Source organism: Rousettus aegyptiacus, unplaced genomic scaffold (genome assembly GCF_014176215.1).
Source record: "Rousettus aegyptiacus isolate mRouAeg1 unplaced genomic scaffold, mRouAeg1.p scaffold_m13_p_5, whole genome shotgun sequence".
In the NCBI taxonomy this organism is placed as follows: domain Eukaryota; kingdom Metazoa; phylum Chordata; class Mammalia; order Chiroptera; family Pteropodidae; genus Rousettus; species Rousettus aegyptiacus.
The window spans coordinates 60,904,046-61,048,224 of record NW_023416308.1 but is presented as its reverse complement, the minus strand read 5'-3'; the positions used below and the strand labels follow the sequence as shown (position 1 = coordinate 61,048,224).

Sequence of the window (144,179 nt, the reverse complement as noted above, 5' to 3'; positions counted from 1 at the left end):
GTCCACTCCTGTCCCCACCCTATCCCCATGACCCCCTCCCAAAAAATGATTGCTTCCTTAGGTACTTCCCACAGTACCTATTGCTTTTATTGTGGGGGTACCCAGTTTTGGAGATTATTCTGGTGTCCAAGGCTGGTGTCTTTCATGTGGGATCATATTCCCCAGCTCCCACCCTTGAAAGAGCTTGAGTGTCTAGCCTCTGCTTGCATCTCAAGGGGACAGTATTCCTCCCAACATAACCAACCACTCATTTCTCATTTTCCATCCTTCCCTCTATTATGCTCATCCATCCTCAGATTTACCCTTCCACAGAATCAGAAATCCAGAAACCACTTTTAGTGGTGATTTGCCACAAATTAACCAAACAGAAAAACCTAGAGAGAGGACCTCCTGGGGAGGAGGAACTGATGATAGGCTTAGAGAGGCTGGTGGGATGTCAGCACGGAGATGTCCATAAATGACTGACTTGGGGCACATGAGAACCGTCAGAGCTAGAAAAAAGAATTTTAGAATCACTTTCTTGGAAGTGTTATTTGGAGCTGTGGAAGTAGATGCGTTTTCGAAGAAAAATGCGAAGAGGAAAATGGAAAGCTTACGAAGTCTTTAACTTACCTACAGTAAGGAGATAGGAGGGGAAATAGTCAGTGAAGAGACAGAGAAGCAGAAGCTAGGGTAGGAAAGAAAAGAACTGTATCTCAGAGGGGCAATGTCAAATTCTGAGTTGCCATTTACATATTAATTAATTCATAAATAACTGTCGAATTCTTACTCTATGCTAAACACTGCTGGTCCTGGGGACTGAAGAATTGAATATACAAATGAACAATGACTAGACTATATGTAAAAATAGAAATCTGCCCCATAGCCTATAACAATCGGCCCAGGAACCCAACCTACTATCTGCAGTAACCAGTCCAAGAAGTCAAACTACTATCTATGATAATCAGTACACGAAGGCAAATAGCCCCTCTAACAATCGGCCTGAAATGGCCAGGACTTGATTAATTACTGACAACTTCTGTATTGTTGGCCTCTGTTTCCAGTTTAGGACCAAATGGAGAAAGTAAAATATGCATCTCTAATGAATTTCATGCAATGTCTCATTTCTAGTTATCCTGCCTACAGCTTCCACATGCTAAGAGCCTCATATCAGGGCATACTTGAGGCCTTCTCTTTTTTCCACTCTTATGCCTTCCTTTGAGTCTGCCAAAATTCAAGTGATGGTGGCTGACTCCCTTGCAAGTTCTGAGTAAATAGCCTTTACTTGTTCTCATTTGGTTGGTCTGCATTTATTTCCACAGATATAACGAGTGAAGCAAATATGGCTCCTGTCCTCAGGGAGCTCTTATAGTTATAAGGGATACAGTCAAAATATGAGTAAATAATAAAAATTAAAATAGTTACAAATGAGACAATTTGAAGGACAGAAATGGGAGGTGGCTAATTTAGATGAGATAAATACTTTTAAAAAGTAGGCAGTTTGAAAGACTATACTGAGTATTTGGGGGGCATGTTTGTGGATAAATGAAAAGTGCTAGTTCAGGTAAAATGAAGAGTCGAGGGAATGAATTCAAGGCCAGTGGGTGATCTAGGGTATGAACACAAAGCGTCACTTTGACAATGAAGTAGGATACTTTTTCCCTTGAGACAAGAGGAAAAGAAAGAAAATATAAAAAGGTCATTTCAAAATTAAAATACTTCAAATATAAACCATTGACTCAATTAACATTAAGGCTTTGCCACCTGCTAGGAGTTTGGGAGCTCAAGCTACTGGGCTAGTGGGAGCATTCTGGCCCAAGTGTGGGGCCTGGACAGCTGCTCCTCACATCTGTCTTTACAAATGCACTTCCCAGGCAGCTTGTCTGTCCTGAGCCATATGGTTAATGTAAACGTTCCAAGGATCAAAACTGACCCAAGGGTGAGATTCAAAAAACTAAGACAGGATTATTTTCAGTGTCAGGAGAATTCATGAATAGATAGGCTAAGAGTTGGCACCAGTGATGAAAAAGTGAACATTTTAAATTCATATTGGCTTTTTCTGAGCTCTGTATCTGTCTACAAAGACAGGGGCTTTGGATCTCAATCCCAGAACAGCTACTGACTGTGAAGTAGTAGGGTCAGGTCCTCTGACTCCAGCTTCACAGAGAAAAGACCTAGAACTTACCAATTTCTGATTACTTCAATTCAAGCTCTGGAAGGAAAGAGCAATATTCCCTGGAATGGATACTGGTGGCTTAGCATATAGCTCCAGCAAGGCAGATCATGGATTGGAATAATGAGAGACAGCCAAACCGAGCCATTCCTCACCAATAGCTAAGTTTAGAGTTTATCCTCTGAGGATATAAGTCAAATGTTTTTTTTTTTTCTTTTGCCTCTAGGAGCATCAAAATAACCAGAGCAAGACACTAAACTCTATATGTTGCTATGTTTTCATTATTAAGTAAGAAGTATAATGTCGCCCAGTTCTTAACCCATTTTCTAGTCTTGACTCCTAAGGTGAAAGGACTAAGAAATACAATTGGTAGTTACAAAATAGTCACGAGGATGTAAAGTACAGCACAAAGAGTATAGTCGATAATGTTGTAACAATGATGTATGGTACCAGGTGGGTATTAGACTAATCAGGGGGATCATTTTGTAATTTATATAAATGTCTAACCACTATGCTGTACACCTAAAACTAATGTCAAATAATACTGAATGTCAACTCTAATTGAAAAATAAAAATTAAAAAAATAAAAAATACATTAAGCAAAACTGATAGAACTGCAAGAAGTAGACAAATTTATACTCTTAGTCAGAGATGTCAATCCCCTGCCTCGATAATTGGTACTACATGTAGACAGAAAATCAATAAGGATATAAAAGACTTGAACAACCCAATTAATCAACTTGACTGAATTGACATTTCTAGAACACCTAGGAAAAGAAGAATATATACTTTTCAAGTTGACACAGAATATTTATCAATATAGACCATATTCTGGGCCACAAGTCCAGTCTCGATATATTTAAAAGGATTCAAGTCATACTAGGTTTATTCATAACAATTAAATTGGAAACCAATAATAAAATGATTCCTGAAAATTTCCCAAATATTTGGAAACTAATTATAGCACCTTTAAATAATGGATAAAAGAATAAATCAAAGGGAAATTAGATATTATTTTAAACTGTATGAATAAAACATAATATATCAAAGGTTTATGAGGAACCTCTAATGCTGTAGATAGGGGGGATATTCATGACACCAAATGTCTGTATTAGAAAAGAAGAAAAGTCTCAAATCAGTGACTTTAGCTTCCACTTTAAGAAATTTTTTTAGATAAAACTGAACCCAAAATAAGCAGAAAAAAAGGAAGCAATAAAGAAAAAGAGAGAGATCAACGAAATAGAAAACAGATAAACAATAAAGAAAATCAATGAAATTAAAAGCATTCTCTTTTAGATGATCAATAAAATTGTTAACTATCTAGTCAGACCAATCTGGAAAAAAAAAAATAAGAAGATACAAATTTCCAATATCATGAATGAGAGATGGAACATACTAAAGGAATAATGTAAGTGCCTTTATGCCAATAAATTCAACAACTTGATGACATGGACAAATTCCTTGAAAGACACAAACTGCCAAAACTCAAGAAGAAATAGATCCTCTGAATAGCCCTATAACAAAGAAATAAATCTGCAGTTAAAAAACATTATCACAAAGAAAACTCTAGGTCCCAATGGCTTTACTGAAAAATTGTACCAAACATTTAAAGCAGAAATAATACCAACTCTACACAAATTCTTTCAGAAACTTGAAGAAGGAATATTTTCAGCCATATCCATTTTAATTTCATTTAATAATATATCATGTATAATTTTAATCACTACCCTTTCATTAACATGCATCAAAAATGATTACTTGGAGATAACAGAACTCTGAAAGAAATAACAAAGAAAGTTTGGTTTTGATGAAGGAAAAAAAATGGAATTAGATCCTGTGACAACGGTGAGAAGAGAATGCTTGTAAGGGAGACCCTGGCTCTCTCAAGAGGCTCTTGGCCACGCAGTGGCAAGAAACATTTTATATGTTTCACTGAGGCTGTACTAATATATCTGGAGCACTACTGAAGAAAGATTGTAGTCAATAGCCATGTTTCATTTGACATAATAGTCCATCACAGAACCCATATGCTGGACATTTCCAAGTATAATATTTCTTTTCAACCTTACAACCACACTCTGTTTCAGAACACTGTCAAGTACAGTACACCTCTGCCCAGTCTCTAAGTTTTTTTTCACCAGCCAGGAGTGGCAGGAGATGGGATAAGGGAAGGCAAAGAAAATATGAAAAGATTCAGGTCAGATGCAGTCACTAATGTAATCCATGTGGCAGGTCTCTCCTTTTTCTCTTCCATAGGTGATGTCTCTAATTGTCTTCCAGAAGAGACAAACAGGCAGAGAGAGGAATTCATCTTACTATGTCTCCATCTGGGTCATCATCATTCTAAGGGCGTATCCTCATCACTTTGTGGTTTGTAATGAAGTTGTTTCATGAGCCTAGTGGATGAGCTCTGGTGATCACTCTATTCCTGTTTTCCTACCTTCTCTTTATTGGGATTTGATGAGGAATTATACCAGCCTCTATTGCCAAAAGCCCCATGAGGTTTGAGAGGAGTGATGAAAAAAATAAATTGTCTGCCCATGATCCAGCTTTGGTTCTTTGAACAGTGAATTAAAGCCTTATTGTCTGGATCTTCAAAAAATATACCATTTCCCGACTCCTTTCCTTTTTCCTTCTCATAGTCCTCTCTCTTTGAAGCCTCAAGTACTCCTATCTGACCCCCTTCCCCCGCCCTGCTTCAAAATAATCAATCCCTAATACCCTTGTTGGACATTAGAATTCCATAGGTGCAAGCATGTGATGGTGTCAATGGCTTCATCTGGTTCACCAGAATTGTCAGATGAACTCCAGTCTTATGATTTTCTGGCTCTGATAGGCAGTAGGGAGTGGGAAGAGGGAGCTTTAGGACAGTGAAATGTTGGGAGGATAGAAGAAGAGTTGGGGAAGGGCAAGTTTTCTACTCTGACCTGTAGCAGTTTTGTTTTGGGGGGGGGGTGGAGTGAGTACCCTCAAAGGTATCTGAAATGGAGTCTATTTTGCCACCATAAAGGAGTTATTTCCCTCTTAAGACTTTCCTATTTCTAACAGGGGAAATTAGAGAAGTACAAATTCCTTCTTTTGGACTGTTTCTCAGAAAACAGTAATCCAGGCTATAGACACCCTCTCTTTCAACACTCCTTACAATCCAGAGCTTCCTCTCACTGTCTGATGATGAGGGCTTCATAACTTCATTCTAAAGCCAAGTTTCTCTTTTGAGCACTGGAGTGAGGAAGAAAAGGTGAGTTTTAGTTCATTGCACCAACACTTCCCCATCTAATTTGGATAAAATAAAAGATCCATTCAATAAGCCCACAGTGAATGCTAATATAGAGAGTGAAGAGGGAGATGACAGGTTATTAGCCACTTAGGTTACTGCTCCTACTCTTTCTGCAGAGACATCTAGAACATCTTGGCCTTACAGGTGTCCAGTAGGAGGCTTCAGAACACGTGTAAGTGGAACAAAATGAGCAAAGATCACCTAAATGAGAACAAACAGAAGCTATTTAAGAGCTTGCTATCAAAAGGGAATGAGCCACCATTACTTTCCATTTGGCAGATTCAAAGGCAAGCAGGAAGTAGGAAAGCATTACAGTAAAAAAAAAAAAAAAAAAAAAAAGCGTAATAATTTCAGAATTTCAGAGGTGCTCTGAAGAAAGTTTATTGGCATGGGGAGGCTGGAAGCCAGATAATTGAAGTGGAACACCTTAGGTAATTGATTTAGGGAAGCATATTCGGCTTTTCAGGCTTGGTCCTGAGTTGAAAGTAGGGGCAAAAAATAAAAAAGCTTTCAGTCATTGACCAAGTCCTGACCAGTCTGGGACAATTGCTGCGGAAGTTATAGTTGAGCTGGCGGGACTGGTTGCTTCAGAGTTCTGTTGTAATCAATGGTCTGGCCCTTGTCTGTGTGTGTATTCAGTCTCTCTGTGCTTAAGCACAATGCTTGATCTGCCCTTTCTGCAGGCTTTGTGTTCCCAGGTCCCAGACCTCCGTGGAGGACTCCTATCATCAACTTTGTATTAGTTATCTATTGCTGTGTACCAAATTACCTCCAAAATTTAGTGACTTGACACATTTATTATCACACAGTTTCTATGGGTCAGGTCAAATTCAACATCGTCACTTATACTTCCATCCCTTCCTACTTCCAGCAAGGGGTTGCTTCCATGGAAGCCAACTGCCTTTGCTTTGTCTCTGTGCTCCAGTTCCTTACTCATCTTGGGCTGCCTCAGATATGATGAGGAGGAAAAGTGGAGAGGAGAGGAGAGGAGAGGAGAGGAGAGGAGAGGAGAGGAGAGGAGAGGAGAGGAAAGGAAAGGAAAGGAAAGGAAAGGAAAGGAAAGGAAAGGAAAGGAAAGGAAAGGAAAGGAAAGGAAAGGAAAGGAAAGGAAAGGAAAGGAAAGGAAAGGAAAGGAAAGGAAAGGAAAGGAAAGGAAAGGAAAGGAAAGGAAAGGAAAAAGCACTTATTGACCACTCACATATGTCAAGTCAAGAGTGTCCTAAATTTTTTCTCTGTGGGATCTCATAAATTTCCTCTCTAGCCTGCTTCTGGTTCTGCACTGTCCCCTCCCCACCTCCAACCAGGCAGTGACCTCAAGTTGGTCCCACCTACTCTGAATCCATATGATGCGGGAGGTCTTTTGGAGTCTTATGGGGCCTGCACGGGGCTCGCTTCTGCTTGTGCAATACTATTACTTATAAATAACTTCTAAACTAAGGGCTAGGCGACCTATGTACTTTTGCTAGTTCCTGAGCCTTCCTTTTTTAGCTGTAAAAACTGAGAGTGAAGACGAGAACATTGTGTTGGGTTTACAGAATCTTGGATTTTCTACTTTTCAGATGGCCACAAACAACTTGGGAATAGGCTATGCAAAGTCTCAAGTTCATCTGAGAGAAAAGAATTTTCACAAAAATTGTATTTATCAGGGCCTTTCCATTATTATAGAATCTGCTGCAACATTCTACCAAGAACACCCCTTCCCTGATCCCACCATGAACACAGCTCCCTTCTCATTGCAAACACAGTGAATTTTGATGCCTACTACTTGAGGGTTTCCTTGCTCCTTTCCACAGCATTCTAGAATTTCTTGACATTCAGAAAACTCCTTTGCTTCTCCAACAATCCCAACTTCCAGGCATCTACCACAGTACATTAAATTCAACCTCTCCAACATAGAAACAATTTCCTATCAAAAGGGCCATAAAACACTGCAGATAAGAGGAAACACAGATGAAGCAAATGAAGGTAATTACATAAACAACTTTAAGAGTTGTTTGGCCTCGGGGAAAAATGTGACTCATCAGATTTACAAAATTACTTGTTAGAATACAGAACACAGTGGAGAGTAAGCCTATTTATTTTTTTAGGGCAGTATAAACCTATGTGTTGGGAAATAAACCTCTGTAAAGATTAACTCTCACCCTTCACAACATCAATCTACATTAATAAATGCATTATCGTTCCCCTTTTGTGAATGAAATTAGTAAGTCTGGGAGCTCACTCAAGGTTCGAGAGGCGTGAATGGCAGAGCCTGGATTCCAACCATTCTGAGTGCAAAAAGGATAAATGTGTGTGTGCACCTTGAGCTCTTCTCCCCTCCCAGTGCTGTATGTTCCTGGAAGGTGTGACTATATTTAACAATTATTCAGGTACCTCACACAGTGTTTTATACATTATCGGTCTTCAATGAGAATTTAGAACTCTAGATCTATAGGAACCTTGTATCAGTTAGGAGTGGGTTCAAATGCATCTAACAGAAAATTCAACTAACATGGGCTCAGAGAAATAGGGGCTCATTTTGCTCACATGGAGGTTGGTGGCTGGCAGAGTGGGGAGAAATGATTCAGAAGCCAGGGTTAACAATGCCTTCTCAGCCATACAGAAAGTTGATGACTCACTTCCACTGTCTACTGAACTTCTAATCAATCTTCCGAACCTAACTGTGCTATATAAGAAAGACTATGTCTCATCTTTGTCCAGGATTCCTGGCTGGAGCTCCTAAAGGCCTTAGAATTTCCTGAGCCTTAGCAATGTCTTTGTTATGCTAATGAGGTGACTTAGACTGGGCCCCTAGGATGGGGCCGAACACCAGAAACTCCAATTATATGATTAGAGTTGGAACTTTGGGCCAGCGCAAGCTCCTCCAGGAGGAGGGAGCTAGAGATTGAATTCAATCACATGGTTTGATATAATTGATCATGCCTACATAATGAAATCTCAATAAAAACTCTGAACCCCAAAGTTCAGTGGAGGTTCGCAGTTAGTGAACAAATCAATATGCTGGAAGGGTGATACACCTTGACTCTATGGAGAGGGCGAAGAAGCTCTGCACCCCTCCCATATCTCATCCTCTGTTTCCTTTATATAAGACTGTCACCATAAGTATAGTGCCCTCTTGACTTCGGTGAGTCCTTCTAGAGAGTCATCCCACTTGAGTGAGTTGTGGCCAGTTAGAAGTGCAGGTGGCCTGGGGACTCCTGGGACTTGTGGCTGACATCTGAAGTGAGGGCAGTCTCACAGAGCAGCGGTTCCCAACCTTGTTGGCACCAGGGACTGGTGCTCCTATGAGAATTTAATGCATGGTGATCTGAGGTGGAGCTGAGTCAGTGATGCTAGCACTGAGGAGCAGCTGAAAATACAGATGCAGCTTCACTCACTCACCCACCACTCACCTCCTGCTATGCGGCCCCGTTCCTAACAGGCTACAGACTGGTACTGGTCCGTGGCCTGGGGTTCGGGGACCCCTGTCATAGAGAAGTGTGCCCTGACCTATGGGGTCTGTGCTAACTCTGAGTAGTTAGTTTCAGAACCGAATCACAGTATACCCAGTTGATGTTAGATAAGTTGGAATGGAAGACAACTCAGAATCACTCCCTCTTAGATGCCTTTCCCTCTCCAAATAGAATAAATCTTTCCTCTTCTGTACTACCTTAAATATACTGGGTTTATCACAGTGTATAATGATATATTTATATATTTTTAAATTTCCTCTGAATAGATTATTAGCTCCTAGAAGAAAAAGATTCTAATCAATTTTACATGTGTTCCCACAGTGCTTGGCAAATATAGGTGCCCAGTCCATATTTAATGAATTAAAGGATAAACGGGTGAGTGTGTAACCACTTTACTTAGTGCTCACATCTCTCCATCCTTGGTTTCCAACCTCATGCCTTCTTTCTGCTTCACTTTTTCTTGTGCAGACCAGGGTAATTTCTCTACATAAATGCCACCGTACCACAACTGCTCCTTGCTTTCTGCTGAAGAACAGAGTCTGCTCGCTGCACAGGAGTTTAATTTGTCTGTGTCTCTGAGCCCTGTATCTTAATGAGAAATGACTGGTAGGATATGACTAGCTGAAGAGCAGAATGAATCCACAGGTTCTGAGCATCTCTCAGGCACTGTTCCGTGCTCAATTTTTCTAATGGTCCCTGACACCCTGAAAGTGAATGACATGTTTATAATGAAATCTGGTACCATAAGGAGTAAATGCCACAACTGAAACATCTGGCACAATAAGAAATTATTAAATAATGATTTCCTAATCATGCAGAAACCTCCTCACTCCATCTTTGGTGCTCTTCTGCTCACTTACCGCGTTTGATTTGGCACATATCCCTCCACGAAGCTCAGAGTCTCCTTGACCCATATCACTGGGAGATGGCAGAGCATGAGCCTAGATATTCCTCAGTCTCTTCCAACCCCTGTCTGGATGCTTCTACCTTCAGCCCCTTCAAGGTTTGGAGAGGGAAGAATAGGTTGGAAGAATGCTCATTTGTTATCTCTCATTCTCTCTCTCTCTTTCTCTTTTTCTCCCTCCTACCCTCTCTCCTTCCCTCCCTTCCTTCCTTTCTCCCTCCCTCCTTTCCATCTTCCTGGAACCACAGGGGTTTTCTTCTCCCTTTTTATGGGTGGAAGGAGCTCCTTTTCATGTCATATTTTCCTTCTTTCTTGCTCTGTAGACTTCTTCTAGGAGGGGTTTATACCCCTTTCTCTGAGGCAGTAAGTCTCATAGCCTGATCTTAATGTCTTAAATGCTGTTGGGGACTGGGGGCAGGTGCAAGGGTAAGATCTCTAAGATTAGAAACACAGGATAGATCTTTGGAAACATGGCAGAGTGAGGGGTGTCCCCAGATCTCTCCTCTTGAAATAACAATAAGCTGAACATCTAAAACTCAACAAAAAACACCCAAACTGCACACCAGCACATCTGAGTGTGGGATCTGCACATTAGAGCAACCACGGGTCAAAACCCTGGGTGTTGGGCGGTGGACCAGGAGAAATAAAGAAGCTGCCTCTCACAGCCGCCAGAGCTCCCTGCAGGAGGAGGGGGAGGGGAGAAGGAGTGGTGAGATCCCGTAGCAAGTTCGCCGAACAGCCCTGCCTGGGAAAGCTCCAAGGCCCAGTCATCAGAGCAGAAAGCAGAGAAGTGGGACGGGACTGCAGAGGGACCACAGTTGGTTTTTGCCAGCCCAGTTGCAAAACCGAGGCTGAGCCACAGCCCCCAACCCCAACCCAGAGTGCCCCTCCCCCCATACCCTCTGAGACCGATCACTGCGAAGCCCCAGGGGAATCTGAGCAAACACTGCTGAGATTGTGGCTGACACTGACAGAGACTGAAACCGAGGGTAGTGAGCATGATTAAATATCTATAAGAAAAATTTAAAAGCATTATTAAGACTTTATATAAAGCAGGGATCCAAGAGGATTAGATGCCACCTACTTGAAACCACCTTCTTTGCAACAGGCTGAAGAGAGACCTTTATATAATAAATCTTCTTTCTGGAAAAACAGCAGAATACACTTCCCCTAATGCACGGGTGGAGAAATAGTCCATTAAAAACCATGAACAAGTAAGGTGCCAAGGCATCTCAGAAATAAAAAGTAAAAATCTCCAGAAAATAAGCTTACAGACATAGAAATATGCAATTTAAATGACAGAGAATTCAGGATGGTACTTCTGAAAAAACTCAATGAGATCCAAAACAATTCAAATCAACAATTTTAGGAATTGAAAAAACAACTAGATGGGCAGAGCAAGGACATTGAAACCATCAAAAAGAACCTAATGGAACTTCTGGAGATAAAGAGCACACTACAAGAGTTGAAAAATGAAATAGCAAGCTTGGGCAATAGAACCAACTAAACAGAGGAAAGGATCAGTGATATCGAAGACAGAAATCTAGAAATAAATCAGGAGGAAGAGAGAAACCAAAGAATGAAAAATAATGAAAGAGAAATTCAAGAACTAGCTGATACCATCAGAAGAAGAAACATAAGAATAATGGGCATTATCAAAGATGAGGAAAAGGAACAGGGATTAGAGAGCATTGTTAGACAAATAGTGGATGAGAACTTCCCAAATCTAAGGAATGAGCTGGAACTTGGAATTCAAGAAGTCAATAGATACTCAATTATCTCAACCCAAAAAGGCCTTCACCAAGACACATTGTATTAAAATTATCAAAAATCAATGACAAAGACAGAATTCTCAAAGAAGCCAGGGAGAAAAATGTGGTAACTTATAAAGGTAAACCCATTAGTTTATCCTTGGACTTCTTAGCACAAACCTTACAAGCCAGAAAGGAATGGAATCAAATATTTAAATTATTAAGTGAAAAGAACTACCAACCTAGAATAATGTATCCAGCTAAGCTCTCCTTTAGATATGAAGGCAAAGTTAAGACTTTTGCAGACATACAAAAATTAAGGGAATTCTCAACTACGAGGCCCACACTACAGGAAATACTGAAAGGGGTCAGTTCACCTAAAATAAAATGACAAAACAAACAAACAAACAAACAAACAAACAAACTTAATTAGGAGTAAAGTGACTATCAGGCAAATAGAAGCAGAGTAGTGCAACCCTTACAAAGAACAGGTATTATAAGCTTAAATAATAAGAAGAGAATTATTATAACAAGAGAGTAGCGAACATTCAGCATACATAGGAACAAATTGAGATAACAATGACTGAAAAGAGGGGGATTCAAAGATCCAAATTTGCAAAGGGAAATAGAGATAAGGCACATGCAGAAGAAAATGGATGATTGTATATATATAACTATCCTTTATATATTCGTAATGGTAACCATATGCCAAAGATTTAGAACCATTGTATATAACATAAAACAAGAAGGACCAGAGGGAAAACCCACAAAAGCCAACCAAATTAAAAACAAAACAAAACAAAACAAAAAAACAGAAGCACAAGGACAAGGAAGCAATGGAAACACCAAGCTACCAAAAACCAAAAGATAAAATGGCTATAAGAAGACCTCATATTTCAAAAATCACCCTAAATGTAAAGATTGAACTCACCAATAAAAAGGCACAGAATTGCAGATTGGATCAAAAAACCAAACTTGACCATATGCTGCCTCCAGGAGACACATCTCAGCTCCAAAGATAAATATAGACTCAGAGTGAAAGGGTGGAAAATGATATTTCAAGCAAATGGCATTCAGAGAAAAGTGGGAGTAGTGGTAGTAATATCAGATGAAATAGACATCAAAATAAAAAAGTTAAAGAAAGATACTGAGGAACACTTCATAATGATAATGGAAATCATGCACCAAGAAGACATAATACTTATTGACATCTATGCTCTCAATCAGGCAGCCCCGAAATATGTAAAGCAATTACTAACAGAACTAAAGGGAGAAACAGACCAAAACACTATCATAGTAGGGGACCTAAATACCCCACTGTTGGCTATGGACAGATTATTCAAACAGAAAATTAAAGCAATAACATCCTTAGATGACACATTAGATCAACTGGACATAATTGACATTTACAGAGCCTTCCAATCCAAAACAGCTGCTTATGCATTCTTCTCTGGTGCATATGGAACATTCTCAAGAATCAACCACATACTGGGACACAGAGATAGCCTCAACAAATATCAGAGGATTGGAATCATACCAGCCATATTCTATGATCATAATGCTTTGAAATTAGAAATCAACTGCAGAAAGAAATCAGGAAGAACCAAAATAAAAACAAATGGAGGTTAAACAATGTGCTTCTGAAGAATAATGGGGTCAGAGAAGAAATAAAAAGAGAGATCAAGAGATACATAGAAATGAATGATAATGATAGTACAACATATCAAAACTTTTGGGACACAGCAAAAGCAGTCATAAGAGGAAAGTTCATATCATTACAAGCCTACCTCCAAAAACAAGAACAAGCCCAAATAAACAACCTAACGCTTCATCTTAAAAAACTAGAAAAGGAAGAACAAATGAGGCCTAAAGTCAGCAGAAGGAAAGAAATAATCAAAATTAGAGCAGAAATAAATGAAATTGAAAACCAAAAAAAAAAAAAAAACAATAGAAACAATAAATGCAACGAAGAGCTGGGTCTTTGAGAAGGTTAATAAAATTGACAAATCCCTTGCTAGACTCACTAAAGGAAAAAGAAAAAGGACACAAATAAACAAAATCAGGGATGAAAGAGGGGAATTTATGACAGACACTGCAGAAATACAAAGGATCATACAAGAATACTATGAAGAAGTATATAACACCAAATTTAATAACCTAGAACCAGTACTTAGAAAAATAGAACCTTCCTACACTGAATCAGAAAAACTGGAAAATCTAAATAGACCAATCAGCAGTATGGAAATCAAAATAATCATCAAAAACTTACCCAAAAGTAAAAGTCCAGGACCAGATGTCTTCTCCAATGAATTCTACCAAGCATCAAAGAAGATTTAATACCTATTCTCTTCAAATTCTTCCAAAAAATCGAAGAGGAGGCAACACTTCCAAACTCATTTTATGATACCAAAACCTGGTAAAGATAACACAAAAAAAGAAAACTACAGACTGATATCTCTCATGAACACAGGTGCAAAAATCCTAAATAAGATACTAGCGAACCAAATACAACAACATATTAAAAAGATTATACCCCATGATCAAGTGGGCTTCATCCCAGAGGCACAGGGGTGGTTCAACATGTGCAAATCAATTCATGTGATATACCACATAAACAAATTAAAAAATAAAAATCATATGATCATATCAATAGATGTAGAAAAAGCCTCGACAATATACAGCACCCAGTTATGATCAAAACACTTAACAAAATCAGTATAGAAGGAAAGTACCTTAACATAATAAAGCTCATCTATGACAAACCCTCAGCCAACATTATACTTAATGGTGAAAAACTAAAAACCTTCCCTCTAAGATCAGAAACAAAGCAAGGCTGTCCACTTTCGCCACTGTTATTCAACATAACGTTGGAAGTCCTAGTGAAGTGCAATCGAACAAGAGAAAGATATAAAAGGCATCCAAATAGAAAACAAATAAGTCAAACTGTCACCATTTGCAGATAACATGATTCTCTATGTAGAAAACTCTAAAGCAAATACAGTAAAGTCTCTGGGTACAAAATCAATGTTCAAAAATCCATAGCGTCTCTATACTCTAATAATGAAGTGTCAGAAAAAGAAGTGGAAAAAATAATTCCTTTTGCAATTGCAACAAAAAGAATAAAATACTTAGGAATAAATTTAACGAAATAAGTGAAGAACCTATATAATGAAAACTATAAGACCCTGTTAAAAGAAATCGAAGAAGATACAAAGAAATGGAAAGACATTCTGTGTTCTTGGATTGGAAGAATCAACATAGCTAAAATGACCATATTACCTAAAGCATTATACAGATTTAATGCAATCCCCATCAACATCTCATTGGCATTTTTTAAAGAAAAAGAACAAAAAATCATCAGATTTGTATGGAAGCACAAAAGATCCCTAATTGCCAAAGCCATCCTGATTAAAAAGAACGAGGCTGGTGGCATCACTCTACCTGACTTCAAATTATACTACAAAGCTACAGTAATGAAAATGGCATGACATTGGCAGCAAAGCAGACACATGGACCAGTGGAACAGAATCGAGAGTCCAGAAGGAAACCCATATTTACATGGACAAATAATTTTCCACGAAGAAGTCAAAAATATACAGTTGAAAAAGGAAAGCTTCTTCAATAAGTGGTGCTGGAAATCCACTTGCAAAAGAATGAAACTAGACTTCTGTCTATCACCGCACACCGAAATTAACTCAAAATGGATTAAAGACTTAAATATAAGACCTGAAACAATGAAATGCATAGAAGAAAGTATAGGAACTAACTCAAGGACCTTGGACTTAGAATTTTATGAATTTGACCCCAAAAGCAAGGGAAGTAAAAGCTAAAATAAGTGAATGGGACTACATCAAACTAAAAAGCTTCTGCTCAGCAAAAGAAACCGTCAATAAGGTAAAGAGACAACCATCTGAATGGAAAAATATATTTGCAAGCAACACCTCCAATAAGGACCTAATATCCAAAATATATAAAGAACTTATATGACTCAATAACAACAAAAAACCAAATGATCCAATCAAAAAATGGACAGAGAACCTGAAGAGACACTTCTCCATAGAGGACATACAAATGGCCAACAAATATATGAAAAGATGCTCAATATCACTAGCTACTAAGGAAATGCAAATCAAAACCACAATGAGATACCATCTCACACCTGTTAGAATAGCTATAATCAAAAGGACAAGTAATAACAAATGTTGGAGAGGATGTGAAGGAAAAGGAACCCTCATACGCTGCTGGTGGGACTACAATTTGGTACAGCCACTATGGAAAACAACATGGAGGTTCCTCGAAAAACTAAGAATTGATCTACCATGTGATCCAGCAATCCCTCTACTGGGTATTTACCCCAAAGACTTGAAAACCCATATCCGAAAAGATATTTGCACACCGATGTTCATAGTAGCATTGTTCACAGTGGCCAGGATGTGGAAGCAACCGAAGCGTCCTATGATAGATGACTGGCTAAAGAAGCTGTGGTACATTTATACAATGGAATGTTAGTCATAAGAAGAGATGAAATACTGCCCTTTGCAACAATATGGATGGACCTTGAGATGATCATGCTGAGTGAAATAAGCCAGACAGAAAAAGTCAAAAATCACATGATATGACTTATATGTGGGATATAAACCTAAAAGCAAAAAATGAGCAGGACAAACAAAGACTCATGTACATGGACTATAGGCTAGCTGTTACCTGAGGACGATAGACTAGTGGTTACTAGTGGGGTTGGGGAGGAGGGGGAGGTAGACAGGGTAAAGGGGGTCAAATATAAGGTTTAGGGGGAAGGTGAAGTGGGTAAAGGTGATCAAATATATGGTAGCTGAAGGAAACTAGACTTTGGGTAGTAAACACACAATAGAATATACAGATGTCAAATGATAATGTACATGTGAAAATTATATAATTGTATTAACCAATGTTATCCCAATAAACTTAATTTAAAAAGAAAAGAAAAGAAAAAGAAACACAGCAGTATTTGTAAAATATTACCTGTGTTACACAGACAATTAACCAACACTTATTCCTAAGGACTCTGTGTTCTAGGCACTTGAGAGAAGTGTAACTAAAAGGTAAGACATAACTTCTTCCCACAGGCTGCAAAGAAGTTAATAGGAAAGACAAGCAAAAAAGCAATTACAATTCAAAGAGCTGAGGGAAGATCAGGGTTTTTGTGCTTTCACAGAAGAGGGGCTCCTAACCCAGAGTTGTGCAAGTGTGTCCTTGAAGTTTGTGACACCTCACTTGCCTCACCCTAAGTGAAAGCTCTGGTTGAAGCTATGAACACATGCATTGATAAACTGATTGTTTACGTGTTAGCTGAGGTATTCGCTTTTGCAAAAAGAACCCTTGAACTGGAGGCTTAACTACTAAAAATGAGATCGTATGAAATTCTGATATGCCCGACACACAAAAGCATGCATAAATATGCCCGTGAGCATGACAAGAAAGGAGCCCCACTCCTTTCTCCGGTGGGCAACCAGGTAGCTTTGACTGGGCAGGATGAGGTTCTCAGGAGAGGGTCATAACAACACGGGAGAGAAAGATGCTTTTTCTGCTGATATGAGAGCAAGTTTATCAAGACTTGGTGGCTCCTCAGTGTGGGAGCAGCTTAGTTTTAAGAGCCAAGATAATGCTGAGGAAGGCAGTGCTCATCCATGTCCAAGGCAGCGTTGGAACAGAGTCTAAGCCTCCTGGTAATCACACTGGACTCCAAGGCAATGGCCATCGAACACATTTTCTCAAACCAATCACAAATGAGGGTAAAGAATAGGAATAATCAAGCCTCGCAGGGTAGTTGTAAGAACTAAGTGGGAGAGGGAATGGAAGTCTAATAGCACAGCACCAGCCACTGTCTTTGCTCCACCGATGTTCATTTTATTCTTCCTTTCTGAGTATGTGGGGAATTTTATAGATAATAACGAAGTTGCCATTTACTGAAGGATTACAAGGTATAAGCACATCACATACATTATTTAATTATTACAACCACCCCATTGTATGGATAACAAAATCAAAGCTCAGAGAAGTTCATTTAGTTGTGCAAGAGCACACATGGCCGAGATGGATTCATGCCCGTTTGCCTAGCCCTAATTAAGCCTTGACATTAACCACTACACCCTGCTGTCCCTCCTGGCTTCAAGGTCACAGGATGAGACACATACCCAGCAAAGGACCCTTTGTTGATCCCTACTTCCCAGACAAGCACATCCAAGAAGAGAAATTTCTCAGCCTTCCCGAGGAAACAGTTCCATGTCTTAAAGCCTCGCACTGGGACTGCTCTGAGAGCTTCTCTCTCCTCTGTCAAAATCTAATTGCTCTTTGCTGTAATTTCAACTCATTACCTCTTATTTAATTTAGTTGAAAAGACTTAGAATAATTTGAAATTAAAATGTTATTTCAAAATGCTTACATCATCATCCTTCATTAAAAACAGCTCCACTTTTCTTTGAACTCAACAGCAGCAGTGACTCATTTCTTACTTTCAAGAACATGCTCCAGCTAGTAAAAATAAACCTGGGGTGAGGGGATAGCAAAATAAAATTATTTACCGCAAGAGAGTAAGGCTCAAAAATCATTTTCCCTTGGACAGTATTCATTAAAAAAAAAATTCTAGCATGCTTTTCAAGCTATTGGTCCCCTCCTTTGACTTTGTTTTTTTAAACTGCTATACTTTTTATCATGCTGATGTTTGAGGGCATTCTTGCATCCTACACATCCTCAGATATGCCTATTTATAGCACCCTATGGTTCCAATGACTAATATTCACCAAACAACATATAACAAAGTATCGTCTTTATTTTACCTTCAAAAGAAGAAAAAAACAAGGTATTCAGGTCTTGCTGACACAAGACAGCAGATCCTTGACATTTTCCAGAGGGTATTCCCAGACTTTGATGGATCTTTCAGAATGAGATATGTGAAAATGTTTATGCTGGTACTTAATTGCCCTTCAAATTACATATCAGTTAAAAGTCATTCTTATGTATGACCTCAAAAACTAAGTTAATTTTCAGTTTTCATTTTTTGCTTGTTTTTTTTTTGTTGTTGTTATTCATTAGTTTTAAAAATTGTTTTTTACTTTTCAGTTGCATTTGATGTACAATATTATGTTAGTTTCAAGTGTACAACATAGTGATTAGACATTTATATAACTTAGAAAGTGATCACTCCGATAAATCTAGTACCCATCTGACACCCTACATGGTTATTAAAATATTATTAACTATATTCTTTATGCTGTACTTTATATCCCCAAGGCCATTTTGTAACTACCAATTTGTACTTCTTAATCCTTTCCCTTTTTTTCACCCATCCCCTCAGCCCCTCTCTCATTTGGCAACTTTCAAAAAGTTCTCTGTATCTACAAGCTTGTTTGTTTTGTTTGCTCATTCATTTTGTTTTTTAGATTCCACACATGTGAAATCACGTAGTATCTGCCTTTCTGTATCTGATTTATTTCACTTGGCATAATACTCTTTAGATGCATCCATGTTGTTGAGATGGCAAAATTTTATTCTTTTTGTGGCCGAGTAATAGTCCATTGTATATATGTATCACTTCTTCTTTATCCATTTATCTACTGATGGACGCTTCAATCGCTTCCATATCTTGGCTATTGTAAATAATGCTGCAATGTACATATGGATGCACATGTCTTTTTGAATTAGCATTTTTGGTTTCTTTGGATAAATACCCAAAAATGAAATTACTGGGTCCTTCTTTGTCCCTTGTTACAGCCTTTGTTTTAAGGTCTATTTTGTCTGATGTAAATATTGTTACCCCAGCTTATTTTTCATTTCCATTTTCATGAAATACCTTTTTCCATACCTTTACTTTCAGTCTGTGTGTATTCAATCTGAAGTGAGTCTCTCGTAGATCGCATATGTAAGAGTCTTGTTTTTTCACCCATTCAGCCACCTTATCTTTTGATTGAAGCATTTATGCATGAAGTGGGGCCTGGAGGGTGGAGGGGGATAGATATGCAGTTATTGTCTTTTATTATTCATATTTTTATCTTTTTTTTTTCTTCTTAAAAAAGGTCCTCTAACATTTCTCATAATAGTGGTTTGGTGATGACAAACTTCTTTAGCTTTTTCTTGTCTGGGAAACTCTTTATCTGTCCTTCAATTCTAAATGATATCTTTACTGGATAACCTTGCTTTTCATCACTTCAAATATTTTGTGCCAATCTCTTCTGGCCTGCGAAGTTTCTGTTGAGAAATTAGCTGATAGTCTTATGGGAGTGCCCTTGTAGGTAACTAACTGCTTTTTTCTTCCTGCTTTTACGAATTGCTCTTTGTCTTTAAGCTTTGGCATTCTAATTATAATGTGTCTTCGTGTGGGCCTCTTTGGGTTTATCTTGTTTTGGACTCTGTGCTTCCTGGGCTTATATGTCTATTTCATTCTCCCGTTTAGGAAGGTTTTCTGTCATTAATTCTTGAAACAGGTTTTAAATTCCTTGCTTTCTCTCTTTTCCTCCTGGTACCTCTATGATGCAAATGTAGTTATGCCTGATGTTGTCCTAGAGGCCCTTTAAATGATCCTCATTTTTTTGCATTCTTTTTCTTGTTGCAATTCTGATTAGATGTTTTCTGCTACCTTATCTTCTAAATGGCTAGTTCAATCCTCTGCTTCAGCTAATCTACTGTTGATTCCCTTTAATGTATTCTTCATTTTAGTTATTGTAGTCTTCATTACTGACTGGTTCTTTTAGTGTTTTCTATCTCCATTTTTACATTTCCCATCTCTTCATCAAAGCTCTCCCTGAGATAGTTCAGCATCATTATAACCAGCATTTTGAATTCTGCATCTGGTAGATTGCCTGTTTCCATTTTGTTTAGTTCTTTTCCTGGAGATTTGTTCTGTTCTTTCATTTGGGACATGTTTCTTTATCTCCTCATTTTGGCTGCCTCTCTGTGTTTATTTCTAGGTGTCTGGGAGAGCTGCAAAGTCTCCTGGTCTTGGTAGAGTGGCCTTATGTAGTTGGTGTCCTGTGGGGCCCAATGACAAACTCTCTGGTCATCTGAGCTGGGTGCTAGGATGTGTCTCTTGTGTGTGTCGTGTGTGCCCTCCTGTTGTAGTTGAGCCTCGATTGCTGTTTACACATCAGTGAGAGAGATTGACCCTCAGGCTGATTGGTTGTGAGGACTGGTCATGATTATCTTGACTATCGTGGAGGAGCTAATGTGTAGGGCCTGACCCTATGGAGCAGGATTTGTTTTAATGGGCTCTGATGCCTGCTGAGTCTGCCCTTAGGGCGTGTTGTTCGTGGATGTGGTTGAGTGGTGCTCTGGTGTGGTCTGAACCTGACCACCCGGTGTGTTGGTTCTGTGGCCTCTTGGGAGAAGCTCTGGTACAGGCTAAGATTAGCTGCTGTCTTTGTCCTGCCCAGGACCACTTGGTATGAGCTACAAAGCGATCTACAGATGGTTGCTACTTGTGCTGGCATTAGAGGTGCCTAATAGAGGCTAAGCTGCAACCTGAGGCCGGCTGCCACTAGTGCCAGGCTTGGGGCTGCTTTGCAAGAGGTACAGGGGCACTAAGAGGCCAGATGCTACTTGTTTGGGGTTTGTGAACCTTTGAGAGGTTTTAGAAAAGTCCACAGCATGAGCCAAGATAGGCTGTTGTATAGAAAAGCCACTGAAAGAAGCGTAGGTGGGCCCACAAGTTGAGTGGGGCAGGGTCTCAAAGAATCACAAGGGCAGGCAAACGCTGTTAGCCAGGTTGATGAAGATTCAGATATGGTGGCTGCCTGTGGCTGCATGCCAGGCCAGAGGAGGGTTCAACAAAGGAAAAATAGCTTCTGCCAGAACTTCTGTCTGAAAGAATGCTGCCCCTTCAGTCTTTGCCCTGAAGCCAGACAATTTGGTTCTTCCAGGTATATTCCTGATACCTTTCAAGCTGCTGGCCCAGAGCTGGAGCTCAAAATAAGTGAGTCCGTCAGCAAGTAAGTTTGTGCATGGGCCCTCTAAGAGGAATGCATGGGACTTCAGCAGCCCTCCATCTCAGTCAGCCACAATCTCTGTTGGTTTTCACAAACAGAAGTCATGGGTATTTTTCTTCCTGGCACTAGGACCTGGGTTCAATAGCCCAGTGTGGGGACAGGACCCCTCACTCCTTCAGGGGGACCTCCGCAGCTGAGATATTCCTCCTAATTCTTGACTGCCACATGAGGATGTAGGACCAGGCCATTCTACATCTCTGCCCCTCATATCAGTCTTGAGATGGCTCCTGCATGTCCTTAGTTATAGGGCTTATGTTCAGCTAAACTTCAGGTGATTCTCAATGATGGTTTTTCTGGAGTTTAGTTGTAATTTTGATGTGGTTGTGAAAAGAAGTGAGCACAGAATTTACCTGTACTTCCATCTTGACCAGACGATCCTGTTATTCATTCTTTACTCAAGTTTTATCTTCTACTTAATAAACAAGTTAGAACTGACTGGACATTCACTGAAAGTGCCAAAAAATCCCCCTTTACCCTTTTTTTCCTATATGGATTGGTTCTCTTCACAATAAAGACAAGTCCTTCCTAACATGTCCCTTTAATGTAATCTGAACTTCTTCTAATCTCTGGTCAGTCACAATTACTTCCCCTTAGAAGTAAGCGTAGGAAGCTACTTTGGTCGTTTTTCATGGTAAGTAATCAAAATAAGTGGTATAAATATAATAGAACAAGAAAGAGAAGTTTAAGCAAATTATTTATAATGATACTTGTTACAAACTGAATTGTCTCTCTCTTCACTCCCAAATTCCTATGTTGAAGCCCTAACCCCCAATCTGACTATATATGAATACAGGGCCTTTAGGGAGGTAATGGAGATTAAATGAAATCATAAGGGTGGGGCATTAATCCAATAGAACTGGTGTCCTTATAAGAAAAGAAAGAGAAATCAGAGAATTTGCTATCCCCCTCCACCCTCCAGGCCCCACCTCATGCATACAGAAGAATGGCCATGTGAAGACACAGCAGGAAGGGGGCTGTCTGCAAGGCGGGAAGAAAGGCCTGATGGCACTTTAATCTTGGACTTGTAGCCTGCAGACCTGTCAGAAAATAAATATCTTGTTGTTTAATCTACCCAGTCTGTGGTATTTTGTTATGGCAGCCCTAGCACACCAACACGATACCACTATAAACAGATTTTAAATGATTATTTAACCAAAAGTAGGAAGTGGTGCGGGTCTGGGAAAGAGTCCAAAAGAATTAAGGAAATGGGGGATTTATAAGTGAGCTAATTACTCATATTTTTTTGGCAGGGAATCAATAGATATTGGAAAGAACCGATAATTCCAGAAGGGGGACTTTTAAATACATTATTTTAAGTTAGAGAGGTAACCATTTAGAAATGCTTTAGTTTCAATTAGTAAAAAATCTGAACATTGTGGATTGAAGAAACTGAGTTGAGTCTTCTTCCCGCCCCCAACCCCATAAGAAGCCATGCAGGGGTAAGCAGATGCTGGCATCAGTTCAAAAACACCCGTCGTCAGAGCCAACATCACTGCAGTTCTCTTGGTCTTTTCATGGTTACAAATTGGATGTTGCAGCTCTTGCGAATATGCCCTAATTCCAGGCAGAAATAATAAGGGAGAAGGGAGAGCACCAGCAGACTAACATATTTTTAACCAGAACTGTAATATGATCACCCTTATCTACAAGGGAAGAAGGGACGAGGAGTATTATAATTAATCCTGCCTACATGTCAGTCACTGAAATGGTTAAAAGTGACTGCCTCTAAAGTGAGGCAATGGGTAAGGATGGTTGATTCAGAGACTTTTTATTTTGATTTTGATGTTTTCCATCTTCAATAATCTTTAAAAATTTAAATATAATATTTAAAAGTTTTGAAAAGTGAAAAAAATGTCATGCCTCAGGTTTGTAAATTACTATATGTCATGGCCCTCTGGAGTCCTTAATGAGTTGTTAAAGCCACATATTTAAATTGATAACTACCAAGAATCTACTTGATGTAGGGCTTCCTGGCATAGCCCAGGGAGACTCTAAATTCATTTAGCATCCCCTAGAGTCTCATAGCTAGGTATTTAAGCCAATTTTTAGGTCCGCCTCCTCCTTGAGCTATCTACTTCAGGCCTCAAAGATGGTCGCTAGATAATTCTTGGCAAGACTCACAAATGCACAGAATAGTAGACAAAAGTATTATTGGGACTAGAAAGACTTGAGTCTGACATCCAATACAAACTTTTACAAATTGTGTGAACCTGAAGAAGTCACTTCAGCCTCACCTTTCTGAGTCTCAAGTTTTCTTATTTATAAAACAGAGTAACACCTCATAGTACAGTGCTTGCAGTGAGAATCCACTACTGTGTTTCTAGCACTAGAATGTCTGGATCAATAAATACTTGTTAAATATTTTCTGAAAGTTTTCATTTATCCATAAAATTGCAATTTCCCTTGGAGTTCTCATAATGTCTCATCATTTTCAGTTTATAGGGACCCTTAAGTAAGCTTTTAATAAGATGACTAAATTGCATACCATCTCTCAAGCAGTTAATGCATAATAGAAGCTAGATTTTTAAAAATACTTTAAGAAATCCTTATGCAAAGTTAATTATTGGACTTTTCTTCAAAATGCATGACTGGATTGATGCAGGATGCTCCATGACTACCAAGCACATAGAAACATTTAAAACTAAGAAATGGAAAAATCCACATTCCATAAACAAGGAGTAAACTAACAGCTAAACTGGTAAGCAGGAGTTGATATTGGAACTGCCCATGGGTATGTCAGAAGTGAATATATATTTTTGATGCTGAGGTTATATTCTTTTTGTGAATATGAAGCCCACATTCATGGCGATGGGGGACAAGGGGAGGGGATTGGGGCTGAAACTTCCTGCCTAAAGCTAGAAACCTATAAGTGCCTGCTTTATCAGATTAAATGGCAAAAGTGGAAATAGAATACTGACTGGCCAGAGGAAGTGATATGGAAGCTTACCACCCATCCTGGACCATCGGTGGAAAACAGAGTTATCCACAAGAAATTAGAAAACTATGCCAGCTCTATACTTGGATGTAGGGCCATATTCATACTAGTCATGGTGTATGGAAAGCCTGAGCTGAGAATCAACCTTAAAAGTTCATTCGAAGTGGTAATGACTTGTTCAGATTAATCTTTCTGTAGTAACAACTAAAAATCTGGGAAAATATCTTAAAGCAATGATATTAAGGCACTGGAGAAGGATAAAAAGCATGTAGAAACTGTATGAATCCACTCTTAAAATATAACAATTACAACTGGTTAATTTGAGACCTTGAGTCTTTTTGTCTGTAGATATTCCTCAATATGCATGAAGCTCAGGATAGCCAAAAGCCAGAGCCTACTCCTTGAGATAGCACAGGACACAGTTTAGGGCTTGGATGACTGGAAAGTTACTAAAGAAACTGTGGCGAAAAAAACACTGCAGAAAGGATGAACCGCAAAATCTTAATATAAGCTGGGCTAAAATCCTTGGCAGAACACTAGACTATGTATATGCCGGGAAGGCCCCGGAGAGCCCAGCTGACAAACAGCAGGTAGAAGTTGAGGGCACTGAGAAGAGAATTCAGATGCTGCCCACCACAGGCAACATCAAGGTTAACTACCTGCTAGACCAAAACAAGAAAAACAAAACTCTCAGAGAAACGTAAGATCCGGAGCTTCTTCAACATACCATCAATCAAAAATCGCTGGACATGCAAAGAAACAGAAAAAAGTGGCCCATACTCTAGAGAAAAATCATGCAGAAAACAACCAATTCTGAGAAGACCTAGATGTTGCAACTGGCAAACAAGAGACATATTTTACAGGAAAACACACTCATACCAAATAAGCAGATTGATAATCTCAGCAAAGAAAGAGACATTTTAAAAAATAATCAAGTAGAAGAAGGTCTATTTGAAATGTCTTCTGTAATGGTGGCCTAAAAATTTCAGGCAATTGCTCTTGAAGATAAAAATTATAAAAATGGATCAAAAATACCTAAACAACTTCTGCTGATAAAGGGCTGTTACAAAACAAAAACAAAAACAAAAACAAAACAACAACAACAAAAACCCTCTTAAAACTCAACAGGGAAAAAACATACAATCCAGTTAGAAAATGGGCCAATGACTTCAACATAGACTTCACCAAAGAAGATAACACAGATGGCAAATAAACATATGAAAAGATGTTCCCCATCATTTGTCATCAGGGAAATGCAGATTTAAACAAAAATGGTCAAGCTCTGGAACCAGTTGAGAATGTTTGAAACTGAAAAATATAGCATCTAACATCTATGCTCACCATTTCTATTCATTATTGTACAGGAAAATCTAGTTAGTACAATAAGAAAAAGATACATGTCGTGTATATGTTAGAATGAAATAAAACTGTCTTTATTTACAGATGATATCCTCATGTACACAGACAATCCTAAAGAATCAACAAAAATAAATCTACTAGAATGAATTTCTGATTTAGCATGGTTGCAGGATGAGTTCAATATACAAAAAAAAAAGTTTTCTGTATCTTGGATCTCGAAGAAGAAATGAGTAGTCCCAAAGTGATGCCCTAACAAATGTTTTTAGGGTCTGACAGAGATAAAGATCTTTAATAAAATAGAAATTTAGGTGAGAAAAGGTGCTTCAGCAAAACTTCATATAATAAGAGATTCCATCTTCCCCCAGAAGCATACCAAGCCTCTGGCTGACACAATTATTTTGAGTGCATAGGACTAAGAACGCATACAGCACTTCTGAGGTGCTCCTCCTTTGCCATTACTGTCTGGGTTGACCACCCGGACTCTGTCAAGGATAGAAACCTCTGATTCCCAGAATCTAGGATTGTTATATAAGAAGACGTTAAAGTTGGACTCTTCTGATTTCAGTTTCACTGAGGGACCAATTCTTTGGTTATCGATGGATGCCAAAGTGACTGTGATTAGAAGTGTGAGGTTCCACCTCTAAAGCCTAATTAAGGAGCTTTCTTCAGCATCTGACATGCGTCCCCTGGAGCCTGGGGACACCGTGGACAGGTATCTAATTTGGGTGTAGAGGAGCCGAAGGAGACATGATGACCAAATGAAATGTGGTATCCTGGATGGGATTCTGCTAACATGAGCACTTTGTTTCCCTCCATGAAACAGCAGATAGCTTGTTTTCAGCAAGAGAGGCTACAAAACCTCAGAAAGGAGACTGAACCCCAGGGCTTTCTCACATTAGATACCTGTGTTGTTTTGTTTTTGTTTTCAAAATGCATCCAGCATTGCATGTGTCTTGTTTCTTCCTCCACTAACTACTCTTTAAAATGAGAGAGAATGTGAGGTGCGGGTACACAGACATGCCAAAGCAAGATGCTGACATCCTGATCCCACAGCACTAGGAGCATCTTTCATCATCTTTAAGCAACATTCTAAAACAAGCATATTTTCCCCAGTGGATGCTCAAGTTCCCTAGTCTTCCCAGATTCCCCCTTAGGCCCAGATACTCTGGCCTGGCCCCCAGTACCCTACAGCAGCAGACCCCAAACTGTTTTGGCACCAGGGACCTATGCTCCTATGAGAATCTAATGCCTGATGATTTGAGGTGGAGCTGAGGCAGTGATGCTAGCCAAAGCTGGGGAGTGACTGCAAATACAGATGAAGCTTCCATGCATCACTCACCTGCCACTCATCTCCTGCTGTGTGGCCAGGTTCCTAACAGGCCACAGACTGGTACTGGTCTGTATTCTGGGGGTTGGGAACCCCTGCACTAGAATCTGGGGCTTTCACAGCTGCTCAGAGGCCCTGGAGGCACATCACAACTAGCCTGGAACTGTGAGGGTTTACCTGAGTTCTGCCCATGCTATTTGAGGGCCCTGATGCCTGGGCTGGCTGAGATGCTGTTTCTTTTGCCTTAGCAACCTGCCATGGCCAGTCAAGCAGGGCACCAGCAATCTGGGAGTCACTTAGGGCTGGTTTGGAAGTTGTTTCTCACCAGAACTAAGCTCACAAGGCAGCATGAGATCCTGATTGTAGTAGAACCCGGGACTTAATGAGCACGGTGCTGCAGGGGACTTGGGGTCCACCCAGTTACGCATTTTCCAAAGCACATAAGTTAAGTATTAGCTTTTAGGACAGTTAACAGATTCTAACCGCACCCCCTCCCCGCCCCCGCCCGCTGCAAAAAAGTATCTCATAATGTGTTAAACATCAGATTCAAAACATATTGAGTCTTGTCTCTCTACATGCCTTCTTAGAACCTAATTGCCAAGAAGGTAGCATTTTCCCAATTTTGCTGTATGATTGTTAGCTGAGCTTCAGTTTCCTCATCTACAATGTAGAAATAATAATGCCCTTGGAGAATTGCTGTAAGGGTGAATGAGATCACGAGCGCAGAAGCATTCAGCAAATCTCAGTCCCTTTCTTCGTTTTATTCTTTCGAATTTTCTACTAGGCTCAGTAAATTACCCCTATATACAACCTACTCTGAAATTATTTGAAACTGATTTCCAATGGCAACAGGGTAATTATGTATGCAATGAGACTCTTTCCTGGCTCACCTGGTTCTACTACAGTTAAGATCTCATGCTGCCTTGTGACAGGGGACCCCAGACCCAAAGGGGTAAAAATCCTGATAAACACAGGAATGCAGTGCCCACAGCACACTGCGAGTGGGAGACCCACTTTTGAGGCTTGAGTGGCAGCTTTGTCTCCTTCTGAATCACCAGGGAACAGATGGAGTCCCAGGTTAAAACACACAGCACAGATTCATAATCGCGAGAGAGGGGACTTGGCGGCCAGCTCAGCCGAAGAAGCTATAGACCAAGAGTCAGAGGTTTTCGACTGGCTGTTTACCCTTCTCAGTGTTCGCACTTCTTCAGCTGTAAAATGCATGTGTGTGGGCACTTGATCGCCACACTCTTGTCATCTAATCCATGTGGATCCCCATTTTAACGGTTACCAACTGCGGCCTAATCGCAAGTCCCAGAAGCACAGTCCACACATCTAAAGTTATTTTATTGAGACTGGAGTGATGTACAATAAAGTACTCATCACAGCACACTGGAAAGACTCAAGTTTTACAAATTTCACATTCACAAATACCAATCCATGTTTGCTCTGAGGCACGCTGGGAACATGGGGAGGGGGACAGACAAGGGACTAGTGGGAGGCACAGAACTAATGGGCCATCAAGCAGTCCTCCTCAAAGAAGAGCCTTCTCTTTAACTCAGCAGTCTTTCTAGATGCCCTCACAGAAGGGTGAAGTAAAGCTTGCCCCATGATTCTAGAGCAGCACAGACTTTTTGTAGCCCTTCTACCTGTTTCCTTTCTGGTTGACAGGATTTCCACGGCAGCCTTAAGATGAAACCGCTAGCTACTTCTCGATACCACAAAGACAACAGGCACAGACGTGGGAGCCACTTGGCTGGAAAAATCCATCTGGAGATCCCTATGGGCTCAGAAGGCTCTCTCTGGCCCATGAAAGTCACTTTTATACCCACTCACTGTTCAGAAGATGATTTTCAAACTTTACAACTTGAAAAACTTCAAACATCCTCATAAATAGGGAAAATAGTATAATAATGTCCCATGGTTCATTACAGGGAAGCAAATAATATGACCAGGTTCAGTTTCATTTAACAGCCAAGAGATCTAAGTAAATTCTGGACAAGCCCCTTCTCTCCCAATCTCAGTTTCCCACTCAGCTCCACATCCATGCTTTGCTTTCAGAATCTATCTGGTGCTAGAAACTTAAAACCAGAGTGAGAGTAGCAATTATTTACTGCTGGTGAATTAAGCTCTATTCTACCTAATGTGTCTTTCTCCTGGGTGACACAGTAAGTCATTCAGGACCAGAGGAAAGGTGATGAAAACACAGTCTCTGGAATGAGATTCCTCTGGCACGTTGAAGCCTTAAGGACTATCACAAGGCTACAGGGTTCTGTGACATGTGAGCCACCAGGGTGATGCTGACAGTGCAGAAGCCTTATTATTCAGACGACAGAAAATGAAGGGTCTGTAGACAAGCCTGGGATGGTGCGGTGTCCAAACACAATGATTTCCAGCACATTGGAAAGCCTGCGTCCTCATCTCCTGTCAAAGCAGAGCAGTGTTTTAACACCTCTTGTTCTGTGTGATTGTAGCAGAGAAGGAATTATGTCTCTGGGATGAGTTTTGTTCCCTGGCTCATCACGATGGCCACCATCTCAAGAGAGGAAGCCCTTCCCACCACAGCCTACAAGGTGAAGGCAGTTGGTCGGCTCTGTGAGTCTTTTCCTTGAGTTCCTCTCCCATTGCTTCTTCCAACTCTTCTAGTAAGCGCTATTCCTAGGAGAGGGGCTCAGAAGTTCCCTGCTATGCCCCCCATCTCTTGCTTATCTCTACATGGAAAAGTGTAATTGAGAATGAAATGCACGCACGTGCACGTGTGCACACAAATACACACACAAAGTAAAAAGTTGCAAATAATCCACAGCAATGTTAACAAAACTTATCACAGGTTGGTGGGAGATGGGGGTGATTTTTATTTTCTTCTTTGTGCTTTTCTAAATTTTCTAAAATTGTATTAATAATTTTTCTTTGTTTAAGGAAACTCAGTAATTACTCTTTAAGGAATCAAATTGGTCCTTTCTTGTCATATATCAGACCAGGCCACCATAGAATTATAGTTCCCCTTGGTCCAATGACTTCAGAAGATGAGGCATGAAAACCTCTGTGCCAGCTCTGGCTTGCTAACTTTTCACTGGTCAGACCTCTGTGCATCTGAGTCAGCCACATCCAAAATATGACTCAGGTGTCCTTTATGGATGCTCGGTGGTAGGGAGGTCATAAGGCAGATGCCTGATGGTTGGAAGTGGTTGACTGACTCAGTCCCCATCTGGGCTGAAGTTGTCCCGTTCTCTGGCTCAGGGAACCAGGGTGATATGCTTCACGGCATTTCTTAGGGATTCACAAGTGTGTGTCTAGCTGGTAGGTGCCTTTTAGTTTTCACATCAAATGCAGCTCAAAGGCTGGGCAGTTTCCTAAGAACTCAAGAGTCTTATGGCTTCTGCAGGAACTTGTTTCCAGCACGGTGAAGGCCATGTATGAGAGGACAGGCTTTTTTCCAGCCTCTGTCCTCAGGCCCTTTCTCAACCTTACCTAGGAACAGAGACCTCCCGCTGTCTCTTCCCACACTCCTCTAACTCATCACCACAATGGGCTCCACGGATGACAGGTCTGTCTTCCCAGACTGGAGTTGGGCGGAAGGCAGGAGGTTGTTGGCTAGTGGAGCCCTGCGGCCATTGTCCTTCTCTGTCCAAGCCATCCGGAAGGAAGGAACTGGGGAGGGTGGCCGTTCCTCCTGAGGCTTGGGTGGCCTCTGGCACATGCTCAGTAATGCCTTTAGCTCGACCCTGAAGTTCTCATTAAGCCAGCAATAGATGAAGGGGTTGTAGCAGGTGCTGCTCATGGCAAACCAATGGAAGGCAAAGTAGAGGGCATTGCTGGTATGGATGACCTTGCTGGAGAGAAGGAGGACGTAGCAGTTGAGGGGAAACCAGCAGAGGGCAAAGAGGACCACCACCAACATCAGCATCTTGATGGTCTTCTTCTTCTTGCGCCGCAGGGCCAGGTACTGCTCCGTGGTCACATCGCCAATTGTGTTGCACAACCACAGTTTTTTGGCCACACGTGCATAGGCCACAGAGATAATGAGGAGGGGTAGGATGTAAAGCAGGATGAAGGTGGCCAAGTCCAGGTACTTCCAGAAGAGGTCAGCTGGCTCAGGGAAGTCTGGCAGGCATAGGGAGCGGACAACGTCCTCACTGGGGACATGTGAGAAAGACAGAGATACAGAGACAGAGAGAAGGAAGGTGTGCAATTAGTCTGGCAAGGCCTCACTCAAGAAGCACTGGCCTCTCCCTTCGCTGGGTTCATTGTCTGTTATAGCACTTTTGAAGCTGCAGCCTAATTATCTGATTACATTGCTGTTTCTCCTACTAAGGTGGGATTCTATAAAGATAAGGAATACACCTGGATCTCTCTGTGTCCTCTTAAACTTGTATTAATCCTAGTCCATAATAGAGACCTAACAAGTATCTGTTCAGTGAGTAAACACAACGCTAGCGTTCCTGGTCTTGTAACTAACTCTTCCTGGGAGCACAGTGTATTCACGAAAACCTGGAATTCCCCATCAGAGGGGAACCAAGGAATGGAACAAAGATACGATGGCTCTCGAGAATGTGAGTGGTGACACCTGAACTCACATACCTTCAGCCATTTATAACAAGTATTTATTTTCTATGCAATGTACCCAGTCCCCTTCAAGCTTTTTAGGGATATCCATGTGTGTTGGAAACCCCAGAATTGGTGTGTTAACTTAAAAATATGCAGATTAGGACCTGCTGAACAAAGAGACATAAGCCACCCATACCTGGCTGGAAGGAGTATCCGGGCTTCCACTCGGGGCAAGTGAAAGCCCCAGGGGCCATTTCGAAGGCACCAGTTCAAGATATTCACATAAAGGAAGTGGAGTCACAAGATTTATTACTTATGAATCCCCGATCAGGGTCACGGTGAGCCCCCGAAGGGCAGCAAGCGAGCAAGAGACAGGTCAGGGCGGCAAGCACCTATTATTTGTAAGGTGGTTGGGGCATCGGTCACAGATTTTTCATGGGCTCAACTCTGAGGGGTCATTTTAAAAGATGCCCCAGGAAAAGCAAGGCAGGAACTTGTAGCAGGAATTCTTAACCCGGGTCCTTATTTATCTAAATGTCCAGACTCGGTGTGAGTAGGGTTGTCAGACCGTAAAATGCACAGATAGTAACTCAAAATGGCAATTTTCTCATCGCACCATGTGGCTTCTTGCTCTTTTTATTGTGCTAGTGGTCATCACTAGTAAAAGAAAGAGAGAACTCTCTGCTTTTGTCACAGAAAAAAAAAAAAAATAGCCCTAAATGTGCGAAGGCAGATAGGGAGTCTGAGAGCTGCCAGGTCTGGTATTGTGATTCATTCCAATATCTTAGAAGTGGGGAGGGAGCCTTTAAAACGGGTTGAAATCAGCTGTCAGAGCTTGTTTTCTTGACAAGGACTGTGTGTGTTTGTTTCAGGCGGGGCAGCACATGGCTACCGCAGGACACACTAGCGCTACACCCCATATGTCCCCTCTGAGCCCCTTTGCAGATCTGGAGCACCAGGCCTCCAGTTTCTGCCTGCCCCAAAAGAAACAGCTGTCCCCATGACCTTAGAGGTGCCTAGGACAACCCTGGGGCTGCTAAAGACAATACCTAGAAGCCTGCCAAGAGCCAGAAGTGGCTGAGAGGTTCCCCTTTCCCCAGCGAACCTGGAATATGAAAGCCTACTCCCATCGCCTCAAGGCTCCGCAGACTCTGTGTTAGTTCGCTCCACAGCCCCCCATGGAGCAGCCTGCATCTTCCCCCAAAATCACAGCCTCTCTTGGTCTCTTCCGTTTGCTGTCCTGCCTCACCACTCCCTTACTGGGAGTGTGCTTTTAAAAATCACTGGCACCTGCACCTTCCTTTGTCTTGGGGTCTGTTTCTAAGGAACTCACTTAAAACAACGATGAACTGATGAAAACCTCATTCATTCAGTAAATATGAACTGTGGGCTTGTTATGGGGAGACAGTAATTTAGGTGCAAGGGACACCAAGGTAGCAAAATCAAAAATGGGGCCGGCTCTGTCCAACCTTACAGTCTGGTGGGGGAGGTCACCTTGATGAACTACTGGCACACACAAGTGCTTACACCTAAAAAAAGAGAAACAAACAAAAACCTGATTGCGTTGAAAGAAATCCTCATTCTGTGAGAGTCTGACAAAGAAACCTGAATGGGAGGTTGGGGGAGGTGGAGCATCCTACCTCAGACACAGAGATACATATATGTTCTGTTTGGAGGCTGTGCTGGAGAATTTAAACAACGCCATTTTAAACAAGGCCTGGATGATGGGAGACCACCTAGGAAGACCAGGTGCTGTAGGCGTAAAAAATAAAAAAAAATAAAAAATAAAGGATTGTAAGCTGACGAGTTCCTTGGAATCTGTGAAGTCACCCAAGGGTTGCCTTGCCAAAAAAAAAATAAATAAATAAAAAAAATAAAAATTAAAAAAATTAAAAAATAAAAATAAAATAAACAAGGCCTAGGTGATTTGGAATCTCAGTCTGTGAGCGTACACACCCCCGGTGACATAAGGTAATCAATGCTGCCTAACTCTTGCAGACAAACTGGACAGAGAATAAGGAGGAAGCTAAAGCTGTTGAGAAGAAAAGAAAAGGCAGGAAAAAATGCAGCAGATAGTCACAGACCTGAAAGCAACAGGATAGGGGAGAGGCAGAGAAAATGGTTCCGTGTGGCAGATACTGCTCACTCTGAGATTCAGAGAGGACTCACATTCCTCCGTCAAGGTCCTCTGAGTCCCCACGCTGCTCCCCCCTAGTTGATCTCACCTGTACTTGAAGGTAAATAGTTTCTGGCAGATAGCATGTGGGAGTGAGAAGAATGTAGCCATGGTCCAGATGACTGCGATGCAGATGACCCCTTTTGTGATGGAGATCCGGGGTTTTAACGGATGCATAATGACCTAGAAAACAAGCAAACTTGGCTTCTCTGGCTGAAGAAGTTTTGATGCAAATGAGAAATCCAGGCAATACAGCTCACTCATCACAATAAGACAGGTAGGTCCTATTTATAAAGTTAAACACCCATTAATTCATCACTGAGCCCCTGAGCTGCGCCACCCCAAGACCACCCTCAGGGGTATAAAGAAGATGCCATCTGGACTCAGAGGCTCCAGGCAATTTAAATGTTTCTTGCAGGTCATACATTGCAGAACTAGGGTGCACTGAGAGGACGGCAAGGGGTGAAGGAGGAGGTCTGCTTTCCTGACACCCACAGTGCACGGCAAGGCTGGCAGAGGCACAAGCTCCACCTTCGGATCCAATCTCATGTCCTCATGGTTCTAGACCCCTTAGGTTACAAAGGGCTCTGAGAGGGTCTGAGGGTGACAGACATGGAGAGGAGACTCTCAACTCATCACAGGAAGCTGTGCTCACATTTATTTGGGGGTTCAAAACACTGTTCATAAAAGCCATTACCAAAATTGCAGTGGGGCCCAGCTTTCTTGTGCTTATGATAAAACCATTGTTGTGGACTTTGGGCTGAAAAGCATCCTGGAATTGCTACTGTATGCCAATCAATTCTCTTCTAAAGGTTTAAATACAGACTGAGGAATTTAACAGCATCCTCATTTTAAGATCAGAATCATTATTTCTTGAAAAAGACAGTTTGGAATAGGTAAGTCCAGGGTCAGGGGAGAGGTCATAAATTGCTGCCATCTAATCAAGACACCATTCCAAGACACTGGACATTCTGGCTGTGTCCTCCCAAGTTCGGCTCCCAATGTTTTCAAGGTTTTCCAGGAGGAATGACTAGGTTTTAGAAGCTTCCCAGCACATCCCCACTCTGGACTTTGCCTTATTCGCCCCTCAGACTCCTCACTGTTCAGGTTGCTGAGGGGAGTGGAAGCCTAAGTCAGGGGCCCCAGACACCACTTAAAGACTCTGCTGGCTTTGGGTATACGTCACAGCAATATGGTAAATGTGGGCAAGACTTCTACCCTGTTCCTCAGACCCATATTTGGCCCAAGGGTCAACTCACAGTTAGCTGTGTTGAGTGGGGGTAAGCATAGGCTAGGTCAAGGTAATCCAGAGTCCCTGTTGTTAAATTGGAGGAGAAGGTTAAGAAAAGGCAGGAAATATTTTCATACTTTATGCCAAAGCATCTGCAATATAACTGCCAAAATCATGGCATTTCAGGGACAAAGAGATCTCGAAGTTTGTCAAGTCCAATTCCCTATCAGATGCATTGATCTCCCCTAAAACATCCTTAGCACGCATTGCTTATATAAGGCTGGTGACACGAAACTCATTACCTTTCCTGGCAGCTTTGTGCTTCTATTAGAAAATTCTTCCTCGTATTGAGCTGCATCTTTGAAGCCTCCTATCCCTTGGTCCTTGTTGCTCATCTCGGAGCTACTCAGAATAAATTCTCTCTCTCTTTATCTCAGTGGCTCTTATGATATTAGCCTCGTAGGCGCCCTCGAGTCTTCTCAGAGCAAGGTGGACTAGTGATCAGAGCATGTGCTTGGAGCCAGAGAGACCTTTGTCCAAATTCTAGCTCCATCATTACCAGGCATGTGATCTCGGGAAAGCTATGTGTATACTTTTCTGAGCTTCCATTCCTTGATTCTGCACAGAACCAAGTATACAACACGGATTCACTGAGTTAACATGAACAAGCTGCCTGCCATGGAGATGCCACCCTCAGGTCCTCTTCAGTTCCTTTCACCATATCCTCCCGTGTGTGTCTGATGGTGCAGGACAGTGATTGAGGCCTTCCTGCCCCACCCCAGTGCCTGCTCCTGCCACCTGCATGCCTGGGCTTTTTTTCCTCCTCCACAGCGTGGGCCAGGGAATACCCATCTCCCAGTCAGGAGCCTTGTCTTTGGCCTGTAATTATTTGCCACTCTTTTTACCTGTGATTTTCCAGGTTTGCTTTTCTACCCCTAAAACAAGCTCATTAGTTTCTGAGACACAAAATGCTATCAGTGAGTCTTCACTGGGACAACAAACAGAGAGTAGTGTTTTACAGCACCTAACACAAAGGGTTTAATATGCCTAACTTAAGCACTCATGCAAGGTTCAACAAGAAGACAAATACACTCATTGAAAAATGGGCTAAAACACTGTCTTGAGGGCCCTCACAGCCCCTGTGGAAAACAAAGGCAGAGAGGGAAGGACAGGGCATTGGAAGTTGGTGCCCTCACCTGGTGGCGGTCCACAGCAATGGCTGTCAGCGTCAGTGCCGAGACGTGCAGGGAGCAGTACTGGGCGAAGCGGCTGACATGACACATGCCTTTCCCGAACACCCATGTGCTGTTCACAAAGCGGACCTGGAAATGAACCCACAGAGGTCACGAGACAGGCCTTGATCCTGACACCCCACCCCGACCCCCATTCTCTGAAGAGCCTCCCACAGAAGGCATCTTCCAGCTCCTGTCTTCTTCCACTCTTCACTGCCGAATTGTGGGTCACACGGATTTTCTCTAGCATGACTCATTCTCAATCATTCAATTCAACAAAACCTGATTATGCTACTGGAGCGAGGCTCTGTTAGGTGCCAGGAGAGCAAGGGAAGGATATGGGCTTCGAAGTTGGACTTTCCACCTCTACTAGCTTCTAGCTATGTGACCTTGGGCAAGGTATGTAACTTCTCTGAACCTGTTTCCTCATTCGCAAAAAAAAAAAAAGAAGGGGGAGGTTTGCTTAAAAATCTCTACCTTATAGGCTTATCATAAGGATTGGGTGTTTAAATAGCTCTAAAGGGTGGAACACAATGTCTGGCAGATTTCTAGAAAGATATTATTAGAAATAAAGAGTAGCAATATTGATAGTAATAACAAAATTAATTCTTGGTCCATAAGAGTTCAGAATAATGGAAGAGACACATCTGAAAAGTTACAAAATAGCATCTGGGCTGCGCTCACGAATGTTGGCTAAGTAGGCCTTGCAATACATAGTCTAGGAAGGAGACCCTAGGTCCTGAAGAGGTGTAGGAAGAGGCAGGGGTGAGAGATGCACTAGGGGAGAGAAGACAAGCTTCCAAGACACCGTGGCCTTTAGGAGCAAGCCTAGGCCTCATTCTACATCATCAGGGCTATTTGCTTACTCAATCAGTGCTTGAGCAGTTCCTGTGAGTAATGTCCCATACCCGAGAAAGTTGAAGCATTGATTTTGATCAAGGTGCTTCCAGTCTGAGAAGAAAGGGATAAGGTATCTCAGATGGCAAAAGAGAAAGCATTCAGTGCCGTACAGAAAGCCTAGACAAAAGGTACTGGGGCCACTGAGGTGGGGTAGGAGTGGGCAGAGGAAGAAAGAGATGACAGAGGAAAAATAGAGCAAGTCAGCCCAACAGAAAGAATATTGGTAATGGTTTATAGTAGAGTATTTGCCACTTATAGCTGTCACACCTTGGGCAAGGCACTTAGCCCCTATAAACCTTACTTTCCTCATCTGTAAAATTGAGCTATTCTATTTCACATGGTTTTTATGAAAATCAAACAAGAGATACCACAATCAAAGTAAGTACAACAGTGCCTAGTCCACAGCAAGTACTTAACATGGCTAACTACCATAATTACAACATATGAGACATCCGAGATGAGCTTTAGGGAACAGGTAGGATTTGTACATGTGGAGATAAGAACAAAGTACTTGGCAGTGAGTCAGACATCTCAGGACCTTTTTGTGGAATAAGGACTGGAATGGTTTGGCCAGTATATGTGGAAAAGTCATGAGGGACAAATCTGGCCAGATCATGAAACTGGGACAGAAGACCATGGACCTCACTCTCTTTGAAATAGGCAGGGAGGAGCCACATGAGGCTTCCAAGTAGTCCAGTAACATTACAGAGCTGGCAGTCTTTAGCTACATCTACTTTTCACCTCTCATGCTCAGTGAATTACCAAAGCCAACCGCTGGTACCTCTACATGATTTTCAATATATTGCCTCTTCTTCAGTCTTAAGACCGTGGCCATAGTGGAGTCTCCCATCATCTCTCACCTGGACCATTACAGCCTCTCAAAAGTGTTCCTTTACTTTTGTCCCCTTGTAACTCAGCCTTCACAATGCTCACAGAATTTTTCTTAACCATATTGTCACCTTCATGCTTAGAATCATCATGGCCCTGAGGACGGAGCCAGATGCCTTTTGAATATCCAGGCCCATTCACGGCAGGCCCCAGCCTTCCTTCCCAGCCCACCTCTGCTTCCCTTCTGCCTTGCCAGCTCCTCCACTGTACTTCCTGCTGCCACTCTTGCTCCCTCAACACACCGTGAACTTTGATGCCTCTATCTTTGTTCTCACAGGTGCCTCTGCCTGCATTGGGCATTCATCTCTACCTGGAAAATCCCCATGCGTCCCGGCCCCTTTGAAATGTTAGGTTCTTCGCTAGGTCATGGGACTCTGGCAGGTCAGAATGAATAACTCCCTCCTCCAGGATCTACCACATTCTGTGTATGTCTCTGCCATGGGAACTGCAAGTAACTGCTCACTTTTCTCTTAATGACCAGAGCCAGATTTTATGCTGATGCAGTATGTAAAGAGGACAGCAAGGGAGACCAGGGAAGAAGGATACTGTCACCAACCAGCCTGAAGGTAGGAGGTCTTATCCAGTGGAGGAGCCTGGTTGAGGCCTTAGAAGACCCTCCCCGCAACCCTTTCGCTCTCCCTGGTTAAACTGGAGCAGTTACATTGGTGAGGTTGAAGGCCAAGCTGCTTTGAAGCAACCTGGAAGGGGTGCTGGGTTCTCAGAATCTTGAAATCTGCTCTCTCACAGGAGAGTCTCCTTTGAGGGGAAGGGAGTGACAGTTTTCAGTTGCAGCCTAGCCTGGGGTCCATGGGCCTCCCTTCCCACACGCCCTCATGTCTGCTGCAGAACTATTCATGCACTCTGCTCTGAGCAGCAGCACAAGGCCATGCACTGGGACCCTCCAGTTCCCATCCTGGCTGGCTCGGGCCAACCAGGCTTCGACCCCAGGTTAGAAGCCAAGGGGGAAGTCAAGTAGAGCCAGAGATGCACTCTCCTGTGCTTCAGTGCAGCAAGGGGAAGAGTGTGTATGTGGTGGTGGTTGGGGGGAGTATTTGGAAGACCCTTTGTCCTTGGCTAGTGCCCACAGGATATTGAATGGCCAGGTTTCCTTTAGAGATAGGATGGAAGGGGGACAGGAAAAGCCCATGGTTTGATGTAGTGGAAGCTTAACATGGTCCAAGAGTGCCCCCTGTCCATGGTTGGGTGGCTTTGTAGACAGACCTCTGGGCTTGAGTCAGAGGAAGTAATTCTCATCCCGGCTGTGCCAATTACTAGCCAAGTGACCTTGCACAGGGATTGAATATCTCCGTGCCTTAGTTTCCTCTTCTGCAAAATGTGATGTGAATAATGTTCTCATAAGTGGGGACAAGAGAAATAATATAGTTTTAAGATAAAATGAAAACAGACAGAGATACAATGAGAGCGAGACATGACTAGATACTGCTTTGGAAATGACTCAGAAAACAATAAAGTTATTCCACAAATTGAAGAAATGCAATTCATGCTTAAAAACATAAGTTCTAGCTGTCATGCTTGCTCAGTCATAGCTTTCACATTCTCAAATCATCCATGAGGAGCACATTCCCAAATCGTGGAGGGACAGAAATGACACCACTAACGCCAAGCACCAAGCGGCCAGGGCCTCAAGGGGAAGCTCACCGGCTACCCGGCTACCCGTATGCAAATGCTCCCAGTCTGCCCCAGCAAGGACCCCAAGCCCACCTCACCTTCACCTCTTCCCCAACAAAGAATGCATGCACAGCCTCACTGTCAAAGCAAAGAAGAGAAATGCCGTCTAAATGAGTAGTCTAGGAAAATGCACTTAAGCTTCCATTAACATTTAGCAATTGGTACTTCAGCTGCGGCACAAAGCAGCATCCCATGGCAGGGGTGGGTATTTAATGGCCTGCACTCTGGTGTGCGGGGAAGGTGACCTAACAATCTCTGCTGACATTTCAAGCAGCTTTGATCTACTGCCCAATTATCATACTCAGTGACATTAAATAGGAAATGGTCATTCATTCACAACTGGTTGCAGACATCTGAATCATTGATCCCAATGCCACCAGCGAGAGAACAAAAAAAAATGAGATAGGAAGAGCCATAGGGAAAGGTAAGGAGAGAGAGAGAGATGGGCAAACCAAGAGGCACAGAAAGACAGTCACAGAGAGGAAAAAAGATGAAGATGCCCAGAGAGCGACAGAGTAGAGACAGACTTCCAAAAGAGACACAGAGAGACAAACAGAATGACGAAGAGACAGAGACTGACAAAAAGACTAAGAGCCAGCAAAACAGAGGAGAGTGTTGAGAAATTAGAAATGAGAGGGCAAGAGAGCAAAGAAGCTAAGAGGAAGACAGGCAGAAAAGGAGACAGAGACAGAGAAATGAGGAGAGAAACAGTGGTGGTGAGAGGACAGAGAGAAGGACAGAGAGAGGAGAGAGAATTGAGAGCTCAGAGCCAGAGAGAGCGCGGGGAGCCTGCCCAGCCCCGCGCCTTACCAAAGTGAACGGGGTGTTGAGGAGCGTGATCATTAGGTCTGCGACGGCCAGGTTGACGATGAAGAGGCTGGTGGCCGAGTGCATTCGCTGGTTCTTGAAGATGACATGACAGACCAGGACGTTGCCAAAGAGCGAGAAGACAATGATGAAGGAGTACGCCACGATGAGCAGGGCTTTCACCGTGGGGTTCTGGGACTCGGCCCCGTAGCGCCGCCGGCCCACAAAGTTCTGCCAGTCCGAGAAGGTGTAGTTGTTCCAGAAGAAGTGCGAGGCGTTGGGCGCGCCCAGGGCGGCCGCCAGGCCCCGCTCGTCCTCCTGACTCTCGGGGCTCTCCGTGGCTCGCACCAAGGGCAGGAGGACGAGCAGCACCCAGTGAGGGACCATAGTGCAGGAGCCACCGCGCCCGGGACCGTGCTGTCTGGACGTCCCCGCCGGGCTGCGGGCGGGCGCGCGCGGGGAGGGTGCGCGGGCTGCGCGAGGAGGGACCCCTGGGCCTCTCAGCGCCCGGGCTGGGCGCCCGCTCGCCGCCGGCCTCCCGCTTCCGATCCGCACGCTCGGGGCTCGTGCCCCACTTTTCTGTGCTTGCGCCCCCGGCTGGAGCGAGCGCCTCCGCCGATTGGGCAGCGCGGCGTCTCTGGCGGCGACGGTGACGCGCCCCAGCTCGGCCGGCTCCGCGGCTGCTGCTCCGCGGCTGCTCCCCCTCCCCCGGCGCGCTCCCACCCGAGGACTGAAACTCCCGCAGGGCGTCCAAGGCGCGCTCGTCTGTTGGGTTCTGCTCAGGTCTCCTTCTTGAAAAGGAAGCAGGGAGCCGCCCTGAGGGAGAGCTAGGATTGTGTGCGGCGCACCGCCTGCTCCAGAGGCTCCCTGGTCAGCGACTGGGACACATTCCACTGGTTTCTGTCTGAGCTTCAGCCTTGGCATGGTTCCTGAATTGAGGTGGCTCCCTGAATCCTGACGGTTCCGGAATCAAGGTGAACAACGAAATTGATGTTAGTTTCTTCCAGCCCCTTTAGTGACCAGGCTTCAGACGTGCTTCTTAGGTTTTCTTTTTTAATTATTATTATTTCTTTCCACTTATTCAGATTTAATGTGGGAAACTTTGTATTTCAAGGAAACTCTTAAAAGCAGGAAACTCTTCTGACAGGATCAAAGAATCCGAAGAGATAAGTTGTATGTGCCCACTTTTCGGCCAACAGTTTTCCGCCATGGAAGTTTTTGAACCTATAGTCAGGGATATTACCCACGGCTTTTGTCCCCCTCCTTTCCCCCCGCCCCCCCTCACCCCCAGCCAGGAACTCTTGATACTGCGCTCACCCACCCCTTTCACTCCCAGTGTAAGGTCTCTCCCAGTTACCCCTGCCTGCCCACCCACCCACCCGATCTTGTGGAATCAGGATCGAATCTCAGCTTTTTGGCCTTGGTAAAGAGCTTTCCTTTTTCTATATGTGGGGTTTTCAGAGACCCTTGTATGGCTCTCCCACCACATTGCTCTCTGGTGCTAGGATGCAGTAATTGGCGGACTGTATTAAATGCCCCCTCATCCCTATTCTAATGGCAAACCCCATGTAGGTTCTTGCTCTTATTATCTCACCCTACAGAGCAGTGCCCTTGGGTTGGGAATCCATCAAATTACTCAATCCCAGGTCCTGTCAGAGGCGTCCACTTGGCCCAGGGGAAAGCTGGCATGTTTGTCCCACCCGAACCCTAGAGAACGGGCGCTTCCCACCAAAGTCTTCTTTTCCCCTGGGCCATGAGGGGAAGCCCCAGCCACTTCTCACTCTGGAACTTTTCCAGGAAAGTTAGACATCAGCTTTCGTACCCTCTCAAACTCCAGGGACACAAGTCAGGCTCTCCTATTAATCACTAGTTAGAAAATGGTTTAAGTGTCACCATAGCAAAATACTAGGTACAGTTATCCAGGTTGGAGGGAGTCAGGAAAGTCTTCCCAGAGGAAGTGATACTTCAGTGCAGTCCTAGAGGCCCAGCAAGAGACTGTTAGGTTATGAAAGAGGAGACATAGAAAAGAAGATGGAGTACTCTGTAAGGAAGGAATCATGGTACATGCAAAGACATAAAGTGAGTATGAGTATGGCACATTCAATGACTGCAGGAGTATAAAGGATAGAGTGTGTTTTCCAAGGCGATCAGTAGAGAGAGAGGCCTTAAGAGGTAGGCAGTGGTCTGAACAACAAGGGCCCCACCAGTTTTGAAATCCTCATAATGATCTGAATGATTTCCAGAGGGCAACAGGAATTCACAGAAGTAGAGACTAATAAAATCAGATTTGCTTTTGGGAAAGAATACTCTAGCAACTTAATGGAAAACAGAAGCTGGGGCTTGAAACAAGAGGTTTGAAGGCTGTTTATTTAAGTGATCTAAGGGTGGAAGTGAGACCTGAATCAAGGTGCTGGCTATGGGAGGAGCCAGGTTGACAGACTGGAGGGAAGAATCAAGATTGCCAAGTTTTCAGTTTGAAGACACACACACACACACACACACACACACACGCACACACACGCACACCACGAAAGATCCTCCTTTGACCCCTCCTAGAGATTTTGGCCTACTTCTCTCAGTTGTTTTATCAGCAAGTTCGAAAAAGTCCACTCTTGTCTCCAATTTTTCACCTCACATTCCCTATTTAAGCAGCTATGTATGGGTAAAGAGAATGGTAAGCAAATGTCCTTTACTTCTGCTGATGGACCTGGCAGATCTCATAGAATTATGTGATTGGAATAGGGGATTATGTGACTGATGCAAGAAGGAACAGAGTGCCAGACAGCTCAAATAATAAATAGGTTTGTTGCTATGAGGGGGGCGGAAAGAAGACACTAAATATATAACTCAAGAGCTTGGATAGACTTGATGCTCTATCAAGATGATTTGGTGTCATCTGGGGGAGGCAAAGCTAGAATGTGATAGCAATTTAGAAAATAGAAAGCATGTACAGGCAGAAGAGGGCTAGTCAGCATCAAGCACAGAGGAAGATATCAAAGGTAAGTAGGTATAATCTAGACCATTTAACTAATGATTTGGCTTCAATTCTTTATGCACCATGCCCACCTGGCAGGTGTGAGGGCTAGATGCCTGAAACTCTCTCTCTGAAAGGTGAGGTCGTATTTTAGTTCTTAGCTTTCCAAAGAAGCAAATCCTGAGACAAAGATTGCAGCGCAAGGGTTTATTTGGAGGTGAAGACACATACCAGGAGAGTGGAACAGCGAGACAAGGGAAGGTGGCCAGTAACGAGTGTACAGTCAGGCCAGCTGTTACCATAGGTGACTGGAGCTTAATCCTGCTGGGAAAGCCAGTTTAAAGCATACACAGTAGCTTTCCAAGCCAATGGGTGAGGGGGCTGGGATAGTTACACACCATCTCCTGTCAATCACTGGTTGAAGGCTGCTCCCCGGCGTATGTTAATTCTGCACTTCTGGCTTGCCAAGTAGGCAGCTTAAATGGGCTCCAGATGAAAGAGAAGCCACTTAGACAAAGAAAATACTGGTGCTGGCAGCTGAAAGTTGGATTGGTATGCTGAAGGGGTAGAGGGTACTGACAATATCCAAGATTAAATACAAAGTCTAGAATCATTTCCCCATTCTCTTCCCCAGGCATTTGGCTCTCTGCTCAGCCAGGCCTAGGCCTCCTGGTTCCCAGCCCAACTACTGTCCCCAACTTATCCTGAACTGCTGGAACAACCCAGTGCTTAATGAAATAAGAACATCTCCCCCACCCCAAACCCTACACTAAGACTTAGTTATTAAAAGAAGATCCTTCCTCAGAGGCTTCACTGCTCCTGTAACATTACCATTGCTATGATGAGGAGGTCTGGGAAGACTCCAAGATGCTCTTACAGAATGAAAAAACTTCTTCTTTTGTGCATTCTGAATAAAACCATGGGCACTGTGTGTAGTTAGTATGTGCCAAATAGTAATTATATTTCTTTCTCTGATAAGTCACATGTAGTAAACATACCAGAGGGCGAGTTCAGTGTTTAGCATTTTCAAATGAACTTTAAACAAAAAGGAAAAAATAGTAAACCACTTCACAAGTATTATAATAAAAACTAGACAAAGAATTGTAGAATAATAATATCAGCACAGAGGCCTTAGAAAGAGGTGTTTCTGAGAGTCTCATCTTATCAGTATTCCTGGTACCATAAGCAATTGCTCCTTTAACACCAATATTATTTGCTGAAAGGCCCTACTTGAGTGAAAAGACTCACCATACCCACAATACTTTTCTGGCACAGATCACAATGACAGACAGAGGGCAAGAAAGAGCAATCAGTACCATACCAGGCACACCACGGTAATTCAAGATTTATATTAATGGCAAAAGTTGGATGTCATCATATTTGAAATATAAAGTATGGCTGAAAATATTCTCAAAAAATAAAAACACAAAGTGTGTGTGGGCAGGTTATGCTAAGAATTGGTTTCCAAGTTCTAGTATACCAGAACCATAGGGTAAAAAGATATATTTAGGATGAGTAAAAGGAAGTATGCCAAACTTACAGTTTGTGGCTCTAAAGTGTTTTACAATTTGTTTGAACTTACTCTACACTCTTACATAGAAAAGTTTTATAAATGGTGGCTTGGTTCTTAGGCTAACTCATAACAGCCCATTTAACCCATAACATAGAAAAATGGTAGCATTAGTTGTATCACAAGACTGTTAGTTAAGTGTTGGTGCTCTGGGGTATTATTCTCTATTATGTACTCCTCTTGAATTAAATGTCCCCCTGGAGGACCTTAGCCACTTCACTAGCTGAACTGTCATTCACCAATGATGCCAAGATCTGTATCTCTACTTACCACTTCTATTGAAAGCTCTAGATCAATATTATATATTCAACTGTTGATTGAACATTTCTATCTTATATCCTGCTCTTCTCTCACTTTCTTACACTTGCTCCTTTTCTTGTTCATTTGTTCACATAGTTCAAATTTTGGGGTCCTCTCAGGGCCTCCCAACTTTGTGATGCTATATATTTGAAGATGCTATTTCTCTGTCTAGAATCATCCTCTCTGTGGATGAAAACCTCTTCATTCTTTAAGACCCAGCTCGAGTGTTGTCTCTCCGGTGAAGACTTGCTCATTACCTTGACTGCTACAACCCCAGAATAAGCAGTCATTGTCCTCGAATCTATTCATTTAAAAACACTCCCATAATGTGCAATCCATTCTCCGAGGTTGCACTTCCCTGTACTCTCACCGTTTGTGACTTATCTTTCTCACTAAACTGTCAGCACTTCTAGGACAGAAATGGTCTTATCCTAATGCTACCTCCTAGAGTCCAGCACAGTACTCGCATGGCAGAGACCTGGATTCAGACCACCCAGGATACGAGTCTTAGTGCTGCTGAATACTCCTTTTTTTTCTATCTACTAGGATTCTAGATAGAAATCACTTAAAATTACATAAACTTCCATCTTCTAAACTCAATGTAAAACCCACTTCTTGTGAAAACAACTATTTTCTGGTTCTGTTACTGGTTAAGCATTTAAAATGAGGAAAAACCTACCCACTGTGAAAATAACTCTATTTTCCAGTTCCATTGCTGGTTAAGCACTTAAAATAAGGATTTTTAAATTAGATCTCTGAGGAAGCAAAGAAAAAAAGACACACTTGCTCTAGTGGGTAGGGCCATGGAATTAATGTTTGAAGGAGATCTTCTGTAATCCTGTAGGTTGAGTCATAGTTCTTAGTACCAGCTCTAATTCTATGTTCTTAATTGCTATTGAGCTATTTTTTCCTACTTCTCTTTTATTTCTACTGTGTGCTTTGTTTCAAATCAGATCCTCAGAAAGTGAAAGAGGGCAATTAAGCATGATATTTAAGCCATTTGAGTAATATTGCATCTTTTTGCGGGGGGTGGGGGGGATTGATGATTATGGTTTATTTATTTTTTCAATGATACCAAGTAAAAATGTTGTTAAAAAATACTTCTAGAAAGCATCACTGGATCTGCAACTCATTTTCATGGGATGTAAGCAATAATAATCATTGATCTTATACTGTTTTGAAAAATGCTTAAGATTCTTTTTTTAATTACCACTTGAGGCCATTAGTTTTGAGCTCCACACAAAAAGAGTTGTCTTTCCTCATATCAATTTTATATGGAATGCTATTTTATAAAGTTCATGTTCTGATAAAGACAAATTCTAGCAATTAGAGTTGAAATTTCAGTAGCAGGCAATGGAACAGAGGAAGCCTGTGGCATGTGACATATAATGATTACACCTCTCTGAGGAAAAAAACTACACAGTGAAGTAAACAAGTAGGACCTGAAAGTAAAAGTCAGAACTTGACCGAACTATTCAAAAAAATACCATTAAGGGCATCATAAAAGCCTGAAATTGAGGGCAGAGTAATAAAATCTAATTTAAATTCAGTGAGGAAAACAACGGCACAGTTTATAGTATACATAGAAATTTAATTGCTAAATAAAAGATCTTAGTAGCCAGTGACCTCTGGCAAGCCTGTGGACCCCCACCCTGAGCTTACCTCCAACATAGTCTTTTTATTTATAATATAACAACTATTTACATCAGACTCTCTCTCTCTCTTATTAGACTGAACTTCTTTGAGTGCAGGCACTCTATCTACTCTGTTCATCTTTTAAACCAAGCCTAGCATGATGTCTGGCACAGAGCAGGGTCTTACTAAATATTTAATGCATGACTTTGTGAAAACATAAAGTTTTTTTTTTAAAGACAAAAAGTTCCAAAGCACCCACGGAACTAAAGGAGAGCTATTAATTTCACCATCACTCTTTGACAATGGAACTCTCTCTCACAGACACAACAGGCTGGTTCCTGTGGTTTAGACATATAGGGTATAAATCACAAAGACAGCAGTTTGATATCCTCTCTCCCAAATGATCTTCTTATATATAACCAAACTGTCACCTGGCTGAGCTGCTAATCAGAACGGTGACCCATCTCTGACAGTGACAATAAAAGGGAACCGTTTCAGGTAAAGACTGACTAGTCTCCTCTGTAAACAACTTTTTTTTTTTTTTAGTATAAATAGTATTTGTAAAATAACAAAAACAAACATAAATAGGAAAATAAAAATCATGACAATCCTGCTATTAACATTTTGGTGTGTTTCCTTTAAGTCTTTTCACAAAATTGAAGTGAAATTTTATCAGTTTCGTGACCTACTTACTTTTTTCTGAGAACATTTTCCATATTGCTGCATTTTTCTTGAAAATATCCCTTTTCATGGCTGCATATTTTGTCTCATGAAATACCATAGAGTAACATATTCCTCAAATAATGCTTGTTAGAATCATATTTTTATATAAATATTTTTAGATTTTTTCTTTGGACATATGATATAATAAACTTACACATATCCATTATCTAACTCCAGTCCATTTCCTCTCCCCTGGCCCAGGTTATTTTGAAGCAAATTTTAGACACTGTATCATTATATCATTTAATCTTATATATTTTTTATTTTTTGTCAAACATTCAGTCAGTTGTGCATAAATCTTTGACCATACTTCTGACTCTCTCCTTAGGGTAGAATCCAAAAAATAGAATTCCAGGGAAAGGAGATGAAAACGTTTTAGGGCTGATAATAATTTTACCAGATTATTTGCAAAAAGGATATATCCATTTATACTCCCACTAGCAACCTGAGAGTACCTCTTTCACTGCACCCTAAACCACAGGAGTTATTTATTAGATTTTTTTGAAATGCATTGTAAAAGGTTTCTTTCGATGTATTTTAGGCTTTAAAAATTGCTTCACTCAGAAGCTAATGGTGAGATCTTCAGAATCGGCCAGAACTGGGCTTCAGTCTTCAGCCCATGAAGCCATGTGACTTGTACATCAGTCTCTAAACATCTGCTTCTTCATTCAGTACATAAAAATACCTACCTCAGAGAATTCTGTGGTGATTAGACATAATAATGTTTATAATGTGCTTAGCACAATCCTGGCATACAAAAAGAGTTCAATAAATAGCCTATTTCTTTTAGACTAAAAGTTCCATTAGGTGGTATCTATTGTGGATGGTTTTGTTTTGTTTTGTTTTGTTTTGTTTCATTTTTGGCATGTGCTTAGTGCCTGATACATAACTGGTATTCAATACTGAATGAATGAAAATATTCCATTTTAATAGTTAAAAATGGTATGTCACTTAAAGTTTAATTCAATTGCTAAAAAAGTCCTAGGATTACTAGCTGTTTGCATTTTCTGTCTGTCATTTTTTCCACTCATGGCCACACAACAAAGCAGTTTGTAGGTTTTTACAAAGTCTTTAAATATGACAACACTCTGTATCCAAAAAGTTCACATGTAGGAATTTATCTTAAAGGTACAAAGCAGATATACTCACATATATTTTTTCTTTATGCTGTTTAGTACTTTTTTTGGTTTCCTAGAATATTTTTTAAAATCAGAAAAAAACTAATGAAGGTGATTTGGGGGCAAAAAATAAAAATAAAAATAAATCAACCCCCGAACAGAAACACTTCCTACAGAATGTCACTATTAAATAGGTTTTTGGTCGATGGACATATTAAATGTACTAAATCAATCCTGAGAATCTCAGCATAAGCCCATTCTCAGTCTATCATCTATTCCATTTACATTTTCAATATTCACAAGAACTCAGTCAATGGGTCACCCATATTTACTACTCATTGTTTAATATGAACCTTTGAAGCATCTGAAACATCTCTCACCAAGGGAAAGCCCTCCTCCTGGGTTTGCTCTGCCTGGGCCAGGCACCAACATTAGACCCAAATCACATTCTCCCTTGGATTCTGCCCTTCTTTTCTATATAGTCCCAGTTCAAAGGTGTGTTAGGATTTGAAGCTAATGTGTTTAACTGTAACTTAGGACAAGCTTCAGTTATAGGAGGCAGCATGGTCTTGAGAAAAGAATGAGATTTGGATTCAGATAGAATTAGATTTCTTAGTTCTATCATTTATTAGCTTAAGCCTTACCTATTAAAAAAAAGGGTAATAGTGCCTACTCTATTGTATTGTCATGAGAATTAAATAATGATAATGTAGATATAGATACCTTGGCCTGGAATGGAATAGCAATTCAATAAACATTTTTCTCCTTCGTTTTCCTCCTTTCCTCATTCCCTTCATAGCATCTGCTGCATTCGATGAGAGGGGATCCCTGCAGAATACAAGAAAATGGCTGTGTCAGGGAACTGGAAATGAAGGTAGAAGGAAAGCAGTGGGTGGAGAGACAGAAGGGGCTGGGCAGTGAGAATCAAAACTGGAAGAAAAGCCTGCATTGGTTGTTTTGTAGGCAAGGTCTCAACAGAGGAGGGAAAGACAGCACATGCTTTGAACAGGCTGGAGAAAGGGAAAGTGGGTGTGAGGCGGGGGCATAAAAAACAAATCTTATTACCCTTTTCTTGATTGGGCTATGTCACAGATGGACAAAGGAATATTAAACCAAGTAAAGGATGATAACATTTCTGGTAGGAAAGATTCTAGCAAGGATAGGCTATCTTTCTAATCACACAGAGCAAGATTTAGCTCTGGCATTCAAAATCAGTTTGTTTGACTATTAAGAGAAATATCTAGTCAAGCCTGGGAATAAAAATCAAGGTTTAAATTAAATCAACTGCAATTGATAATAATTAAGAATTCTAACCAAACTGAAACTATAGTGTTATTTTTGTTAAAGCCTTGTATTAGATCACAAGCAGTATATATAAAATTTACTTGAGAATTTGCAGAGCCAAGAATTACCAAGACACCCTTGAAGAAGAAAAATAAAGAAGGAACACTTGTTCTGGTAAAGAGGCTCATTATAAATCTACAGTAATTAATTCCAAATAAATAGAGCAAGTGAACAAAGAGTTCAGAAACAAATGTGTGTGTGTGTGTGTGTGTGTGTGTGTGTGTGTGTGTGTATGTGGTCTCTTAATAAATGACTGTGATAGCTTTGCAAAGCAGGGGGAAAAGGACAGCCACTTCAACAAATGGTGCTGGGGCATGTTCATCTCACTATGGAAGAGAATGAAACAAAATTCCTATCTCAGGCAACAAAAATCAATTCCCAACTGGACTATAGAATTAAATGTGAAAGGCAAATCAGATAAGCTTTTGGAAGATAACATAGGATTCTTTAGGATTTTAGAATAGGGAATGGTTTTCTTAAACAAGACACAAAACATTAGCAATTAATCACTGATGCCACAAGGTAGATGTATCTCAGACATAATGTTGTGTGAAAGAAGTCATACACACAAAAAGTATACAATAAAGTTACGACTTGATTAATTTATAAAGCCTGAATGGAGAATTTTCAGAGCTATTTTTAGGGTTTTTTTTTTAACTTCCATAATGTTACACCAAAGTATATAGAAAAAATTTTATGTTCTCTGTTTGCACTTCGCCAGATTCTGATATATTAACATGGTAATGGAAGCCAGTGCACTTAGATAAGAAAAAAAAAATTAAAGGTGTAAAAATTTAAAAAGAAGTAAAAATGTTTGTGCTGGTGGATCACATGAAATTACCTAGAAAATCCTGGATCAAAGATAAAATGAATTTAAACAATAGAATTCAGTAAGTTAGGATAGAAAATTAATGTTCAAAAAGTTTTCATATACAAAAATAACAACCAGTTAAAAGAATGGAAGAAAAAAAACGCTAATCTCAATAGCGACATATAAGACAAAAACACTTGATTACATTTTAAAAGTGTTCAAAATCTCTATGAAGAACACATTAAAACATTTCTGAAACACACAAAATAGATGAACAAATGTAAACACACCCTTTGTTCTTGGATAGGACATTTCTTACAAGATGAAAGTTCTTAATTTATAAACTTAATAATATGATCTTAATTAAAAATCTCCAAAAGCTTTTTCATTGCTGGAGCTAGGAAACTGATACTGAAGTTCATTTGGAAAAACAAAAGAACAGCTAGGAAAACACTGAAAATGAAAAGCTATGAGGGGTGATTAGTCCTATCAGACATTAAAGCCTCTATATTTAAACCCTGAGCTACAGGTCAAGGAAAAGACAGACCAATGAAGAAAAAAGGAGTGAAAGGGATAGGGAAGGGAATAAAATTTGAGTACACATTTTGAGTGGTTTGGATTTCTGGAAGCATGTTAATGTTCTATATATTTAAAAACAAAATTAAATACTAGATAAGATGTAAAAATATGCTATGTACAAAAAAAGTATGGGACAACTGAAAAATTGGAATATAGACTAAAGTATTAAATGTTATATATTCTAAAATTGATTAACTGCACTGGTGTTATGAAAGAGAATATTGTGATACTTGGGGAATATACACTGAAGTATTAAAGGGTAAAGGAGCATTACCCCTTGAACTTACTTCCAAAAGACTAAAAAAAATTATGTGTGCATATTCACAATTTATATAGGAATATGTATATAACATACATATAGAATAATTTTTTAAACAAAAAATTGGTAAATGCAACTAAAAGGTAAAAAGTTCTATATTATTCTTTCAATTTTCCATATATTAAATTCAGTATTAGTTCAAGTTTTAAAAACATGATTTGATTTTTAAAGCACTACTGTAAAACTCAGAAATCAAAATTGGGGTGATAAACCATTGGGGGCAATCAGGTACATCTATGATGGATGGACAGACTGGTTGATTTCAGTAATTATGGTAAGACATTTTAATGAATATAAATGGATGCCTTCATTTCGCGAGCCCTATTTCTCAACTATCATAGGACCAATAGAAACGATGATGGGTCTCTTATTCTGTTGAGCAAATGGCCTTTTGCCTCCAGCAATTTTCTCGAAGTCAGTTCAGATGCATTAATAGGTAAACTGGAGTTACCTTTATTAGCTTATAATGGAGAAAACACTGATTTTTAAATATAACGAACATGAAACCCTTGAAAAAAACCCAGTAGTGTAATCAGGGTAATTAATGCACTGGTGTTGGGCAAACTGCACATGAATCATCAGGATTGCAAGGGAGTCTAGGAAGCAGAGTGTGGCCTGGGCCAACCAGCCTAATATCCACTGCATTCGTTTTGGCTAACCATGTATTACGTGCAATCAATGGCCAAGAGAGCTTTGAAAATCACTTTATTACTTCTGATGTCAAGGCACAAAACTTAAATATTTTGACACAAATTGAGTGCTAACATCTAAATTACACACTGAAAAGGAGTACAAGTATCCCTCACAGCAGACAATGATGGTGTAATTAAAACCAGGTATGGAAAAATCAGAATGTCAAGATAAATACCAAGAAGAACACAAACATTGACATGGGGATTAAAATATTTGATTATATGATTTGGGGTTCTAATTCAACAATTTTTGTTAGTAGTCATGCCAAAAGTAACTGGGAAAATATGTACCTAATTGTTGAGAGGTTATGTCTGGGGACAGGAGTAAACAGAAATATATACATTTTGATACATATTTCAATATCTGAATTTTGAAGATAGCCTGTCTTTACAATTTAAAAACAAATCAGATCTAGTGATTGGTTATGGTAAAGATATATAAATGTGCATGGCAATAGCAAGCTATGTAAACTGGCTTCATAGTGATCAAACTAAAATTCTAGTATTTTCAGACCTAACTAATAAATATTAAGTTCCAAAATATTAAAAAGGAATGAGATAAGCAAACAATGAAATGTGGATATTTTTCATTCAATAGGGAAGCTCTTTGGACTCAAAACATCAAACCTTTATTCTATAAAATTTATATAATAATCTTAATAGTAGTTAACTTTAAAAAGCCACACATACATGAATTAAATATAGGATACAGAAAAAAAAGACATCGGATTATGTTGGGGGAAAAATATTTTAAATACAGTACATTTCCACAGCAAAATTTTACAATGGGATACTTTTTCATTCAGTTCTTTTTTCTAATAAAAGGTTTTTCTCTTTGTTTACTAAAATATTTTCTAGTCGAACTTTATATGTAAAATTTATCAAACAGGCAATTCCTTTAGTAACAGGCTGAGCCAGATGAAATATGTAAACCAATTTACATATAAAATTAGAAGGCTAATTTTGGTATTACTGCATAGGTTTAGCATTATTGCATAAGTTCCAAAGTTTTTGCAAAACAACAGTAACTTAATTTTAGATTTGTAGTTGCATCATCCTATCTGCCACCTAATGGTGGAAGCACCACCTTGCGGCAAAAGTAAGTTTCTGAATTACAGAAGTCGAGATGGTTACCCAGAGAGAACAACTAACTGGTAGCCTTCCCGACACTAGTGATGTTCTATTTCCTACCTGTATAGAGATGCCATGAGTACTCACTTTACAATTATTTGTTAAACCACTTGACTTTTCTGATATTGTCTTTTACAATTTTAAAAGTTTAGGAAAAAAATATTTTATGTGCACCTGAACTAAAAATCATATGCCTAAATGCTTAAATTTTCTAAGCCTTAGTCATACTTCCCAGAGAACCTTGTAAATGCACTACTGTAATTTTATGATAGGAAACAAAACACCAGAAAGAGATACATTCTTTGGTAAATGATGGAAGTATTTTTTTGCTCAAGAATGTTTTCATCACTGCTGCCAGCCTCCAAAACTGCAGGTGCCCTGTAATCATGTGGAATAACCTCCACACACCTATACTAACATGTCTGAAACTGTCCAAAATACACTAGATTGTACTTCATCAATACGGAATATCTAGGATATATGGCATAAATAACTATGCAACAATATTCAATCAAAAAGGTTTTTCTTTCATGTTTTATTTACCGCATTTCCAGGAAGTGACACATACTAACTAGTCACAGAATACTTGAATTAGTTGAAGGAAATTTCACCTATCTCTAACTGCCATTCAATCGCTTTTTGTAGGAGCTAACTGCACCATATTTAGAACCTCTTTCAATCTGTAATTTTTTTAGAGGAAAAAGCCTATTCTTTTTCTCTCAGGAAATTGGTCAGGACCCTTTAGTGGCCACCTCCCTCACTATGACCCTCACCCAGGCACGTCTATCGGAGTGGCAGGTGAGAGGAGCCAGTAGCTGATGCTGCCCTGTGCAGGGGAGGCACTGCGGCCTCAGGGACTGCCACTGAACTATCTTCCATTAGACCACGGAAAGCAACTCACTCCTGAGTTCATCTCTGCTTCATTCAAACACTGGGAATGTCAAAGATGTGGGCGGACGTGCCTGAGAACATTTCACAGGGCCATGCCTTCTGCTAAGTTAACGCTACCTGCTAAAATAATCCTTATGTTCAAGTTAGGTACAGAAAATATTTTTAAAGAAACTCAGAATGTTACATCGCAGGTGCTGACTTAGGCCATTTCATAGAGCGACATAACAAAAAGGGAGCCACTATACAAATGTTCTTGACACATCCCAAGTATGAATATGCCAATCGTCATAAACACTGCTCAGTCAAGCATTTGTCTCTCTATATGAAAAAATGTCAGGCTGTTGTACCACCAAGATCTATAACTTCAATAGGGGTCTTCAAATACAGCTGCCTCATAGGTGAAAAGAAGGAAGACTCTCAGGGGTCTTTTAACGAGTCTTAAAATGGAGAATAAAAGTATTGAACTTAAAACTAAAGAGGTCAAATTCTTATGTCCCCATGAATGCAAGTAAGAAATATAAACTTAACATGAGCTGTTTCTCTAAGATTTCTGGAATTGTCCAGGCCTAATGTTAAGATAAAATAGTATTAATGAGAAATCTTGGCATTGATATTCCAGAGAAGTTACAGTTCAATATTTTAATCAAATATAACTATTCTAAAAACTAAACAATTTCTTTAATATTTTAAGAAAAATATAGTTCCTTTTCCTCCTGGAAAGAGAGATACAGAGAGAGAGAATCATGAATAATAATGGAGAAAATTACTACCACTCAATGGGAAACAATCTTTTAACTGAAATAAAAAACTCAGTAATTCCGACAGACTTCTATTTTTTAATACAAACGTATATCTAATTACTCAAAGTATAAGGTACATCTTAATTATTCAAAGTCTCCGTGGCTAATACTATCACAAGCATTAGAAAAGAGAATGCACAGTAACAAAAGCAAGCTTAGGCATAGCTTCACATAGATTGTTCACCTTTGGGAAATCAAGAATCTCTAGAAATTATTAAAATTATGAAAAGGTTAAATTTTATATGCCCTTTTTCTCAACTTTGGTTACATGTAACTACATTAAAATACTGACATAGTCTTTGCGAAGCAGAAATGTATAATGGTGTATTTATTTTAATCCTTCTTTAAGAATGATATCTAAACAAAGCTCTAAGACACACACTAATATATGTCAGGAAAATAACAGTCTAAATTTTATACCGCATTCTCAGGTAATATTGACAACCAGATTCAAAAAGTAAGAAAAACCAATGCTATTTTACATGTCTTTGAGCCGGGAAGTTTCTCAAGTAATGGTGTCATATTCAGGAAATAATACTTAAAACAGAAATTCTTATACATTAGTCTCTCTGTTAAGTAAGTCTCTTTCAAATTCTTCAGTTAATAACAATACTTTAAAAAATCTTCAACTGTAAACTCTTAGCTTGCAACATTTTGATTTTTCCTGAATCTTGAAAACTTCAAAGTACCATTAAAAATATCATCTTCTGTTTCTTCTTAAAGAACTAATATTCATAAAAAGATCGTCATCATCATCCTGAAATGATATATAAACGTTATTTTAGTGATTGTTCCACACACTTCACTGAGGTAAGACAGAAGTTCTTATGGGCAAAACAATACCAGTAAGAGTAATTTTCTCCTATCACATGAGGTAGACTTTCATTTTTCTGTTTCCTCTATAAACATGACTAGTTTGTCAATTTATGTTTTCTCTTCCTCCTTTCCTTAGTAGCTATTTCTTCACTATTGAAATAAATAAGTCCAATTAAATTCTTAGCAAACAATAAGAATAAAAATTTATCATGTTATATATGTGTGTATAACTACCTACAAAATTGACCAGATATATGTCACTTATCTGTTAACCTTAATAAAGGCAAGTAAGTGTGGGCAAGCCAGAAAAATACTCTTCAAGTCATTTCTATTTGGTTTTTAAATAGGTTTTTTTAATTTACATTTTATTACTGTAGTATCTCATGTTCTGAAAACTCACAGACAAAAAAATTAACAAAGTCACATGACCTAACTCTAAAATAGCTGTAATTCTTCATTCTCATTACTCTTTTAGTGTCAGAAATAGCTACTTTTAGACTGATGCAAGTAAAGAACTTAGCAATCTTTCAAATATTTTTTTTGGAAAAAGAAATAGATGGAGTATTTCATCAGAGTTCCCAGGCTGCTGGGCTGTTTTACATGCGTTGTAAAAACAGACAGGAATACCAGAAATTACAAAGGATGAAAACAAAAGAACCTCAGATATACCTCAGTTACATAATTTGATAAAAATAACCCTCTATTGATTTTTATGTATTTTACAACAAATATTCAAGGAAAAAAAAGCAAATTTGTGATTTATGTTTCTTTTAACACATCAATAAAAGAGAATAATTATTTGGTGTTAGGTTTTGTTGGTGGTATTAATACAGTCAAATGTCAGCTAAGTTAGCTATTTCTGGTGAGAAATGGATGCTATGAGAATTCAGTTTCATTTACTGATTCATTTTTTGCTCCTATCAAAGGCAGAACTTGTTAATAAACTAAGTTTAACAGAGTATTTGCTAATAGTTCTTTGCAGTTAACAGGAACTATATAAAATTTTTAACTCTAACATATAACCACAGGTATGTATACAGGCTTTGAAATTAATAAACCAGTCAATAACCTCTCATTTCCCTCCTGTAGGCAACATACAAGTATTTAATTAGTTGCCTGAGCTCGTGCTGCCATTTTTCTCTGCAGCCTGAATTCTGGTGAGTCTTCTCCTCAAGCTGTTCCAAAACCACAGCTGGGATACAGGGAACATGACTGCAGCAGTTGAAGCTCAAAATAAAAGGGGTGAGTCACATGCTATAACAGGGATGAACCTGGGGGACATTATGTTCAGTCAAACACGCCAGTCACAAAAAGGCAAATACTGTGCTATTCTACGCATAGAAGGTATCTAAAGTAATCAAATTCATAGAGACAGAAAGTAGAAGACCAGTTGCCAGGGGCTGGGAGGAAGGAGAAATGGAGAGTTGTTCAATAAGCAGAGATTTGCAGTTTGGGAATATGAAAAAGTTCTGGAGATCTGTTGCACAACAGTGAATACGCTTAACACTACTGAACTGCACACTTAAAGATGGTTAAGATGATAAAGCTTTATGTTAAATGTTTTTACCACAATTAAATTTTTAAAAATAAATGAAAGGGGTGATAGGCTTAAGAGAAACACTTTCGAGCAATTCAACAAAAACTAGCGAAGACCAACTCAAATGGCAGCCATGGAGAAAAAGGAGATGTCAGTATCCTTGAGTCATGTAGCTTTAATTCAACTTAGCTGAAATGACAAATGAATACAGGCGTGGGCTAGTCTTGATTCCACCTCTTCTTATTCCTTCTCATTAAAGTTAGAGATATTATAGTTTTCTGGTCCAGACGACCATTTTGAATTCTAATTTCTTCTATATATCTTACCATATGGCATTTCACTCAATATCTGAACACTTCTGTGACAACAAAATTATCACCATATACCATCTTATACAGGAAGTGTTTGGACATACAGTGGGTACTTAACAACTATTCTATTAAAGTAACATTAAAAGCTTTTAGGATAGTATCACCATCATTTCTCCAACTATAAATGACAGAAGCTGAAAAAACTATTCTGATCCTACTGCTAAGTGGACAAGTTAGGGTTGAGTGACTATCATATTTTAAAAATCTGCATCCCTTTCACATCTGTAGTGTTTACATTGATGAGCACTCAAAAGGGGCTACTTATGGACTCAATAGTAACTGTAGCTTAAAGGAAGGTTATCAATGAAACTATTTTTAAAAATAATTTCAGTAACTAGCTTAGCAGTCCCTATTTAAAATTTAAAAGCAGTTAAAATTAAGCTTTAACAATTTTACTTTATTACCTCATCTGATTCAAAATTGACCCCTTTAGCTTTCTGGCTCTGGGACATGCACTTGCTTGATGATGATGACATGTTTGACCACCTGAGGAAAAAACAAAAAAATGAACCAGAGAATTCAGCAAAGGTACCCTTCTAAGTTTTTTATTCTAATAGCAGCTATGAATAAAAATAACTAATATATTTCCTTCAATCTACATTAGAAGCAGTAAGAAGTTAATGGCAAGGAGTGTCTGAATTCCAGTTTTGATATTTACTAGCTGTGTGGCTTTAGGCAAGTTACTTGGCCCCTCTGTACCTCAATTTTCTTTACTGTAAAATGAGGCTGAGAATAACTTTTTAAAGATTAAATGTGTCAATATACAGTGCCTAACACATATATTAGCACTACACAGATGCTTACTTATATTATTATTACAGTGTCTACTACCACACACTCCTACAAATTGTGGCAACAGCAAAATGTTTTTCTATTCAGATCTGTTATGTTTCTGTAACAGACAAAAGTATCTTCCAAAAGGCTCTCTCTACTTTCTAGGGTTGCCTCACTGTTTGCATTATTCATGTTCAATCCAAATCAAATAGCAAATATTTACTGAGTGCTCTGCTCCTTGCCAAATACTATGATAGGCCCTGGAAAATTATCAATGAACAAGAAAATCATGATTCCTACCCGTATGAAGCTTAACTTATGGTAATGGAACTGATATTCCTGTCTTTTTATTAATAAAAATTTTAAATCTATCCTAGATAAGAGGCCAGCAAACTATGGCTAGGTGAACCAAATGCAGCCTGCTCGTGTTTAAGGGCCTGTGATCTAAGAATGTTCACATTTTAAAATGGTTACATTTTAAATGGTTATATAAGTACACACATAACATCCTCGATTTTGCCTCTTGGTCTTCAAAACCTAAATTATTTATCACTTGGCTATTTAAGAAAAAGTATGCCAACTCTTATCTCAAATGAAAACAGTGTCTGTGAATTCTTGGCCAACTCTGGGATACTTCGGATGTTATTATAGCAAAAGAAATAGGTCTGAAGGTCTTTTCTGAACAAAAAGGTTGAGAATCGACAGGTATTATGTCAGAAGGAAACAAATATCCACAGGTTCTTATACACAAAAGGAAAGGAGGATTTGTCAAGCAATGTAGATTTAGAGGTAGAGAATCAAGGAATTTATCAATTGATCCATCTGGGGAGGCTCCATCTCTCTATACTTAACCTAAGCTGGAACTGGTCAATTGTTGACTTGTTTCCATCTGTGCCAGAAAGAAGCAGATCATCAAAAGCAGAAAGCCACAGTACCAAGGTGGCAGTTAGGTTAATGTGTTGTTGTTGGAGGTTGGGGAAAGGTGGAGGGTTATGGAAAGACACATATATTGAGACCTGACTCTGCTTTCTGATGTCTTCCCAGACAAATAAATGATGGAGCCTAGAAACTAGCCAGGCATCTATAATGAACACTGGCTCATTTGATCAAAGGAAAAGCACTAATTCTTCATCAGAAGACCCCACAGATCCAGAGATATCATCTGTGATAGGTCTCTCATCCTCAGAAATCAAAGGTGGGAAGGGAAAAGAAAAAAAATGGTTATATTGCTTTGATGCCTGGGCTTTTGTCCAGGGTGTCAAAGTGTTTGGTTTGATTAGCCTCATGTGGATGGCTCAAAATAAGAGGGTGGAATATATCAAATTGAGAGCCAGGAACTGTAAGTTTTCACGATTTTTGTTCAGATATAATTTAGAGCCATAAGTGAAAATTCCTATCTGGAGATATTCAGCGAATAAGTCAGCGTTATCAGTGTTATAAGCATAAAAAAAAACATGTTAAATTGGCCTTAGGCTGTGCCTGACACAGAAAAGGTACCCCCAAAACATTAGTTCCCCCCACTGCAAAGTGTGATAGAATCCTCTGTCTCTCCTCATTCACCTGGCCAGATGGAGCCAGGCCTTCTCTCGTTTGCTGCTTTAAGCAGAGGTGATAATTATCTGTCAGCAATCTCAAATCTGGAAGGGTCCTCTTATTTCCAGTACAGCAAGGGTAGAGTTTGGAACAATTTTTCCAGGGAAAAGTAGGCTTTCCATTGCCCATCTGGCAGAAGGAAGTTTTACAGCTGTAAGTTTTTCCTTTTAAAACTTAACTGCCAGGAATATTAGTGCATTTCAATCTCCCTACCACTCTTGTTCTATTTCCCTAGCCTGTTACTTAATTTATTTAATAAGCACTTAAATAGCTGTTACCATGTGCCAGGCCCTATACTTAGCATTTTACAAATGTTACCTCATTTAAGCCTCACAACAACACTTTGAGGCAAATGTTATGTTTATTTTACAATGAGGGACACTAAAGAACAGAAAAGTTAAAAAACTTGCAACAAGGACCATACCTAGTAAGTGGTAGGGCTTAAATACTTTAAATTATAAGTGAAATAGCCATAGAAATCCTGCCATTACTAAATAACTCTTTAAAAAAAAAAAGAGCCTAATTTGTGTTATTCAGATGCTGTCATCAGAAGCACAAATCTGCCAAGGCTGAATCAGATTTCTTGCCAAAATGTTAATTCCTAAATTGCCTCTCATCATGTAAATGATTCTTACTGCTTGCACAATGGTCCGAGAACTTAATCTGTTATATTAAGAAGCAACAGCAGAGACAGAGTGAAGCAGACTGCCTGGCTGTGTGACTGGTTAGGTGACCTTAGGCAAGTTACTTAAACCACCCTCCTCACTGTCTTCAAAGGCAAAATGGGGATAATACAGTTATATATACTATGTTTAACCTCGTGGGGTGGTTGTGAACCCCAAACAAGATGATCTATATGTAAAGGCTCAGAACGGTACCTGACAGATAAGAGTTTTAAATAATTTAGTTATTTTTATTACCTAATGAGTAAATAAGAAGTCAAAGGACATTTATTCTATTAAAAAGTAGATATCCCAAAATGCTAATAAATCAAGATATATTTAAGGATATTAAAGAAATATGTCAAACATACAAAAAATAGTATTTTCATTAGTTCCAATAACAAAAAATAAGGACCCCATTGAAGCTGAACTTCTATTTTCCTCTCAACTACTGAGGCTTACTGAAAAACAAAAACAAAAACAAAAAAGCTAAAACTGCTTCTGTTTGCGTGTTTTCTAATTTATAAAGACAAGAACCACCAAACAAGTACTTAAAAAGGGACTGTTTTCTATCGATGGATTGAGATATCCTGATATTCTTCCAATAAATCTTTTCTCTAAGGACATTTGAATTAAGTTTCTATCAGCTGGAACCAAAGGAGTCCTGTTTAAAACATGGAACTCAAGCCTCAGAAAGTCAAGCAAATCTTCATATGAGTTAATGGCCTCAATTATCTTCAAACTACCTGCCACAACTATACAAATTGATCTACGCCTGAGCTCATCTTGGTATTTTTCACTCCTTTTACAAAGGCCAGCATTGACTTCAGCAACTCTGTACTCTCTCAGGTTTTTCTCTTGTCATTCTTGTTGCCTTTCCTACTTCACCTAAGCTCTAAAAGATGAAACACAAGGATCAGAATGTAAGCCATCTTTTCTCTCCACCTTCTCTTTCCAGGTGATTGATCCATTCCGATGGCTTTAAGTGTCAGTTACATGCTGTTGAGAAGTAAATTTAGGCATCATTCAACTCTCTTAACTGAGCTCTGGACTCACCAATCACCTAAAACCTCCCTTCATGTAAAATTAACAGGCATCTCGAACATTTCACATCGAAAGCAGAACTTTTATCTGCCTATTACTCTCTAAAAAAAAACAGTTTCTCTTCCTGTATGTCTTTCTCAAGGTACGGCACTATCTAAGTGCTCAAGCAGGAAACCTGACAATCAACCATGATCCCATCCCCTCATTCTCCCTCACTTCAAATACTCAATCCATCCTCAATTTCTGCCATGTCTGCCTGAAAACGTATCTTGAAACAGTTGATTCTCTCCATTTCCCAGCTACCACTCTGGTGCAAGTCTCCATTGTCTCTTTCACCTGGACTACCTATTTACAGCACCTTTCGGGTCAGCCTGTCCCATTCCTGTCCTCCTGCACCACAGGGATCCTTATAAATGTAAATCAGATGGTGCCACTACTCTCTCAAAATCTTTCCTTGGCTTCCCTCTGCGTTTATAATGAAGTCCAAATTTCTTATTCTGCTAACCTGTCCCTGCTTCAAGATGTGCTCCGACTTCTTTCTATTCTCATCTCATCAAACCACCCCTTTTTCTCACTTTATTCGCTGGCTCCTAAACTGCGGCACACTTGTTTCTTCCTCAGGAAACTCTGCAAGGGCTTTTTCTGGATTTGTGCAAGGTCAAGCCTGTCTTAATAACATTTCAGCTTAAATGTAATCTCCTCAGAGGCTTTCCCTGATCATCCTTTCAAAGCAGATATCCGTGGCCTGTGACCTTACTCTTTGTTGCTGCACTGATATCCTGCCAGCGTTCTTACACATCTGTTGATCATCAGCTCAAATGTTACCTAGTTTCTTTGTAAACCCTTCAATGACCTATCCTAAAAACAGTGGCACTTCCCTTAGTTTTCACCACACTCAAATAAAACATTTATCTTGGTGGATTGTTAGTGCTGTGATCAGCATACCATTAAAGTATAAATTCCTGGGACGAAGGAGATATTTCTTTCATTTTTCTTTCTCCAGCTCCTAATGTTTACCTGAATATGGAACTATATTTACCAATTTTTCCAACACAGACTCTTAATTCATATAAAGTATATATTCTCAATGGGGGTCAATATCATACCCAAGGAACAAAAAACAGGGTGGGGTGGGTGAAAAATCTTAAGATATTACAATGGTTTTTGGCACTCCCGAGCTTGATCTTACCCAACAAAATTTCATCCTTTAGTATTTACTTTCTAAATTAAATTTAAGTCATTTTAATTTAAATCAAATTTAATTTTTATCCTTGGGTAATGAAAAAGGTTGAGACCATAAAAAAAGTTTGAGAAACAATGAGATAGCACTTGCCCCTCAGTCTCATCCTTATTTCTATAACTTCTGCTCATGTCATTTCTCTCGACTGTCACTCTCTACCCGTTAATCAAAATAATTCCTATCTTTAAAATCTCAGGTAAATTTAACTACAGGTATAAAGCTTTTTCTTCTATGAGAGAGCCCATACTTCTTGCTCCTTTTTCTGAGGGCCTATAAACACCCATACCTAGTTTGTATCACAAAATTTCACACATAATTATATACTGATCCAATCATCCCTTAATGGATTGAAATGTGTTCATCTCTCTTTTCCATTATAATTTATGTTGCCTGAAGGCAGTAACCATTTTAAAACATTTATTATGTCCCCCATCAGACCTAATATAATGCTCACACAGAAAATAAGTATGAAAAAAAGTGCCTGATTATTTTCTTAAGTAGAAATTTTCATTAACTGAGCTTTAGTTAAGCAGTATTCATCTAAAATGTTAATACAGAAAAGAAAATGGCAATAATGAATCAAGACAAGCCACAAAGTAATAGACAAAAACATAAAAGGATATAAAAAGCATGTAAGTACTCAGAAGGCAGAGAATATCAATATAATCTTCTTTTTAGCACCCTGTATAATTTAGCATATAAAAATATGATGATGAAGAGAAGCTGAAATCAAGTACTAACAAACCACAAAACTATCTTCTGTTAATTGAAAATAACATAGTACTCCATCAAGAAAATCATCAGGTAATAAAGACAAAAGAAAATGAATTACAGGTTATTTAAATTTTCAATGAAAATATTTGTAATTATTTATGCTGCATTGATTCTCTGAAGTAGTACTTGGTCTACTTTCCACTTCTTGGTCTGTTTTCCACTTCTCTACATACTTGACTTGACTAGTTGAAAATAAACCTGCTAAACATCTGAGGCATAGAAGGATGTTGAAGCAGAATTCTGGATAATTTTTAATTTTTTCTAATGTTTCTTTTTACAGGAAGTCACTGTACTTACTTTTGATCTTGTTTGGAAGTAGTAGGAAAGATGTCTTCTTCCATATCTGATTCATCTACCTCAATCACCTAAGGGAGTAAAAAGACAAAATAACAAGTAGTTTTTACAGAAATAGAACATTTAAATAAAAATGAATTAAATAACTGAATCTGAGTTTTTTTTTTAATATACCAAAAATAAATAAATAAACAAAAGTCACAAAAAGGAGGCAGAAACCATGTAAGCAGCATCTATTTAAACTAAAGCTCAGCCTAGCTTCCTGCCAATATCACTCTTCATTCAGAAGTAGGATTTTAATACAACATGTGAGATCTCACTTTTCTCTAGGCCTCCAATGCAGCCTGGGTACCTAAATGTACATGCAGTTAGACTGGCGACTGATTTGCATAGGGTTGTGTATAAGAAGTGTCCCGTGATTTTCTGGGGTTCTCATGAGTTAGATCATCGGTGTTCCATCTCTAATTTTAGGTGAGGTACTGTGTAGGAAGTATTGTGTGTCTATCTTTCTGTTACATTTATACATGTTAAATATCATTTGTTGGTTTTAAGCACCAGTATATATATTTGTGATTCCTGACTCTAAAATTGAAAATGCTACCTATTCTTCTACATATTATCTTGACAATACACACATTTGCTTCTTCATCTAATTGATAAAGCCAAGGACAAAATACTGAAAAAACAGCACTTGTCACCCCCTCCTGGTTGACAGTGAACTATTTATTAATCAAGTCATTAAAAGCAGTTGTACAGAACAGCTATGAATCTAGACAATATTCCTGTATTTTATACATAAAACTATCAGAAGATTATTGTATATGCCTTTAAGGAATCAAATGCATTCAACATTCCCCTAATCTACCACTGTGTAACCTCAATCAAAAGATGAAAAAAAGTTAGTTTGGCATGATCTGTTCTCTTTGAATTTGTGTTCTTTCTTACCTGAAGATAGAAAAATTCAGAAGGGAAGCTACCTTGTAAACATGGTATTAATTTTGTTTGCAGATATGATCTTAATTAGAGTTAAGCAGGCAAGAGTTAATCAGAAATAATGAAATGGAGTCAGGATAATCATTATTAGTATGAGTACACTCACATGTGAGTGAACAATAGGAAGAAAAGAGAAAAAAGGGAAGATTAAATTAAGAGAGATTAAAGAACAGTATTAGAATCAGGACAAAGAAGAAATTTTCTCAAAATGGGAATGGTCAATTGTGTCACATACTTGGGAAATCAAGAAGATAAAATTTGAGAAAACGCTGCTGGGGCAGTATAATATAAAACGATGATTCCCAACTAGGAATGAGTTTTAACTCCCACTCCCATTCCAGAAACATTTGGAAATGTCTGGAGACGTTTTTTGATTGTCAGAACTAGGATGGTGCTACTAGCATCTAGTGGGTAGAGGACAGGATGTTGCTAAACATCCTACAATGCACAGGACAATCCTTCACAACAAATACTTATCTGGTATAAAATGTCAATAGTGCTGCTGCTGAGAAACCCTAACACCGAGGGAAGGGTACTGGCTTGGGAGTTAAGACACATGGGTTCTGCAAGTGAGGTAACAGGAGAGTCAAGTCCTTATTAAGCTCTTTTTGGAATCCAAAACAGGAGCAGAGGTCTATGTTATATCTAGAGCTGAATGCAGAGGTCCTTAGACTTCAATCTTTTAGTTTCTTGAGTCCAGCTTCAGCCATTAAGACACAAGCCAGAGTATTATGAAAATCTATGTAATAAAAGGAAGCCAGTCATAAATAAAACCTCTATAAGCATTGAACTCCCATCTTCAATATTAGTATTCTATGCACGGGCCCTTTTGGTTCAACACTGTTATCCTCAAAAATATTGCCAGGTATATACAGTTATGGATTTCTAATCATGTGATCTAATCCATTATTTTAAAAAGAGAAACTCCACCCCACTCCATACCTCCAAAATCCTAGAAGCTCTATCTAGATATCAGTAAAGTTCTCTCCAGCTTTAATGTTCCACACTTTTTCTTTCTCTATTTACTTTCAGATCAATTAGATAATTCATAACGCATAAAACATAAATTATTAAAATACAACTATAAAACTTTTTTTCTTACCTCTGAATAATTTTTAGTAGTAACATTTTGAGAAGGCTGCTGTCTCGCAGATTCAAAGGCTATAATGAAAAAGATAAAATAGCCATTATGTTATTCTTAAAATAACAGAGAAAAATTTGCACATTTCTTTAGCTGAAGATTTCCTAAGACCTACCTGCAAAAACTCATGATGACTAATTATAAAACCATTTATATTTTTTTACAATCTAAAGAGAGGTGCCATTCTATATTCAAATAAATAAAAGCCTATCTGCAAGTTTCATGATTTCTTCGCTTATTCAAATATAGTTACAAGCCATGTTCATAAATACACTTATACAAAAATATTTTACAGAAAAATACCTGAAGGATAAAATCTTATCACCTGAGGGACTGAACTCCTAATATATTGAGGGTAACCTTCCTACAGTGCTTCTTCTCTTACAGTTGGCAATTCCCTCCTTGTGGCTATGTTAGGAGCCAATATGAGCTTTCTTATTCTCCCCTATTTTGTTAACCATATTTGTTCAATACCTGAGAAATAGTCTAGAGGCAAATTCTGGAAAATGGCATTATCTGATAAAATTTTCAAACTCTTTTTAAACTTTACAGACTTGGTTAGAAACATGAAATTTAGTTAACCATTTATTTTTCCTGAGCCCAAAACTTTGATATTATGATTTTATAATAAATAGATATTTGGTCTTTGTCCCAATTTCTGGCGCAGAGCTCTTAAACTCTGAATTTCCTAAGTGATGAAACCCATAAAGGCATCTTTTGTTATGTTAATGCAGTGATTTTAGGAAAGTAGGGGCAGATTACCAGGGGACCAGTCTCATTCTGATTTCTGGGGAGGGGAGAGGGGCTGGAGGTTAAATCAATCACCAAAGCAAATGAACAAACAAAACAGAAACAGACTGATTGACACAGAGAACAAACTGATGGGTGCCAGATGGGAAGGGGGTTTGGAGCTGGGTGAAAAAAGTGAAGGCATTGAGAAATACAAATTAATTGGTAGTCACAAAAGTCATGAGGATATAAAGTACAGCATAGGGAATATAGTCAATAATACTGCAATAACTATGTATGGTCAGGTGGATACCAGACTTATCAGGGGGATCACCTCATTTATATAAATGTCTAACCACTATGCTGTACACCAGAAACTAATATTGAATGTCAACTGTAATTGAAAAAAAAATACTATAATCTTCCCCACCAAAAATGAAGTACCAATGGTCAAAGATTTAATCAACTGTGCCTGCGTTATGAAGCCTCCATATAAACCCAAAAGGAAGAGGTTTGAGGAGCTTCCAGATGGGAGAACCACAACGCTTCCGCCATGTCAGGCCCCAGACTCCTGGGAAGACAAGCTTCTTCTTTATGTATCTTTTCTTCTGGCTGTGGATTCGTACGCTCTAATATCCTTTGTAATAAACCAGTAATCTAGTGAATAAACTAGTTTTCCTGAGTTCTGTGAGCTATCCCAGCAAACTAATCTAAGCCAAGGAGGGGGTTGTGGGAACTTCTGATCTATAGCCAGTTGGTCAAAAGCACTCACTGGTCACAACCTGGATTCAGACTGGCATCTGAAGCAGAGGGTAGCAGTCTTGTGGGACTGAGACCTTAAACTGAGGAACTTGACACTGTCTCTGGGTGGAGAATGTTAAAACTAAGTTAAACTGTAGGACTCTCGGCTGGTGTTCCAGAGAACTGCTTACACATACACACTTTGGAATTGGGTGCAAAACCTGGAATAAATTTCAAACAGCCAATCAGAGGTTTATTTTCTCCTAAGCATTACCAGTTTCCTAACATTAAAAAATGTCTCCCCAAGACAACCCCCAACAGGGCAAGAGAAGGAAAAAAAAAGACGAGACTTGAAAAGTTAAATGCTCAAAGAATCTCATAAAGTTCAAAATTCTCCTAGTCAGGAAACTCAGAATCTTTCTACCTAGCCTAAATTTATGATCTGCTCATGTTTTCCTACTCCAGGTTCCACCTCCAATTTGTGATGTCCACCTGGGAGGACAAAGGGCAGAGGCAGAGTTCTTGTCAATTAGTGGCCTCACATCCTACTCTACTTCCATTTAAAGGGCTGAACGGGGCAACTGGGTAACAAAGCCAGTCATCATGACTCTTTTTTTGAGGTGGTATCTCCTGCGATTTTAATTTGCATTTCCCTGATGATTAGTGATGCTGAGGATCTTTTCATGTATTTGTATTGGGGTACATTTTACACGCAGTATTAGTCACCCTTTGTAATTATACGGTTTTTTGATTTTTGGCAAAACTTTACAGTTGCATAACCGCCTGAAAATCAAGATAGGGAATGTTCCTTTCATGCCAAAAAGTTCTAAAGTGCCCCTTTGTGGCCGATTCCCTCACCCACCTCGAATTCCTGGCAATGACTGGCATAATTTCTTACTCTGTAGTTTGGCCTTTGTCATATGATGGAATCATACAGTATGCTGCCTTTTGAGTCTGGCTTCTCTTACTTGGCATAATACTTTTGAGAGTCATTCATTCATGTTGCCGCATGTATAAGTAATTTGTTCCTTTTTACTGCTGAGTCCTATTCTATTTTATGAATGCACTAGAACTTGTTAACCAATTCACCAGTTGATGGATGACATTTAGGTTGTTTCCTGTTTGGGGACAGTACATCATGACTCTTTAAAAGAATATTTCTGCTTAATAGTTATTCACTAATTGACTCCTCAAACTTTCAGATCCTTGAAAAGAAGAGCCCTCCTTTCTTTTTATCCCCAGCGGATAGCAAACAATAAATAAATTCACATAATTAATGTTATCGGAAAATAAGCACTGAGTTTTGTTAGGAAGGCAATACAGTATGGTGGTTAAGAATTGTCTCTTAGAATGAGACTTATTTTGACTTATAAGCTGGGTGACTACAGCCAAGTTCTTTTGGCTTAAGTCTCAGTTTCCTCACCTGTAATATAGTGTTAATACTACTTCATGCAGAAATTCTTTCAAACGATAAAGAAGAAGTTAATGTAAATTATTCTGGCAAATGCATAGACGTCGTAGCATTACTAGCTACAAAAAATGTAGCTAGTAATAGTAGGGGTAAATGTATTAGCAGCAGAGGTAACCACTATGGTAAATTAAGTGTAAAAGCAAAGGCTTCAAAGCTATCTTTTATTTGTTTTAGTCATCATCCTCTTCGGATGAACTTTAATGGTAAATTCCAGGCTGTCACCTTTATATACAGCCACTGCTAGCTTTAAATGTAATACCTAGCTTTCTCAACAATATCCAGTATAATAACAAATCTCTATACTCTGTGGAGCTTGTTATTACAGAATTTGACCTTTATCTCCATTTACAGTAGGGATCTATCAGTTATACTTTTAAAGTTGCTCTTGTTCCAAAGTCATGTTAACTATAGTTAATACCCCATGATTATTTTGTAAGAGACTTAAACACCAAATCTAACCTGATAAAAACATAGACATTATGTATAAAAAGTCAATTTCATTTTTTCAAAAAAAGGCCCAATGTTGGAGGTAATCAGTTAAACTGAAAAACCATTAGACTGAATCAATTACATAAAAGACAAATTGAAACTATAAAACATCCATTTTCATAAGTTACTATAAACATTGCCACTAACTCTAACAGCAGCAATCCTTTATTTGAGTCTTACTAAGTGCTACATTCAGTAACGTATGTTCATAAGTTCATTTACTACTTCTAACTATTCTGTGAAGTCAGTACTACATTGCCAATTTTATAACTAAGTGATCTGAAGCTTACAGAATAATAGCTTACATTTACTGGAGCTTAATATGTACCAACACTGTGCCAGGTATTTCACATGCGTTTTCTCATTAATCCTCAAAATAGCCCATAAAATGCAACCATTACCCCATTTGACAGATGAGGGCACTGAAGCTTAGAGTTGGAAAGCTTAATTAATCTGCTAGGGAACACACAGCTAGTAAATCGAGGAATCAGAATTCAAACCAAGGTCTGTCTGACTTTAGAATCACACTGTCAACCTTTATGATACATGATCCCTAAGTAATTTTTATTCAGCCATTCTCGAGTATTAATGAACATATACTGTGTGCTAGGCACTGTAGATACTATGACGAACAAAAGAGTGCAATCCCTTTCTCTGGGTACTTATAGTGCAAGGGCATCAAGGCGGGGGTGGGGGGGCGGGGGGTGGGGGGAAGAGCTGGCTGACCACACCAGATGTTGACTCTAGAGCATGAGTTCTTAACCAACCATTGTAAAAGGTACTGCAGTAAGATTTTTGCCTGGAACATACTTCAGGAAATCCTAAGTTTCATATGAATTTGGCTTACTTACATAGCCTCTTATATTGTTAGTTAAAAAAAAATGTTAAGTCATGCCTATCCATGAAAATTCTAAAGTACTACAACTGGTCTCTTGTTTTCTCCACACAAATAGAAGCTTTATTGCATATTATCAATAGGTAACAGAGCAGGAATCAATAAAGAATGTCTTTTAAAGTTTCACTGGCATAATGGTTCTGAAAGGACCTGATGTTAAAAATTAAAAAGTAAAAGAAATGCTCACAAAAACCCCTATGAAACATAGAGTTCTAGTTGCAAAAAAGATAACCACAAATGAATTTTAAATACAGAAAAAAAACAACTACTCTGTACCTATTCCCTGTAGGTTAGATTATTCAAACACTTCTGCTGAAAACAACCCAAATTACCACACCAAACACTAAAAAGAAAATCTTAATGGCACTGAAGAGCTAATCACATAATAAGGAACAAACAGACCAAAACCAAAGAAAAGCTAGAATTCAGAGAGGCTTGTATAGTAGAGGCATTTTCCCTAAGGATACCATTTGATCTGGGCAAATGTTAACAATGGTTTTAACAGTTCTGGAGGAAAACGGAGAGAGCTACCATAGTCTGAGCCTGTCCAAGGTGCGAAGCCTGACGCATTTCCTCCCTACATTAAGTTGGGACCCCAAAGGTTAAGGGGAGAAGCAGACACAAACAGGATTTGATTTTACAAATACATATCACCTGACTGGCACACAGGTATAAATTTAAAGTGGTCTAAGACTAGTGGTGCCTCTAGAAGCCTGGGAAAACAAACGTGAATCTTCTCTGGAGGAAGATATCTTCATCCAAGATCTCAAATTATTCGTACTGCTGGTTTTGGGGGAGACAACAGATAACAGCATACAAGGAAACAAGTCACCATACATGAGAAGCAACAGAATCAAAAACTGCAATAGAAAGAGGCCAAAGACATTCAGATACTGGGTTGTTAGATACAGAATACAAAAGAAAAAAAAAAAATCCTTACTGTGCAAACACAAGAAATTAAAGACAGGCTTAAAAATATCTGCAGAGAATGTTTAAAAAGATTAAAAGTAACGCTGCATATTTAAAAAGAACCAAAAAGAATTTCAACCTTCCCTCCCCCACAAAGAAAGAAAATTAAAAATTTTAATGGACAGTTTTAAGAAGAGATGAGTGAACTAGAAGACTGATCAGAAATAATTACTCAGAACACAGGGAAATAAAACAACAGAAAATACAAGAAAGGTTAAGAATCATAAAAGGAAAGAGTTAAAAGGTCATATATATTTATTTAACTGAAGACCCAAAAAGGAGAAAAAGAATAGTGTAGAGGTAATACCTAAGGGCAAAACAGCTAAGGATTTTCTAGTAACGATAAAAGACCAATCCACAGTTCATGACAGCCAATAAATCCTAAGCAGAATGAAAAAAAAAAAAATCCCATTATCTAGATTCATTATAGTGAAACTGCAGAACACCAAGACAGCCATCTGGAAGAAAAACAGACTTAAAAAAAAAGGCAACAAGTTTATCTGCTTTCTTAGCAATAGCAATGGAAACCAGAAGACTCATTTTAAATGATTAATTCTACCTACTGCTATCAAAAGAAGTTTCACATAAAACAATTAAAACATGAGTGGGCTAAGGTAAACATGGGTAATTTATAACATCTATGCCTCTGTGCTAACCAACTTTTTGGTGGTTTAACATGAAACTTCATATTTCATTGACTCTTCTAATTCCCTCTGCTTTCGCTTTTTTTTTTTTATAATAGCAGTAACAGTTCATAAATGCCTACCACATGCCAGGTTTTTTGCTTTTACTTTTCAGAATAACCCAATGTGGCAGGGATTATTATTCCCAATGTACATGTAAACAAACCAGAAGAGTGAATGACCTGTCCAAAGTCACAAGGCTTTTTATGTGGTGAACTCAGCCTAGATATTTTCCCATCCTATCTTTTCTCTCTTTCTCCTTCGCTGCTTTTATTTTAGACCTGCCAAGAAGAGAACAGCACTTTTCCAGATGCCATTTCCTAATTGGCAACAGAGACAATATGCTTCTAAAGTCAAAAGACCAGGATCTCAGCTAGCTCTCCTTAAGTACTGAATGAATAATCCTTGAGTGAAAATACAGCAACAGAATTTTTGATAGGAAGGTTCCTTAATTGTCGTCATTTAACGGATCTGTTGATTATATCCTTTTTCCAGGTTCTGCTATCATCCAACGAATGCTGAAAACTTCCTTTGATAGGGTTACAACTCATCTCCGTCTGAGGCAGCTTCCTCCATCTTTATATTGAGAACCGGCAGCTAGGTCTCTAATCTTATCTTGCTCTAGCAACTAGTATAGTGTTAACTACTGGTTCTGGAGTCTAGAAATGTTGGAATCAATCCACAAGCTCTAGAATTTACTAGTTGTGAGACCCTGAATACATTGCCTATCTTTTCAAAGCCTCAGGTCCCTTTTTGGTAAAATAGGGATAATTTAAATACCTACGCCACAGAGCTATTGGGAGGCATGCAGTAATTGTTCCAGAAATATTAGCTATTATTAGTACTATCAGTGGTTTTATAGGAATAATTTAAATACCTACGCCACAGAGCTGTTGGGAGGCATGCAGTAATTGTTCCAGAAATATTAGCTATTTTTAGTACTATTAGTGGTTTTATCAACCTAGGGCAAATTGTTTAGCTCAATTCCCTCATCTACAAATGAGGGAGTAGGCGAAGTTGTTCTTTTATTTATATATATATAAATAAAATGAATGATTATATAAAATTTATATCCTTCTTGAAACAGTTCCAAAGATGAACACAGTATTCTTGGCATGATGCATCCAATTCAGTACAGAGAGGGAACTTCCTTGCTATAGAGATGCACAACCTCTATTAATAATACTTACGACACCATTAGATTTGGATGGGTAGGTCAACCTGCATGACTCTTACTGACCTAAGTCTTTTTTACTTGGGTCGCTGCTGTGTCACATGCCTCTCAGAACTCTTTATGTAAAGCTGACCTTTTAAATATATATGCATTTTATATTTATCCTTGATAAATTTCATCTTGTGAGATTTAGTCCAACTCTTTAATCTGTCAAAATTAATCCTAGCTATAAAAGTAACCTCAGATAATCAGATAATGTAAACAAAATACATATGTATGGATATCTGAATACTAGGTAAAAAAAATATCACCGCTCATTTTAACATATATTTTCATAAATCTGACTAACAACTTTGGCTGTTCTCATAAACCATACTATTTAACATCATTTATTAAATTTTTATATTAAGTTATTACTACAGATCATTTATAAAAATAGATCCCCTTAGTTTGAGGACAATTTTTAGACCACAAAATTTTAATTCGAAGAACCCTAATCATAATTTCCCTTAAATACAGCTCACATGACTTTTCTATACTAACAGTAGAGACAAAAGCAGGGTGAGGAAAGAAAGTAAACAACACATTATGAAGCAGTTCCTAATCTCTCAATCAGTGTTGACTTACTGACCAACTGCCTTTTCTACGTCTTAGTGATCTCTCTGTAAAAAAAGAAATAATGAGATTGGTCTAAAAGTTAATTTTTAAAGCTCAGCTTCTGTAAGAGCTCCAATAAATGGTAAAAACCTTTTAAATCACAGCATAATTTATCCTGTGATTCTACAAATGCTTTGTGACTCCCCAGCGATGGCAACACAAACCAATGAAGTTTACTAATGGGGTTTCCTAGGTCTTTCTGTGTTGGAATTTACAAATAACTGCTACATAATCATTTGCAGTCTATACTCACCATCTATAATAGACATATTTCTAGATGTTGACATAGTGGCCTTTGAACTTCTGCTTCGAGAAGAAGTCTCCAGACCAGTGCCTGCTATTAGAATAATGAGCAGTCAATATACAAACCCATTAGTAGCTAAGCTTTTTTTAAAATAACACCAAAATTAAATCTAAATAATGTCAAAACATAGTTTATGTGTAAAAAGCCAAAGAAAGAAAGATAGATAGATAGATAGATAGATAGATAGATAGATAGATATAAAGAAATATCTAGTCTGATCAATTAGGCTGTACTTGGTTCATATTGTTCCAATTAAAATTAAGAAAAAATTTCACAAATGTAAGGGTAATAAAAATAATTATCTTTAGAAAAAAAGGATTACTCTCCTTGGAGATTTTTAGCTAAGGTACTATTCATTTTACTATCTTAAAATTCCTATGGAAAAATATATAATAAAAATAATCTTAAAATGTTCCTAGGGATTGATTTATATAATGCATCAGGAAGTCACTGGATGACTATTTTCTATTGTTTGGACTATTTAATAACAACAGTGTCACATTAAATACAACGATGGCAATTAATGTTAGTAATTGTTTTAAGAAATCAAATAGTTTTGGGTGGCTTTTCTTTTCAAAGAAATGTTATGAAGCCCCTTCATAAGAATGTGGGCATCTGTATGATAGCAACAAAAATAATTTTTATGATCTGGAGTTTTCTTCCTGCTGCCAGCGGCCATTAGCTAGCCATTTTCCTCAAAAGCTCATATGTACCTCATTATTACTTTGTACATGTAAGAGTAAATAAGACAGTAAACATACCCAAAAAGTGCTATGTGAAAAAAATACATATTAAGAGCAAGTAAAACCCTATGTGCATGCAACCATTCAAAATTCATGTACATGTCAGAACTACATTAAAGACTGATTTTCTGCATTATAAAAATAGAAGTCTAAAGGACAATTCTGTACTTCCCATTCAATGCCCAAGTCTGGATGTGTGTAAAAGACTGTACTCAGTGCTGACCTCTTCCTCTTTGAGACCCTCCTCTGGACACTGAATTCTGCCCTCTTCCTCTTCTTCGGCCTCTTCCTCGGCCTCTTCCTTTGTTGTCTGCTGCTGAGTTGCTACTATCTGAGTCATCAGCCATCTGTTCTGCCAAATCTATACTCATAAGGTCATTAGCACTAAAGGCGGAAGCGGAGTCCTCTGACTGAGATCTCAGGGCTCTGGCCCTAGTCATGGCCTGAGAGGAATAACAAGAAGAAAGTACATACTAGTAGGTAATGCAACACCCTAAAAGTCATTAATCTGATCATTCAGATGAACATTTAATATTGTCAAACTGTCTAAATGTTTTTTCACTAATCATGTTATAAAAATGTAAAACAGGATAACCTCCCTCCTCCATCAAATTCAATGCCTATGATTTGTCAGATCAATTTACAATACTACCTGTAAAATGAGACCTTCTGAAGAAGTTTACCGAGAAAGATAAAATTTCACAGAATCAGAACTATCAGAACTGAGAGAAATACTGGTAATCACTCCCAATTCAACACCACCATTTCTAAGAGACTGTCACCATTTGAGCAACTTTGTACAATGGGCTCTTAACAAGAAAAATAAAACCTACAAAAAAAACAGCTGCTATCTCTGGGTGATGAAATTTTAGGGCACTTTTGGTTTCTTCATTCTTGAATATTAAAAATTTCCTACAATATACTTTTTCAAAATACTACTTCCATAATCAGAAAAACATGAGCAATAACCTCATAAATATATGATTAAAATAATTAAGTAAAATATAGCAACTGAAGGCCTGGAAAAATAAAAACCATAGGACAAAGACAATATGCCACAAATTTTATTTTGATAAGAAACTGACTACAAAAGACAAGTTTGAAACTTAATGAAATGTTTTGATTAACTCTGAAATGAATACAGACTTTGATTACAAACAGAATAAAAGCAATGCTGACCTCATCTCTTCCCATAAACCAATCAAAATGAAACACAGAGAACAAAAATGAAACACAATACCTTTTCAGTTAAACTAGAAAATAACGCTAACCACCAAACACAAAATCTATGAAGAGTTACTGGATATAGTGAATCTTTGACATGGCTAAGGAAGAAAGCTGAGAAGAGTTTCAGGCAGTGTAGAGCTACCCAAAATTAATCTATATCAAGAGGCCATGAAAATAGTCTTTCTTGCTTGAATGATAAATTCTGGGTCTTCTTAGACCATTTCTAAGCTTTCTGTGATGCCATGAGATAAGATGAAATGAGGAGATGAGAACAAAGCAGGCAGGGTAGAAATAGAAATGAAGTGGGTAGTGAGAGGTGGGAAGTAATATCATAACAATGATCTGAGCTGAAGTGAAATACAGCTAAATCATTAATGAAGGGCTCAACATGGCATTACAATGCAAAAACAAATAAACAAACAAAATCCAAACACTAAGGAATACAACAAAAATATTTTTAAAATAGCAGAAAAAGATTTCAAGTCATCTTTCTTGTTCCAGATGAAGTGCAATCAATCTTTATTATTCTTGGATTCCATATTTGCAAATTCACCTACTTGCCAAAATTTATTTGTAACCCCAAATACAACACTCCTGATACTCTCGTGGTCATTCATGAACTTGTATAAAGTGGTAAAAATTCTGAGTCGTCTGACACATACATTACACAGATAAAGTCAAATAATGCAACAAAGCCTTTTCATAGCATATTTTAGTGTCTCATTTTTTCACGATTTCATACTTTTGGTTAGCAATTATACATTTTAAATGCCCCTCCACTCACCAACCCCCCACCCCAGCCGGTGAACAGCTGAAATGCTGTCTGTGTTCCCAAGTGCAAGAAGACTATTACATGCCTTACAAAAAAAATACATATTGTTAGATAAGTTTCATTCAGGCATGAGTTATAGAGGGCTGTTGGCCAGAAGTTCAATGTTAACGAATCAAGAATGTATATTAAATAAGTTATCTTTAAACAGAAACACACATGAAAAAAGTTATATATTGATCAGTTGACAAAAATGTTATAAACAGTGGCTGGCAGGAACCTAATCCCCTATTTCCCCAAGAAGCAATAGTTCAGTGTTCACGAATTCAGTATTTACAGTGACTTTGTAGAACATAACTACCACGAGTAACGAGAACCAGCTGCTGTATATATAAGGGGGAAAAAAGTAGATTTAAAAGAAAAAAGGAGACCTAAATTACATAATTAATAAGCTAGATCTAACTGTTGCATGTTGAACTCCAAAAATAAGTAATATGCTCTTTTCAAGAACCTATGAAATGTTTTAACTGATATATAATGGGGGGCCTATGAAGAAAAATATTAATAAATTCTAAATAGTACAGAGTATACAACTAATCATCATGCAATAAAATTAGAATAGTAGAACAAAAACTGACTCCAAACTATAAAATAAAATTAGAACTGTAGAATATCTAGAAAATAATAAAATATTGTATATCAGAATATACAAAAAAAAGCAATGAATTAAATTAAAACAAAAAGTTAGAATGGAAAGAAAAATTAATCCAAGAAAAATTAAAAGAATCATGATAAATATTCTGCTTAAGTCTAAATACTTTGGAAAATAAATGACCTAAACTGAGTCAAGAAAAGACAGACAATCTCAACAGATTATCAAAGGAAATTTTGAGAAAATGGTTAAAGGAACTACGCTCCCCCAAAAAAACAACTAAGAAAATCTCACAGGTAAATTCTACCAAATCTTCAAAAAAAACAACTAATTCTACTGCTATTTCAATAGTACCAGAGCATAAGAAAGGTTTCCATTTTTTTCTTTATAAAGCCAGCAGAACATGGTACTGAAAACTGAAAATTGCATGCATAAAAATAAAATTACAGTATCTTATGAATATTAAAGCAAATAACAAACCCAGGAGTATGTGAAAAGCCCAGTATACCTGTAACTGGGAAATTCATAAAGTGATACTGAGGATGGGCCAATATTAAGATATGTGTTAATAGTAATAATTCACCATATTAACAGAACATAGGAGGGAAAACCCCTCATGCTTATCCCCATACATGCTAAAAAGGCATTTATTTCATCACCCATTCTGGATTTAAACAAAACCCCTTAGGAATAGGCAGATACTTCTTATATGACAAAAACTCTAAATATGCTACACACACATAAACACACTGTGCGCACTCTTTCACATGAGTGTTCTTATAAATTAATTAGAAGAAGACCAATGTCTTAGCCAAAAAAGAAAAAAATTTTCTGGGCAAAGAACATGACCAAGTGTTTCATATAAATGATTTGTAAACATAAAAATTGTTCAGACTCTAGAATAAAAGTAGTATGAATTAAAAACAACAAGAAATAGTTTCTCACCCCTTAGATCAAAAGAGGTAGTAGTACACGATGACAACAAAGATGTAGACACGTGAGAGCTCCCAAATACTGCTGGACGGAATGTTAACTGGTTTGACACATCTTTTCATGTGCTTTGGAACAATTTGGCAGAATCAAGCAAAGTTTTAAATGCATACACCATTTTATGATTATTTTTTCTTGAGAATTACATCATTTCCAAATTTAATGCTTTCCCTTCGTCTAAATACTAAATCTTCATGTTATCATCTCAAACATCACATTCAAATAGTATTTTAACTTTGCCTTTTCTATGCAATAGACTTTGGAGTTCAATGATGTCTTTGAAGTACATTTCTTGTAAGAATTTACCTCATGAGTGTAGGTCTAGAGCCAATGGCAAGACGTTTCCATATACTTTTTTGTGAGATTTGAAAATGCAGTATCCCAATATTACACTTTTTAAAATTGCGGTAAAATATACATAGCATAAAAATGTACCACTTTAGCCATTTTTAAGTGTACAGTTCAATGGCATTAAGTACATTCACCATGTTGTGCGACCACTGCCATCATCCAGCTCCCCAACTTTTTCATCATCCCAAACTAAAACTCAATAGTCACTAAACAATAACTCCCCATTCCCTAGTGCTCTCAACCCCCAGTAATCACTATAGTACTGTCTGTGAATCTGACTACTCTAGTTATCTCAAATAAGTGAAATCACACAATGTTGGTCCTTTTCTATCTGACTTACTTCGCTTAATGTTTTCAAGGCTCATTTGTGTGGTAGTTATGTATCATAATTTCATTCCTTTTAAAGCTAAATAATATTCCTGTGAACGTGTATAACATTTTGTTTATACATTCATTTTTTGATGGACATTTGGATTGTTACTATCTGTTGGCTATTGTGAATAATCCCATGAACATTGGTATACAAATCTGTTCAAGACCCTGCTTTCAATTCTTTTGGTCCATACATAGAAGTGAAATTGCTAGATTGTATAGTAGCTTTTATACTACTACCATCAGCAATGCACAGGGTTCCAATTTCTCTGTATTCTTGCCAATACTAATATTCTAGTTTTTGGATAGCAGCCATCATAAAGGGTGTGAAGTGGTGTCTCCAGGTTTTGATTAGCATTTCCTTAATGATTAGTAATATTGAGCATTTTTTCATATGCTTATCGGTCACTTGTCTACCTTCTTTGGAAAAATGTTTGAGTCCTTTGTCCATTTTTAAATTGGGTTGTTCTGTTGTTAAATTTTAGAGGCCCTTTATGTTCTGGATATTAATGCTTTATAAGATATATAGTATGATTTCTAAGTATCTTCTCCCATTTTGTGGGCTGCCTTTTCACTCTGTTGGTAGTACTCAGTATTACAATTTGAAAGAGGATATCAACCTTGCCTCAAACTCAGATAGAACATAAGAAATCAGAAGCCAGATAAACTATGGACTGTGGACCCGACTAAGAATAATTTTTACATTTTTAAAGGATTGTGAAAAAAAATTTTTTTTAAAAATGTGACAGAGATCATATGTGGCCTGCAAAGTCTAAATTATTTACTGTTTCACCTTTTATTTAAATGCGAGTTTATAATTAAAGAAAATATTTGAGAGTTTTTCTATGTGAACAAGAGTTCTTATAGCACATTTTTTTCTCTCTCTCTAAATAAAAGGGCTAGGGCTTTTGTTTGTCTGTTTGCTTAAATAATTTAACCAGGGTACTGGGATTCATATTCTGAGTTAAATGATTCTGCAAAGCTGTGAATTACAGCTTGGGAAAGTTCTAACTCCATCAGTCAAGTTCCAAATACTATGCTGAGAATAAAAAATTTATAAGACCCCATGGCATGCCAAAAAATTACCTAGGAAAGTCTCAAAAAATAGCCCAAAATTCAAAACCCAAAAGTTCTTTCTTCTGAAAAAACTCTCATATGAAAATTTCCATGTCCTCTCCTACCTTCCTTGAATAAAATGTTCACTCTTACTCTTTAAAAGATTAATGAAAAACTGACGTTAGTGGCTTCAAACGCAAAGGATCCATTGTAAAGAAATATTTCTGTAATCCATTCAATTAAAAAGGATAATCAAGTTTAAGCCAAATAATCTAAGAACAGGAATCATTTCTTTGTAGCATTCCTTCTTGTTACTCCTTTCTACTTTAAAGACATTCTGTAAGATAAAAATCTAAAACATGGGATAGAGGAACCCAAATCTATAGCTTCCTCCTTTTTAGCTTACGAAAATCATCTTGTAAACAGTACAGTAGTTGCATGTGGGATTATTACAAACAGTGATTTTGATGTGCTGCTTGATAGTTATAGTAGTTTTAAATTTTTAGCGATTCATTAGCCATACGCTGTATTAATGTTGGTTCAAATTCCAGTCCCACCATGTGATCCTTGGTCTGGTCTTAGTCTAATCTGTAAAATGAAAACTGAGATATTTTAAGTAATGTACACAGACAAAATTCAGTAAATACCATTTCCCTTTTCCCCTTGAAAATAGTAATGAAAAAAAGCCAAGTAGGTATCAGTTGTTTTTTCTAATACATTTATATAGGAGAATGACTCTGACATTGGGAATGTTAAGTATGAAATTTAGTGGATGGTAATCGCTTTTGGTTTTGTAATCACTGAAGGCTATGAATGAAAAGCATGGGTAGGGAAAAACTGTAGTCAATATTAGCACTGATTTCAGTAATGTTAGTTTACGTTGCCAAATTTGCTATCTTACTCCATGGAGATAGTGTAAGTAGTACAAGAGAAAGATATTTGGGAAACTTACAACTAGTCATTTAGAAGATTATCCTAGCATATTCTTTTTAGAGAAAGGTTATTAACTGAGTTATTATCCTATTTATATTTCTATATATTCTAATAAACTGGGACACAATTTGGCAGAGGAGGGGAGGAAGTCACAGAATAACAAACTTTTATAAGATAGAGAAAAGAAGAAAACACTACCAAAAATGTCACTTTCCCATTCCTTAAAATTCTAGGTAAGTAGCATTATTAGATCAATCTAAAATCCTAAATAACAAGTATGGAGTCAGATGATAAGGTAAATCAGATTTAGACTTGGAATTTCTATTTAAAAAAAAAAAAAAAGGCTCAGAGTCTGTCTTATGGCCTCTGGAGATGGTAAAGAATTATTTGAGAATTGGTTTTTCCTACGTCGGGATATAAAGCTACTTTACATTTAAAGGCTGTGGTATTATCTAATAGTCATCCGAAAATCAGCTACTAAAAAAAAGGGATTCCTTAGGAAGAGTTCAGGGAGAAAAAATGTAAACTGAGAGTCCTCATCTCCTTAAAAGGGTTCTTTTCCTCTTTCTTTTTAGTGTCTCAGGTATTGACTTTTACCAAAGGAATGTGCTTAAAATAAGGCAAAAAGTATTATTTAAAAAGGGGCAGAAATTCTTATTAATTTTTTTTTATTATTGTAGCAGAGAAAACAGTGATATTTGTAAAAGTTAATTAGAGGATGTGTCAAGTGTTTCAACTCTTTCCAAGTCACCACCGGTCAGTTATTGTTCTAAAATATGTAGGAAACAAAAATGGACTACCAGGACAGTTGCATGAATTCACAATGAGGATGAAATTTCGGGTCATAAGGTTTAATATTTTCTTTCTATATTATGTCTGTCTCACCTACAAAATTAAGAATCTCTAGTAGATGTAGACCATACTTTTTTTTCATAGTTGTATTCCTAATATAAAGCCGAATGGCTACCCATAATAGGTCCTATACAAAATGCTGAATGAAAGCAATTAAGACAAAATCCCAACAGTATATACATAAAATAACTTTTAATACTAGATAGTAATCATAAAACACTAAGGACAACAAGAAAGTAGGAGAATATATTTCGATCATGAATTTACCAAGTACCTAGCAGAAGCCCAAAATTTAAGCAAATGGTTGCTAACTTCAAGTTCTTCACCTCTAAAAAGGCTGAGAAGACAGAGATGATGGTGATCTGGCTAATTTCAACATTTCAGAAAGGCCAGTGGACACTGTACATTTACCTATGATAACACTGGTAACCAAAACACCAAGTTTATTCCTTTTTGGCAAAAATAACATCAGCTTAGTAGGGTAAGATTTTATCTTATATTGATAAGATGCTCTGTTAACAATTAGGTAAATTCCAATTAATAAGATCTCTTGTATATGCTAGCCTTATCCCACTCCCAACACACACTATTAAATAAGTTTGAGACAAAAGCGAAGGAGAAAAAAGAGAATAATGGCAAGCAGAATATTTGTACATTACACTGGAAATAAGTCAAAGGCAGCTATCCTTAGCTACCCCCTGCTCAGTCCTACCCATCAAACTTAAGTCTTGTGGAGTTACTACTCTAAATAAACCTTCCAGTTACTCTAATTTAACAAAAGGATATCTAAGTATAGGAATTTACAGCAGAAAAATTACCTCTCGAACTTCATCATCTTCTTCATTAGCATTTTTTTGTCTGCTTGCTCTGAAACGACGTACCTGGATTATAACAGAGTAAATCATAAACATGTTGCTTATTTCTGTTGTGTAAATTATAAAATAGTGGTCTACAATTAGTTAACAGATGCTTTCTATTACAACACAAAACTTGGAAATTTAAGTATAGTTTTGCCTCACATAGAACTGATTTTTTAAAAAATCTTATTTTCCCAGTGGTTTTCTGAAGTTTTAACGTAAGGAAATGTACTCATAAAAAAAAAAAAAAAAAAAAATGGACCTAATCAAAATTTTATTACCCACTGCCATAATATTCCATGTCACTAAAAGTCTGTAAGACTACAGAGGAAAAATTCTAATATCCTATGGGTGTTATACTCCAGTAAAATAGTTAAAAATCTTTCTCTCAAGAGGTTTGAATTATTACACAGCTCAAATCATGTATGCATCTGACTGCATACATCCAGGAGGTATCTGAGATGGAATCTAAAGTGGGTAGGTCCCTGAAGATCCATTTTATCAGCAGTCAAATACTAAATGTTTGCTGTTTGCTGACCATGGTCCTGGTACCATGAAAGATACTAGAGATTCCTGTTATATTGGTTCCTACTTAAAAGGTTCTTGTAATATAGTTATGTAGTTATTGATAAACTCTATTTATTCGGCTCATATTTACTAAGCACCTACTGTGTAGTAAGCACAATTGTAGGAATCGAGAATACAAAGAATAAAATAGTTAAAAATACTGCCCTTGTGGAGCTAGTGTGTGTTTGTGTAAAAAAGGATAGTCAATAAAGAAAATAAAAAGTTATATTGCATTTTAGAAGGTATACAGGATCAAGTTAATTTACAGGTAGACTGGAAAATTTCTATCTTTATATCTGAGGAGCCTCTGGCATTCCCAGAGATAGTTTATTTACTGATAATTTTCAACCTAAATAACCAATTGAACGTCGTGGCTTGATTATGTGATCAGAGGGGCATAAAAGACTCCCTGGAACTTCTGCACAAATCTTGGTGTTCAATCCAGGGTACACCATGTGCAAACAGTACATGGGAAACTTATGTCTGGTGTCTCTCAGATCCCTAATGCCTCCCTATACTTTTTCTTCCTATACTATAACCTTTGCCTTTAAATAAAGATAAATTAAGTGAGTATGCTCAGTGAAGTCTTGTCTTTTCACACATCTGAACCTGTGAAATCTTTGCAAAAAGTGATAAGGGCTCAGAGAAAAATAAGGCAGGAAAGATAGGGTCACATCTGAATAAGATGATCATGAAAGGCCTCATTGAGGGTAATATATGAGCAAACATTTTAAAAAGTAGGGGTAAGTCTTACGAATAACTTGGGAAAATCATTCCATTCAAAAGAAACTGTGAAAATGCACTGGGGCAGAAGCATGCCTAGGATGTTTAAGAAATAGGAAGGAGGTTGCTGTAGCTAGAGCAGATACGAAGGGAAAGAAGTAAGAGAAAGCCAGATTGAGTTAAGGCCTTGTAAGGAATTTTAAGAGCCATTTTTTAAGGCAGGAGTGACTCCATCTGGAATACATTAGGATCCATGACAGCTGAACTGAGGACAGAATGGGGGCTAGAAAAAGGGGAACGGCAGAAACGGAGAGGCCAGTTTGGAGGCTATTAGAATAATCCAGGTGAGAAATGGGGATGCCTTGGACCACTGGTAGTGATCAAGGTGGTGAGAAGTAGTCACATTCTGTATATAATCTGAACGTAGAGCCCAAAGGATTTATAGACAGGATGTAGGTACAGAAAGACAGGAGTCAAGGATGACTTCAAAGATTCTGGTCTGAGCAAATTCAAGAATGGTGCTTCCACTAGAACTCTACAGATGGAGCAGGAGATGAGAATTAGAATTCTGATGGGAATGTTAAAAGTTTGAGATATCTATTAACCATCCAGTGGAAATATCTGGTAGACTGTAGAATACAGGTGTCTTTAAGTTGAGAGGTTTGGGTTAGACTTTTGAAAGTCACCGCCAAACAGATGGTATTTTAAAGCCAGGAACCTGGATGAGATTACATTGGGACTGTGTAGACAAAGAAAGGGTCCAAAAACTAAGTTCTCAGGACTCCAATTTAAGAGGCTAGACAGAAGAGAGACTGAGAATATACAATGAGGCAGAAAGAAAACTAGAAGAGTGTGGAGTCCTAAAAGCCAACGAAAAAAAGGTCTCAAGAAAATATCAAGTGAGATTTAAGATGAACTGCCAGTGGATTTAGCAATGGAGGTCACTGGTGACCTTCACAAGAGCATTTTTGCTGGAATGATAAGAGTCAAACCCCCTGAATAGATGGGTTTAAGAGAAAAAGGAGGGAGAAGTACCGGGTCTGCAGATACAGAAAACTCTTGAAGCAATTATGCTGTAAAAGGAAAAAAAGAAAGAAAGAAATAGAGTCGTAGCTAAAGGGAAATAGGATCCAGAGTTGTTTGATGAAAGAAATAATAGCATATTTGTTCTATAGAAGAAAAATACAGGAATAATTTTTTAAAAGATGACTGCTTTTCAGTACAGCTGCTCCAATTTGATACTCCAACCAGCTGCATACTAAATGTTTCTCAAATTGGTGCTGCTTTGACAAATAAAAAAAATTCAGTTGACTCTTGAACAAAGGTTTGAAGTGCATGAGTCCACCGATATGTGGCTTTTCTTCAATAAACATACAGTTGGCCCTCTCTATGCCTGGGTTTCGCATCTGGGGATTCAACCAACCGCAGGCAAAAACAGTATTTTCAATCCAAGGTTAGGAGTTTGTGGACATGGAGGGCCAACTGTACGCTCTGTTCTATTTTTTACATAAGGGGTTGTTTATATAAGGCTTTTCTAGTGTAAGGTATTTGAGAATCTGTAAATATTGGTTATCTGTGGGGAGTCCTGCAACCAATCCCTCACAGATACTGAGAAATGGCTGTAGTTAAGTTTTGGGGGAGTCCAAAATTATACATGGATTTTCAATTGCATAAGGGTTGGCACCCCTCATCCCCATGTTGTTCAAGGATCGAATATACATTTAGTTTTGCGTTTCTTTGATTATCCTAGGCAAAACACTATTTTTATATGCTTATTAGCCACTTATATTTTTTTTTGTAAACCATCTATTCATGTCCTTTGTTTATTATTTTTCTGAAAGGTTTAGTATTTTTAAGATTTACAAAAGTACTTTAATATTATACTAAGAATATTAACCCTTTTTCTGACCACATACAAATATTTTTTTATGTCAACACCTTCTAATTGTTTTTTGACAATCTGACATGTGAACATTTAAAATTTTTATATAGCCAAATATAAAGAGCTTTACTCTGTAATTCTACCATTATTTTTATGTATAGAGAGAATGTATTTTCTAGATGAAATTAAAAATCTCAGTCAAAACTTTGAGCAGAAATTTTCATCCTACGAGGTTCATTTTAAAGCACTTTCATGATCTTCAAGAAGATACTACCTACGGGAAATAAAACTAACATTTAGTGGGTATCGATCACTTTTAAGACACTTAGTTGACATTTTCTAATTTAATCCTCATTTCATGATCTCAATTTTATAAAGGAAGAAACTAAACAAATTAGAGAAATTAATTAGTAGTTTACCAGAAAGAAACTCAGAGCTACTCTTAATAAGATATTAACTGAACAGACTTTAGTTACTCACCTCTTCATCAATTTTATCTTCTAGGGCATCAATATGACGTTCTTTAAGAAATCTCTGTGTTTTTTCCAACTGGTATTTCACTAATTCCTCTATGGCATCTTTCTCTTCCTTGTCCACAAATTCTTGTACTGCTTCACCCATTCCCCTTTCTGTTAGAAGTGAGAGCTGCACATTCTGTAAGAGAGATACAAATCACTGGGTGCAGAAAACAGTTTCATTCCTTGCAAAATCATTATATATGAGCAAGGAAAATTACAAAATAATGTTTCCAGGGAAAAGACAAAAAATATCTAGTTATTGAAGGAAAAACAAAACAAAACAATAGACACTAATTAAGCCTAATAAATATTATTAGACCAGAAAAAGTAAAGCAGAACATAAGAAATGTGAGTATAGGACAGGTGGAAATGCAGAGGCCGTAGTGACTGGGATTACAGAGACCAGAAGCGGCAGCTGATAATTAAGAGATATTAGGTTAACCAGTGTGGTAGGCAGAATAACGGCCCCCAAAGATATCCACATCCTAATCTCTGGGACCTCTGGATATGTTACATGGCAAAGGAAAACTAAGGTTATAGATGGAATTAAAGTTACTAATCAGCTGGCTGTAAAACCAGATTATCAGGTACTATACAGGTGGGCCCAGTGTAATTATGAATATCTTTACAAGTGGAAGAAGAAGGCAGAAGGTTGTTGTAGAGAGATATAACTAGGAAAAAATAACCAAAGATATAACACTGCTGGCTTTGAAGATGGAAGAAGGGGGCCATGAGCTACGAAATGTAGCACCTTTGGAAAAGATAAGGAAATGGATTCTACTTTAGAGCCTACAGAAAGGAACACAGCCCTGCTTGATTTTAGTCCAGTGAAACGAGTGTCAGATTTCTGACCTACAGAACTCTAAGATAGTAATGTGTTGTTTTAAACCACTACATTTGTGGAAATTTGTATCAGCAATAGGATACTAATACAACCAGAGGATCTTAAAGTAGCATTTACTTGTGACAGACAACAAGAGTATATTCATCATCCTGTGGCTATATTAATAAAGTAATTCTGAAATTACACCCAGATGCAAAAAAATAAATAAATAAATCCTGGATTCAGACTTATGCAGTGAAAATAAAAAGAGGGTAACAATATCAACAATAGCCACAACAATAATATTAATAACTAAAATTAATTAAGTACATAATTTTTCTTGGTGTACAGTAGCTATAAACAAATGTAATTAATTACCACCCTACTTACTTCATGAAAACATTATGAGGATTCCTTTTATTTAAACTGTGAATTATACATATCCTAAATTAAAATCTATCATTATAAGATAGCCATTATTCAAAACATAAACTGTAATTAAGTAATTACCTTCTCTGCAGTTTGAAAATACTGTTTTACAAGGTCTTCTACCCTTAGAGTCATTCCTTCTGAAGGTCTTGTAATGAATTTCCCCAAGTTGATCTCTTCTCCTGGAAAGAAGAAGTCCATGAAAAAACAGCAGCTTCGATTATAAATTTTAATTGCCCAAACTCATTGCAGGTTGCTGTCAGTGGAAGTGGTATGTCCAAACTTTATCAATAGTCAGCTTGCTCAGTGTGGTAAATTTTGAGGTAAAAACATGACATTTTTGCTAATAGCCACAGCCTTTTCCCTGAAGTTTGTACTGGTTTTTTATTATCACCAAATAGTATATTTCCTAGCAACTGTTCTCATAGGGTGGTCCACAGACTTCTGGGGGTGCTCAAGGTCAAAACTACTTTCATAATAATACCAGGACGTTATTTGCCTTTTCCACTATAGTGACGTATGCACTGCTAATACAAAGGCAATTGTGAGTAAAACTGCTGGTACCTTGGGATGAGTCAAGGCAGTGGCTCAGAACTGTGCTAACAGTCACCACCACATGCTCACAATTCAAAACAAAACAAAAAAGACTATTTCACTAGAAAAAACAATGATAAAAAGATGGGCTCCCTGCCCATAAGAAGGAATGATTAAAATACAGGGTGATCAGTGCTACAACAGAACAGAGCAGAAAATTCTTCTCCAAGAAGGCTGAAAATAATAAGCAGATATCCCATACAGCTATCATCTGAACCAAGACTTGCAGAATGAATAAGATTCACTCAGTAAAAAGGAAAAAGAAAAAATATTTTAGGCAGAGAAAAAGTATATGCAAGAGCCTACAGGTAAAAAGGTACAAAGTTCAGTGTGCCTCTTGCAAAGTGATGAGGACAAGTGAACAGAGATCTTTTTGAATTTCAAGACAAGAGAATTAATATAAACTCATAAGATGATTACTACATTTTTACTATGCCAGACATTATCTTAAGACCATTTATGCACAGAATATCAACTAAGCCTCAATCGTATGAGGCTGGCACAGTTATTATGCTGATTTTACAAACATCAGAAAGGTAATTTGCAAAATGTCACACATGGTTAAGTAGCAGAGTCGTTTAAAACAACAAAAGCTTTCAATTAACATACGAGGGATCATTATTTAATTCAGTAATTTAAGTTTAAACAAAAAAGGAATCATTAGAACAAAACTGGCTACAGGTGACACTCAAGGAACATAAGGCACTAGTCCTATATTCCATATTCTTAATGAATGCTACACTCATAAAATCTCCAGGAATTCATAAGACTTGACAACAGAAGTAAAGCACTATCAATAAGTAATTACTTAAAATTTGAAGTATAGAAATATAATTCTCTGATACAGATTTTCCCCCGTAAAACAGTATTCTATGAGCTCCCTTTAAACATCTGAATGGCTGTTTCAGGTTGAGTTAGCAGCACACACAATTTCATCACAATTTGACATTGAAAATAGGAGCCCATTAAATCCAAGTTAATAAAAACCTAGGTAGCTTACTCATAAAACAAGAGCCATATTCTTCTATGAAAAGTCTCTGACTCGATAGCACTAAGAAGAGCCTCCTTATTTAACATGATATGTATGAATAAACACTGTAGTTGGTCTTCGAACAACTTGAGGGTTAGGGGTACCTACTCCCTGCACAGCTGAAAATCCATGTATCTTCTAAAGCTCCCAAACTCAACTAATTGCTTACTGTGGCCTGGAAGCCTTACTGATAACATAGTCAATTAAACATATTTTGTATGTTGTATGTGTTATATACGGTATTTTTATAATAAAGAAAATGTTATTAAGAAAATCATAAGAAAAAACATACAGTATTATACATTCATATTGGGGAAAAAAAATCAACACGTAAGTGGACCCGTGCAGTTCAAACTTGTGTTGTTCAAGGGTCAACTATTTTAGTCAGATGATCTTTTTTATAAGTGCTGAAATAAGGGCAATTAGTTTTTATGATTTTAAATTAGAAACTAATTTCCTGATCATCAGAAACATCAAACTATGGCATTTCATATTTCAAAAGACTAAAGTCTTCCTGAATCACTGTAACACTCTTAAGCTGAAAAATTTAACAATGCAAAGTATATTCTCTGAGCATTAATACTGTATAGTAAATAACATTTATTTTGAGCAATAAATCTCTAAAGTCTGTGTGTGTTGCTACTAAGCAGTACTGTTTAAAAAACTACATCTGCAGAGAAAGCTTCCATTTCTTTACTGATACCCACACAAGTTTAAAAATGATTGCTATCCAATTTTTAGAAGAGATTTTATTATTCCAACTATTGGTTTATTTGTGTAAGGTATTAGAAAGAATCACAGTAAAACATTTTCCATTATTATTTTATATCTCTTTACGAAAGATTGAATTATATAAATCCTATAAGAAAAGTATTTAATTTGTAAAAATAACTAGCTTACCTGTATTTTCCTTCTGTTCTTTACGCCTGAAAAAATGGATAATATCTTTTGGATTAGCTATTCGATCCACAAATTTCTGGTTAAAGCGAAGAACATTGAAAGGTTCAAAACCTCCGCTATAATCCACCTGGAAATACAGAATAAGCTCTAAAAGCTAGAAAACAATTTACTGCTTCAGTGTTTAGGTTTATACCCAATACTTTTAAGTTAATAAATTAATGTTCTACGGTTCATTTTAAAGATCGATGAAGCTATACCATTTGATCTACTGAGAAAATAAAGCTTCGAAAATTTATACACTTATGCAAAATACAGCAAGAATTCCCACAATGTGGAAATAATTACATTTCCTCATAACACTAAGAGTCTAGGCACTAGCAGTACCATAGGAAAAGGAGATGGAATTTTTCAACAAAGTTTCAAAACTACACTAGTTCATTGGTCTATCATCTTAGGGATTTGCTTTCACACTAGATAAGAATAAATGCTAGGAAAACCCATGTAGGAAAGGAATCAAATTTGTGAGCTCTGAGAAGTGATTACCTTCAAAACACAGGATCTATCTATTTAGAACAATCGCACTCAAGGCAGTCTCCAAAAAACTCTATGGTGGTAAAAATAACTTTACAAAGAAAAATAACACATCTCTTTCTAAGAGATATACAGTTGAACAAAGTGAGGGTTAGGGCTGCCGACCCTCCAAACAGTTAAAAATCCACATATCACTCTTAACTCCCCCAAAACTTTACCACTAATAGCCTACTGTTGACCAGAAGCCTTACAGGTAACATAAAGTCGATTAACACATATTTTGTATGTTATATATATTATATACTGTATCTGCAATAAAATAAGCTAGAGAAAAGAAAATGTTATTTATAAAGTGATAAGGAAGTATTTATTAGAAAAAATCTACTAATAAGTGGACCCATGCAGTTCAAACCCATGTTGTTCAGGAGTCAATTGTAATCGTTTTCCAAAACTAGCTGTTCTCAACATAATGCTCTAGGAACCAGCATTGCAGCATATTACCAGCCTATCCAGACTACTCCCTAACCTCCACCCATTTACACTCTTCATCACACTTAGCACAAACTGACATTTATTCATTGATTTGCTGTTTATTATGTCTTAAACCTCCATCTCCCATAAGCTCCACAAGTTCAAAACCTCAATGTTTTATCATCACTGTGTCCCCAGCACAAAGAACAGAAGCTATTCAATAAATATTTGTTCACTGAATCAATGAATTAAGAGGGTAGTCTAGTCCATATAGTTTCCATACAGTATACTTTTGGAATATTACTTACATTGAAAATATGTTCATTTCATAAATAAATTAATAATTTGTTGTGTTCTATATAAGTCTGGTTGGTTCTAATGGTATCAGGTAGACGTAAATGAAAAACATGGGATCTTCTACCCCGATAAGAATTATGTGGTCCTCCCAAAGCAATTTTGTTTGTATTACCCAGACTATCACTACAGCTGCTGTGTCATAAAACAGAGAATATGAAATGCTCAAGCTATTGCATCTCCTCAAAACTCCTCAAATGTTTTAATAATTATATGCCAGTTGAGCTTTATTTGTAATTTTCTGCTTCTGAGTCACAAAACATGTTCATTAAGCAAACTTTACTGAGTGTCCACAATGTGCTATGTACTCTGCTAAAGGCCAGGTACAGCCATGAATAAAACACAATCCTGGTTGTCAAGAAATCCACAAGTTGACCAGGAAGACAATCACGTAAATGGTAATTGTAAGCAGAATGTGAATGGCACTGTAAGAAGTATGTAGAGAGTAGACTTAGGACACAAAAGAAAAGCATCAACCCTGAAGGGAGGTCAAGAAAGGCTTCTTTGAAGAGGGGAACTTTATATCGGTGCTGAAGGAACTATTATGGAAGGAGAGAAGCACATTCCACACAACAGGATCGACGTGGGCAAAGGTGTGACAGAGTAAAATAAACTGCAATATTACCCTCTGAAAATCAATAAAGTTAAATTTATCTAAAATAGGACTTACTCGCAGTCGTATAAGAGGCTTATCTGGCTGTCGAGGATTTCCCAGACGTTCCCGTTCAGCGTTTTCAAGCAGCTCTTCAATCTTGAAATAAAAATATTGTCATGACTGAGGATAAGGATACTACTGACACCTAGTGGATGGCGGTCGAAAGGAAGAGGCCAGAGAGGATATTCTTAACAACCTCCTATAACAAAGAATTCCCCAGTCCAAAATGTCAATTGTGCCAAGCTTGAGAGACCCCAGGTTGCCTAGCCCAAGCCTGACCAATTAATTCATTTTCCATCTCCCTGGCTTCCGAGATTGGGTTTAGGGACAAGCACAAGACTTTGGTCCAGAGAAATTTAATGCTAGATGTTTATCTAGAATTACTGGGAAAAATGGTTCTTTAAGCTGTCAGAATAATGTAAATCTATGGGAGCCCACCATGTGAAAAATGCCTTCCTTATAGTGAAGCTTAAGACAGAAACCAACAGAGCAGGAAGAATGAGGCTAGCCACATGCAAAGAGATAGAAAAACTCACGATCTTGAAATTTGAGCTTCTGATCTAGTCATCTTGAAACCAGCATACTCTCAAACTTTTAATCATGTGAGTAACATGTTGCTAATAAAGCTGTGACACTACTTGAGTTGTTTTATCTAAACTTTAGTTCCTCTTTCTATAAAATGTGGATAGTAGAATCTATCTACCCAGAGCATCGCTGAGTGAATTAAATGCAAAATTTTGTCAATGGTGTCCAGAATGTATAAACAGGAATGAATATCAGTAATAATTTCTATGATCATTATTACTACCTCTTATGGTTTTTTATGAGAATAAAATGTAAAACAGAAGATTTACCAGAGAGTAAGAACTGAGCAAGTGTTAGCAATTTAAGTTTTAAGCTGTCAATTTATATGTTATTAAATGCATTCGTCCAACTTCAATAAGTGGCTCTAGAATTTCTGCAGAGGTTTAGGGGTGGTAATCTGCATGGAAGGGGAGGTATGGGACTCCTGCTGAAGCTACAAGGTCCATAGCAAACACATTTTAAGGTTTTATTTGGGATAGCTTTTAAAGTGAAAGGAATGCCTAATGGAGATTACTAGAGAGGCTACAGCTTTCTTCATCTACCAAAATACCTTCCCATTCCCCAATCAAAGCCGCTGCCTGCATTATAAAAATGAACAAATGATCAAATCAGGATTAAAAAAAAGATTACATATATGTTTCTTAGGAGGAAAAAAACTAGGAGAGGGGCTTCGTTAAAATTTCATCTATACATAACATTCCTCAATCTGAAGACTTAAAAAAAAGATCTTTAATGCAACTAAACTCATTTATTAAACAACAGTGGCTCCCTTACAGGCTTCACAAGACTGTAACAAATATAACGTTTTCCCTCTATTCTACTGAAGTATTTAACTCAACGTAAATAATTTCTCAACTAAGGTAGATCTCATTGACCTTTATCTAGAAGAATTACCTTCTCCAAACAGAAGTTTTGTACGGCTTGGGTTACTCTAGGATTATCTGGGTTAAAAATGTCTGGATGATCAGCCAGAATAATATCCTCCAGGAAAAACTGCCGCACTGTGTGAAGAGGAATTTTCTGCATGTTCATCTTCCTTCCTTTAATACGCAGCAAACCAATATGTCTGAAATAAGGAGGGAAATGAAAGCCTAGTTACATAGTAAATTTCCTTTTTAATAGAAACTGTGCACATCAAAACTCTTAAGTGTTTACAAAAGTATTTCTTTATAAAGTCATACCCTTGAAAAGTATTTTTAGCAATTTAATCTTAATGTTATATCACAGGAAAAAATATTAAACCTTCTCCCTCAGAATGAAATACACTCATCCATCATTTTTTCTGCCTAAACAAATATACAGTTTAGTAGAAAAAGACAGAAATAACAGTAAGTATAATAAAATGTCATCAGGACAATGATAGTAGTATATATAGTATATACTACTACATACATATGTACTATGTGTGTATATATGTACACATACATAAAAGAGTAACAGCAGAACTAAAAAAAACAACGGCAAATGTACATCCTACTACCATAGTCTTAAAAAGCTATTATTATCGTCTTAAAAATGAGAACTTGAGTGGATTACAGGGTAAAACCTGTTCTAAAAATTGAGTTTAATCACTATTAACTACTTTATCACATAATTCCCTCAAAGAATTCAAAGGAATGAGAAATGTTATAATATTGCATTTATAACCAGAAAAATCTAATAAATTTGTATTTGATTTTGCATTAGGTGAATTTGTTTATAAATGGACATGTGAAATTGGTAATCATTCTGTAGCACTGTAACTTGAAATTTAATGAATAAAAATTTAGCCTTGAATTTGCAATGAGCAGCAAAATCATTAATGCCACTGAGATGCTTTCATGTTGAAAATAGCTTACAATCTGGAAAAATAGTAAGACTATATTAATTGATCAATCTTTATAAATAAATCTATCATATAAATAATAATACCACCAGTACCTTGAACTCATGGGATGATCAGAATATTATAGAAGGTATTTTTTAAATTGATTTAGAAAATATAACAATTACTCACTTCTTTACAGCTTCTCCTGGAGAAAGAGAAGTAACCACTGAACTTCCAGGTTGTGATACATAAAAGAGTTGTTCATTTTTGGTTGGGGCTATTTTACACTCATGTTCATGGCCCCAGATAACAAGATCAATGAAGTCATCCAAAAATTTTTCTGGAATGAAGTTAGTATTTCCATGTCTACTCCTATACCAAGACATTAAAAATTAAATAATATAAATGTTCAGAGATATAGAAAAATTTCATATTAAGTAATTCTGCACAGATATTGTTTTCTTTCATTAAAGAGTACATCCCTTTTGTGTGCAAAACCGTGTAAGGGATTGAAAATAAAAATATATTATCTAATTTCTATCTTCAAAGGGCTTACAAATTTGCAGGACACAGACAAGTAGGAGACCATAAAGAGAAAGCACTTATTTCTACATTTAGAGGCAGATCATGAAAGGCTTTACAGAGGAATGAACTGCTTTGGGCAAGTCAGAAAAGCATGAGCTTTATCAATAGTAAAAACCTGTAAATTAGTGTGATTACACACACACACACACACACACACACAAATACGGAAAATGAAAAATGAAAGTGAGTTAAGCCTAAACTTTGTAAAGTAAAAACAAATCTCTAAATATGTCTAGTTATTTTTTAACATCATCGGCTACTGATTATAAAAATAATAGGAGTAAGAGTACCAATCTTACATAAGAGATGAGTTCTCCATATTAAACAAAATATCACATGAATAAATAAATTACAAACTATGATTTTACACCTAGATTACTTGTTGTTACTGAAAAATATGTAAAAATTCAAGGTAAGTAAAGACAAGAAGGAAGTTTTTCCTAATACTGATTTACATCATTGGGATTTTAAGCAAAAGTGTTCAAACACTTTGACCTAGCATTCATTTAATTCAAACCAATATTCATTCCCTCGAAAAATAGTTACTGAGTGTCTACTGCGTGCATGATGTCACAGGCCTCTTCTAGATACTGAAGACACGGCAGTGAACAAAGTCCTTGTTCCAGTGGCAGAAACAAGCAACGATAACAAGATATATATGTATATGCATATGTGTGTATATACATATTTGTCAGGTAGTGATAGAGGCTATAAAGGAAAATAAAAGAAAAAGTGACATGGAAGGGCAATGATACTACATATAGTGTGGTCAGGAAATGCCTCCCTGACAGATGGCACATAAAAAAAGAATTGAGATGAGGATCAGCACGCAAGGGAAAAGGACCTAGGCAGAGAATGTTCATAACAAGTTTTTAAAAAGCAAAAATCTGAAAATAACGTTAATACATTCACTAACAGAAGAAAACTCTAACTATGTATCAATGAAAACGAATTATACTTTTAAGCATCAAAATGGATAAATCTTAATAATGTAATGTTGAACATAATAAGCCAGCTGCAAAATATACAGCATGGTTCCAGTCATAACAAAACTAAATAAAATACTTATTGTGGATATACATATGATTAAACAAGAGAAAAACAACAGACTAAGTAAATACAAATTAAAGATGTGCTTTTCTCTGGGGTATGTACATAGAGATGAGGTCAAAGAAGGGCATGAGATAATGCTCTAGTAATGCTCCATTTCTTTGCTGAATGTAGGAATATTCATTTTGTGGTTATCCCCATACCGTATCCATATGCCATAAATATTCTTTTATAGGTATGAATATATACTGAAAATAATTCGAAATACAGTCACACAAAGCATATCTAAGTTTTGCCTGACCCTGCACTGACAACTTTCAAAGAATGAGGAGCATTTTACTCAGATAGGTAAACCCATAAAGAGATTTAGGGAACCTCAATACCTGACTCAAAAATTTCCAGAAAACACTTTTACCTGTTCTGATGAATCACGAATAAGTTAAACCAAGAGTTCTCATCTTCTTTTGGTCTCAGCATTGTTACTTTTTTATTGAGGAACATTCGATACAACCGTTCATCTGGAATGGATCCTGAAATGGATATTACATTATTCTAAAACTGGTTTCCTACTTGGTTTTAAAAAATGAGTATGTTTTGCATCTAAATTATGTGTTTCTCTAAGTATTTCATTTTCCTATTAGCGATATATTTGAAATTTGGAATCATTATTTATAAATGAATATGTTCCGGGTAATTGCAATGAAAACAGCTGAGCAGCTACATGCATTCAAAGAATGTTTTCCATGTCAAGCATATATGCCTTCAAAATGTGAAAAATGTGGAATAAAACTTTGAGTTTTCTATGGTTAAATTCTTATTAAAATTTCTATTTAAACTACTGTTTTTCACTATCATTTCATTAATTCTAAGTATGCATACACTTTTGATCTAACATATACATTATAAAATAGATATTAAAAGGGGTAAGAAAGAAAATAAATGTATTTAAAAATAATAGTCTTTATATTGTTTCCAAGTAAAAACACTGTTTTGAATAATTTAATAACTTAAATAATTCTTCCTGTATCCCAAAGGATTAGTTTAATCTAGTGGAAGCTGACAAAAATGAGTAAACACATACAAATCATGTTTTAAACACTGTAAAAGGGAAAGAAGTCGGGAAAGGGAACATCAGTGCTAGAACAAGGGTACCACTTTAGATGGTGATTAGGGAAAGCCTTAGAAAAAAGCCAATGATGTAGACGTATAAGAGCTAGAGGAGGTCTAGCTGCTAAAGAGAATTCCTAGAGTGTGGCCAATGGAATAAATAATGGAATACAGAACATAACTGGAGACAAAAAAATCAAGACATACAAAGTCCAGGGAAGGTCGGTCTATTTAAGTCTCGAAGCACTGAGAACACCCGCAGAACCTATAGGTAGGTAAAACATTTGAGGAAAAGGAGAAGGCAGTTTAGCCAGTTGGCAGCTAGCTTCAAGGGGGCAGGGTGTTTGCAGGCAGGAAAGGAAGTGCCAGCAGGGAATGAGGAGAACAGTGATCAACCCTTCTCTTCTGCCCTAAGACCCATAAAACGCTGAGGGAACTCTGTGGGACACAGTAACTTCTGGAGCCAGTCAGTTTCACGGAAGGTCAGAGAGTAGAGTCAACATTCAGAAGAAACTAAAGATATGAGGGAATTTATTAACTATACTAAGAGTTCTAGAGTGTATAGAAAAGGGTTGGGATAACAGTCGGGATGGAGGACAGAGACAGAGCCCAGGTAAGGAAAACGAAACTGGATGAGATAAGAGTTTGAGAAAAAACAGATGACTTGAAGTAGGATGCTTCTGACGGAGACTGAGGCATAACGCAATCTGTGTTTAGTCTGAGAAGTGAGAGGATGAAACAGTTTCTGCAGTTATGATCCCTAACACTATAGTAATTAAAATATCTGTTAGCAGCTTTTTTTGAGAAGTGTATTTTACTTCCTGCTCTGTCACTTGCAAAATCAGAAATAACAGCTCAATCTCACTTTCCATATCTCTAAAATATAATCATGATGCTCTTCAACTTGTTAGAGAAATTATTAGCTGGACAAAACTATAAGTGTATAAGGTCCCTAGAAAAAGTATTCAAATCAGCCATCTATCATAATTAATCTTTTAAAAATATATACAAAGACAACTGAAGTAAATATGATCTTCTAAGGCTTTTATTATACTAAAATCACTCAAGAAATAATAAATCCTATATTGAGGCTATCATTTAAAATTTTTCCCCAATTTCTCTCACAGTACTTTAAGGCTGATTTAACATAGAATGTAATTTTTACAATACTCTACATACAATAAAAATAAAGCTATTGCAACCATAAAACAAAATATCAAGCTAAACTTAATCCAAAGAAGATACAATAGACTCTGCGCTCTAAAAAGTCTTTGATCTTTCATTTACATGGAATAAAGACCAGCAAATAAGCTTTTACCTGATGGACACTAAATAAACTGAAGACAGTAAAGTTGGTAAAGCAAATTTTCTGAGCATTATAGATGACTAGCACTATCTAAGAAAAATATGTGAGCCACTAATGCAGGCCAAATACATTATTTAAAATTTTCTAGTAGCCACATTAAAACAAGTAAAGAGAAAGAGGTAAAATTAATTTTAACATATTTTATTTAACTCAATGTTAATAAAGTATTTTACATTTTTCTAAGTCTTTGAAATCTAATGTATATTTTACGCTTATAGCATATCTCAATTCAGATGGGCCAGATTGTAAGTACTCATACTCTACATGAGGTTAGTGATTATTGTACCGGACAGAGAAGCTTTAGGCTTTTCAAAGACTTCCAAGATATCAAAATGCAGTTTTTCTATTCTATATTTCTAAAAGTCTATATCTGAGTCTAAAATAAAGAAAAAATAAACAATAAATGGATACTAAAGAAAACTTTTTACTAAAACTGCTATTGATTTCCCAGTTGCTTACATGAATTAAATATTTATTTTCATAAATAGTAAAATAAAACAATCTTACCTAAGCCATATAGAGCAATTTTTGTGTTTCCTTTTTGAAGCAAAATCGGACTAATATCTATCTTCTCCACAGACATTGAACGCCCAAAGTGATTTACAAACCCAGCACAACTTAAAATATCCAGAGCGCAAAGTGCATCTGCCTATGCAAAAATATTTTCAAAAAAATAAGTAATCTGTATGTCATATTTTACTTATTAAAGTATATTCTATATACTAGTTACAAAAACATATATTAGCATAGTGTCTTCCCAAAACAAAATTACAATTCTAAAAGTATTTGCTACCTTTCTTCTATTACAAATGACCCACTGCAATTGGAACCACATCAAAGTTAACATTTCTTCAAAACTTATGTCTTGGTCACATAAAATAAAAACTAGCCATGAAATAAGTATTTTGCAATATTAAGCAAACCTATTAAGATGTGAGGGAAAAAGGACTAGATAATTAGTGATTTATAATATTAATGACCAGATAAAATAAAAAGATATTTTCCATTTAGGACCTCCATTATTACTTCTATATTAAATAGATAATAAGATAACCTAATTTAGATTTAAAACTTTTATGAACAATCATTTCCTACAGGTAAGATTTTATGAGCTAAAATATAAAAGAACACTTGGTAAACTGTAAAGCATTATATAAATGTTAGGTGTTTATTCCTACTTCTGGTTACGTATTGTTAACCCCAGCACTAATCAAAAAAAAAGCATAACTCACACACCAATTATTATTCCAGATTTTTAAAAGTTATCTGAAAAGTATTATAAAAATTTATATGAATGTTAAAAAGTCAATTTGACTTTTTGACTCGACTAAAAATAGCTTTCCACAAACTAAACCAATCATTTCTAAAATTTCAACAAACTGTAAGAACCCAATAATTACCCCTGTAGGATCATCATGATTGCCATGAATACTGAATATTGGAATCGAAATGTTCAGATTGCCATCTTGGTAGTTCACCCATGGAAACCTTAAAAAAAAAAAAAAAAGTATTTAAAACTTCTGTAAGAGACAAAAGCTATTTCCCCCAATATCTTCCTCCAAAAAATTAATGTAAATAATAGGAAAGTTGGATGATCTATGTCAACAAATGACCACTAGTTTGGAGCTTAAAAAAAAATAAAATCATAGGCAACAATTCATTTCAAGTTGAAAATTATGTCAAAATACACTTTAATAAAGAAAACTACAATAAATAATGCTTGTGAACTATATAAAAGAGTGGTAGATCTCATTAATGGAAACTTGATAGGTTTTTGAAATTTTAAAAGCTCTGCATAGTTTTTTATTTGTAGAAGGGGGAGGGCAGAAACATCCATTTTGGAATCTCGAAGACCTAGAATAAAAATTCCAGCTCTGTCACTTACTACTTGTGCAATTGAAAGTCTCACACCCACTCCTGTACCTAGTCATTCATCTAGCTTCTATTCTGAGGCAAATGACATTAGCGATTTCTAGTCTATCTCTGCAAAATTCTTATACCTGTACAAGCAAATACATACATCTTCTTATTTTACAAATGACAGCACAATACAGATTATTACACCCTGCTTTTACCATTTAACGTATTTTAGAAATCATTCCATATCAGTACATAAAGAGCTTCCTTGTGCTTTTTTTGGGCTGGACAGTACTCCACTGTATTATTATTATGTGTTTAAGTAGTTACCTACTAATGGACATTTAGACCATTTCCAATCTTTTGTTTTACAAATAATGCTCTAGTGAGTAATCTTGTACAAAGTTTCCCTTGTAAGAGGATAAGGAAATTTATAGAAGGGAATTGTTGGGTCAAAGGATATATGTGCATTTATAAATCTGATAGCTACGGCCAATTTTCCTCTGTAGAAGTTGTATACATTTATACATAATCAATGGCAATGCATGAGAAAGACAGCTTCCCCTTACTCCACACACATAATACTTCATCAAGCTTTTAAATCTATGTCAGTGGTAATGCCCATGACACACTCAAAAGAAATTAACTGGCCTGGAAACTGGGCATAAGTATTCTAAGATTCCTAGGTAACAATAGTGTCACCTATGCCAATCTGATAAGAGAAAAATATTTCAGTATATCTAATTTTGTATCTTTCTTGAATGAACTTCCCTTTATATCTTTTGTATTCTTTTAATATGTTTAAATACTATTTTATTTCTTTTCCTGTGAACTATGTCCACATTCTTAACCTATTTTTTTTTATTAACTCATGAATTTTTTATTGACTTGAAAGAATTATTAATCTATTGGGGAAATTAGATCTTAACTTGAGATTAATTGCAAATATTCTTCATGGTTGACCTCTGACTTTTGACTTTGCTTCAGGAAGTTTTTGCCACAAAAAGTTTTTGCAAAAGACAAAAGTACCAATCTTTTCTTTTAAGGCTCCTAGGTCTGTGTCATACTGAGAAAAGCCTTTGCCACATCTTAATGTTCAAAAATGTGTAATTTTCTTCTAGTATTTTTATTGAATAATCTGTATTTTTTTGTGGAGATATGAGATGCCACCTTCACCAAATACTAAATTCCTGCATATATTAAAGCTACTTCTAGAATTTGGGTATATCAAAAGGACACAGGAGAAGATCTGAAAGAGTGCCCAATGGCTATTTGAACAACAAAATAGATTACGATAGTATTAAATTCTAAACCAAAAGGGAAAAAATGAGTTCATATTGATATAAACAATTTAATTAGTTCTTAATGACATAGACAAATAAATAAACAAATGTGGAACAAGGAACAAATCTTCCTTACAGAAGAATTCCAATCAATAAATGTAGAAAGAATGTGGAAAACAGAAAATCACCATTAGAACACCGTTATAACTGCTGTAGGCAAGAGTCAGTAATGAATGCTAAAATTTGTGAACAATCTTTAAGGAGAAAAAGAACTGCGTATCCTCAAAATATCTCCCCCAAAATATTTACTAGTTACAGCGGTGATTTTAACCACGGCCATAAATCCTTCAACACTACTTCCTCTCTCTTGGAAGTAGAACTTAATTCTTTCTCTTTCGGTGAAGGACTGCCTCTGACAAACGGTGCCTGCAAAGGGGAAAACGTGACAGCAGAAAACCCGGCAGACACCACCTAACCAAGTGATGGCAGTTAACCTCACCAGCAATGGGCCATGTTGACGGCATGAATTTCCGATATACTATAAGAAGGGCACTTAACCCCTGTGGAATAGTCTTCTGTCAAAACCCATAATCCTACCCTAATCATGAGAAAAACACAAACTGAAGGACATTTTATAAAATACTTCAAAAGTATCAGGGTCACGTAAAACAAGGAAAGACCAAGAAACTGGCATAGGCTGCAGAAGCCTAACAGAACATTTCAACTAAATGCAATGTGGTATCCTAATACAATGTTTAAGGAGAAACATGAGAGTATATTTATGACATAGGGTTCTTGGTGGATATCATAAATAAGTCCCAAAAGCATAAATCTTAAAAAAAATAATCAATATATTTGACTACCTCAGAATTAAATATTTCAGTCAAAAAGGTAGCATAAACAAAGTCAAAAGAAAATCCACTGGTTAGGGAAAAAAAATATGTGCCTAACAAAGGCTTAGTATCTAGAATATATAAATAAATTCTGCAGTCAGTAGCAACAGATAGAAATTCCAATTTTTAAAATGGGTAAAGAATATGAACAGAAGAAAATACCAAAATGTAAAATAAAATTTCAATCCCAAAATTATTTGGAAATACAAATATATAATAATGGACAGAAAATTTAAAGAACTACAGTTATTACGAACATAGCTTATAACAAAAAGTGAAATGGCTAATTGCTAATGCATTTATGTGCCTTATACAGAAAATATTATACATACGGAAATGTCCACATAAGTACTTAAATATACTTACTTACTAAAACCAAAGTTGACTGACTGATCGCTGATAATTTCAAACTGTACAGGACGATCACCCATGCAATATTTTCTCAATAACTCAAGGCAGGTGTGTAATGTTTTTCTTGAGGGTTTATTTTCATGAAAAAGGTCACCACCTAACAAAATTAAGTCCACCTAATCAATAGAAAATAGTGTTAACATTAGAATGTTTTATAGTTAAAAAATCTTAAACTATAGATGAAAGAGGTAGAAAAAAAATCATATAAGATACCATTATGTAGGGAGGTTTTAAAATTTTGTATTTTAATCATTCAAAGGACCTTCTAATCTGGTGATTAATGTGACTCCAACTCAGGTTCCTAGGCCATCCTCAAAGAGCCATCTTCAAATTACTACACCAAGTCTCTGATTCATGCAACCCAAAGTACCCATATTTCTTTTTTTGTTATTCAAACCAAACATAAACTTAGTATTTTAATGAACCTATGAAAGAGCCAATTCGAACCAAATTATTCGTTCAGTTCATTCGACAATTATTTAGAGTTTCTATGGGCACTGGCAGCTAAGGAAACAACAATCTACAAAGAAAAGATGAGGCCCTTGCCCTCATTAAATACTGACAATGTGTGATGTCCTGTACTAGGCCCTGAGGATACAATGATGAATAAAATAAAATCCCAATCCTAAAAGTGTTCAAAATCTAATGGAAGAGACAAACTGTTACTCATCTAAAGATAAGTCAGATACCTACTAGAATGGATATGTAAACAAACCAGGAGCAGAGGTGACATAACAATTAATTCTAACTGAGGAGTAAAAATTCGAGGACATTAAGTCCAGGAGGGATGTGCTAACACCGTGTAATATGAGTTGCATTATTAAGGATAAATGAGATTTTGAAGAGGAGCATTCTAAGAACCACCAGAGAAAAGGAGAGAAATCCTAACACATTCACACTTTCAAGAAGTGTACAATTTACCTAAAGAAACCTGATGTGGGCTACAGTAGTGAGGGGGAGCAGAATACTCCAACGCAAAAGGTGCCACTTTGGCATGCGGATGGTTTTGAGCTGAAGACAATTAAAGCCCAATAGATTCATGAAAAACTTTTTTTACCTCTCCCCTGATTGAGAGCTCATATCAGGAAGAGAGCTATCACCAGAGGTAACTTTTCATCTGCATAGCATGGCAAACATTTGTTTACCAAACAGTCGCTCTTCCCATCTTCTTATATTCCTGTAAATTACCTTCCTCCCCTTTGAAGCCCCTATACATCTAGCCTCTTCTTCTTAGCTCAGGAAGATGAGCTTCAATTACCTAACTACCAGAAAGTCTTATATTTTAATAGGGTTCTTACATGTATGAATTTTTTTTTCCTGTTAATCTGTCAATTTAATTTCAGAACCTCGATAGGAAGGGAAAAGTTTTCCACCCCTATTGTAGTCAGGGAAGCTGATGTGGGATTTAAGCTAGGTCTTCAAAAATGAACATGATTTGAGTAAAGGAAAAAAATGATCATAATCAAAGGCATAGAAGAAACTAAACAAAACAAAATAAAATAAAATAACAATTTTAGAGGGGACGGAGAAAGGAGAGCAGTTGTTTAAATGGTATAGTTTCACTTTTGCAAGATGAAAAGAGTTCTGGAGACTGGCTACCCAACAATGTGAATGTGCTTAATGCTACTGAAGTGTGCCCTTAAAAACGGTTAATTTCGTAATGAGCATTTTATCACAAGTAAAACATTTTTTTAAATTCTTTTTAGAAACTAGTTTGTGACTCCAGAGAACAATGAGAAGGGCACAACTTGCTTCTGTGGTATTCTGGCCAAAAGTGAATCTAATCATGAGGAAATGACAGACATACCCAACTGAGGAATATTCTACAAAATAATTGGCCTGTACTCTTCAACAACATCAGTTATTAAAGACAAAGGCAGACTGAGGAAAGATAGCAGATTACAAAAGACTGAAGAGACATGACAACTAAATGAAAAATGCAACCCTGGATTGGAACTTGGATACCACTGACCTGTCCCCAGAGTGCAGTAGCAGACATTACAGAGACAACTGTTAACGTCTTAAAATTAATAATTAAATTGAATTAATATTAATTTCCTGGTTTTGATAAGTGCACTGTTGTTATATATACAATTTACTTTTAATGGTTCAGAAAGTGTGTGTGTGTGTGTGTGTGTGTGTGTGTGTGTGTGTGTGTGTAAAGAGAGAAGATACAGCAAATGTGGTAAAATACAGGAAAATCTGGGTGAGGGGTATTATTCTTGTAACATCTTTATAAGACTGATATTGTTTTAAAATCAAAATTAAAAGAAAGGTATCAAGTAACTAGGAAATAGAAATAAGGCTGGTAGATGGCACAGGCCTACAAAACAGAATTTATGAGTCAGGAAGAAGGCAAAAATAAATATAATATGTATCTGGAAGCACCAGCATAGGGCTGTGAGGAAAGGAGTCAGTTAAAATTAAGGAATGGCAGAAATGGGAACAAGAGGAAATAGAAGAGAAGGAAAGGACAGTGTGTGGGGGGGGGGAGGGTTGGGAAGGGTGGTGGGAAGCTTACACTAAGGGAAAGAAATATTTTAGCACCTAAGTTAGAAAAGAAAGGACACAGGATTCTCTGGCAGGAAACAGACCTCCCTCAGCTTCAAGTTTCTCTGCCCTCAGGGAAAGAGAAACCCAACTTAAAATGAGATATACCAGATATTCCCTCATTCATTATCAAATATATAAAAGTACCCACTACTTGATAGATCCCTTCTAGGTAGCAGGATACAGCATGAGCAAACAAAAGGTTTTTCACTCTCATGGAGTTCACCTTCTAGTGGAAAAGACAGATAATAAACAAGTAAACAAGTCAATAAATTATTTCAGATGACGCTATGAAAAAAATTAAGAGTAATGTCATAAGAGTGTTTGGAGATATCAGGAAAGATCTCTCCAAAAAGGTTAAAACTTGAACTGACACATCAACTCTGCCAAGATGCTATAAGCAGAAAACCGGGTCTCAGTAGGACGTACCAGTGAGGATAGGGCTCACCGAACTAGGGAGAGAATTGTAAGGTAATGGCCAGATCAAGTTGAGCCTTGTAGTCTCAATTTTTTTCTAGGCTCAATGGAAGGCCACTTGGAAGATTTTAAGCAGCAGAGTGATCAGAGTGATATGATCTGATAAAGTAATAAAGTTCACGTTAGCTGCTATGTTGAATAGATGTAGGGGAAAAGAATGGAAGTACAGGGACCAATGAGGAAACACTGCAGTCCAACAAAATACGTTAAAAGTTTGGGACTAAGCTTATAGGCATGAAAATCGAAATTAGTGGGAAGGTTCTGCATATTTTCAGGAGAAAGAACCAAAAGACTTGCTGTTAATCTGAAGAGACGTCTGAGGAAAAGTCAAGGTTGGAGATATTAATTTGCAAGTCACCAGTATTTACATTATTCCCCAGCTCTCTCTCAGGCTGTAGACTAACACTTCAACTGCCTACTGGAATGTTTCCTGGAATATCCAACTGGAATATCCCAAATCAAATGGTCTAAATCGCAATTCATTACCTTTCCACATAAAGAAGTACTGCTTCCTTATTTAAAACCTATTTCTATTATCAGTACCACCAATTTCAGGGTCATTGTCATCTCCTTTCCCTCATTTCTACCTCTACAATGAACCAATCAAAGTATGCAAATCATATCTTTGGAATATTTTTTGCATTCACTTCCTCTTTTCCGTCCCATGCCACCACTTTCAAAAAGCCTCTAACTGGTCTCCAATTCATGCTATACCCTGTTACCATAAGACTTTCTATTGAATTGGATACGAACTCTTCAATCTGGCACTTGAAACTCATTAATGCAGCTCTAGCCACATTTCTATTCTTTCATCGAACTTTTTAACACATGGTCTCCCAGTGAGCCAAACAGAGCTGCTGTTGCCCATGTTAAGATGTTCACATACCTATTGTCTCACTTCTGAGCCCTTTCTCCTGCTTCCTGTGAAATGTACATTCTCTATGCTCTTCACCTGCCAAAAACCTACCCAACCTCCAAAGCCCAAGTTAGATGCCACCTCCCGCATTAAACTCATCTTTCTATCCTCATCCAAATATAATCTTTTCTATCTCTAAACTCCCATGAAAAGCTGTTTATAGTTTTCTTATGGCTCTTATCACAAATGACCTTGCATCGGAGCATCTGTCTTATCTCACGTACTGGTCTATGTTCTTTGAAAGTAGAAACTACACAGTCATCTTTACATTTCAAACAGAAACTGCCATAGGATCCTATACTCAGAAAACACCCCATAAACACTTGTAAAATTTTACAGACTCTTTGCAAAAGTAGCTCCTACTTGAATTAAGGGCACAAAGCACATAAAACTTGCTTCGGGTTTTTAGTATATTGATATCTGAACAGGCAATGTGAGCACATGAGTCTATAAGACAAACCAACTTTAAAAAGCGAAAAGAGACTGCTAAGTAAGGGAGCACTGTAGAAACTGTAAAACTGTAAACCAAACTCACTTCATTTTCCTGGGCAAGTCTTAAAATTTCATCAAATGTGACAAAGGTATCATTTCCTCTGACTGCATCTTTCTCCATAAATCCCAAATGAATGTCCGTTGCAACTAAGATTTTAAATGTATCTTCATCATCACTGTATTAAAAAAGAAAAAAATGGGTCAATATAATAAATTAAAAGAATGTTCCAGCAAATTGAAACTTAAATTTGTAAAATAAAGTAGTTTTGGAGTAAAATTACTTTTTCTAGTCTTAACTGTAAATTTGAAGTATTCAACAGATCTTTAACATCACATAGTTTGCCTGCCACGAATTTGTTACAGACCAAATGTACATGAAATTTTAAAAGGTCTGTGACTACTTCAAAAATGTACAGCCTCTTTAACAACCAGTTTTGTACCCTTGAAAGCTTGATTTGTTTTCTTATTCTATGCCACAGCAACAACCCAAGAGGATTTGACCCCATATCTAAAATTGCTCCTTGTCTATTTTGTACTCTTCCAGGAATAGAGTTAACTGGTTAATTTAAAAAGCGCTTTCTCTAAATTTATAAGTAGAGTTTATCCTAATCATCTAGCAACTTACATTCAAGCCCTTACAAGAAGCTTGCTTACATCTCTACTCTCTGCACAAAGTTAGTTTTTTGTTAAATTTGGCCAAGCAACAAAACAGAATTATTTACAATTCCATTTAAATCTGGTAGTATTCAAAGGTACTTTTCATGTAAAGAAACAATAGTTATTAATACTCTCTTAAACTTAATGTAACTTTTAATGTTCTTTAAAATATTTTTGTACCTATGATATCATCTCAACTTACATATAGAAGTAGGTTTTGTTATTTCTGAAAAATGAGAAGGCCGGACAGAGAAATTAACTGATTTGTTGCACGATTAAATAGAAACAGGACTAAAACCCAAGATTAAAACTCAAGCTACTTCCACAAAACCATAATGAACTTAAAAATAAAACTTTTATATATATACACACATATATATGTATACGCATATGTATGCATATGTATAGATGTGTACACATATATCTCCAAAATTCACATCTTTATATATGAGACTGTTTCAGAAAAGATTTCTCTTCAGAAACTTTAAAAATGATGTGCACACATCTGATTCCTATATCCAGACAGGTACAATACTTTCAGATCAAATGACTGCCCTGTGCTTCCATAGCAACTACAAAGTATTTTCATGATTCTCTCATTTAAACATCAAAATTAATCTGAGAAAGGCATTTTTATTCCAATTATACAAATGAAGAAGAAACTGAAGCAAAGTTTATAAGATTACTAACTCACCCAAGGTCACGCATTATTAACCAAGGAATTAAAACCAGAATGAAAGACTCCAAGTCTAAAGCTTTTTCCACATAACTGTTTCTAGTCCTTTTATTTATTTTCATTTTACACAAATTCATTTCCAATTCATTCAACACTAGAGCACTTAACTCTTAAAAATCAACTTCAAAAAACTTGCCTTAACTAGTAAGACTGTCATGAAAGTTCAAGAATACTTAGTAGCTTCAACATTTTAAGACAAAACCTTAAGAACATAAACTTATATACTATAGCAACACATACCAAATTACTGCACGACCCATCTATAGATGCATATTATCTTTCAGTTAAAAAACACACAGTATGAATTTTTAAATATTCTTTTTGATGACTATCACTTCTGTTCATAGTTAAGTTCTTTATTTGCTGCTAATTTATTAAACGTTTTCTTTCAGGGTGATCATAGTTGATGAGCTTTAGAAACCCAAAGCAACAAAGAAGATTTCAGAAGACAAGTGCTTACAGGGCACCTGCAGAAGTCATTTCTGTGGTCGGTCCAGCTCCTCCAGGGCCAATTTTCTCTCGAAGTACCGCTGGGTACTGTGCTCAAGTGTCAGAAAACTCACTCGATTCCAAATTCTAAAAAACAAAATTATATTATTGTAAAGCATGCATTTAAAAAAAGCTGGCTTGCTATTTTGGAAGTTTCATTTTCATCTAAGCCCCTACTCTACTTTTAGAGCTAAGAACAGAAAACAGCACATCTCCAGTGCCGTTCCAGTTTCACTATTATGATAAAGCTCATTTACTATTTCCCTTTTCCATGCCCTATGAGAAACTAATGTTTGTTAAATAAATGGGCAAAAAGGATAACAGGGTCACAACAGTGGTTTAGCACAAGAACAACTCTGCAGAAATGTTTAAGGTGCTTGAATAAGCTACTCTGAAGCATGGAGGCGATCTCGTACTTTTCTGCTCAAACGCAAGATTTTCTAAAGAAAAAGGCTTGTTTTTGGAAAGAGAAGGGCCCCCACGTCCAAAGCTCGTGTAAATAAACAGAAACACCGCCAGCCGCCCGCAGAACAAAAGAAAATGGCCTTGGGGAGCGGTACTACCGCGAAATAACCCCTCGAACGTACAGACAGATTCCCAGTTCCGTGGGAATTCCAAGCCTCAGCATGCTCCCATCCCCAGACTCCTTAAAGCAACAACGCAGGATCCTGCAGGACTCCTCCGCATCCCACTCGGCCCATTCTTTTCAGAGGGTCAATCCACTCTGGACTTCTGCATGGGATCCTGCACACATAGGAGGCAGGTACGATTCCTAAATTACCCCACACTCACCAAAGCCCCACCATTGGAACTCGAGGCTGTCTTTTATCCGGGAAGAAGGACCGAGATTCGCGAGCAGAAAAGCAACAGCACGGCGTGAGATCGCCTCTGAGAACCCGCTTAGCTACAAACCTGAATTAGGGCGGGAGAGGGGAAAGAAAAAAAAAAAAAAGGCAGCTCTTTCTCTCGCGATACCTCATAGATTACGTAGACTTTTTAGGTCCTCTCCGGCTCTCCCGGGCTGCAGAACGCCTTGAGGGAGCATGGAAAGTAGCCGCGAGGCCCCGCCCCCGTACAGGAGCCAATCCTGAGCAGTCGAGGGGACGAACCCCGGAAGCGAGGTTTGCGGTGGCGATTTTCCCCTCTATAAGGTGAGTAACTCTTCTTTGCCTAGGACCACGCTTCCTGGACGCCTGGAGCCACCTAAAAGGACTCCTGGGCCTGTGGCGTCGGGCCGCCTGTCTACGCCGGCAACGTCGTGGTCCTAGGTAGGGCTGGAGCCGCTTGCAAGGCCGCAGGAGCTACTCCCAGGCCTGTGAAGTGACCAGCCGGTGCCGGAGGGCCGGGACTGGTGGCTTTCTCCCTTACTCCCACTCCCTAAAAGTAGAGCGTTCGGATCATCAGTTTTACAAGCCTTCCTCCTAGCCCTGGATCCCGAGTTCAGCACATCTGTATTGCTTCGTGCTGGCAACAGTAACATATAGTGCAGTAAAAAATAATGTAGGACTTGATTTTAGAAAGTCTGGGCTTTCAGTTCCACTGGAGTTCCTCGATCTAGAGCAAGCTGTTTTAATCTATCCGAACTTCAGCGCCTTCACCTGTAAAATGGGGTTTATGGTGCCACCCGTCACTGAGTTGTTTGTGAGGAGTTGACAAATTTAGATCTCTCTCAAAATGGAAATGTGTCCTTGAAGTAAAGAAACGTACCTAATTTCTTCCCGGTGGAAGATCGTCAAGTAAGAATCCTGATTGACTTTTTAAATCCAGAATCAGGGAGATGCACCTGGGTTTAACTTTTTAAATAAAATCCACTAAGAAAACTTTACATGTAATTTATTGTATCTGGAGCAGTACATTCAAAATTTATAAAAAGAGGCTTTATAAAAAGGAAAGGAAAGTAAGATGTTTGCTATAATTTGATATAATTAACAAATAAACTCTATGTTATTTACCAGCATTTATTGTTTCATGAAATAATGTATGATCACTTTTGTGTTGCAAGGTTCAGGGAATACTTTGAGAATAAAGAAAACAGTGAGAACTATTAAAACATAAAACAATTTTGGTAGCTTCTCTCATAGACTGAAAAGCTGGAGAGGCCTTGGAAATTTTTCAGTAAAATCGTACATTTTACAGTGAAGTAACAAGCCCAGAGAAGGTACTAGTCATGAGTGATAGATTTAAAATCGAGTTTAATGCTCTTGGCACTAGTAACAAGATCTAATTCTGCATAAGGATTGTATACTCTTAAATTTGTCAAATTAGGTAGATAGAAGTATCTTAGAGGTATGACTAACTTATCAGGGCAGAATCCATTCCAGTCAAAATCAATTGATGGGGCTTTAATTAAATTTAATTCTACAATATTTCTTAATGCCTGCTGTATGTAAGCGGGACATAAGTATAACTTAAACATAGTCCCGAGTCTTAAACTTACGATCTTTTAAGAGGCTAAAACAAGAACAAAATTAGTGGTGAAATAAGATAATATGTAACACAAAAAAGTAAAAACTAGAAAGAAATCTAATTTGATGGATCAAGAAAGACTTAATGAAAGACAACATCTGAGAAGAATCTTGAAAGACTGATAAGCAACAAATATAGTTGGGAGGCCGAATGGTATTTTTTAAAGTGTATTTTTCAATTACAGTTGACATACAATATTATATTTCAAGTGTACAACAGTGATTAGATATATATATATCTGAAAGTGATCATTCCAATAAGTAGAAATGATATTTTTAAAATATCCATTAATATTCTTATTCTTTTTGACTGATTAAAGTTTAGTATGCTATGTAACTCTTTAAGCTGATGTTAATTTATGAATATGGCAGCCTAGCAGAATAAGCATAACTCCCTTTGGGAAGCCTTCTTTAATCCCTTAGGACTGGGTTAATTATGACTCTCCAGCAGACACATTGTATCTGCACATGGTCCTATCATAACACTTGTTCCATTGTCTTTGCCAGTCACCCCAACTCGACAGTAAGCTTCTTGAGGTTAAGACATGGATCTTGTTCATTACTGAATCCCAGTACCCAGAGACTGGCACATACCAGGTATTCTATTCATACTTGTTGAATGAAGGAGCAAATGACAGCCAAAATTCATTTTCAAAACAAGAAGTTAAGAACTATAGTTGTCTATCAAAGAAGAGGACTACTTTTAAAGCAGTTCATTTTCCCAATACTGAAACTATTAAAGTAGGAAAAGGATAATTATTACAGTTTTCACGATAAAGATATCTGCACTGATTAGAGATTGGGACAGATGTCCTTTGGGGGCTAATCCAACTCTAAGGATCCCTGATTCAAGTAATTTTTTAGGAACTAAGAGGTTTTTTTCTGCTCCGTAGCGTCTGTGTCTACATTATAAAAATCATGAATATTCCTGTCTTTGTTGTATTCTTATAATTTAAAAGTTACAAGCATTTATCACTTAGCATAATGCAATAATATCTAAAGAACTACATTCAAAATAAATATAGGAATACCTTGAAGTTTGGTTCCAGACCACCATATAAAGCAAATTATCATATTTTTGCTGGTGGAGGATCTTTCCTTCAATTTGCAAAACAAAATGTCTGTGAAGCACTATAAAGTGAAGTGCAGTAAAATGGGAAATACCTGTACAGTTAAGCCACTAAGTAGAAGAAAAAACAAGTAATAAGAAAGATTAGGCCATTAAAAATACCAATAACTGAAATCAATCAGCTCTAATATTTAGTAAATGTAAAAAATATTAGTCAACACCAAAGAGTTTAGATAGGGTTTATTTGTGTGTGTTTGCAAGACTTATCTATGCTGTTGATAAAGCCTCAATTACTGTTTTGCTAATAATTTTTTGTTTGTATTTTCAGACCTTGACGAATAAATAAAGCAGACATAATTCATCTCTAAAAAGATTATTTATACTCTGGCATTAAAAATGCTTTGTATTTAGAATAGTAGTAAAAAAAAAAAAATGGAAAAAGAGAAAGTAAATGATGATGGACAACCAGACCCAGAGAATTCCTTGGACTTTTCTGAACACTTTAACCAACTCGAATTGTTGGAAACACATGGACACCTTATTCCCACTGGTACTGAAAGTCTCTGGGCAGGGAATTCTGATGAAGATGAGGAACAAGATGAAAAACCTGAAGAGTGGTATCAATTGCAAGAAAAAAAAATGGAAAAAGATCCAAGCAAATTGCTTCTTTGGGCTGCGGAAAATAATCGGGTAAAAAAAAAAAAAGCAATTGAAGAAGAAACCATAATGTAATAGAAAAAGTATTAGATTCAGAGCCAGAAGACTTGTCCCTGAACCTTTATTTGGTCTGTAACTTTGGACAAATCCTACTATTTCTCAACCTCTATTTTTATGCCAGTAAAAATGGCCACCATATTACCTGCCTCATATAGGGTTTTGAGGATCAAAAAAAGCATTGTACGTGAAAGCATACGATAAGCTACAAAAGAGTCTTTTAGGTATTGGGCGGCGGGGAGGGGGGCGGCGGGAGGGAGGCTTTAGGGATAATTAACTATAAATATAACAAGCAGTCATCTATATTTTTAAATCATTTATATTAAGTATTAAGATCATCCTAGAAACAAGTATTTAGGAAAGTGATGGGAACTAACATTTATTGAATAACAACTATACCATGTACCTATTACATTCAATTTAATCTTCCTATATCTCTACGATAGGTAATATTCTTTCCTATTACAGATTGGGAAGTCTAGATTCAGGAATATTAATTTGCCCAGGATCATCCAAGTGGGATGACCCTACTTAACATTAAGTCTATTCTTCCCACTCAGCCGCTTCTACCTCATTTTACTAAGTTCCTCCAAGTCTTTGTTAGTATACTAATAACTAAAAAGGTTTTGCATTTTTGGATAACTTTTTAACCCATGAGCACACTATATCTCACCAGAGGTCCGTAGACCAAACTGAAAATCACTTCCTGAAAACATGTCTGAGGTTGTTTTAGTTAAAAGAACTTCAGCACTTTAATCGGTAGATTCCCATAGTATTCTAATAAAGGAGTTTATAAGTTTAAGTTTTAGACATTATGTTTATTGGTATGATATATTCCTGTTACAGGAAAATCAATCTGTTACTATGGTTTTCTTCACAGATGACATATAAAATGTTAAATACAATTATAGCTTGTATTAGTCATCTAGGACTAGATGACTTTGTTCAGTAAGCCTTAAGTGGACCAGGAGTAGAAATATGGTTGACATACAGGGAACCACATTCTTAGAATCAGTAGTTATGGTTAACGCTTACTCATTCATTCTTAAAATCATTTGCCCTCTCCCCGCCAAAATGAAATCTTCATTTTAAAGTCATCTGTTAAGAAGTAATTTTTTATTTAACTTAATTAAATCTAACACCACTCGACCGTTTAATTTTCTTGGTTTACTGTTTAGTTTGAGTTGGATTTTTATTCATTTATTTTTTACATATTTATTTTTTTGTTGGATTTTTAAAAGATCTCTTTTTATCTGCTCAGGTGACTACAGTGCGGAGACTACTTTCTGAAAAGGCCACTCACGTGAACACTAGAGATGAAGATGAATATACCCCTCTTCATCGAGCAGCCTACAGTGGACACTTAGATGTTGTCCGTGAGTTGATTGCACAAGGAGCAGATGTTCGTGCGGTGACTGTGGATGGCTGGACGCCCCTACACAGTGCTTGTAAGTGGAATCACACTAGAGTAGCTTCTTTCTTACTTCAACATGACGCAGACATCAATGCCCAAACAAAAGGCCTCTTGACCCCCTTACATCTTGCTGCTGGGAACAGAGACAGCAAAAATACCCTAGAGCTCCTCCTGATGAACCGCTACATCAAACCAGATCTGAAAAACAACTTGGAAGAAACTGCACTTGACATCGCCAAGAGGTCAAGTATCTATCACTACCTCTTTGAAATTGTGGAAGCCTGCACAAATTCTTCACCTCGGTCTTAAAGGTTCTTAATCATTTTTTTAAGTTTCTAAGTACCAGTGCCTCCTTTGTGTGAGATGTGAAAAATCCCCGTAATATAAAATTGACATCTAAAGTCTTACAACAGAAATTGACATCTAAAGTCTTACAACAGAAATTCAGTGGTACTCATGATATCCTTCCAAGTGAATTGCCTGACCTTGATGTCAAAATCTATTTGAAAGTTGTTTGGATATATCTTTAACGATTTGTGTGGAGTGTGTGATTTTTTTTATCAGAAATAATTTTAACTATACTTAAAAACATCATGGATTGTAGAAAAACTGATATTTTTGGTGCTGATTCAAGAAAAATGTATTTTTAAATATTGCCCATCCTGGATCTTTGTTGAGTATTTAGTATACTGACATATTTTTATAAGGTAAGATAACTCAGAATTTAAAAGTCTTCAATATACTGGTGCAGTCAGCTGTCTTCTCTGTGTTAGGATAGCCATTTGCTTTCATTTTAAACTGTAAGAACTAACATATTATAGTGACTTGAATATTCATAAGTTAAAAAGCATCAGTAAACTAGATCTTTGTCTTTTAGAACCTAACCCATTTTCAGGAAAGTAGCTAACTACGTGTTTAGTCCATGAATGTTATATACTGCCTCCCATACCACAATTCCCACAATCCTGTGGAAGGTCCTACCTCACCCTGGTCCACCAACATAATACTTATTCTACTGGTGAGTCAGCATGGCCTTTTAAATATGCACACAAATGTACCCTGGTCCCAGAGGTCATAATATATCTGCTGTCCAGCTGGTTTTACCTCCCTAATCCTTCTGATTTGGGCACTGCTCATATAGTCTTCAAGTTCGCAGAAAGCATTGGTTTCCCAGGGTCCTCATTTTATACAAACCATACAAAGGCAAAGTGACAAGGGAAAAGGAATTCTAAGAGTGAAGAGATGTTTATTATGTTAGGGCTAGAACCACAAAGTGGCTCAGGCTTTTTTTTTAAAGCAACAGTAGATAGTGACAAAAGCATAAATACAAATATTCAAAAAAATAAAAGTTTCGAACAATGAAAAAAGGCATGAATTCTTTTTTTACCTGTATGTATTTTCTTTGCATCCATAGCATATTTATTCATTCAGCACACATTTATTTATTATCTACTCTCTCAGTCTCTCCAGCAGTGGTTTTCTATTGACTAGCTCCTCTGTGACTATTCCCAATGAGTTTTCTCTTCTCAGCACCAGAACTATCACTTTAGAAAAGGGGAACTAAACCAGTGGCTCTCTTCTTCAGTTATATTTTTAAAATGTCCACCAAAGTTTGTCTTTTTTGAACTAGTTCTTGTGACCCAATTACCCTAGACTAAGGAATGTCATTTCATCAAATGTGTGGAGATTTTTAGGCTAGAACAAAATCGAAGCATCTCAGAAAAGTTATAGATGATATATGCACTGAATCATTGTGACAAACAGGATTTCAAGAGTTAGGAGAGCTTCAGTTATTTCTGATCTCTGTCTAGGAGATGCCTGGGTTTCAGAGTATTACTATATGATACAAGGGTTTTGGCAGAAAGTGAGAGGTTGCTTTCTGTTTGACCTGGCCCAATTTAGTAATACCAAATGAAAGGTACAGCTGACAGACAGTGATGGCAGAATAGGCCCCATTCTACCCTAGTAGACAGCTGAACAAGGCTACCTAGTTATCTGAAAGTCACAAGAGCCCATGGCTCTTTTCTTAATTGGTAATGAGTTGCATCCATGATTTTATGTAAGCCTCCCACTTAAGTATGAAGCCAAAGGAGCCACCCTTATTTCTGATCAGGAACTGAGATGTGATTACTCTCTTATTTTTAGGCCTCAACACTCAACCAGTGCATGGAAATCCCTTCCATCCCTGAGGGCAGAATTTATATTGTTTGCTTCTTTTATACTTTCTTTAGTATTTATTAAACTTCTCTACAGAAGGCATTCACTAATCATACTTTTGACTATATTACTATCTGTACTTTCCAGTTAGCTTAAGAAGGCAAAATAGCTCAGTTTGCAAACAAAATTTTCTCTAATCTTATAGAGTTTACTCACAGACTTCTTAAAAAATAAAATCTACTTCTTAAATAAAATCGCTGTTTTTTCATAACTAAGGACTTAATTGTGATTAACTTATATGCTTGAAGAAGAGGTGACTTTTTGTCATTGTTCAAAGAATACACTGTTAATTCATAAGGCCCAGAGTGAAATGAGTTGGCTTCCTTTTTTTAATCTTAAATACACTTCTCTTGGGACCCTCCTACCCTACAACCTACCACAATGATGGGATTTAGAGTCTTTATACTATGGATATGAAAGCATCTATTTCTTTCTATTCATTGTCACCTATTATCACATCTGTGACTATGCTAAAAGATCATGGTCAAAAGAGGCGCAGAGAAGTAACACTTGCTCCGAGATGTCCCATACCAAAATGAAACCTCTGGATCAATTCTTGATTCCTGATCCACATATATACTATAATCACCCTGAAATGGTTATAGGAATTTATAGAACTGCTTTGGCTCAGGTAGGTACAAAAGCAGTGATTATGCTTTTCCTGTAATTAGTTTATCATGGGATGCTCTAGTCCCTCTGTAGGATTACCAGGTGACCATTCAACTTGTACAATATGACATGCTTCCTCTAAAGGACATTTAAGGTCTCTGTTTAGTAAGTTCAGAAGTCAGTAAACTAAGAAGGATTGAGTGTAGCCCACTGATGTTTAAATTCCTGAAAATTTCCCTTTAAACCCCTAAAATTTCACTTCCAGGAACCCAAGTAGAAATTATCTAAATCAGTGCCATCACAAAAAAACATAATGCAAGCCACATGTGTAATCTCTAGTGTTTTTCTAGTAGCCGCATTAAAACAAAAACAGGTGAAATTAATTTTAATAATACAAATTATTTAACCTACAAATCTAAAATATTCATTTTAATATGAGATAAGTGTTTAAAAATGATTGAGATACTTTACTCTTTTGGATAGTATTAGTCTTCAAAATACAGTATGAATTTTATGGTACACCTCAATGCTGTTGGCTGCTTTATTGAACAGCACAGGTCCAGATGTCTGAAACATTCCCTAGAGGCATAGCACAATACTTAGGAGGAAGAGCGTTAAACTTTGAGCCAGACACATTTGGGTTCAAATCTTGATGGCCACCCTCATGCCCGCTCGGCAAATAATCTTGGTTTTCTCATGTATAAAGTGGAGATAAGATCTACCTTGTTATAGTTTTGTAAGGAATGAGCCATATGTGTATACATGTACTCAAAAAAAAATTATATTCTTTACCCAGCATTTCAAGCAGAAATGCCCTTCTTGTTTTAGGTAGTTAGATCCTTGCAGATGACCAAAGTCATCCCTTTTATATTCCTGTATATAGTTCTCTTTCATGACTTTTCAGTAAAATATGGAACATAGAGCTGCTTTCAAGGATCCAAACACCTCCATGCCTAGAAAAAATACCTACTACTTCAAAAGTCCCTGCCAGGTGGCAAAGATCTCCAACCGAAAAAAAGAGTAAAACAAAGCAAAAGAATTTCAGCAAATGATTACATGAATTTAAAGGATATGAGATTCCAAGAGAAAATATATTTCCAGAATGGATCCAGGTCCTTACAGCTGATAATGACTTATGGCTCATTCTAAGTGTGGCTTCTCAATGCCTATCAAATAGTTGCTCTTTAAATGCATACCTAATTTTCTACTCTTTTCAGGATTGGTCTTGACACTGAGAAAATGGAATAAAAACACAAAAACATTCATTTTTGGCTTATCACTTTAATTATCCAATCAAATTCAAGTAAATCTAATAGTTCTCGCAACGAATTTAATGACATTTCTATGACCATGACCACCAGAGGATCTCAGAGTAGCAGGGTTTGTAGGCCAGAAAATCTGCTTAATAACTTACATAGCTTAGAAAAATCTAAAAGCAAGCCGTTACTTAATTTGTTTTCTTCCTTTCCTCTCTATTATAATACTTTCAGCATTTCAGCTCTACTAGATATATAATACTTGAAAATCAGAAAAATGTCATTGGAGAATTAAGGTGAGTTTATAAGGAGCACTGTTTCCTGAGCAGTCATTTAGAGTTTCCTTTTCAGATACAGCTGCCTTAAACAGGCAATTTTAAGCAATCCAAAAAATGAGAAAGTAAGCCCGCCATTATTTAAAAAATCAGTTGCCTATCAGGTTTTTCCAGAATTTAATAATTAAAATACAAAACCTATCCTGATTGAAGGGATCAACTCTAGAATCAAGACATAGCTGCACTTTGGGAATAATACTAAGATCTAATACAAATATCAAATCCTTCAGGGCACATACTAGGGGAAAAAAAAGCACTAGAGTTCATATTTGCTTTCATGTGTTTTTGCATATTGCTTATTTGAAGATAAGCAAAGCTTGTTAAGAGAATCCATTATTTGGCAATGAAGGGGTTTTCGAGTCCATTTAGAAGGGTAATCGTATGTCAGGGTTTCTCACACTATTGACATTGGAGCCAAACAGTTCTTTGCTATGGGGGCATCTTTGGCAGCACTCCAGGCCCCTACTCACTAGATGCCACCAGCACCTCTCGCTCTACCTCCCCACTTATGACAACCAAAAATAGCTACAGACATTGCCAATGTTCCCTGCTCTATGTCATCAAAATCTCTAAGGCAGGAGATTTCATAATCTGACTAGCCCTGAAATTATTATATTACCATGCAATTAAGTTTCATTTAAAGCACTCCTTAGAGTCTAAATATTCATCAGTGTACATTCAAAAGTTAGATAATCATTGATTCTATTTTAAAATTTTAATATTAATGAGAACATTTAAACATTTTAAAAATGGGCTAAAACATACAATTAGAAAAAGAAAAGTCTTCAATATTGAGTGTCATTTGTAAGAAAAACCCACTCCCTACTTCCAGGTTTGGCCTCTAGGAGATTTAGCCCTTAGGTCAGATGAGTTGAGAGAAATTCTAACTTCTGGGTATTAATGGAGATGATAATCATATACTGATTTTTAAAAGGTTGCTCTATTACAAATGTAAATTTGTTATTGCATTGTTGAATAAAATGCTATTAAGTTGATACACATGCTTTTTACTTCTAGAAAAAAGGCATAAATTAAACCAACAGCCCTTTGCAGAGAAGAGTGAAATGGGGAGGGAGTAATGGGTTCCAGGCATAAAACAACTGGCAAAATAGGTGATAATCTCTAAATGTTATTACAGATCTAAAATTCTTAGGATTTTAGAATTTTTGTTATTAAAAATAAAAATAACTATTTTAGCAATTTCAGTTTAAAAATTAATTCCAAGATGAAATCTATCCAAATTCTAACGTAAAACTATTCTACATTTGTTTATCAGCCTTCCCCAATCATCTTTTATGTAATCCATGAATGAAACAGTCTCATCTGATCTTGCTTATGAGAATTCTTATATATCCAAGATGTGGCACACCAACCACTGTCGTGATCTTAACGGCTAACGATTGAGTGCTTAATGTGTGCCAACTGTGCTGTAGATGCTCACGTACATTATCTCATGTGAGCCTAACAATAACTCCATGAGGTAGATGCCATTGTACGAATGAGGAAATTGGGCTTATGGAGGTTAAGAAAATCATTGTCATGAACAAGTTTCCAGAAAGCTCGTTTTCAAATATTATAGCTCTTCATCTGTGGTGTTCTCAAGTGTTAATATCCAAGTACCACCAGATAGTCTATCAAAGAATCATAACAAAAATTCCACTTTCTTTACAATTTTATGTAGCTTGTTTATGGTAGTGTTTGAGGGTGTAAAAATTACCACTATTGAGAGAAAGTTACATTTTATGTCATAAACCATAAATTAATATTTCATTAAATCCTAAGAGCCAAAGCAATTTTTAAAAAGAAAAATAAAGTTGGGCCATTTATACAACCTGATTTCAAAACTGAGAAACAGCAACATCCAAACAGTGTGGTACTGATAAATAGACATAGATCAATAGAACAGAATAGAGTCTAGAAATAGATCCAGATATAAATGGTCAATTCTTTTTTGACAAAGGTGCTAAGAATTTCAACGAGATGTTCTGTTAAAGATATAGTGCTGGAACAACTGAATATCCATTTGGGGGAAAATTTTTACTCATTTATAGACAGCAGAGCAGTGGTTGCCTGGTGACAGGGACAGAAGTTGGACTGCAAAAAGGAAGGAAGGATTTTTTGGAAGTGCTGGAAATGTTCTGTATCTTGACTGTGGTGGTAGTTTTGCGGGTGTATGCACCCGCCCAAGTCATTAAATTCTACGCAGTAAATGGAATGCAGTTTTTATACCTAAGTTATTCAATAAAGTTGATTTTTTAAATGTAAGTATTCGATGATAACTAATTTCATCCTTTCGTTATTTTCTATAGCAAGTAGGGACATATTAGGACCTCATCACTAAATTCTAGGGGTGTATCTTCCTGGGGGCTGCAAAGTCCAAAAAAATAGATTTCACCAATTTACTAGAATTTTAAAATTTCAAGCAAAAAGCCCCGTGTAATTGGAAGGAACAGTTTCTCCATTAAACGATAGAGCAGGAAACAAAATAATTGCCCTAAAATAGTCCATTTGACAACATTTAACGAATTTAAAAGGGAGGCTTCAGTACTATAAGAAGGATCTGTTGGCTTTTAAAATAAGTCAGGAATGTTAGAATCTGGGAATTTGAGACAGTATATAACTGATAACACATAATAATTAGAAATAGAAAATCACAAGCCATTTAGGAGAAAGAAGAAATAAACTACCTAAATTAATTATAACCTAAGTGGTTATAGCATTTACTTCTCTGAAGAAAAATCAGAAGCATTAAACATCCATTGCTAATTCAATTGCCGTTACTTAGCCAAAGGAAGACTGAGATGGGTTCTGGAGGTGTGTTCAAAATCTATGATTAAACACAAAATGTAAAACTTATTCCAACTAGTTTTTATGAATATACCATTAAGTAATAAAAAATAATATATTAACTCTGGTAATATATTAAATTTTTATTTCTTTGATAAAGACTTCATTTTTTAACATTAAACATAATTTTTAACTTTTTACAAAATAAGATTTAATCTTGGGTTTTGCCTCCATCTAGTGGACATATGGGTCTTTTACATTTAATTAATATGAAAAAAGGATAAGCTGTCCTGTTTTTATTGTTCATTTTTAGTTTTTTGGAATTAAAAAAAATAGTAACCACAGTATCTAGATAAAACAGTAAATTTTATAATAATTTTTATCAATAATTTATCCATCCCCAAATTCGAGATGGTGTATAATTGAAAACATATATGATAATTAGAAATAGAAAATCAAAAGCCATTTAGGAGAAAGAAAAAAATAAACCACTTAAATTAATATAGCTACTGTAATTGACAAATTATCTCCAAGCTTTTTGATTTTGGTGACAAAAAGAAAAAACAACTGCATAATTTTTTATTATTTGATCAAAGTAAACCACATTTTTTTAAATGAGTAAAACAATTTTAGACTAATTTTTTCTAACTGAAACATGCTTAATTTTGTATAATTTTGTAGCAGTATAGAAAACACAGTAAGGTTCAGAAATCTTGATGAATTCTACAAAGTGAACATACCCGTGTTACTATGACCCAGCTCTAGACATAGGACACTACCAGCGCCCTCTCTATGCCCCCTCTCAGTGCTTCTTCAAAGGTAACTCCTAATTTCTATCACCATTGTTTCATTTCACCTACGTAAATGGAATTATTTATTATGTATATTTTTGTGTTGGCTTCTTTCACTCAATACTACATCTATGAGATTCATCCATATTTTTGTATTTGACAGAGGTTTGTTTTCTTATTGCTGTGGAGTATTCTGTGATATGAACATATAATACTTTGTACATATGTATGTACACCCTATTGTCGATTTTTGAGGGCTTTTGAATTCAGTTTGGGGCTTTTATGAGTAGTGCTGGCATGAACATTCTCGAATACGGTTTTGGTATACACATGATACATTTTTGTTTATACCTAGTGTTAGAACTACTAGACCATAGGGTATATTTATATTCAGCTTTATTAAAAATTGTCAAAACAGTTCTCCAAAGTGGTTGTACCCATTTATACTCTTAGCAGCAATGAATAAGAGTTCCAATTGCTCCATATCCTTTCAATCATTCTTACTGCCACCTTGTTGGTGTTTTTGAAATAGCCATTCTAGTAAGAGTGTAGTAGTATTGCATTGTACATTTAATTTGCAATGTCCTTATGACTAATGATATGGAGCAATTTTTAAAGTGCTAATTGGTCATCTAGATCTCCTTATTTGCGAAGTGCTTGTTCATCTTTCTCCATTTTCTTATTGGGTTGTGTGCCCTTTTCTTATTGATTTGTAGGTGTTCTTTGTATATTCTGGATACTAGCCATTTCTTGGATATATAGATTGCAAACATGTTCTCCCAGTCTGTGGCTTGCCTTTTTACTCTCTTAAAGGTGATTCTAATGAAGAGAATATCTTAATTTTAATTACCACTACTTTATCAATTTTCATTGTGGTTAGTTCTTTTTGTTTCCTGTTTAAGAAATGCTTGCCTACCCCAACCTGATAAGGGGCATCTATAAAAACCCAAAACTAATGTACTTAATGGTAAAAGGTGGAATGCTTTTTCCTCGAGATCAAGAACAATACCAGGATGTTGCTTCTCACCAATTCCATTAAACATTGTACTGGAAATTCTAGCCAGGGCAATTAGGCAAGAAAATAAAACAAAATGCATCCATATTGGAAAAGAGGTAAAAGTACATCTATTTGCAGATGATCTGATAGTGTATATAGAAAAGCGCAAGGAATCCACTGAAAAAACTACTAGAACTAGTAAATGTGTTCAGCAATGCTCTAGAATACAAGATAAATATACAAAAATCAACTTTATTTCTAAACATTACAGATGAGCAAATTGAAAATTAAATTAAGAAAACAATTTCATTTGCAATACCATCAAAAAGAATAAAGAATAAAATACCTAGGAATAAATTCAACGAAAGACACACAAAACTTTTGCTCTGAGAACTACAAAACATTAATGAAAGCAAAGAAGCACTAAATGTTGTTATGGAGCACCGAAGGTGGAGGCCTCACACTTCTGGATTTAAAAACTTACTGGAAAACTATGTTAATCAAGACATTGTGGTACTGGCATAAGGATAGATACATAGCTCAATGGAATAGAATTGCGAATTCAAAGATGAACCCTCACATTTATGGAGCAATTGAGAAAATCATAGCCTTTTCAACAGATGGTGCTTGGAAAGCTGGATATCCATATGCAAAAGAACAAAGTTGGAGTCCTGCATCACACTATAATGTTAACACAAAAATTAACTCCAAATGGTCAAAGATTTAAATGTAAGAATTAAAACTTTAGAACTCTTAGAAGAAAGCACAGAGGAAAAGTCTTCATGGTGTTGAATTTAGCAATGATTTCTTAGATATGGCACGAAAAGCATAGGTATGAAACAAAAAGATAAATGAACTACATTAAAATTAAAACATTTTAAAATCAAAGATGCTATCAGAAAAGTGAAAAGGCAACTCACAGAATGGGAGAAAAATATTTACAAACACAATTCAAGAATGGGCAAAATACTTGAATGGACATTTCTCCAAGGAAGATATACAAATAGCCTATAAGCACATGAAAAGGTGCTCAACATCACTAGTAATTAGAGGAATGCAAATGAAAACAACAAAGAGATACATTTCACACTAATTAGGACAGCTAGCTATTATGAAAAAAAAGGGAGGGAGGGAGGGAGGAAAGAAGGAAGGAAAAGGGAAAAAAGGGAAGGGAAGGGAAGGGAAGAGAAAGGAAGGAAAAGAACAAATGATAGCAAGAATGTAGAGAAACTGAAAGCCTTGTACATTGCTAGTGGGAATGTAAAATGTGCAACCACTTGAAAAAGTCTGATTGTTCTTCAAAAGTTAAACGTAGAATTACCATATCCAGTAGTTCCATTTCTGGGTATATTTTCAAAAGAACTGAAAGCAGGAACTTAAACAAATAACTTGTACACCAATATTCATTGCAGCATTATTGTCAATTGGCAAAAGGTGGAAACAATCCAAAAGTCCAACAACAGATAGACAAAATGTGGTATATACATACAATGCAATATTATTCAACCTTTAAAAAGAATGCAATTCTGACACATGCTACGACATAGATGAACTCTTTAAAAACATTATGCTACGTGAAATAAGCTAGACACAAGGGTGAAAACACTCTACAAGTCCACTTATAAGAGGTACCTAAAGTCAAATTTATAGAGGCAGAAAGTGGAATAGAGATTACCATGGGATGAGAGAGGAAGAAATGGAGAATTTGGGTTTAATGGATACAGAGTCTCTGGGATAATGAAAAGCATTTGGAAATGGATAGTGGTGATGGCTATACAACATTGTGAATATACTTAATGTCATTGAATTTTATACTTAAAAGGATTTAAAATAGGAAATTTTGTTATCTATGTTTTACCACAATAAATATAAAGCAGTTAGACCTCCAGTTCTCTCGTTCTGAGCAGCTGTATAGATGCCCCCCACCCCAGATGATGACTGGAAGTAATTCTCTGGAGGAAGTCCAACAGGCTCTCTAGACTGGAAAGTATAACGCACAATTGAGGGCAAGACCGCCATACTGAAAATGGGGGAATTTCATGAATACTTATATACTTCATATTAACTCTTTAGTTCTCCCACTCACTTCCCAGGGTGCTGGCACCAGACTGATACCCTCCAGCAGGAGAACTGGAGTTACACCACGGGGAATCAGAGCAGTTCAAAAGATAAGATCTTAAAGTACTGACATCAGGGGTTCCCCAACTAAACAGCCCAAACAGATCACCCATCAGTGAAACCTCCCATCAGTAAGTCTCACCTGTATGCATAGATTCTTATTCTTTGGTACTACATAGGGAAAGACAGTCAAGGATTACTTGAAGATTGAAGAAAGCTAAGATACCAAAAGAAACAGGAACACATAAATTGGAGGAAACAGCATTATATAAGGAGAAAATTAAGTTGGAAATGAAAAATATCACTAATATCCTCAAAGAGATATTGCATCCATGATATAAGACCAAGGTGTTATATGAAAAAGAATATTTCGAGAGCTCTAAGATGTTAAAAACATGATATCAGAAATGAAAAATAGAACATTTAAAAAATAGCTTTGAAGAATTATTCCAGAAAATAGTGCAAAAATACAGATATAAAATAGGAAAAATAGGTCAGAGAAATCAGGACAGTTAGCATACCAGTAACAGGAGTCCCAGAGAGAACAGAGAAAAGAAATTGCAATAATTCAAGAATAATTCTCTAAAATGAAGGACATGAGTTTCTAGGTTGAAATGATCTGATGCCTGTCTAGCAAAATGGTTGACAATTTGACCCATATAAAGTTGTATCATCATGAAATTTCAGAACAAGGAGGACAAGGAAAAGATCCTCCAAGTTACTAGAAAGAAAAAAACTGGTCCTAGACCAAAGGTCTGGAATAGGATGGCAGCGGAATTCTGTGGCAGCAGTGGATGCCAGAAGACAAAAAGTGCAGCGACTTAAAATTCTGAAGAAGAATGATTTTCTATATTTAGAGTTCCTTTTACAGTTAGAGCTCCACTTTAGAGTTCCTTTTACAGTTAGAGCTCCACTTTAGTAGACAGTAAAACAAAGACTTGCAAACCTGTAAGGATTTAGACATTTTATCTCCCATAAACCATTTCTTAAAGGGCTACTGGAGACATGCTCTACCAAATGAGTAAATAAACTAAGAAAGAAGAGGATGAGTTCCATAAATAAGGGATCCAACACAAGAGAGAGCCATGATGGTAAAGGGAAATCCTTATACAACAGCTGTGCAACCACTGTTCTAGATAGCATCCAGTGCAGACTGGAGCAGATCAGAAGTCTCTCTAGAAGGGCCTTTTTAGAAAAGATAATAGAATTCCCCATGTGTTTGAACATAGTAAGAGATTTACACAAGGATCAAAAGACTTTGGAAATTAATTTGTGATAAGGACATTAAAAATCAAGCAAATTAGAAAAACAAGGAAATTATTAACTCCAGGTAATCCTGAGGTCATGCAGAGAGAATAAGTGACCATATGATATTACATAACTCAACTATGACTAGAGTTTACAAAGTCATAGCAATGTAAATGCTCTAGCCAAACTTTTATCTTATCATTATTAGGAATTTGAAGGGGTAATAAGTATATGTAAGGTGATAGGCATAAGAGTTAAATTATCATCTTCCACAGTAGAAAATCAACATATAATACCTAAAATTGAAAAATATGAAATGCAGCAAAATCAACATTTGATCATATGGTTGTAAATAGGGAATTATCAGCCAAAAGAGGTGAAAGTGGTTGCCTGAAATGAAGGAAGATGGGTCCCCTGAATTTGATAAGGAACCTTGTAGAATTATTTAACTCTGAAAAGTAATACACATTTAACTTTCATAAATTACACAATATAATTCACTTTTTTAAATGGCTGCAAAAACGAAACAAAAGCAACCTCATGCTCCAAATCAAACTCTAAATTTTCCCATTTGCCATTCAAATCAAATTTTTCTGAATTCAATTTCCTCATCTGAAATTTATTATATGGATTGAAATAGATTGTAAATAAACGTGCTTGGAAACTACAAGAATTGTTTAATAATTAATAATAATAGTAATAATAACTTACAATCCAAAGGCTGGGAATCCTCAACATTCCTGTGTTCGATCACGTTGTGTGTGCAGTAGAGAACGGGACACAACAAGCGGAACACACACTGCGTGAAACCAGCGACCTTACCTTGAACTCATCTTTTCAGTTCCTGCTCCCCGCCCCTACCTGTTCCAGGTGGCGATCTATTCTTTGGGCTTTAGTGTCAGACTTTTCTGAATTCAGATTCCGGCTTGCGCCACTTCCTGGCTGTATGGCCTCAGACAATTTCCTTAGCTTTTCTGAATCTCATTTTTCCTAGAATGGTTAAGTCTCTCTTGCGAAATTGGTTTGAGGAACAAAATAGAGATTAATAGCAGGTCCTTTGCTTTGGTCAGTTACTAATAGCAGCTTCCTCACTTCAGCGCCTTCTTGGGCGCGCGGGACACCTGAGGCAGAGGAGAAACCGGCTGTGAGCTGCTGGGGGCGGGGATAATCCACGGTCACCATGGCAACCGGAGACGCCTCACATTCTCCGGCAGCCGGCGGTGTAGCTGAGAAGGCCAGCAGCGAAGACCGCTGAGGAATGAGAGGGGAGGACGCGATAGTGGTGACTACAGTGGCTGCTCCCGAGACGGGCCGCGACGCGGAGCAGCCTCAGCAACTGACGCGGCTGGGATGCGGGGCGCGCGGGGAGCCGGGCGTCCGCAGCCCCCAGGAGTCCCGCAAACAGTGTGAGTTCCCCTCCAACCTGTGCAGAGGGAGGTGCGGTGTGGAGAACGGGCGAAAGGGGAATCGAGGGACAATGGTGAAAGGGGAAACTGGGGGGAAATGGAAATTGAAGCCGCGAAGATTTTGGAGGGAGGGGTTGACGCTGCCGTTTTGGCAGGGCAGAGGTGATGATGCCACGGTGGCAGAAAGAATCCGGTCCATTTCCCCGAGCCCTCCTTCACTAAACGCTACCTGAGCCCAGGTAGCCTCCGACTTAATTGGTAGTGGCGTCGGTCTAGAAGATACTGAAACAAATTGTATATATGAATATATTAAAATTTATAAAATATGAAATTATAAAAGGGTATGTATAATATATTTAAATTTCATATACAATAAAATATATATTATAAATGTTATTTTAATATATATTATTATATTTTTTGTTTTATTACATGTTATGTTTTCATATATTAAAATGTGTTACATATTTATTATATATTACATGTACTATAATACATATTATGTATTTTATTATATGTAAATTTATAATATATATAAATCTTATACACATGGAAGCATGAAGATCATTTTTGCCAATTTCTTCATTTTACGGATCAGGAAACTGAGGTCTAGACTGGAGGAGAGGAATTGACTTACCCCACGGTCGCTCAGTGCTGAAGAAATATGTAAAATACTTAAACTCCCATCTCTTGAACTCTCAGTCCATAAATTATTACCGGATCCATTTAGGCTCTAACAATTCTGGGCCACATTTTAACACCTCTGTTTCCTCCCTGCCCTGCCAAACACACAAACAATATTTAAATAAGTAAAGGCAGTTCTGGTCCACAGCCACAACCGTCGTGGTTGTAACTTGAGCCTGCGCCAGGTCGCAGCGCTCATCCATATCGTTCCATGAATTTACAGATATTGTCACAGCCCCTGGCGCAGCACAAGTTTTCAGCAAGTGCTAAGGAATGATGGTGGTGAAAATAATAGGCCAAAGAAGAATGCGAGCTGTTTCCAGGCCTTCTGCAGCGCCTCCTTGATTGCCTCTCTAGAGAGCATTCTCCGTTATGGAAGCTCCAGTGTGCACTGCAGGCCCCAGCAGGGAGGGTTGGGCTGAAGCGGCTCACCTCTGGAGCCTGGGGACCACACATCCTCCTCCCGCCAGACCTCATCAAGGAGAGGCAAGACGACTGCCTTCTAATGAAAGGGGCTCTTCCCTCAGCATCAGTCCCAATATTACTGCTTATGATACCTCTTTCCTTTTATTATTATCAACAGCATGCTGAGGCCTTACCTAGAACAATTAAATTCAGTATATTTAAGTATTCAGTGGATTTAAGTAATTCCTCATTCCGACTTAAAATTCTATCTGGGAATTTTCCCATTAAAGATGCTAAAATTTTAAAGGTTCCTTAATAATGTGACTATAGGAGTAAAAGGTGGACTTAATCATTCACTCATCAACTCAACGCATATTGAGTCCTTACTGCATGCGAGCATTGGGCAAGTTGTAGGGAAATAAGTAATGAATTCAGGCAAGTGTCCAAACTTTCTGGAGCTCACAAAGTCAGGGTCCCAGCATATAAAGAGTTCCTGCAACAGCCTCCCCGAATACCTCCTGTTAGGGCCTCAGACTAAGTAGAGACAGGCCATTCACACCCACACAAAGCACTCGTTCAATGTTCAAATGTTTTTTGAACAGTGTTCAGTCTCTATTTTTTAGAAAGGTCTTCAGTCTCTCTATAGCTTCTACTCCCTAATCACAGATCTGTTCTCAAATATACACAGAAAAAGTGTGTTTTTCCCCACTAAAGTTATATAATTTCATCCTTGAATTATATAAAGGTGGCTGTTTGAGCACCTACCAAATCTTTCATAGACTTCAGTATTACCCTTAAAATAATTTGCTGGCTGACCTCTTTTAACGTTCTCTAGTTTATTAAATCACTGAATCCAGTGTCCTAGGTATGATCAGATTAGAATAGTGTGGTGGGACTATAACCTCCTTTGATCCGAACATTATACTTCTATTAAATGGATCCAAAATTACATTAGCTGTTTGGCAGACACTTTATATTATTAAAACATGTAACAAATGCAGTCTATGCCACCCATTTTATCTCTTCCCTTCTTTGTTCAACTGAAAATATTTGAACCAGGCCTTTTCTATCCTATACTTATGCATTTATTTAATCCTCAACACAAGTCATTACATTTATCCCTATCAATACCATCCTATGGATTTCGGCAGTGAGTTTGAGGTATAGAAGCAGTCCTTTGAGTCCTGTGTTTGCCATTCATCAAGTTTGTGCCTGCCATTCTCATATTTGGTGAGTGTGCTGGGAGTTCCTATATCCAAATTAGCAAATTAGATGGTGATTCCAACAGTTCCAAGTAGTCTCTAGGAGCCCTTGATCAGTCAACCAGCATCTTTTACATGGACATTCTGCCTCCTACAAACACACTTTATCAAATGCCTTGCTAAAATCCAGATGCATTGTGGCTACATCTCTCTAATCTAGCTAGATTGGTAATTTGGGTGTCAGGAAGTCAGGTAGACATGGCTTTTAATTTTTATTATGAATTTTGTGACTTCTTGGAGTTTCTTTTTCACCTATAATATAAGAATAATTGTACTTGCCCATAGGGTGGTTGTGAGAAAGAAAGATAATATATATAACATGCCTAGGGTATGGTAGCATTCAGTACATTGTGCCAATTGTTATTAACTCTTAACAAAAGAAAGCAGTTTGGTCTGGAATAGTATTTTCAGCAGTCCTTTACACTTAAAGATCATAGCTCCTCATAGTCTATACTCACAATCAATTTGTTGACCAATCCATTAAAAATGTTGGTGAAGATCAACATTAAGCTGCCATGTTAGTTTATCAAAATTTTTTCTTTATTTTGCTCTCCCTTTCTCTCTCCCACCCTTCTGCTCTCCCATTCTTTTTTTTCTTTTATTTCTCTCTCTCTCTCTCTCTCTCTCTCTCTCTCTCTCTCTTTCTCTCTCTCTCTCTCTCTCTCTTTTTTTGGGGGGTGGGGGGAGGAGCAGAGTAGGGAATATTTGCCTATACTAACTCTTTTCTACTCTTATTTTTCACAGTTCCTCAAAACCTTTAGTGATTTCCTCTGTAAATTCTCATAGCAGCAGGGCTGAAATTTGCTTAGAAGTGGTCTCTTTCTCTTTACTGACCTGTTATAGGATTTTCTTTCCTCTTAGCCACACTACTTAAACCCTTTTCTACCTGAAGATCATGATTTAACCAAAAAAGTTTAAATCAGAGTTAAGCTGGAGTAATGCTAACCCCATCTCTCATTCATATGACTCCTAACTTCTGGGAAACAAATGAGACCCAATAACTATCTAGTTCTACCTTGTCTGTGGATAAGAGTGTCCTTGGGTCTTCATGACCAGGAGTGACCCAAAGCCACACCAGATATCTTGCCCCATTTGGCCCAATCTGCTCACAAGCCAAATTTATTCACTTGTGTCCTTTATTGGTTAGTCTGGAAAAGATGAGACACCTGTCATATCCTTGTGAGTATAAAGTCAAATCTTAAATAGCTAAAGTATTTGGTTGTTTAGGTTTTCCACGGTTCTTTGGTTTGAGCTTTTGAGCAGTGAGACTAGAACTACTGGTTCCCTGACATTCACTAGGCTGAATGGGCAGACCTATGCACAGAATAGTCTTTCAGCTCAGTCTAATTTAACAATACTTATTTCTATTTGAACACACACTTGCTGAATGTCTATTATTGTGCCAAGCTCTGTTTTAAGACTCTGATGAACAGAACAGACAACATCCCAGCTCTTAGGATATTTATGGTCTGGTAAGGAAGACATATATTAAACTAATAGTTATGCAAGTAATTGTATATAAAGTAAATGAAATTATATATAAATTTCAATAAATTAAATGAAAGAAAAGAGGAGAGTACTATGAGAAGAAGTAACCAGGGGCATTTTGAGATTTGAGTTAGAGCAAGTTTTCCTAAAGAATTTAAATTTAAGGCTATGCTGGAAATTTGAGAAGTTACCCGCCCCCCCCCCCCACACACACCTCAACAACAACAAAAAAAAATTAGGAGAAAGACAGTTCAGGCAGAGAAAATAAAATATACAATGGTTTCAATGTGAGAATGGGCAGAAAAGCTATATGGGAGCTCAGAGAGCAATAGAGAAAGGCTGAGAGGAGAGACTGCAGAGATAGGCAGGGTCAGATAGCACAGAGCAGAAGAAACATAGCTAAGGTACTCAGAATGCATAATACAGTCCTCCGCATAGCACTGGTGTCCTATAGGGCCAGGTTTAGAGGCCATGACAAAGTCATATGCTTGTAAGTGGTTCACTACTACAATTCAGGTTCAGTCTTTGAAAACGATGATTAAATAATGCTGAGGCTGTTCTGTTATATATCTGGACTGTAGACTCCATGCTCACATCTGAATTATTCATTGTTCTGTCTTCTGCCCCTACTCAAATGTCTGACACAGAGTAGGTCTTTAATAAAAATTTATTGAACAAATGAAAGTTTTCTTGAAGCTAATGAAGAAAACTCCATGTATTTCTTTATAATACCTTAAAGAGGTATCTTAAACTTACCCACAAAGTTCAGGAATTATATGAAAGTCTGAAGTCCCAAAAGAACCAGAAACTACAATGACTGAGATATTCCCAAAATAGAGTTTACAGAGTAAATCTTCTGCATTTGTATAGAAGGATATGTCTTAAAAAAAAAAAAAAAAAAGTTATTCATGTAGGTGTAATGGCTACAAGGTTAGGAAGAATTTATGATATGTAACCAATTTTGTTAATGTCTTTATAGGGAAGAAATTTTTATATTGTGAGCCACATAAGAGAATTAAGGAAGTACTGGAAGAAGAACTTTATATTAAGAGAGATGAATGCCACATTAAAAATCCACCTGCAGGTAGGTAATCTCAGTGACAAATGAACTATATTTGTGAACTGGATATGAAATTGCCTATTTGATGGCAGAGAGATTATTTATTACAAAACCATGACTATCAAAAGAAAAATGGGTCTTTTGGGAAATTCTTGGGTGAATTTTATAATTCTTTTGCCTATGCCTAAATAAACTCTTATATTTAGGGGAAAAAATGAGCTAGGTATCAGTATCTATATTACTGTCCTACATTTTTGGTGGGGTTATTTTATTTAATGATAAGCAGAATTTTTTCCAAGTGCCCGAAAGCACAATAACATGTTCAATCTTTATCAATATAGGTATGACCAATAATAGTGGTTCCCAAAGCGTAGATGTCATCAGAATTACCTGAGAGCCTGTTAAAAGTAGATTGCTGGGCTCCATCCCTAGAGTAGTAACTGGCTTAGTAGCTCTGGGGTCAGGGTTCAAGAATTTGCATTTCTACCAAGTTCCCAGATGATGTCGATGCTACTGGTCCAGGGATACCACTTTGTAAATCCCTGACCCAGAACAATAAGTCATTTAAATAGGTCAACTCATCTAAGGATTTTATTGTACATACACATGGTATATGAGTTATATGGTCTGGGCATTGATAGCTCTCATTGATGGTTCATTGAAAAAAAGATATACTCTAGAAACTCCACAATCCCTTGCAGATGTTATTTTGAAACTGTATGAGACCTTCATTTTCCCGGTTCTTTCTCAATGATTACTAGGTTCATACTTCATGCTCTTCAAATCATCAGGTTTTTATTAAAACCCTCATGGGTACCAGATGAAATTAAAGGACTGTGAGACATGACTTCGATGCTCAGAGAGCTTGACATTTTCTTAGGGTTATTGAACATCTGGCAGGTAAGGTCCACATTCTCTAAGGATTCCCAAGAGCAGAGGCTGCGGGCCCAGAGGTACATCATTTCAGACTCCATGACATGTTTTCCCTCTTTTTATTTCAAAACCAGCCATAAAGACACCTTTTAGGCCTTCTGTATCACCCATTCTTACAAAAGGAAAGAGCAGTAAAATGATCGATTTTGTTCATATGATATCTTGAAGGGATGATTACTAAATTGTTTTTCTGAAACCCAGCCTACATGTACCATTTCCCTGCTGGTTAAAGATATATTTTTTAAGTATATACTATTATATTTTGGGTTTACTTTCATTTATACACTTATAAATGTATAAGTCATATACTAGTTGGATGTTGTATTGTTCTTTTGGGATATATTTGATTATAAGACAGTCTAAGCGATTAGGAAATATCATTTGGCCTATAAAAATTTATTTTTCTAAGTAATCTTTTAAAATACTTTCACATAAAAGGAGAATGCTTATGCTGCATTTTTATAACATCCACTAGAGGTCACACAGAAGTGCTATTTTAAGCTAGAAAAATCTTTCAAAGCTGAGAATAATGACTTCTGTAAAGTTAAGTTTTAAAGGGGCCGTCCTTATGGAAAATAGAAACTGCTATCTTTTTCTTTTTTTTTTTTAAATGACTGGAAGTCACGTGTTCATGTTCACAACAGGGAACTAGTGGCTAGAAAGTGTGTCACACTCTTCCGGCTTAATCTCAGAGTGTTGGCAGTTCTAGGCCAGCCACTGGACCTGCTAGTGCAGGGTTTCAGTAACATGCTCCTTTAAATATATGATGAAAGCTATAGCTTCTCTTCCTAGAAAACATGGCTTGTCATGTACACCCAGAATTCTGCATAAAACTTGTAGGGACTTGTATTGCTCCTATATATATTAAGACTTGACCCATCCTCTCCACTTCTAATCATTTACTCTTTTATTCATTCCAGTTAGACTGTTCTTTTCCATTTTGCAAATGACTTTCCTCTTGAAGATCAAATACAATGACCTTGATGGTCAAATACAAACTCATCAAATTCATCTTCTCTGTAGCATCTGTCACAAATGTTTACTCCTTCCCTTTAAAAATACTTTCTCTGGATGTGGTTCCATAGTGTAGCAATTAGCACATCTGCTTTACACGCAAAAGGTCCTGGGTTTGTGCCCCAGTGGAACCATAATTCAGGGTCTTTGCCCATGCCATCCTTAACAAGCCTGATGTCTGATCTCAGAAGCTAAGCAAGATCAGGCCTGGTTAGTACTTGGATGGGAGACCACCTAAAAGACCAGGTGCTGTAGACATAAAGGATAATAATAAATAAATAGATAAATAAATAGATAAATAGATAAATAGATAAAAAGTATTTTCTTATATTAGCCTCAAGGTCTCCATGTTCCAATCTCCAAGTTTTGCTCATACCACTCATTCTTATCTTTGCCAACTGTCCTTCCTCCTATCCTCTAAACTTTGGAGAAGTCAGACACAAGCCCTTTTCCCTATGTACCCTCACCCTGGGTGCTTACTCCCTATTGGGCTAATGACTCCAAAATTAATATCCTCGCCTCTGCTTTTCTCCTGAAATCCCAAAAGCCTACTTAACTTTCCACTTGGATGTCTAATAGGCCTCTAAAACTTAATATGTCTAGAATAAGACTCTTATTCGATGTCTTAGCTTTTAAAATCCTGCTCTTCAACAGGTTTGCCCCATCTCACTCAGTTGCTTAAACCAAATACCCAGAAGTCAAATATTTTAACTTCATATCCAGTCCATCAGCTAATCCTGTTGAATCTGCTTTTGAAATATATCCTTAATCTCCCCAACTGCAACTTTGTCCAAGCCTCTGCTATCTCTTGCAGGCTCAGCAGTAACATCCTATATCAATTTCTACTGTTGTCTCCAACTGTCTATTCTCTACACATCACCTCCATGCTCAACACTCTCCAATGCCGCCTTATTATTCTTTGTCTACATTTTAATCTCCCTGTATGGCAGCTCATCCCTCTGAACTCATCTCCTGTTCTTTCCCACTCCACTTCAGCCACCTAGGCTTACTCGATTTTCTGGGACATGCCCAAACCATTCCCACCTCAGGACCTTGATGCTTCACAAATAAATATTTTCCTCTCTCTTCATTCAAATATCAGTTTAAATGTGACCTTCTCAGAGGTAACCTCTCCACAAGGTCAAAATAGAAACTACTCACCTTCTCAAGTTACTCTCTAATCCTTGGTATTGCTTTCTTTTTTCTCCTTTTTGTGTTACTCCCTGAAATTATATATTTATTTGTATAATTCTTTATTGATTATCCTTCCCCCTAGAATGTAAGCTACCTGAAGACAGGGACTTTATCTTACTTACCACAAGTCCTCATAAAAGCCATGAGGTATTATGATTACCATTTTATGAGTGGGTAAACTAAGATTTTTGAGAGGTTTTTATTGTCTAAGATTATGTATTAAGTAAGTGGCAAAACTGGATTCCAAATTCAGTTCTGACCCCAAATGCCATTGACTTTCTACTCACTATAGTATCTCTGGTGACATGTTATGGCTAAATCCAGTGTGTACTGTTCCACCCTTGACTGGCTTGAGATTGCTGCAACATTTGACATAGTTGATGGCTCACTCCTTAAACCTTACTTCTTCCTCAAATTTCTTGATGTTAAAACAAAATGACCTCATTCTCCTCTTACTATCTGGATATTCCTTCTCAGCCTCCTTTAAGAACATTTTAATTAACCCCGATCCCCAAATATCAATGTTTCCTAGGGTATTACCCACAGTCTTCTGATCTTCTTCCATTAAGCTCTCCCTGGATCGTCTCTGCTATTCTCATAGTTTCCACTATTACACTACTATGACGCCTCTAAAAACTGTGTCTCTAGGCTAAATTTTTCTTCCTAGATGTCCCATAAGTACTTAGGATCAACATGTTCAAAATGAAACTTATACCCCTCCCCCACTTGCTCCTATGTGATCCATCCCAGTGAATGACATGGCTTGATGTCCAAGACTAAAACCAGAGAGCCATCCTCCATACCCAGTCCAGATCACCATATCTCACATCTCATTAGACTGTCAGAAGTATTTTAGTTTGGCTTAGGATCCAAAACTATTGACTCATATGCTAGGTTCATCTTGCAAACATATAGACATATTTATTTGTACTGCATTATATTTTAAAAATATATGAACCAGTCATTGAAATTTTAAAAATCAGGATCTTCTACATACAAATCTAGATTTCTAGATTATTTTGGATGAAGAGAAAGGAAGGAGGAGAAAGGAAGATGTGACAACAGAGGGGACATTCACACCTGGCAGCAGTGGCTAGAGTTGGGTTACGCTGTCCCAGCTGGCCTGCCTACAATGCTGCTGCTAACCATTGCTCACCAAGTTCCCCAATCAAGTGGGACATATCAAAGCTATTTACGTTCACATATCCACTATCCACTGCAAACTTTCTCTTCTTGTGGTAGAAGTAGGAAAAAAGTATTTCTCTGATATCTGTACCTCCAACAAAAGTGAAAAAAAAAAAAAAGACGGAGAGAGACAATTATTTTTTACCCCTGACTTTACTTCTATTACCTGCCTGGCATGTGTCTGTCTGTCTGTCTGTCTGTCTCCCTGTCAGTCTCTCTTTCACTCTCTCTCTGTATATATACACACACACATATGCACACATGCAAACATACCTACATATATACTCACATATACACACATATATACATGCACACACATAAATACACACACACAAATATATATGTATATATATACACTTGAATTTGTGACTTTGTGATTTTGTACATACTATTTATTAGATATACCCAAGTCTATCTAAATTCTGGGCACCCAAGGTGTATGGTGTATGCATGTATCCAAGCATATTTGTGTAGCTATGTATGCATTGGTTGGGTTTGTTTGAATTTTTCAACAATCCACTTGCTTTTACAAAAATATGATTGGTGATGGTGAGATTCCAAAAAAGTGCCCAGACTGAACTTTCCCTCAATCATTGATAAAGCACCAAAACATGACCATATAGCAAAGTATGTGGGTAAACATCCTGAAGAACTTATACATTCTATTACGAAGGAGATTGATCCTGAGGTTAGGTAACTTAATTATAGTATGTTTTATCTGTGACTGAGCTAAGGATGAGAATTATGGAAGTGTCTGGAAGCAACGGACTCAAATTTTTTCTATGCCGCTTTTCCTTTTCCTTTGGTTGAATGAAATTGGTAAAAGATCAAAAGTTTCTTCTCTTTGAGTTTAATGAAATTGGTCAAAACTGAAAAGATTCAGAAGTTAGGTTTATGGACATTTAATAGAGTGAACATAACATTTCTTTTGGAATATTGTTGTTTGGGTAGCAAAAGGGGACTAAAGAAAAAGAGCCGTTCAGTCTTCTGGACCCTCACCTGGAGGAGCTATCCCATCTATTCCTGTGGTTGTATTATGACAACAGTTAATAAGAGGTGGAGACACTGAAATGGCCAAGTTGTCCTAGATGGTTGTTACTGTGCACCCCATACTTGGATCTAAGGAATGGCATCGGTGACCACCAAAAAAAACAGGCTGCCAGGCCTCTAAACCAGGCTCCTGATGCAGAGGCATGTGAGCTCAGAAAGAAGCAATGAATGCTGGGGTGAAGTGTGCAGTGGGTGAATGGTGTCTGTATATATCACAATGACAGTGATAATGGTAATAATAATAATTATTATTATATCATTATTATTATCATTGACAGTGTGTCTTCTAGACATGAGAGTTTTTACAAAGTATCTCTCTTAATTCCTGCAACAATTCTGTGCCCTTATTCCCACTTTGTAGATCTGGAAGCTGAGGATCAGGAAGGTGCAGTGACTTGCCCATTGTTACACAGCGAGATAGCTGATATTTGAATACAGGCCTATCAAATGCCGATGTTTTTGCTCTTCACCATTGAGTTATACTGGTTCTCTTTAAAATATGGAAAATGATTTAAAGTTGTAGTGGTAGCAAATAGTACTCTCTTTATTTAAAAAAAAAAAAAGTTGGCATTGACACGATTTTCTCCAGTTTCAGCCTCAGTTTAGGTCCAAATCTGAGGGAGAACAGAGGTTCAAAGGCATTACACATTCCTGTCAAATAAGAACAGGGGCCAGGGGCTACACAAAAGGTTCTCATTACCCTGAAAAAAGGAAATGCAATTTTCTGATCTGATTTTCTGTCAAATGAAAATGGAATTTGGGGCAACTTATAGAACTTTCTGGATAAGGAAAAAAACTAAGAAACATCATCATTTACATGTCCTTAGTGATTCCCCGAAGATTTTCCCTTCTTTACAACTTTTTTAAAAGAAGAGGTAAGATTGTGAGACACGCATTATGGAACAATAACATTGATTTTTACCATTTATCTTTAAACTATTTCTACATTTCTAAGAACCTCTATAGATGACTTTGCAAAAATAAATTAAAGTTCTAATTTAATGCTTTCGAATTGCAAAGAGCTTTTGTATTTTTCTGGCTAAAACCTGCAGAGGTTGAGTAGTCATGAAAAATTTGATTAATGAAGCTTACTAGTTTTCTCTTACACAACATTTCCTTTCTCAGTGAATTTCAGTAGTGTCCTGCCAAATCCATTAATTTGTATCTACATGTGCCTTAATGCACAGAAGCTTAATATTGAGTCTGGCTTATTTATTATGTCTAGTACTAACTCAGAAAATATAAAACGTTGCTCAGTGAGTGTGGATATGTTCGTTACTCATAATTCTCTCAAAGAAAATGTTTTGTGTACCTACAATATGCAAGGAATTTACTAGACACCAAAGGCACGTCAAGATAATTACAAGCCTAGAAGTCACCAAAGAAATTTAAATTACTTAAATTTTTCTTCCTCTGGTTAAATCTCTACCTTGTTAACACAAAAGATATGGCTGGCTCTAAACTGGCTTTTCAAGCTCTAATGTTCATTATTCACAGTCCCCAGACAGCCAAAGGGAGCAAAATATTTTTAAAGGGCCAGCTGACTTTCCCTGAAAGACCAGGCCAGGTCCCACTGACTAAACTTTCCAGCATAAAGGCATGGTGGAGTAACTTTAAAATTCAGGGTAAAAACACACCTAAAAAAGTTTATGAGTAGAAGGGGTTGGAGCTATGAGAAGAGAAGAAAGAAGAATCTCTAGAAGGTTCTGAGATTCAAGAAAGGATTTAATTCCTGCTCTTCTGCCTGCGGGGTTTTCCTTTTCAGGGTAAGTGTGCCAACACCGAAGTAAGTGTGCCAACACCGAAGTCTCTCGGGCCCTGCTTCCCCGTTGGTCTTCCTTCCTCCTCCAGGCATGCACAGAGCAGAGGGAGTTGGATTTCTCTTTAAAGAAGCATCTGCTTCAAAGGGATTCGTGCTTCTTTTCAGACCTTTTTCTCTGGTCATATCACCTTTCATAACTTCTTTGTTCAAACATCATATCAGACCAAAGTAGTGCTATTTTTTCCAGCAGTCTTTATCTCTGAGTACAGTAAATATTTACACATCACTATATTTTGCTTTGACTTTTTTAAATGTATTTCTGAGCATCTTCATTTACATTTCAGGTATTTTCCCAGTAAGTCGTAAACCTCCAGCTATACTTGTGATTGCATCTGAAAGAGCACAACTAAATTAGACCAGTATAATTCTTCTATCTGATTTGATATGGTTTTACTACATAATTCTGCCTTCTGATTTTAAACTGTTTTCCATTTACCAGAACTTGCCACAATGCAGAACAAATCTAACCCCATTTTTTGGTCTCTTACAGGGTGTGGTGCACAGGGGGTATTTAATAAACATTTGTGGACTCCTAAATATGACAGTTTACTGCCCAGAGGCTGGGGAGCAATCCTCTTCTATCTTTAGATGGGACAGAAGAAGAGGAAACTGGTTTAAATGGTGGGGGTAAGATTTGTGTTAGAAACAGATTTAGGTTAGATACTTTGTTAAGTCGACAAAAGAAGATTGTGGCGTTTTCCTTGAAGGTCTTTGAAGAAGAGGGAAGAAACTAACCTTGACAGATAGCTTCAGCTGCTCCATTCAGGAAGGAAAAGGAGAGGAGGCAAGTATTGGCATTCAGATCAGTGAGTCAGCTCAGTGACCATGCCTAAGGCCATACTTGAACAGGAAAATTGTTGTTCTTGTAAAAATAATAGCTACTATTTATTGAATGCAAAAGACTTTTTATTTATTTCATCTATATCCTATAAGTATCTCCATTTCAAAGATGAGGAAACTGAGACATAGTAGGTTAAATAACTTACCCAACACCATACAAGCGGTAGGTGGTGGAGCAGAGACCGAAACCTCGATTTCCTCTGAACTCGAAGTCCATGCCCCTAATCGTTACATGATACAGAATCCTTTAGGGAGAGATCAAATGTCAGTGTGGATGCTAGTGGGCAGCCTTGGATCTGTGGAGGATATTTGACATCAAATTTTGCAGCTTCAGAGGTGGGAAAAACAGCTTATGGCACTAACCCGAATTCACTACCTTACTCGACTTGGGTCACAGTTTTCTACACAGCAAATGTATTTTGACTAACTCTGAAATCGGCCTAAGTAATTGGTTTTAAGATATGGAGAAAAGCCCAGTACTTAACCCATACTTATTGAATGGTATCAGGATTTACGACTATAATTTGCTTTTGCAAATGTATAGACATCACATTCCAAATATTTTGTTATGGTGTCTTCCAGTCAGTTTATTTTTTCTTGCAAGGGAAGATTAAATAGCCTCTAGTTCATGGCTTTTAAAAGAGTATTGGACCTACTGGATAAATTAATGTGGTAACTTTGGGTTTTATTATCTTTTGAAATAAGATATTTATTATTGTTATTTATTCTTGGTGTTTTTATGTTTTGTTATTTATATTTCTATATTGGCTTTCTGTCTACTTCTTTAGGGTCAAGTCGAACTATCTAATTAAGCACTGTAGAGTTTTAATTGCATAGAGAATAATTGAATGAATGAACTAGAATAAAAGATTAAAGAAATAATAAAGACCTTGGGTGGTTTGATTAATCAAACCAAGTAAACCTCCATTCAAATGACTGAAAAAATAATCACCAAGTAAACATTTTAAATATTTTGTGCTATAAAAAGAATAAACTAATAATCATTATCTTACTTTTGAAAATATTAACAGTGGCCTTGGAAGGGATTTGGAGCATTAAAAGGAATCTCCCCGTGGGAAGCTTGAAGCCAGGACTGCAGAGCAGAAACACTTTACTGCCACAAGCCAAGTACTATTCGAGGCATGGAGGGCTGAGAAGTAAGACACCCCCCCCCCCCACCACCCCGATTCCCCTGACTTCCACTAAAGCCCCTGAGAGTGCTAAACAGTTTACAAAATAGTGGTGTGTACTTTATTCAAAGTTCTCAATGAAGATTGTCTTCTTTTGACTTACTTCTCTCAGGTTACCTTGAGTTTAGCTACATTGCCTCATCATGGAACAGTAACAGTTCAGCTAACCAATTTACCTCCTGGATTCAATAGAAGTTCATACTC

At 37.3% G+C, this 144,179-nt stretch overlaps 4 protein-coding genes across 10 annotated transcripts in view; 2 read left to right on the top strand and 2 right to left on the bottom strand.

Moving 5' to 3' along the window:
• Positions 1-28,503: 28,503 nt before the first annotated feature.
• Positions 28,504-49,752, bottom strand: GPR83 (G protein-coupled receptor 83). The gene is made up of 5 exons (XM_016158699.2): positions 49,688-49,752; positions 40,648-41,598; positions 36,325-36,450; positions 33,947-34,080; positions 28,504-31,309 (listed from the first exon to the last, which is right to left on the bottom strand). Exons 2-5 carry the CDS (start codon positions 41,566-41,568, stop codon positions 30,685-30,687), a joined length of 1,806 nt encoding a protein of 601 aa, XP_016014185.2. The 5' UTR covers positions 41,569-41,598; positions 49,688-49,752; the 3' UTR covers positions 28,504-30,684.
• On the bottom strand, positions 49,028-111,371 carry MRE11 (MRE11 homolog, double strand break repair nuclease). 4 transcript variants are annotated; one of them, XM_036220382.1, is made up of 20 exons: positions 111,215-111,371; positions 110,394-110,509; positions 108,584-108,716; positions 104,061-104,221; positions 101,062-101,149; positions 100,169-100,310; positions 97,604-97,718; positions 95,743-95,925; positions 94,641-94,812; positions 93,177-93,257; positions 91,151-91,277; positions 88,708-88,808; positions 87,337-87,510; positions 83,646-83,708; positions 75,849-76,068; positions 74,832-74,912; positions 66,732-66,790; positions 64,640-64,707; positions 58,660-58,741; positions 49,028-49,792 (listed from the first exon to the last, which is right to left on the bottom strand). In XM_036220382.1, the coding sequence occupies exons 2-20, from the start codon at positions 110,411-110,413 to the stop codon at positions 49,712-49,714; spliced, it is 2,151 nt and encodes a 716-aa protein (XP_036076275.1). In that variant the 5' UTR covers positions 110,414-110,509; positions 111,215-111,371; the 3' UTR covers positions 49,028-49,711. The 4 variants fall into 4 exon arrangements, with proteins under 4 accessions (XP_036076275.1, XP_016014183.2, XP_016014180.2 ...); XM_016158697.2 differs by lacking the exon at positions 111,215-111,371 and adding an exon at positions 111,010-111,139 and having other exon boundaries at positions 49,029-49,792; positions 74,832-74,915; XM_016158694.2 differs by having other exon boundaries at positions 49,608-49,792; positions 74,832-74,915.
• Positions 111,372-111,454: 83 nt separating this feature from the next.
• Positions 111,455-116,619, top strand: ANKRD49 (ankyrin repeat domain 49). 4 transcript variants are annotated; one of them, XM_016158702.2, is made up of 4 exons: positions 111,485-111,573; positions 113,395-113,484; positions 114,285-114,646; positions 115,932-116,619. In XM_016158702.2, exons 3-4 carry the CDS (start codon positions 114,389-114,391, stop codon positions 116,391-116,393), a joined length of 720 nt encoding a protein of 239 aa, XP_016014188.1. In that variant the 5' UTR covers positions 111,485-111,573; positions 113,395-113,484; positions 114,285-114,388; the 3' UTR covers positions 116,394-116,619. The 4 variants fall into 4 exon arrangements, with proteins under 4 accessions (XP_016014186.1, XP_016014188.1, XP_016014187.1 ...); XM_016158700.2 differs by lacking the exon at positions 113,395-113,484 and having other exon boundaries at positions 111,455-111,573; XM_016158701.2 differs by lacking the exons at positions 111,485-111,573; positions 113,395-113,484 and adding an exon at positions 111,582-111,690.
• A 12,788-nt stretch (positions 116,620-129,407) lies between these two features.
• Positions 129,408-144,179, top strand: part of CUNH11orf97 (chromosome unknown C11orf97 homolog) — a 21,214-nt gene continuing 6,442 nt past the window's right edge. The window contains exons 1-3 of the mRNA XM_016158728.2: positions 129,408-129,848; positions 134,667-134,771; positions 143,817-143,942. Coding sequence (XP_016014214.2) covers positions 129,701-129,848; positions 134,667-134,771; positions 143,817-143,942 — 379 coding nt within the window. The 5' untranslated portion in view covers positions 129,408-129,700. The remainder of the gene's footprint in view (positions 129,849-134,666; positions 134,772-143,816; positions 143,943-144,179) is intronic.

Bases quoted from the DNA above. Each gene is read 5' to 3' on its own strand.
- ANKRD49 (XM_016158700.2), top strand. From the start codon at position 114,389: ATGGAAAAAGAGAAAGTAAATGATGATGGACAACCAGACCCAGAGAAT. The intron at 114,647-115,931 runs GTAAAAAAAAAA...TTATCTGCTCAG, and splicing joins GGGCTGCGGAAAATAATCGG to GTGACTACAGTGCGGAGACT.
- MRE11 (XM_016158694.2), bottom strand. From the start codon at position 110,413: ATGACTTCTGCAGGTGCCCT. The intron at 74,916-75,848 runs GTCAGCACTGAG...TTATTCTAATAG, and splicing joins AGGGTCTCAAAGAGGAAGAG to CAGGCACTGGTCTGGAGACT. The intron at 58,742-64,639 runs GTAAGTACAGTG...TTTTTTCCTCAG, and splicing joins ACTTCCAAACAAGATCAAAA to GTGGTCAAACATGTCATCAT.
- GPR83 (XM_016158699.2), bottom strand. From the start codon at position 41,568: ATGCCAAGGCTGAAGCTCAGACAGAAACCAGTGGAATGTGTCCCAGTC. The intron at 34,081-36,324 runs GTGAGGGCACCA...CTTGTTTTCTAG, and splicing joins TTGCTGTGGACCGCCACCAG to GTCATTATGCATCCGTTAAA. The intron at 31,310-33,946 runs GTGAGATCAACT...ACATGTCCCCAG, and splicing joins CTATTTACCTTCAAGTACAG to TGAGGACGTTGTCCGCTCCC.